Source organism: Xyrauchen texanus, chromosome 23 (genome assembly GCF_025860055.1).
Source record: "Xyrauchen texanus isolate HMW12.3.18 chromosome 23, RBS_HiC_50CHRs, whole genome shotgun sequence".
Lineage (NCBI taxonomy): Eukaryota > Metazoa > Chordata > Actinopteri > Cypriniformes > Catostomidae > Xyrauchen > Xyrauchen texanus.
Window position 1 is genome coordinate 39,495,227 of NC_068298.1, and position 144,179 is coordinate 39,639,405.

The 144,179-nt window shown below is 39.1% G+C and overlaps 6 protein-coding genes across 9 annotated transcripts; 3 read left to right on the forward strand and 3 right to left on the reverse strand.

Moving 5' to 3' along the window:
- The first annotated feature begins 3,138 nt into the window (after positions 1–3,138).
- guf1 (GTP binding elongation factor GUF1) lies at positions 3,139–19,255 on the forward strand. The gene is made up of 17 exons (XM_052089061.1): positions 3,139–3,521; positions 3,725–3,836; positions 7,767–7,915; positions 8,033–8,113; positions 8,434–8,511; positions 9,323–9,406; positions 9,512–9,576; positions 12,313–12,516; positions 13,705–13,844; positions 14,068–14,191; positions 14,295–14,427; positions 14,605–14,748; positions 17,432–17,565; positions 17,667–17,768; positions 17,992–18,111; positions 18,190–18,226; positions 18,330–19,255. The coding sequence occupies exons 1-17, from the start codon at positions 3,318–3,320 to the stop codon at positions 18,456–18,458; spliced, it is 2,040 nt and encodes a 679-aa protein (XP_051945021.1). The 5' UTR covers positions 3,139–3,317; the 3' UTR covers positions 18,459–19,255.
- Positions 19,256–25,014: 5,759 nt separating this feature from the next.
- On the reverse strand, positions 25,015–36,260 carry gnpda2 (glucosamine-6-phosphate deaminase 2). The gene is made up of 7 exons (XM_052088892.1): positions 36,134–36,260; positions 35,669–35,833; positions 35,245–35,346; positions 32,905–33,087; positions 32,240–32,424; positions 29,723–29,897; positions 25,015–26,437 (listed from the first exon to the last, which is right to left on the reverse strand). Exons 2-7 carry the CDS (start codon positions 35,790–35,792, stop codon positions 26,373–26,375), a joined length of 834 nt encoding a protein of 277 aa, XP_051944852.1. The 5' UTR covers positions 35,793–35,833; positions 36,134–36,260; the 3' UTR covers positions 25,015–26,372.
- Positions 36,261–37,770: 1,510 nt separating this feature from the next.
- Positions 37,771–96,167, forward strand: frmpd1b (FERM and PDZ domain containing 1b). Of its 3 annotated transcripts, XM_052089330.1 has the most exons (18): positions 37,771–38,097; positions 39,708–39,784; positions 52,752–52,893; positions 67,715–67,822; positions 68,847–69,007; positions 74,672–74,774; positions 78,400–78,445; positions 78,587–78,691; positions 80,514–80,609; positions 80,734–80,859; positions 82,571–82,690; positions 82,777–82,913; positions 83,007–83,133; positions 87,015–87,107; positions 87,700–87,882; positions 88,680–88,824; positions 89,362–90,375; positions 90,872–96,167. In XM_052089330.1, the coding sequence occupies exons 4-18, from the start codon at positions 67,719–67,721 to the stop codon at positions 93,325–93,327; spliced, it is 5,016 nt and encodes a 1,671-aa protein (XP_051945290.1). In that variant the 5' UTR covers positions 37,771–38,097; positions 39,708–39,784; positions 52,752–52,893; positions 67,715–67,718; the 3' UTR covers positions 93,328–96,167. The 3 variants fall into 3 exon arrangements, with proteins under 3 accessions (XP_051945290.1, XP_051945289.1, XP_051945288.1); XM_052089329.1 differs by lacking the exons at positions 39,708–39,784; positions 67,715–67,822; XM_052089328.1 differs by lacking the exons at positions 39,708–39,784; positions 67,715–67,822 and having other exon boundaries at positions 52,755–52,893.
- A 6,059-nt stretch (positions 96,168–102,226) lies between these two features.
- slc25a51b (solute carrier family 25 member 51b) lies at positions 102,227–106,814 on the reverse strand. 2 transcript variants are annotated; one of them, XM_052089019.1, is made up of 2 exons: positions 106,524–106,666; positions 102,227–104,142 (listed from the first exon to the last, which is right to left on the reverse strand). In XM_052089019.1, exon 2 carries the CDS (start codon positions 104,077–104,079, stop codon positions 103,132–103,134), a length of 948 nt encoding a protein of 315 aa, XP_051944979.1. In that variant the 5' UTR covers positions 104,080–104,142; positions 106,524–106,666; the 3' UTR covers positions 102,227–103,131. The 2 variants fall into 2 exon arrangements, with proteins under 2 accessions (XP_051944979.1, XP_051944978.1); XM_052089018.1 differs by lacking the exon at positions 106,524–106,666 and adding an exon at positions 106,728–106,814 and having other exon boundaries at positions 102,228–104,142.
- Positions 106,815–109,661: 2,847 nt separating this feature from the next.
- On the forward strand, positions 109,662–121,249 carry cenpu (centromere protein U). Its single transcript, XM_052089194.1, has 12 exons — positions 109,662–109,810; positions 113,540–113,642; positions 115,298–115,547; positions 115,655–115,748; positions 115,944–116,048; positions 116,311–116,419; positions 116,939–117,035; positions 117,452–117,530; positions 117,636–117,683; positions 117,764–117,825; positions 119,316–119,472; positions 119,713–121,249. The coding sequence occupies exons 1-12, from the start codon at positions 109,763–109,765 to the stop codon at positions 119,830–119,832; spliced, it is 1,272 nt and encodes a 423-aa protein (XP_051945154.1). The 5' UTR covers positions 109,662–109,762; the 3' UTR covers positions 119,833–121,249.
- Positions 121,250–127,692: 6,443 nt separating this feature from the next.
- On the reverse strand, positions 127,693–134,613 carry dhrs13l1 (dehydrogenase/reductase (SDR family) member 13 like 1). Its single transcript, XM_052154966.1, has 5 exons — positions 134,362–134,613; positions 132,712–132,830; positions 131,639–131,762; positions 130,619–130,945; positions 127,693–129,768 (listed from the first exon to the last, which is right to left on the reverse strand). Exons 1-5 carry the CDS (start codon positions 134,483–134,485, stop codon positions 129,506–129,508), a joined length of 957 nt encoding a protein of 318 aa, XP_052010926.1. The 5' UTR covers positions 134,486–134,613; the 3' UTR covers positions 127,693–129,505.
- Between the last annotated feature and the right edge of the window lie 9,566 nt (positions 134,614–144,179).

Here is a 144,179-nt window from a genome sequence, read left to right on the forward strand (position 1 = left end):
TTAACTCCTTACGTAGGAGTTTTTAGTAATTACTAAAACTCTCTAACATGGATTAGAAACTGTTCAAGGAACAAAATAAAATGTATGTAACCAAAAAGGAGAATAAAACCAACTTCGCCTGGCTAAGTTGTACTATTTCAAATGATAAACCTTTTAAGCCCTGCTTTTGACAATTAGCCTTAATATCAATTTGCTTTGATTTACAACCACAATTTATTTTTAAATTGGGGACGTTATGTAAAATGCAAATTAAAAATCATTAAGGAGCATGACAGGCATAAAAGATCTGGAGGATAGGCTATCAAACAGAGACACACAACGTTCTCTAGTAAATTCTAATGATGTTCTGTTACTTCACTTAAAAGAATACTAACATATGTAGAGATCTAGACCTGGTTTACTGCTGCTTAACACATGATTTTTTTTCATAGACAAGATATCTTACCAGCTTGGGTGGAACATCTGCCAAAGACATTGTCCACAGGATTATGAGAGAAATAATGACCAATGAGTTGGCCAACAATTTTAATTGGCAAGGGAGAGGACAGAAGAGCCCATTTTCTACACTTTTGCTAGCAAAAGTTGTCATAGGTGATATGTTTTAAAAAACATTCAAAACTAAGACATAACTTTGAAATAGCAAAAGAGAAATCAACCACTTACAGTTTCACATAACGTGTCATTGAATGAAATACAATGCAAGTCAATGAAAGAATGCCAATTACTCCACTAATCATACAGAACTCTACAAAATAACCCTCAGATATGATCTTTCTGCTTACCCTTTCTCTGTTTAATTTTCTTTAATTTCATGCTGACAGATGCAGACAAAAAACAAGGAGCAAAAGTGGTGGAAGCCGAGGAAAAAATAAAAACCTGGCTGAAGTATAGTGGAGACCGAAATGGAGGAAGAAAAAAAAGAGCAACAGAAAAAGGTACACAAGGCCTTTTTAAGGCTGATCCAATATGTTATTAATTATTATATATATTAATATATAAGTTTTAAGTAATTTACATTTTGATAATTACTATATTTTTCTTTAACACAGAAAAGCAGATGCCTCCCCCTCAAGCAGATTCCAGCAGCTGTGAAAGTGAATGTAAGTGTCTTCCAATGATTGTTTTTTCTTCCTCTGTCTAACCCCACCACTAAACAGAGGTGTATTTCATCTTTACTAGGCGTACACTAGATGTATAATAAATTTGCTACCCCAACATGATGATAATCTCTTGCTGGCGGGAAATAAATACTACAAAAGTGGTGGCGGCTCAGTGGTTGAGGCTCAGGGTTATTGACCAGAAGGTTGGGGTTCAAGCCCCAGCACCACCAAGATGCCACTGTTGGGCCCTTGAGCAAGGCACTTAACTCCAGGTTGCTCCGGGGGGATTGTCCCTGTAATAAGTGCACTGTAAGTCGCTTTGGATAAAAGCGTCTGCCAAATGCATAAATGTAAATGTAAATGTACTTTTCCCCCTTAAAACTATACACTCAACTACTAACACCATATTCTTTCAGTTACACAGTATTTAGCTTAGGTCTCAAACTGAAAAAAAACAACATACACTAAATCATTGTAAATTAATGGTTAAAATCATAATGCACCAGAAAAGAAAATTATGGTATTTTAATGGGCATTTTTGTGGTAAGTACTTGTAGAAATTACAGCAAAGTCTAAGAGTCAAATGTGTAATTTTCAACATTTGATATGTTGACTATGTCCTTTTCGCAAATGATCACATTCTGTTTTTCTGTTTGCTGTTTTTATATTTTGCACAACACCCCAACTTTTTTTCTGTTTTGGGTTGTGTAATTAAAATAGAACGACACATCTTAAATGTTCTAAAAAGTTGTTTGTATGTTTGTTGTTTTTTTACAGGAGAATATGCTGCTGCTACTTCTCCTCCGCTCCGTCTTCATCATCAGAGCCACTCAGTGGGTTTTTTTTGGCCTTCTTCTGCATTTTCTTTGCTGCCTTTTTTGTCACTTTTTGGTTCCTTGTTGATTTCTTTGGCTTTATGTTTTACTTTTCTTTGCATTTTTATATTTTTTTTTAACAACAGCACCACAACACGTTGTTAATTGCATTAAATTGCAATAAGTTAATTTTGTTTTCAATAAAAAGGGTCATTTTTATAACCAATTCAGTTTGTCTGTTGTGCCATCTCTTAATGCAATTCAACAATGAATAGGCCATTTCACAATCTTAAAATTTGAGTGTAAGGTAGGTAAACCTATTTATTTATAAGTTTGCGAAGGTCTGCTGACTGTCCAATGACATGGTTCGCCCAATGTTGTTTTAGTGTTTTTTAGGTTGGCAGAAGGTCTGCTGGCCGTCCAATGACATGGTTGGCCCAACGTTGGCCCAACGGACAAAATTACGTTGGGCCAACATCAGCACCCAACGTTGGCCCAACACAACAACAGACGTTGTGCCAACATTGGGCCAACGTCTGTTTGCTACCTGGGTAGTTAAGCGAGTTGAGATGACAAATGCACTTGTTGCTTCAACTTGCATGAGCACAAGTTGATCAAATCACACATTTATATGTAAAGTTCAATGGACAATTTAGTTGTGTCAGCTCAAAAAAGCATCTTGATACAACTAGATGTAAAAAAATGAAGAAAGAAAAATCAAATAGACTTCTTTTACCATTTTGGCATCAGGCAATTGCTGAATCTAGGCTGGCCAAGGAAACAAAACCAAAAAACACCAAACCTTGTAGGCTACACATTAAAAAAATACAAAAAAATTATTCATAGATGAGGTCAGAGGATGACATTTCGGTTTATCATCTGTGAGAACTATACATATAAAATGTTAATTTATTAAGTTTATGAACACAGTTTTTTTTTTTTTAAAACATTAGTAATGTTTATTAAGAAGAGTAAAAGTGAAAAATTATTTGAGAGAAAACACCCACATACGAGCTATCCTATAATAGACAAATAACAAATTACATTGCATAATATTAAAATTAGAATATATTTTAAGTAAGATTTCAAGGTGTACTTCTTCTACTACGTGCTTTTTTTTTTTGTAATTAACATGATTTTAACGTATTCCAAAAGCCTGCTCTATTAACAACAGTACCCACAACCCCAAGCGTGACGCCTGATGATGACGTTTCACTAGACATGGCAGCCCACTGTGGCTGTCACACTGGAGTACACAATGCTGCTACACCGTTAGAAATGTGCTTTTAAATTAGTCTTATGATCGTACGGTCTTTTTCGATGGGAAAATATACTCAGCATGCAATCAAAAGTTATACAATTGATTGTTTTTGCGGAATAACATGTAAGTAAACTGCTAGAGATGATGATGCATTTGTCTCTATGTAGAAGTAAAGGGCTCTTCCTGCCCTTTATCAAACACTGTCCTGATATGAAAGTATTCCGCATTAAACGGAGATCAGAGGGAATCGTGAGCACCTGCACTGTGATCAGACACAGGTGGATGAAAAGGGCCTGTTTAAGCGTCAGTCCTGTCAGAGAGTTCAGCTCAAATGCAACTGAGAAGGTAACAAACAAACAAACAAACAAAGATGTGATTTTACTGTGCGTGTGACTAATGGAATGTGTTGGTTTGAATTGTTGGGTCGTGCTCTCAATAGACAGGCTATAAATGAAATCATGTGTATTTTTACTACTATATCTAAACAAGGAGGTGGGGTGGACTGGTTGAGGTTGTTCTATATCTTTAACTTCTTTAATATTTTTTAGGAGAGTATGGACATGTCAAAGTTTCCAGTGGAAAGAATTCGGAACTTCAGCATTATTGCTCATATCGATCACGGCAAGAGCACTTTAGCAGACAGACTGCTGGAGATCACAGGTGAGAAAACTGCCATTTCTGTTGACGCTGATGTCATTTCCTATGAATTAAATGAGCCTGGATGATCTGAAGGCAGCCTGTAGCTTCCTTGTTAGCATGCCCGCTTTCCATGCCGGAGACCCGGTTTGAAACCTGGGTCTCCAGTGGTGCGGTGACCCGGATGGTGCCATTTGGGGGGGGTGTTACCTCACTCCCCTATCCTCAAGAGGTGCACTTTCTTTCTTCTGCAGAACATAAATGAAGATTTTTAGGAGAATATTTAAGCTCTGTTGTCAGTACAATGCAAGTGAATGAACAATGCACTACAACTATGAAATATCACACGAGTAATCATGATTAAATATTTTAACACTGACAACACAATATTTTATTAATGGATGATTGTTTTTTCAGATAAAAAAATGTATTGGTTGATTCTCAAACACAATACAGAATAAAGCAAAATATACATGCACAGAGTCAACCATTATCGCCCTGTAGCCCCCATTAATTCCCTGTCCCCCTCCCAGTCCCCAAATCCACCCCAACCCCCAACAAACATTCCCATGGTCCAAGCCTGAGTATACACATATAAACACCTTGCCTTCCTACCAAAACAAAATGAACTACTTTAAAAATATTACAATCGCATCAACTCTGACAGCCTGGTGGAAAGTAAACAGAATTAATAAATCACCACTAACTCCATGTAGATACACCCCAATCTGGCACGATCCTGATTTTCAACTATTCAATATTCCTGTCCACTTCCCATCATGGCAGCACAAAGGAATCACTCACCTCCATCATTTATTCCAAAACAACCAATTCATATCATTTAACACACTAGTCCAGAAATACAGTCTAGGAAGAGGACAGTTTCTCCAGTATTAACAAATAATATTTAATGATAAATAAATCAAAGATTAATATAACCAATAACCCAACACACTTCTCAGTTAATGGAAGAAATAATGAAAATCACTCATTTCAAAAAATGTATCTCCAAACTCTGTAAACTAATATCACATACTGATGTAACTATAACTCTAACAATAATCAATTGGGGAAATGATTTAGCGCTCTCCTCCAACCCCGAACTCTTTCTCTATGACTAACAATACAAATTTACAACTCATACAATACAAGATTATTCATAGGACCCACATCACCCAAAAAAGAAAGTTTAAAATGGGTTTAAGCGACACAGACACCTGCTCACAATGCACTTTGTGTAGCACTGATGATTACTTACATGCCACATGGACTTGTCAACCAGTTTATTCCTATTGGATAGCAGTGACTGATAAACTTTCCACTATTATGGGCTGTAGAATCCCTCCATCACCATCACTCTGTTTACTCGGTAACACCATAGAAGTCGATAATCTTCCAACCAAATATAAAAACCCATTCCTCATCTCTAACTATTGCCAAGAAAATAATTCTGTTGAACTGGAAATCAAAAAAATCTATACATGTCAATCATTGGATCAATCTTCTTACAGAATACATCACATTAGAAAAAATTACATTCACCCACAAGAAGAATATACTTACATGCTTAAGCTCTGTTTCAGCACTTTTAATACTCTTTTCCAATTCCATGAATTCCTGTTCTTTGATCTTTTTAATGAATGAGGCATATTGTATGATCCACCCCCTAAGGAACTGCCTTAAGAACCACCTATGCCATGCCCACAAAGGACCAATTGGCTTCTACATAAACATTGACTTCTGACATTAACAGTTGTTGAAATGCTGAATCCTTTTGAAGGGATGCATTTAACAAAACTATAATGACTCTTTCTAAATGTTCTTTTATCTGTTTGAGACAGTTAAATTGTAAATGCTTACTAATCAATGAGATGACTCCCCTGCTCTTTCTCGAACCAGCATTACAAACACATCTCCATCCCATGCACTGCCAAGTTTCTCTTCCTGCGAAGAAAGGTGTTGAAGGAACATTATATCATATTTATTTACGCTTAAGAAAAGATAAACCTTCTTTTTATATTGTGCCCCACGCTCACGAGATTTTTCACAACACTATTGTTACCAGATTGCTAAAGTCTTTTTTTTCATGTAAACCGTGCCATTAAATTGCACAAATGTATTCAATAAAATAGGCCCCAGTAAATAATAACATCGAACCCACATAATGAACAAACAAACTCAACACTATGTCAATAAAGGGAGAAATAGAGAGAGAAAAAATAGTGAAAGTCAGTGGACAGCCAACAGAATGACAAACCCTCTCAGACTGCATCAGGAAAATGTACGATGTGTAGATCATATTATTGATGAAGTGCAGGCAAGGTTACCCACTAACATCATTGATTTAATGAAAGTTATAGCTTGTTTTGGGAAAGTAAAAGTCATGCATCCATCCTTGGCATCAATTCTCAGCTTAGCAATGTGAAGCTGACCTTCTGTTCATGCAGAAATTTCTTATACTCTTTGAATCTATCCCGCTTCGCTTGCACAGCTTTGACAAAGTCCTTAAAAACCATAATGTTGGAGTCCTCCCAGCACAACTTTGTTCCTCGCCGTTCTCTATTTGCTGATCGCAAGAATCTTGCCGGGATGGATCGGGGTCTGTCACCTGTTTTGGGTAACTGACCGAGAGCCCTGTCTCGAGCTGGCGGCCCGCTGTGTCAAACAAATTCAGAATAAGCCCATCCAAAAATGTAACCATATTTTGACCTTCCCTCTGGGATTCCAACGAAATGAACATTATTACGTCTGCTCTGATTTTCCTTATCTATTTGTTCCCCTTACCTGGTCCATATCAGCCTTGGTGGCAGGCGGTTAGCCTGTAGCTCTTTCCCAGCCGACTCCAGAAACTCGACTCCATTTTCAACATCGTAATCTTGTAATCTGGGTGGAAAGTTTCACTTCCGTAGATGTGGTCACTCGACGTATTTCTGCGAGGTCCTGTATGTTGTTCAAGATTTCCGTTAGTGCCGCATAAATGTTCGCAATATCTCGACCTGTGTCATGAGGCTCGCTGTCATTATCAACTGGACCTCTGCCATATTGGTCCCGTGAGGCATCAGACACATGTGAACATAAGTGCTTTTTAATGTCCTCACAGGCCAACGATTTCAAATGTGTCTACATCCTACACTCCCAGCACAGTTTAACAATTGTCCACACTGTTCATTTTTGTTTAAAAACACATTGCTTTGGGGGTCTGGGTAGCTCAGCGAGTATTGACGCAGACTATCACCCCTGGAGTTTATGAGTTTGAATCCAGGGCATGCTGAGTTAATCCAGCTAGGTCTCCTAAGCAACCAAATTGGCCCGGTTGCAAGGGTGGGTAGTGTCACATGGGGTAACCTCCTTGTGGTTGCCATAATTTGGTTCTCGCACTTGGTGGGGCGCGTGGTGAGTTGTGCGTGGATGCCGCGTTGGATGGTGTAAAGCCTCCACACACACTATATCTCCGCGGTAACGTGCTCAGCAAGCCACGTGATAAGATGCGCATTGACAGGCTCAGGTGCTGAGTCAACTAAGATTCGTCCTCCACCACCTGGAGTCACTCCGCCACCACAAGGACTTTGAGCGCATTGGGAATTGGACATTCCAAATTGGGGAGAAGAAACTAAACAAAAATGTACACTGGGATGTTATTTTCCTTCACCGCAATTGAACACTTTAGAAAACGCTCTCCATAAATGCATACTTTGGAAAACGACAACATTAGGAAACTTAAATAGGGTTTTTCAACATCAAGATTTTGTATGTATTTTAGGTGCTGTTTCATTTTAAATGTCCTTGTGGTGTGACAAATACATTTTATGAAGTTAGAATTGACCATATAGCCTCTCAGATAATATTATCATATAAACGGCATGAACAATTTACAAAATGCTCTTTGAAATGATTTTTGATTGCATGTCACAATGCAGGACATTTCAGCTTCCCATGTGTTTATTTGTTGTGCAGGTGCCATTGTGAAGTCAGTGAATAACAAGCAGGTGTTGGATAAACTGCAGGTGGAGAGAGAGAGAGGAATCACTGTGAAAGCACAGACTGCCTCGCTCTTCTATCAGTATGAGGGCCAGACGTACCTGCTCAATCTCATCGACACACCGGTCAGTACAATGAGTTAAACATCCTGAGAGACAACTGAACTCAGAGGAATTAATCAGATCTATTGTTTTCACAGATGTGTCATTACGAATGACATAATTCAAATATTTTATTTTTAGGGTCACGTTGACTTCAGCTATGAGGTATCCCGGTCCATTTCTGCTTGCCAAGGAGTTCTGCTGATTGTCGATGCAAATCAGGTGAAACACTTTTTCTTTTTTTTAAAAGATTGGCAAAAGATTAGACTGACCGTTGTACTTTGACAAAGCCTCTAGTAAAGGTTGTTCACTCTTCAGTATTTGAATTTCTGCACATTAATAGACATAATCCATTACCTACTGTAAAATATACTGCCAATATTGAAAACTACAGTTTTTCTTCAATTACTTTTTAAACTGACCTTATTATATTATATATATATATATATATATATATATATATATATATATATATATATATATATATATATTATTTGATTTTGCTGTTTTTTTGTTTGTTTTTGTATTTCTCTATTTTAAAGGGGATTCAAGCGCAAACAGTCGCCAATTTCTATCTGGCATTTGAGGCTCAACTAAAGATCATCCCTGTTATAAACAAGGTAGAAAATTTATAATCTTTCCTCTAAACTCTAAAATGTAGGTGGCACTCAAACGCATCTCAGCCCTCACAGATATTCAGTCTTATTTTCAGTCTAATTTTCAGTTTATGCACCACCCACATTGTTTTATCGAATATCTCGGCCTCTGAGTGGACTAGAAGCTCAATCTAGATGTCATTATAAAGCTGAGATCCTCCCCTTTGCGATATATAACACTTTATCATCAATAGTTGATGACATATTTTTCTGATGATTTGTTTAGCATGCTATTCTGCTGGACTGTATATTTTGTTCTGGACATCTAAGATATAATATTACACACAGTTGTACACAGACAAGTACAAATGGCACATTTTGTAGAAAACTGCCTAAGGTAGGTTCACTTACAGGACAGGTGGTCAAAGCTCCACAGAATGCAGGAACCTTGAGAACTGATTTTTAAAGTTTCCACTACTTTTAATTTGACACAGCGTCCTAAAAATGCACCATTTATGACGCTGGTACATCTGGACTCAGTTTGTCTTGGTTGTTGTCAGATTGGATGTTTCAAGCTTCTTGGAGAATTCTCCGCAGTTCTTCTGTCTATTTAGGGTGTCTCAATTTATTTTAAAATGTTACTATATTGGAATGAATAGTATTAATAATGTATTATGGTATTAAGAATATTATATCAGTGATGTCAGAAGTGTTATCATGTCCTTTTGGTGTTCTGTATTTCACATTGACTTAAATTGAAGCTGCACCCATACACCATCAAACCCTATTTTTCTACCCTTTGGCATTTTACTGTGGGATCTTTTTTTATTGGTAGATTGATTTGAAAAATGCTGACCCAGAGAGAGTGGAGAAACAGATTGAAAAAGTCTTCGATATCCCAAAGGAGGAGTGTATCAGGGTGAGATCTGTTAGAAGATTCGGATTATCATGTTTTTAATATATTTTGAATCAGCTCATGATAACTCTATTCATCTTTTGATATTGTGGTGATCATTCTTTGTAGATCTCTGCAAAACTGGGCACTAATGTGGAGCAAGTTCTGCAGGAGGTGGTGAAACGGATCCCACAGTGAGTGTTTCACATTTCATCACAAGAGCGCACTCTTCACACAGTATTCAAGAGCAGCACATCCATTTCATTGGACTAGCTTTGCATTGCTAACATCATCAGATAAAAGAACCTCACCGACACCCAAACCCCAGATTACATGATTGCGAGCAGGTAGTAAACAAAAGAGTTTTAAAAATGTAGAGAATATTTCAAATCTGTTGTGTGATGTGAAAAAGAACAGGTTTCGTGACATTCTAGCGAGTGCTTGAGGTTATCAGACCAATAACAGAGTCAGTTACAGATGATGTATTTTTGTGAATCCTATTTCACCCTAAAATAAAAAGAGAACTCCGAAATTATATTTAGCATGAAGAAAATGAAGCTTATTTAGTACACAATTTTAAGCCTATTTTGTATGAATAATTTTACCATTGTTACATTATTTTCATGAAAATGTACTGTAATGTTCAAATCATTGTATTACATAAGTTTTTTATTATAGTTGAGTAAAATGACTGTATCACGGTAAAGATATCTAATGAGAATCACAATTGAAGCTTATTTTGCACATATTTTGAAGCCTTTTTTGTATTAAGAACTTTTACGTTGTGACCTTTTTTTATATAAAATGTTATCACTTTTCCCCCTATATTTCTTGATTTTTGTAATGCTAAAAAGTATTTTAATACATTTATACAGTTTTTTAAACCATTGTATTACAGTAGTGTTTTTTTATTTTTTATTTTGCTACAGTTTAATTATTGTATTATGATTAAAGATAATCTAATGAGAATCACAACTGAAGTTTATTTTGTACGTATTTTTAATTTTTTTAATTACTTTAATAATTACATTTCAAATTATTGTGATGCAAAAAAGGCTTCTTTAATCTATTTAAACTATTAAAAAAGGATTAATTAAACTATTAAATTAGACTTATTTAGACTTTTTGAATGATCAATTATGTAATAGTTTTGAACAGAGTCAACTATAGCGTAGCATTTAATCAAGTGTTTAATACATTTGTTGTACTTTATACTGATTTCTTTAAATCATTGTATTACAGAATTCATTTTTTATTAAACTACAGTAAAATAACTATTACAATAAACATAATCTAATGAGAATCGCAACTGAAACTTATTTTGTTGCTTATTTTGTATTAAGAACTTTTACATTGTGATGAAAATGAATCACGTTTTCTCCAAAATTTCAAATTACTGTAATGCGAAAAAAGGATTCTTTAAACTTTTAAATTATGCTGTAAGACTATTTAAATGGTCAAATATTGAAATAGTATTTAGTGGTAAATGGTATTTCAAAAAATCATTGAATAAAAATGAGAATCTCGACTGATAATAATCAATATAAAATAAAATGTTCAGATGTATTACAGTAATACTTATTTGAAGATTTTTTTTTTTTTTACACTTGTCATGAGAAAAAGGGCACAGTTTTGTATATGATTTGATTTTGAGTGAAATATGACATGCATATGTTTTCATTAGATTCAACTATTAGCAGTGTAAAGTTATAACACAGACTAGAGGCGGCGAGAGCGTCAGAATTCGCTCTGGCTGTCCTGCCAACAACGCTATTGCAGATTCGTGGAAGCTCTGACATATCTGAAATAGGCGGCAACATTCGTTCAGAATGTTTGTTTTTGTGAACTATATTTAAAGGGGCCACAAAACATCTAGACATGTCAACCGGTATCTTTTTGATGACAAATCACAAGTAGCGTAGATCCTCATGAACTCTTTTAATATATTATTATATAATTTTATATAAACCATAATATCCACTTCATCAACTCACCTGGCACACCAACAATTTCAGACACCTTTGTCCACGCATATTTTTTTTAATTTAAATCCCTGTAAGCAAACAGGGACAGATCGTATATTACGGGAAAACCCGCCACGGCAATAATCAGTTTCTCCTCCATTTTGTATTCAGAACTAATGTTTGGTGGGAACCAAAGTTTACACTGTTGTTCTCTAGACTTCGCTAGAGCGGAGCACTTCTATATTCCAATATGTTGCCGCCGAATCGCGTCACAGCTCGTTATCATAATGTTGCCCGCACTTGAACTATCCTCTGACGCTCACAACGCCCAAGACTTGCTGCGCCGCTTCTCGCCGGCGAGAGACGCTGGCTGACATAGAAAATGAATGACTTCCGGTCGATTTGACGCTCTCGACGCCTCTGGTCTGCACGCACGGTTAGCTGCAAAACTGCATGGATTGTCTTTTAAGTTATATATTTAGCTGTATATATTTTACTGTATTTATGAAAGTTACTATGAACCAGTTTGCTTAAATTTCCTGAATATTTAGAGTTGAACTAAGACATGCTACAGCATTGTTAAAATGATTTCTCTGTTCATATATTCACATTTGTACTTATTTCATCCGAGTGTTTGGGAAGTTCTTGTGATGAGGACAGAAAAGAAGTCAATCAGGAAGTTTCAATGATTTCAGTAAATCGTATGTCATCTGTGTTTTCAAAGTGCTTTATAAAAACTAAATACTAGCTCGGCTACATTCCCGTCACAGGCTCTCATATTCTCTACTTAATATGTTTTAGAAGTAGGTTACATTGTTGACATTACACATGTGGGACATAATTGCTCTCAACTAACAGCTGGATCATTCTTTATGCATCAAATCCACCTAGAAAATATGAATCTGAAATTGTGGAATTCTCATACATTGCTTTGATGACATGAAATTGTTTTCCTGTGTGATTCAGTCCAGTGGCGCGAGTGGCCGATCCGTTTAAGGCTCTGGTCTTTGACTCTACCTTCGACCATTATAGAGGAGTGGTGGCCAATATCGCTCTATTTGGTGGACGTGTGTCCAGAGGAGACAAGATCGTCTCCACCCACCTGGGAAAGATGTATGAGGTCAACGAGCTGGGCATTCTGAGACCAGATGAACACCCAACAGAGACGCTGTGAGAACACACTCATCTACACTGACTTTGTAAAGAAATCAAACCCTTTTTTATTAAGGTACCTCCTAAGGAAACTGGTTTCAAACAGACTTCCAAAGCAATCAAATTCATGAAGTAACAAAGTCTTTCTAGCATGCCAGTCCACCGTCGGCCATCTTTGGAACATTTACATTTATGTATTTGGCAGATGCTTTTATCCAAAGCGACTTACAATGCACTTATTACAGGGACAATCCCCCCCGGAGCAACCTGGAGTAGGGCCTTGCTCAAGGGCCCAACAGTGGCATCTTGGTGGTGCTGGGGCTTGAACCCCTGACCTTCTGGTCAGTAACCCTGAGCCTCAACCACTGAGCCACCACTGCCCCTACAGTGCAGTGGTGGCTATTTTCTGGAGGCTATTTTGAGTCATGACAGTGCAGCTCCTATCTACTTATTATAAATAAATAAAAGTACTTTCTTTTATCACTGTTCTTCATATTCCTCTCATATTATTGCCCCCTTACGATACTGTAAATCACTTTTCCTGTATTCCTCATTTGTATGTTGCTTTGAATTAAAAAAAATATTTAACACTCTGTTAACTTAATAAATGTAAATAGAAACTCCATGACAGCTGTACATTCATAAATAACATCTGCTGGAAAATGTTGGCAAACGAAGCAAATCACTGATTCATTTATAATTTAATATTTAAACCATTCTTACTGATCCTAAGACTATCTCAGTTCATTCTCGCAACTTTGACAAAACCATAACTAACAAATATAGAACTTTTTTAGAGAATTTGCAACAGAAAACGTAATCTTCAAATTTTTGAGGCATTAAAACACATACTGTAAATGATATGTCATCCTAAACACCACTAGTATTTTCACTAGTGGCCTCAGACCTTAAAAAGCAGGCCTTAATAGATAATCAAGCCAATATCTCATGTCTACAGTGATTATTTCTCGATAGAATTAAAATTACAAGTTAAAAAAAGTGAATAAAATGCACTAAATTCATTAAAATAAAAGGTCTTCTTTCAACCGCTCCATCAAAAGACATTTGTATTCTTTCCACAACCCTCGCTGAACCGCAGTAAGGTCTAGATGCCTCCTACCTCTGTATACTGCCTAAATACACTTTTAGATGCAGCCCCTGTCAGCTGCACTCACTTCAACTTTGACCTTGTACATTTGCCCTCAGCTATGCCGGACAGGTGGGTTATGTGGTCGCTGGGATGAAGGAGGTGAAGGAGGCACAGATTGGAGACACTCTTTACCTCCACAAACAGCCTGTGGAGGCGTTGCCAGGGTTTAAACCGGCTAAAGCCATGGTCTTCGCAGGTATGTGTGCCAAACACTTCTGCTAAGTAAGGGATAGTGTACAGTCAGCTGGTAATTTTTGCTAAATCAACCCTAATAGGGTGATTTTGGAAAAGCGCTTCTCTGTTATGTGTGCAGTATTCGTCAGACGGTTAGTGAATAATGTGTGGTCATGCCATGTGAGTTTGAGACTATGCAGAATGGTTACCGTTAAGTAGAGATGACTTTTTTTTTACTTTTCCAGGCATGTATCCTATGGACCAATCAGAATACACAGCCCTGCGCAGCGCTGTGGAGAAACTAGTGCTGAACGACTCCAGTGTGACGGTACAGAGGGACAGCAGCCTGGCTCTGGGAGCTGGATGGAGGTACATACACACGCAGTGTTTCGGTGTTCATTGCTCAGTCAAGCAGGTACCATTTTACTTTTCAATATTTAAAGCAGTGTTTGTCTCTCTTTCTGTCACTAAGGCTGGGGTTTCTAGGTTTGCTGCATATGGAGGTGTTTAACCAGCGGTTAGAGCAGGAGTACAATGCGTCTGTTATCGTAACCGCTCCGACTGTGCCATACAAGGCTGTGCTGGCATCTGCTAAACTCATAAAGGTGAGACTCAACAACTTGCTTCAATATCATCTTTAACCATCACTCAAAATTGACATGATTATAAGATGAAGCTGAATGTTTTGTTGTTATCAATAAGTTCTCAAAGACTCAAAGCCGAATGTTCAGTGTTCAGGACAAATAGCGCAGTTGCATATAATAATGAACAGTGTTGTGTAGGAGCACGGTGAGGAGGTGATCACCATCATCAACCCTGCGCAGTTCCCAGATAGATCACAGGTGCTGGAGTATCTGGAACCCATGGTGATTGGAACAATCATCGCTCCACATGACTTCATTGGGAAGATCATGAGCCTTTGTCAGGTGAGATCAAAGTTGACAGTTAATGTTAACCAATCACCTAATAGTTTGAGGTTGCTTGAAATTTATCTTCAACCTCCATGTCCCAGTCACTATTTTGGTTTCCAGCTGGTAGGGGTTCAGGTGAATATGAATGGGACAATTTTTTTCATGCTCTCCACAATCCACCACAAACTGACATCGAGGTCTGGCTCCATTCTTGTATGCAAAGCCCACTTTCCACAATTCCAACAATTACCAGTGGATGACTTATTGAATATCCCGTTTCACTCGGAAATACGTCACGTTATGGAAGCAAAAGGTGTTTCAAATACTCTTTCATGTTGACTTTCAAGACATCAACTATCAAGTGGCTTAAGTTTGAGCTTTTCATAATATTCAGAGCTTCTGTCGTGTTACTAGTTAGGTAGAGATTGTCAAGACAAACTTTAATGTTGGCTTGACAAAGCATTGTCTGAAAGTTTAAACTTCGAAAGCTTGAAGTTCGAAGGTTACAGACCCTAGGCAAGTTTATTTATATAGCACATTTCATACACAATGGTAATTCAAAGTGCTTTACATAGAAGAGATTAAAATAAGAATAAAAAAATAAGAATAATTGAAACAGTTTAGAATAAAATAAAATCCAGTACAAACAGTCGGACACACAGTGGCACAGTGCACAGTTCAGTAAATGCACAGCTAAACAGATGTGTTTTGAGTCTGGATTTGAATGTGACTACTGTAGGAGCACATCTGATCTCTTCTGGAAGCTGGTTCCAGCTGCGGCTGGCATAAAAGCTAAAAGCAGACTCTCCTTGCTTAGAGTGAACCCTTGGTATTTCTAGCTGATGTGATCCTAATGATCTGAGCGATCTGTTGGGTTTATATTCAGTGAGCATATCTGCAATATATTGAGGTCCTAGCCCATTGAGTGATTTATATACCAGTAATAATACTTTAAAATCAATCCTAAATGTAACTGGGAGCCAGTGTAAAGACCTGAGGACTGGTGTGATATTTTCATATTTTCTGGTTCTGCTCAGAATCCTGGCAGCAGCGTTCTGTATGAGCTGCAACTGTCTTATGGTCTTTTTGGGAAGGCCAGTGAGGAGTCCATTACAATAATCCACCCTGCTGGTGATGAACGCATGCACAAGTTTCTCTAGGTCTTGAGTGGAAACAAAGCATCTAATTCTTGCAGTATTTTTCAGATGATAGTTTGCTGATTTAGTTATTGCTTTGACATGACTACTGAAACTAAGGTCTGACTCTAGAGACACACCAAGATTCCTGACTTGATTTTTAGTTGTTTGACCCCTAGCGTCAAGGTATGCATTCACCTTGAGAACTTCATCTTTGTTTCCAAACGCAATGACTTCAGTTTTGTCTTTGTTTAACTGAAGAAAGTTTTGGCACATCCAACTGTTTACTTCATCAATGCATTGGCACAGGGAGTCAATGGGGCTGTAATCGTTAGGTGATAGGGCTAAGTAGATCTGTGTGTTATCTGCATAGCTGTGGTAAGCAATTTGGTTCTTTTTCATTATTTGGCTCATTGGGAGCATATACAGGTTGAACAGGAGTGGCGCAAGAATTGAGCCTTGAGGGCTCATGTCATTGATGTCCACTCAGACTTATGGTCTCCTATACTCACATAATAACCTCTCCCTTCTAAGTATGACCTGAACCAAGTCTAGTTAGAGAGACGGATAGAAAGATAGATGGGTGGATGCATAGATGATGGATGGATGGATGGATGAAATTTGGTGAATGGATGGACAGTTGGTTGATGGATGGATGGATGGATAGAGGATGGATGGATTATGGATGGGTGGATGCATTGATGGATGGATGGTTGCATTGATGGACAGATGGATGGATGATAGACGACAGATGATTGGATGGATCGAGAATGGATGTGTAGATGGATGGATGGATAAATTGGGTGAATGGATGATTGATGGATGGACGGACTGAGGGATGGACGATGGATTAGTGGATGGATGGATGATGATGGATAGATGATGGATGGATGGATAGATCATGGGTAGATGGATGGATGATGGATGGTGGATTAGTGGATGGATGGAAAAGAGGTGAATGGATTGATGGATGATGCATGGATGGATGGATGGATGGATGGATGGACGGACGGACGGACGGACAGACAGACTGATGGATTAGTGGATGGATTGATAGAAGGATGATGAATAGATAGATGATGGAAGATGAATGTATGATGCATTGATGGACAGATGATGGGTGGATGCATAGATGATGATGATGATGGATGTATGGATGATGGGTGGATGCTTAGATGACATATGTATGTATGGATGGATGTTTAGATGGAAGGATAGATCATCGATCAGTTGGTTGGTCGGTAGGTAGCTGGTCAGTTGGTTGGATTTTGGAAAAACCCAAAACCAAGTCTGTAGAATAACAGTATGCTGGCTTTGTCAAGCCAACATTATTTCAAACTTGAAAAAGATGTTCCCGGTTTTAACTATTTATTTACTTGTAATTATGGTAATTCGCACATGATAACACACCATGAACCCTGGGTTGCTCCAGAGGGACTGTCCCTATCTATTAATCTGAAGAACAAGGTCAAAATACTAAATATCATCTCAATGTTTTGCAGTCTCTGCCTATTTTGAGCCTTGGGTTATGACCCATAATGCAATTCTTTGCTCTTTTGAAGAGCCGCAGAGCCATTCAGAAGAACATGTTGTACATCGATGATAATCGAGTGATGATGAAATACGTCTTTCCTCTAAACGAGATTGTGGTGGACTTTTACGACCAGCTAAAATCCATGTCATCAGGATACGCCAGGTAATCTTGATATGACAAAATTAACCTCCATTAATATTATGTTCCAGTATCTCTATGTAAGTCAGATGATTATAGTCATGGTAGTCATTTTTAATTTTTAGTTTTGATTACGAGGACGCTGGTTATGAGGCAGCTGAGCTCATACGAATCGACTTCCTGCTCAATGGACGACCCGTAGAGGAACTTGCCACTATCGTTCACAAGTAAGCCTGACAGAACAAACTTGATAAAACACAATTTATCAAATCATGATCTAATTATGGATTTTCTTTTATTTTCAAAGTTAGGTTACAGGTGCAAAAAATGTAATTAAATACCAAGAACTACATTTTTACTGGATAGTGTTTAACTCAACATCAGCTCCTATTTGGCTGAATATTTTCTTGAATGTAGTGACACAACCTCTGAGTTGTCCATGTCGTTTAGAGAGAGAGCGTACAGTGTGGGCAAATCCATATGTGAGAGACTGAAGGATTCCATCCCGAGACAGATGTTTGAGATCGCTGTGCAGGCCGCCATCGGAAGCAAAGTCATCGCTAGAGAAACGTGAGTGTGAACTGATTGAATTTCTCTGTTACAAAGGAAACTACTCATCTTAATGCTCTTCGATAAACTTTCTTTTAGGATCAAAGCATACCGAAAGAATGTTCTGGCAAAATGTGTGAGTATCTTTCCATGTTCTGAAGAGTTTTTGGACATTGTTGAATGACATTTTTGAAGTTTTATTTGTTGGCTTTTTATTGATTGGCTGCTGTCCTCCCTAGTATGGTGGCGACATTACAAGAAAAATGAAACTATTGAAGAAGCAGGCAGAAGGAAAGAAGAAAATGCGGCGCATTGGAAACATTGACATCCCGAAAGACACCTTCATGAATGTACTTAAACGGAAGTAGTTTCCTCTGGAACTTCACCATAAAAATCATACAAATCTAGGGTTTCTTTAGGGTGATTTGTAAATATGAGATTGGAAGTGTATGGTGATTGATTTAGATATGTTATTAAAGATGATGGAACTGAGTGATATTATTCTGGGTACTTAAAGCAGGTTGGATTAATTAGTCTTCATTATGCTGAAACGATTCTGCAGTTCTCCCAGGAGCAGAGTCAGACTGCTTGCTAAGTGTTTTCATTGGAAACATTCATTCTGAGTGGACGCAGAAGTATTTGGCTGCACTGTTTTCCTTTGAAGACATTTGTTATTCCACTTTCAGGTAGTCAGAGGGTGAGTTATAGTGGTTGTGAATATCAGGTTCGATAAAGGTTGAGTTTGCTGAAGGATTTCTAAATGTCTGAGCTTTTGAAACTGAGCAGAAATCACACTTTGGCTTGTCTGCTGAGTCTCGTGCAACTTGTCGCAACGTGTCACATTTCAACCCCCTAAAAAAATATTTTCATGACAATTAAGCATTGTCGTAAAATATGAAGAAATACAATCTTTGTTTTAAGTTGGGTTTATAAATAAATAAATAAAAAAACGTATGTATAGATTTGTTTAAATAATGAATTTAAAAATGTCAAGTGGTGAAACCATGAAGTGAAAGTTATTTTAAAATATTTATTAAAAAGTTGACTTAAGTAAATACAAAAATGCACGTGAGTGAACAATATTTAATTTAGGAACACCTGTAATCTACATATTCATGTGATTATCTAATCGGCCAGTCATGTGGCAGCTGTGCAATAAAACCATGCAAATATGGGTCATGAGCTTGTTAATGTTCACATTAATCATCAGAATATGGAAATATGGCATGATTGTTGGTGCCAGATGGGCTGGTTTTAGTATTTTGTAACTGCTGATCTCCTGGGATTAGGCATGTGACGGTATCAAATTTCCATGGCACGATAATTGGTGAAGCTTTTATCACAATATATGGTATTATCATGGTATTGAATTACATTACAAAACAGGTTGAAAGATAAACTTTATTGTTGTTCTCTTAATAACAAATGTTATTACTTTAAACAGATAACTAAGAACTTTGAAAAAGAAAAAACCTAAATGTTAAAAAAAAACTACCATCACCACCATAGATACATAGCCAAATATAACATTTAAGTGCATTCCAATCGACCATTTGGTTCCTCAGAAGTGGACTTCACGTGGTATTGAGCCATCATAAGGGAACATTCATGTTCAGTTGGAAGGGCACTTCAAATGATGTAAGGAATAAGTGTACATTGATCACTTCACAGGAAGCGGAGACCACATCCGGCCCCGAGAGGAGGGAGGGGGGGCTTATAAGTGGAATATAACACACAGTCTTACCCGGTCGGAGCAGAAGCATGTTGTGCGGAGGGGCACTGGGGTAGGTCCTACCCAAGGAGGGGAGGAGTTACTACAAATACGGTGACCAAGGACAGAGGGCCCTCTGCCCAAGGAAGACGCGGTTTACCAGCGGGGAAACCATTTTGTGGAATATACATCACACAGGGTTACCTAAGGAGACAACCAGCGCATGTGGAGCACTTAACACAGTATGGGGGCCTAAGTGACACACGTACTGGGGTGGCGGCAGTGAACCTCTCTGAAGACTCGTCGGTCGCTGGGCTAAGGAGGAAGAACGTCCAGGGTTCCACACTTTTTTGCGAATGCAACTGGGCGCCTTGCGCTTTGTACAAGGGGTACACCCGGCCAGCTGACCCAAACTTACCTGTTTGTGTCACCTGATAACACACGAGACGAACTGGAAGGATCTGCTCCTTGTCCTCCCTGACATTGCACAACTTCTGTGCAAGTAGGCTCACTGGGGGAAAACGCGCTCTTGCGTAGCCCCAGGGACCAGCTGTGCGCCAGGGCATCTGTGCCATCTGCGCGTCCGCTGTGCTGTTGAGGTGGCCTGGGATGTGAGTGGCTCGCAGAAACTTGAGCCGTGGCTGACTCCAGAGCTTGTGACATTTGACAAGTGTTGTTCATCTGGACCAACAAATGCTTGGCCTGGATAAACAGCAATAGCCTCCTCGGGGCAAGTAGTACTGCCGACAACTCGAGGCAGTTGATGTGCCAACGCAGTCGTGGGCTGGTGCAAGGGCCTGCGACTGCGTGCCCATTGCACACGGTGCCTTAGCCACACTGGGAGTCATCTGTCATAACCACGACATGCCTGGAGACCTGGCCTAGGGGAACTCCTGACCGTAGGGACGCTAGGTCTGGCCAGGGGCTGAACAGACGGCAACGAGCCTGCGTTCCGTGGCACCAGGTTCATCTCTCGACTCGGGTCTGAGGCCAGTGCTGAGGTGGTCTCATATGCATCAACTCGAGTGGCGTAACCGTTGCTGAGGATGCCATATGCCCCAGGAGCCTCTGAAAGGGTTTCAGTGGGACCGTTGCACTCTGCGTATGCAGACAGTTCAGCACTGGCTGCACGCTCGTTGGTGAGATGCACTGTCATTGAGACCAAGTCTAACTCCATACTGAGAAAGAGATGCTCTAAACTGGGAAGAGCTTGCTCTTTTCCCAGTTGACCGGAAGCCCCAGCCAGCTGAGGTGCCTGAGCACCGGGTCCCTGTGTGCACACAACGTGTCCCGCAAGTGAGCTAGAAGTAGCCAGTCATCGAGATAGTTGAAAATGCGGACGCCCACTTCCTTTAACGTGGCAAGGGCTCCCTCTGTGACATTTGTGAAGGCGCGAGGTGACAGGGACAGACCAAGGGGAAGGACTTTGTACTGGTATGGAAGTACGCATCCTACCGCCGCGAACCAACCTTGATGCCGGAATGTGGTCCGAAATGGTGCAAGTCCCAAATCAGGCAGTGATGCAGCTGCTTAGGATGCTCTAAATTGTCCCTCTATAGAATGTAGTGAGGATGGGGGGTGGGAGATGTGCTTTTCTCAGCCTTCGAAGAAAGTGTAGACGCTGCTGGGCTTTCTTGGTAATAGAGCTGGTGTTGAGGGACCAGGTGAGGTTCTCCGCTAGCTGAACACCAAGGAATTTGGTGCGCTTGACGATCTCCACAGAGGAGCAGACGATGTTCAGCGGAGTGTGTTCACTATGTGCTCTCCTGAAGTCAACAACCATCTCTTTTGTTTTGTCCACATTCAGAGACAGGTTGTTAGCTCTACACCAGTCCGTTAGCTGCTGCTCCTCCTCTCTGTATGCTGACTCATCGTTCTTGCTGATGAGACCTACCACGGTCGTGTCATCGGCAAACTTGACGATGTGGTTCGAGCTGTGCATTGCTGCACAGTCGTGAGTCAGCAGAGTGAACAGCAATGGACTAAGCACACAGCCCTGGGGGGCCCCAGTGCTCAGTGTGGTGGTGGTGGAGATGCTGTGCCTGATCCGGACTGACTGATGTCTCCCAGTAAGGAAGTCCAGGATCCAGTTGCAGAGGGAGGTGTCCAGGCCCAGCAGGATCAGATTTCCAATCAGATGCTGAGGAATGATTGTGTTGAATGCTGAGCTGAAGTCTACAAACAGCATTCAAATGTATGAGTCCATTTATCTAGGTGGGTGAGGGTCAGATGGAGGGTGTTGGCAATGTTGAACAGTTGTGACGATACGCAAACTGCAGTGGGTCTAGTGAGGGGGGCAGCTGGGTCTTAATGTGCCTCATGACGAGCCTCTCAAAGCACTTCATGATGATGGGTGTGAGTGCGACGGGATGGTAGTCATTGAGGCAGGACACTGAAGACTTCTTTGGCATGGGGATGATGGTGGTGGCCTTGAAGCACGTTGGAACGACGGCGCTGCTCAGAGAGATGTTGAAGATGTCGGTAAGAACATCTGCCAGCTGGTCTGCACATCCTCTAAGCACTCTGCCAGGAATGTTGTCCAGCAGCCTTCCGTGGGTTGACTCTACGTAGAGTTTTTCTCACATCGGCTGTGGTAAGACAGAGCACCTGGTCGTTGGGAGGAGGGGTGGTCTTCCTCGCCACCACGTCATTCTGCACCTCAAACCGAGTGTAGAAGACGTTCAGCACATCTAGAAGGGAGGCATCTTTGTCACAGGCAACCGATGTTGTCCTGTAGTTGGTGATGGCCTGGATGCCCTGCCACATGCGCCGCGTGTCGCCGCTGTCCTGGAAGTGACTATGGATTATCTGTGCGTGTGCACGCTTTGCCTCTCTGATGTCACGGGACAGTTGGGCACTCGATGTTCTTAGGGCTGCCTTGTCACCTACTCTGAAGGCGGAGTCTCGGGTCCTCAGCAGCACATGCACTTCTGCAGTCATCCACGGCTTCTGGATGGAATATGTGGTTATGGTCTTGGAGAAATTGACATCATCAATGCACTTGCTGATGTAGCTGATCACTGATGCTGTGTATTCTTCCAAGTTGGTAGAGTCACCATATGTTGCAGCCTCCCTGAACATGTGCCAGTCAGTACACTCAAAACAGTCCTGAAGAGCAGAGATGGCTCCTGCTGGCCAGGTTTTCACCTGCTTCTGAAGCGGTTTTGTGCGCCTGATGAGCAACCTGTATGCTGGAATTAGCATAACAGAGATGTGATCGGAGTAGTCCAGGTGGGGGCGGGGCTCCGCCCGGTACGCGCTTGGGATGTTTGTGTAAACAAGATCAAGCGTATTCGCCCCTCTCATTGCAAAGTCCACATACTGATGGAATTTAGGGAGCACTGTCTTGAGATTCGCATGGTTGAAATCTCCGGCGACAATAAACAGTCCGTCAGGGTAAGCGTTCTGCAGTTCACAGAGCGCTTCCTTAACATTAGCGCTGGGGGGAATGTAAACTCCGGTTATTATGACAGTGGTGAATTCCCATGGTAAATAAAAAGGTCTGCATCTAACAGTCACAAGCTCCAACAGCGAAGAGCAGTAGCTAGAGAATAGCACAGAGTTCTTGCACCATTCCGTGTTGATGTAAACACACAAGCCACTGCACATTGCTGCATTTCTGTCGGCACAAAACAAGGCGAGCCCATCTAGCTGAATGGCGGCGTCCGGAACTCTGTCGCTGAGCCACGTCTCCGTGAAAACAAAGACGCAGCAGTCTCTAATCTCACACTGCGTAGTCTGCTGGAGTCAGATGTAGTCCAGTTTATTGTCCATGGAGCAAACATTTGAGAGCAGGATAGACAGGATAGCCGGCCAGCTAGGGTTTGTTTTTAGCCTAGCATGGACCCCGACCTCTTGCCACGCTTCCTCTTCCTCACACACAGCTTACGACGTCCTCTCCCCTGGCCATCGCCATCAGACGATGCTAAGGACTGGAGGCTTGGTCTCCGCAGCAGAGTTTGCATAGCTTCTCCTGCAGCTCATCATGCAGCTTGGTTGTTGCATGAATCTTATATTTTAGTAGTGTCTGGTGATGGTAAACACGAACACCGGTTGCTCCGATGTCCGTGTGCCGTAAAAGTCGGGCTAACTAACAAAAATAGCACCATTTTGGATCCGGAGCGGCCGCTGCGTGCTACCGCACCACCATCTTGGATCAATAATTTAACAGAATTTAACCACGCCGCCATCTTGGTGACAATCGTTTAACAGAATGATTGTCACGCAAATGAGTGAACATGTTGGTGTTCCCGTGTTTCTCTGCCGCATGTTTTACACAAAGGGAAATCATCACACTCTCTGGATTTTTATGGAACCCAAAATACTTCCTCACTTCTGACTTAACCCTATTAAAATGTGAATAAAGGGTCGGCAGCATTTCTCCTGCAGCCATGCTACTACAGTATAAGTTTACGCTGGTTTGTTTACATCAGAGTGCACATGTGTCATTTGTGCTGCAGTTTTGTAAATCTCAATTTGATGATGGAATAAAAACTATGGTGTGATCAGAAAAATAAAATAAAAATTTGATTAAAATTATCCAATTTGTTTAACTGGATTCTATAATTATTGACGGTATTTTGAAGAGCCCATGATAGCAATGTGCATGTTAATTACATTTACATGTATGCATTTGGCAGACGTTTTTATCCAAAGCGACTTACAGTGCACTTATTACAGGGACAATCCCCCCGGAGCAACCTGAATTAAGTGTCTTGCTCAAGGACAAAATGGTGGTGGCTGTGGGGATCGAACCAGCGACCTTCTGATTACCAGTTATGTGCTTTAGTCCACTACACCACCACCACTCCATGTTACCATGATATACAGTATTACCGAATACCGTCACATGCCTACCTGGGATTTTCACGTACGATAGTCACTAGAGTATAAAGAGAATGGTGCTAAAAACAAAAAACATCCAGTGAGCGGCGGTTCTGCGGACGGAAATGCCTTGTTGATGAGAGAGGTCAACGGAGAATGGCCAGACTGCTTCATCCAGATTCATTAGCGTACATTTTGGAGGGAAATATGTTTGTCATGAAAATCATGTCACAATGCCAAAAATATTAATGGTACAAGAAATGCTTTAAAAAAAAAAAAGTCTCTTGATTTTATTATGAAATGTGTTCGATTCAGTCAGTGCGTTTATAGTACACTCAAGTAAATACTCAAACCACAATGTGAAATTGTTTTATTTATTGTCATGTTTTTTCTGTACTTCCTAAAAAAAAAAAAGACAGATGATTCGGCTTTTGGAGTACAAATCTTTTAACAGTCAGGTCACAAAGTTTAAGAGTTTTATGAAAATACACATAAAATGTGTAACAACTATCTAACCATGGACATTCAGTACAGTAAAAAATACTGAATCAGTACAGCACAAATCTGTTGTTTATGTTTAGAAATTAAACAGCCTGTATGATAAAGAGTATCCAGCATGTGTACTGCACCGTGTACATCTTATAAACATTCACACACTTCTCTTCTCAACTGTTAGTAGAGCACACAAGGGCCTTTTAAACATGTTGAATTAAATGTAAAGCTTGTTGATCATTAGCTTATAAAACTAATCCACCCATCTATTTTCCTGCATTTTGAAAACAAGTATTTAAAGGGCCAGGTCTTAAATTTGAACATTGTACACAGTTTAAATGCTTTAAAAACCTGTTTTTGTGAAAACTTCAATGTTAGAACTGAAGTACAGGACAGTCATTTATCCAATTTAATGGCCGTGGACATACAATGAAAACAGATATCACGTTTAATCAATTAACTCGTTTAATAGAAACAACACAAAAGAGGGAATATTCAACAGAAATAAACATTCTACTGCATAAATATCAAGGCCAAAATCCACTGTAAACATAGACAAACCACACAAGTAACAGGTTTTTCCTTTTTTAAGCCATATTGTAGTGAGATACAAAATGGTCAGTTATAAAAATGGATCTCAGCATCATCCATCAAAATGTTTAAGAGTGTTAACAACGCATAAACACAATATATTCCCAATGAAGTCTTCCAAGAAGTCACCTTGGAGTAAAATTCCACATTTAAATCAAGTAGCGTGCTTATAAAATGAACTAATGACCATCATTTGAAACAATGTTTGACTTGAAATGACTTGAGTAATGTTTCCTGGTTAAACTAGAATTCAGAATCAAAAGGAAAGGATTTTTACAGATGATCTTTTTGATTAGTCATGGAGTGAAATAGTGCTATCTAAATGGGAAAACAGAATTGAGAATTTTTGTTTAAATTTGGCCTAATCCAAAAACCATTTAGCATTTTCTTGCTAATACTGGCTTTATAGTACTTTCAAATACAGTACAAAGACAAGTATGCATTTCTTTCAAATGGAGTGCATGAATTTGGCACCTTGGAACATTTCAATCATGAATAAAGCAGATATTGGTGGTTTTATACATGTGCAACAACTACACAGATCCAGTTATGCTGGCGTAGACCTAAATAACCATCAAAACCATTGTGGTCCCCGAGGCCAGTTTCCACTGATTCAAACAGATGCACATTTCTGACATTTCTTTTGAATTTCTGAGTACCGTGTTTAGTCCATGTAGTCCTTCATGCTGAGCGTCGGCTCAACCAGCTGATTGTGGACATGCATCAGGCCTGCAGGACAAAAGATCCGTCAGTATGTTTAGGAAATCCATCCCAGCCATGAAAAGGCAAATATATTAAACCCCCAGGAAAGTCTAAAGCCCTTAAGACCTGACATATCCCGTTTCTGAGAAAAGCACTTGTGAAAGACATTCCAGACAGGTTTAATGCAGATGTTGAAACTGTTTTAGACTGATATTGACCGTTGAGACCAAAATAAGATCAGTGAAGAACAACAACAGATGAAAAGTAAACAGCTCTTCTATTGGTTTTGCTCAGAGAGAAAACAACAGCTACAATATATACACTATGTACACTCACTATCATCAGTTTTACTCAATCCTCCCATGTTCATATTACAGGAAAATTCATGTAACCAAGGGAATTTAAATTGACCGAATTGATTCAACAAAACAATTGTCTTGTTACTAAATCCATGTGCGTTGAGTATTTCTAGTTCCCAACATGCTTTACATGGGAGTAAATGTTTAAATTGAGTGGTTTTTTTTATGTGTCTTTGTGCAAGATAAATATAAAGGGGAAGAGTTGTTGATGTTTTTCTGTTATTTTGTAGTTTTGGGGGTTACCATCATGGTAAAGTGTAGGTTGAGCCTAGATTGAGGACCAATACATTTAGAGTATTCTACATACTGCTTTATCCAATGAGCATTTGATGTGCTAACCATAAAATACTGACTAAGTTGCACTAATGATAGGGAGTCAGATTCTTTTTCATGAACCAGTTCTTTCGAATGGTTCATTTCAATGAACCGGTTAAAAAAACTATTCAACAGTTAATTTATGTCGTCGTGTAATGACGTCACTGTACATAATACTAATACACCGGCATCAAAGAATACATGCTCAAATACATTAAATAACATCATATGTAAGCGCATATTGGTGATTATTAAATTTAATTATGTAATAATAATAAGGGTGTTTATTGTCATCAGTGTTTCATTCAGTGATCTTACAACACATCCTACATTAAAGTTTTGCACCTAAATCACACAACACTGACACCGATATATACAAACGCGGATATTCTACACATGTCTAAAGCATATAAAGAGATTAAACTAGTCTTAATCAAATCACCCTTTTTTACAGAAACCATGATCCAGCTCAGATATAATCTGCATGCACAGTACTCAATAGTACATTTTGTTTACATTTCTCAAATAAAACTTTCATCACCTCATTCAAGACATTGGTTCACTCATATTAAGATTCAACTTTATTGTCATTGTGCAGAGTACAGAGCCAATGAAATGTTGTTTTCGCATATCCCAACTAAGCTGGGGTCAGAGTGCAGGGTCAGCCATGAAACAGCGCCCCTGGAGCAGATAGGGTGAAGGGCCTTGCTCAAGGGCCCAACAGTGGTATCTTGGCGGTACTGGGGCTTGAACCCCCGACCTTTCGGTCAGTAACTCAGAGCCTTAACCACTGAGCCACCACTCTCCCTCATCAGCTCTCACTGATCAGCAGTTCTCAGTACTAAGTCTGAAAGAGGCGATTCTCAGTTCAGTGTACTGGTGACCCACGAACTGCTGTGATCGACTCGATGTACCGTTGACTCGAGAGCTGCTGTCCCTGGATCAGTGTACATGTGATTTGAGAGCTGCTGTCCCGTGATCAGTGTAATGCTGACTCTAGAACTGCTGCAAACGACTCAATGTACTGTTCACTTAAGAGCTGCTGTCCCGCGATCAGTGTACTGTTGACTCGAGAGCTGCTGTCCCGCGATCAGTGTACTGTTGACTCGAGAGCTACTGTCCCATGATCAGTGTACTGTTGACTCGAGAGCTACTGTCCCATGATCAGTGTACTGTTGACTCGAGAGCTACTGTCCCATGATCAGTGTACGGTTGACTCGAGAGCTGCTGTACAGTGTTCAGTGTACCGTTGACTTGAGAAAAGCTGCGAGTGACTCAATGTACTGTTGACTTGAGAGCTGCTGTCCCAGGATCAGTGTACGTTTGACTCGAGAACTGCTGCGAGCGACTCAATGTACTGTTGACTCGAGAAATCTTGTGACCGGATCATCATTGTATGTTGATAAAACGTTAATACAATGAAGTCATAAAAATATTTCCAGTATGTTTTGTTATACTTTCGCCTTTTCAGAAAAATACACCAGAAACATACATTTTGCCCCTTAATCACACGCATGTTCAATGTCAGCAGTTCATCGGTTCGCAGTATCTTGAATCTCTGAAAGAAGCAATTACTGTACTGTACACTCGAGAACTACTGCGACCGGAGCATTCAGGCTGATTTGTGAGCTAGTTTAAGCGGTTCATTGCAAAAAAGAGTAAGGAAAAGCAGATATCACTAGTTCTAGGATCATATTACTTCAGGTTATCGGCTCATTTCGAGTCAGAATGTCATGCATATCCGACAGACAAGTTAAGATAGAGTAACTTGTGGATCAGTGTTGATTCGAGTCGCAAACTGTTTCAAACGATTCAGTCCAATTTGGTGAACCGGTTCAACTCGTTCACTAAAAAGAACCAGTTCAAAAGAACGATTCTTTCCTGAACTGGACATCACCAATTCCTCCCTGCCCAGTAGGGGGTGATATGCACCAATAATGTGAATCGTCAAAAACAGGAGGAGAAAGTGAAAGGAAAAAGGACTTAAATAATGATCTGTTTCTCACTCACACCTATCATATCACTTCAGAAGACATGGATTTAAATACAGAGTTGTCTGGAGTACTTTTATGTTGCCCTTATGTGGGTTTTGGCACCCATTCACTTGCATTTTATGGACCTACAGAGCCGAAATATTCTTCTAAAAATCTTTGTTTTTGTTCAACGAAAGAACTAAAGTCATACACATCTGGGATGGCATAAGGGTGAGTAAATGATGAGAGAATTTTCATTTTTGGAAGAACTAACCCTTTAAGAAATTAGTATTGACATTACAACCATGAGCTCCTTTACATATGACCAACCACGTTTTACACTTATACAATATACAGCGCAACAGTCTGATTCGGGAAAGGTCCCATTTATATTCTCCACAGGCAAATTGATTTTAAATGCAAACTTATAAACCTTATATATTTTTAAAATTAAAACCGAATCTGGATGAACTTATCTTCCTTATTTGCCTTCCAACTCAATTATATTATTGAATTTTCAAATGATGGTAAATAAGTAACTACGAAGTAAATTAGTCTGGTATGTCTTTGCTTTTCTAGCAATTTCTATTCACAGAAAAAAAACTTTCCATGTAGATTCTCTCTATGTGCACGACATGTCAAAGATCTGTCCCTCAGGTACGTACCTTTAAAATACTTGACCGTTTTGACTCTGAGCTCCAGCGTCGCATCTTCATCACAAATGAAAATGGTTCGTGAATGCTGCTGGAAAGCAGATACTGTCCACATGTGGTTCACGCCCTCCTCGATGGCTTTATACAGAGCAAACGCCTTATGAGCGCCCGTGATCAGAATCATAACCTAGAAATGAAGAAAACTGCTTTCAATTTTGTCTTAACTGAATCATGTTCAGGATTGTGGCACTCACTGCTGTTTTGGAGTTTATTTAATCTTAAGACTTTAAGAAGCAGTCAAACTGTAAGCAGTCATTAAGTCAAATTGCTGTCTAATATTCATTAAGCCTAATATTTTTTATTTTTGTTGTTGTAGCTGTCCCAGAAATGACTGACATGCATTACATCATAATGACGAAGATCAGGTGATGTCTGGCATCCAAGCTCAACAAAATCATGTGATACAAATGACATTTTTCCCAATATACTGTCTGTAGAAGTATTCAGGTATGTTAATGAACCTGTTTGTATGTCCTCATGGAGACAAAGAGGCATTCAGTTCAGTGCTGGTTAAAGCAGATTAGAACAAAAGGAAGTTTGTTACTAAATAAACCATAACTATATTTATTTTTTGTAGAATACAAAATGCTCCAAACAAAAGCTTGTCTGGCTGGGACAAAAAGAAAATAGGAAGACACTGATATCACAAAGGGCACTATAGAAACTTAAGTGCAGGACAAACGACTGCTCAAGTCCATCTTCCTGTGACAATTACAACCACAGACTGTTTACCATGTGAAGAATGGCTTCTCTAGTTGCTTTCAGTGCGAAGGAATATATTTGGGGGTTGAAAAGTCAGATTTTTGACTGGTCTGGTCTAGGGTTGCTCTTAGCTACGGTTCGATACCAGCCCTGGAACCTCAGTATCGATACTAACTCGATACATATGATTTTATATATATATATATATTGGTAAAAAGAAAAAAGGATGCACAACAGAGTTTTACAGTATTAATGAAAACATTAAAACAATATGATTACCTGAGGCAAAAGGCTGCCATTGCTGAATCACAACATGCTGATATTCAGTACACTTACTTATGAGATATTGATTACAGAAAGCAATACTAATAATATAACTATTTAATATTATATTATTGTTACTATGAGTATTACTGCTTCTAATTTGAATAATACACTTTCATACAGTAGTAATATTATTCTGTCGTAATGTCTTGCATTTCATGCAATCAGATGAATAGAGCGCTCTTGTCAGCGGGACTTTTATTTTGAAAGGTCTCTGAAGTTCTTCCTTTATGTGAGGGGTTTGTTCGTTGTGTCAAGTTTCCCAGCAACTTGCGAACAGAAATCTCCGAGAAAGTGTTCACAGGCAGCCGCATCTTATACTGTGGCGCGCAGCGCATGTGACTGTATATTATTTCATTAAATGACATCCTGTTTAAATCACACTTATATAGAGGCTTTTTAAAATTATTATTTTCAAATTATCTTTGATTTCATCTCAAAACTCACATTGCATTACATTTAGCTAATGGCAGCCTAATTTAATATGGTACCAAAATTATGATATCGTACAGTTTTATTTTTTTGGTATCGCAATATTTCGTTAGTACCGGTACACCGCGCAACACTTGTCTGGTCCACCATTGCATCTTATTCTGGCCAAAAACCACACACTTAGGAACAGATTCTCTGACTGATATGTCAAACAAACTAACACTGTTTGGTTTTTTTTTACATGCCGTTTAGGTGTAAATCTGATGCAGATGTCACTACATTATTAATGGATGCAAAAAAAAAAAGTAATTAATTTTAAATTACAGGGCAGCAGTCTCTACGGACAGTTCTTGAGTCAACACTGGAGAAATTGTAGAAACTGTACATTGTAGATTCAAAAAGAACTGGCACGTAGGAGTTATTTGTTCGGGAATTGGACTGCACTGTTCCAGCTGTAGATTCAAAAGAACCGACTCGTATGAGTCACTTGTTAGGGAATTGGGCTGAAGTGGTCGTGCTGCATGTTTCAAAATATACATCAAAAGAAAGGACTCATAAGAGTCATTTGTTCAGGAATTAGACCACACTGGTTGAGCTATAGATCTAAAAAGAACCAACTCGTATAAGTAAATTGTTCGGGAATCAGACTGCATTGGTCGAAATGTAGATTTAAAACAACTGGCTCATATGAGTCATTTGTTCCAGAATCAGACAACACTGGTAGCACTGTAGATTCAAAACAACTGAAACACATAAGATTTGTTTGGAAATCAGACCACAATGGTCGAACTGTATATTGAGAAGACCAGATTTATTAGTAATTTGTTCAGGAATCGGACTACACTGCTCAAGCTGTGGATTCAAAAGGACTGACTCATATGAGTAATTTGTTTGGGAATCTCTCTGCACTGGTCGTCCTACATATTTTGTTCATGACAGCTTTCAAAGTATCAATCCCTTTAAAACATGTTTTTTTGTTTTGTTTCCCAGCCAACAGAAGTCTTTATTTACCTCTCTTGCATCCATCACTGTTCCCACGCCAACCGTTAGAGTCATGGTGGGCACTTTTGAAAGGTCATTCCCAAAGAAACGGGCATTGGCCACAATGGTGTCTTTGGCCAGGGTCTTCACTCTGGTTCTAGACACGAGGCTAGAGCCCGGCTCATTAAAAGCGATGTGTCCATCTGGACCAATGCCTGAATACACAAAATAGAGGAGAGAAAGGATAATGAGAGAAAAATAAATGAGGTCTGAAACACAAGTGGGGTCTTTAAATATATATCCTGTATATGTGTGTGTATATATATATATATATAATATAGATAGAGGTTTTTATTATCTCACAAAGAATGTACTGACAACAGGTACATTTTCAGAATACAACAATGACAACTGTGCAACATATTTGGACTAGATGAAATGAAACAGATCAAATCTATAGTTGCTAAAGCTTCAAACAGATCTTCGAGTTTGTTATCACCATAGCAGCAATGATTCTCTGTTATTGACAAAAGGTGTTTATTATTGCAGTAAAACTCCTAACAGTTGCAGCAGCTAAACTGTTTATAGGGACAGTTTTGTGAGCACAGATCAAGTCATTCATTACATTCACGTTACTGGTGTCTTTATTAATCTGTGTCTCAAACCAAAGTATTGGTATGATTTATTGAACGCACCTCCGACAAACAGCTCAATCCCTCCAGCCGCAGTGATCTTCTGCTCAAAGGCATTACACTCGGCTTGCAGGTCGCTGGCATTGCCGTCCAGTATGTGTGTATTCTGAGGTTCAATGTCAATGTGTTTGAAGAAGTTGTTCCACATATAGGAGTGATAGCTCTCTGGGTGATCTCTGGGCAGACCTAAACACACAGAGATCCATAAACCTTTGAAAGAATGAAAACTATACAAAAAGTGTTCTAAGCCATGAACCAAACCAACCAGCTCTGATGTGAATCACAACATTTCAAACTTTGATTTGAAGCAAAAAAGTGTTTACAAATCAGACAAAATACAAAAGTACAAGACTGTTTACTTAACGTTTTTGTAAGGTAATGAACTATAAATCGCATGAAGCATTGCGAATGATGTGCTGTAATTGAATTAAAAACGACACAAAAATATAAAACTAGCGATTTAAATTTGTCGCATTTAAGCATTGTTTAAGTTTAGTGCAAAATATTCAGATTTTTGAAAATATTCCAGTAGTTTGAGAGTGTTGAGTGACTCGATTGCATCATTCACAGTGTATCATGGGTGTGGGTGGTCACTGCAGAGATCTTTTGGTTGACTTTGTTGGCCGCAATTCTCTGATTGGTGGATCTCTCTTTAGGATCATGGGTAGTGTAGTTCTTCACCAGAATTTCGGCTTTTAAACACAATTTTTAAACAATTAAGTTAATATAACGCAGACTGATGGCTTCAACAGAAGCATATACCATCAATTAACAACCTCGAAGCTCACGGTAGGTCTTATCATTAAAATGGTTTTGCCCATTGGAAAAAAATGTATGTCATTTTTACATTCAGGAACCAGACTGCACTGCTCTATTGAATCTACAGCAAACTCTTTTGAATCATATGACACTTTGTACCGAGCTAATAAAATGTAATCGGCTTGTTCTATTTTGTGAGTCAAAAACGTACTGAACCGCAAGTCATTTAGTTCATCTTGTATGACTTTAAATGAAATCCAATAAGAATTTGTTCCTCAAAAATATTAAATGTCACTAATAGAACTAAAAATCAAATCAAAATCACGATATGACTTAGTGAGATTATCGAACCTCTATGGGCAGCAACTGAAAGTACACGAGAGGTGAATGAGCTGAATGTGTTATACAGTATTTACAGCGCTCTAAATTCACTAACCGCACCTTTGCATAGGTCCCGATATGCTTGACCGCTAAAAGTTACTATCCAAATCTAAAGTAACCCCATAACATCAGGCTTTTGTGAACAGAAGAGTAGATGAGAGCATTTCTCTGCATTAAAAGGCCATTTTCAACTCTACTACAAAAAGAAACGTTGTGTTCCGCCAAAATAAAGGTTTAAAGTGATAGTTCACCCAAAAATGAAAATTCTCTTATCATTTACTCACCCTCATGTCATCACAGATGTGTATGACTTTCCTTCTTCAGCAGAACACAAATGAAGATTTTTAGAAGAATATTTCAGCTCTGTAGATCCATATAATGCAAGTGAATGGGTGCCACATTTTTGAAGCTCCAAAAAGCACATAAAGGCATCATAAAAGTAATCCACACGACGTGAATTAATTAATGTCTTCTGAAGTGAAACACTAGGTGTAAGAAATAGACCAATTTTTTTTTTTTTTTTTACTAAAAATTCACAAGGGTCAAATGCTGTCTCTCGTTTGATGCAAATATGTTGGCAAGCTTACGCGCTTACATCACACAAGAGGCAGTTTGAACTCCACCCATGTCCCCAAAAAGTTTTAAATATTGATTTATTCCTTAAAAAAACTTCAGAAGACATTATTTAATCCACTGGAGTCGTATGGATTATTTTTATGATGGCTATATGTGCTTTTTGGCACTTCAAAAATTTGGCACCCATTCACTTGCATTTATTGGACCTAGAGAGTGGAGACATTCTTGTTCTGCAGAAGAGAGTCATACACATCTGGGATGGCTTGAGGGTGAGTAAATGGTAAATTTTGGGTGAACTATTCCTTTAACCATATCACTTAGCTATGCTGCATGCAGACTAAGAAAATATTACATATGGTACTGTTTTATGATGATAATAATAGCTGTTGTTGTTAATATTATACAAAAATATATTTCCATAATTTCCTAACTTACTATTGGGTTCCAAAAGATAATGATGATCAGCTAGAGGAAGCAGAGGGCAAAAGACCAGCACGTAAACACTCTGTAACACTGTCTAATGCATTGATCCATACTGTTCTGCAGTGTTTTGAGAGAGTTTGTAGAGAGATTCTGCACACTCAGCAGCACTCCACATGAGCAGCGATCTGTGCTGTTAACACTCACCCACATACTCATCCATGTTAAAGGTCTTCACATATTTGAAGGACAGGTCACCGCTCTTGTGATACTCGATCAGCTTCTTGTAGCAGCCGAGGGGTGTGCTGCCTGCAATCAATGAGATTGTACTTCAAAATCTTTCTAGTGAACATTCTGGAATCTTTTACTCACCCTCATATCGTTCCAAAGAGGACACAAGCACTGTACTTTAAAAGTAAATAGTTGCACCATAGGCACCATGATTTGATTTGAAAGCTGCATAATGTTTTGCATGAATGACTTGATTTGAGAGAGAATTTGACTTAAATTTCAGTCTTATTCCATAAGCCTGTCCTCTGTAAACCCTAATGTTGGCTAATGTATACTGTAGGACCAATCTGTTAGTGTAAGGAAAAATTGTACCCTTATTTTTACAACTTTGCAAGTTTACCTGTTGGAAGTCCTACAGTGAAGTACCGGTCAGCACTGGGCTTGAACTGGATGATCCGGTTGCGGATGTACTTGGCTGCCCACTCGCTGGCCAGATCATAGTCATCCAGAATCACAAGTCTCATGACTGCTCACAAACAGCAGGTCAGTGACACCCTCAAGGAGTCTAAATATAAAGACACAGATCAATAATTTATTGACCACCACTGACCAATCCACATGATCAAGCAAAGCCCTGTGCTACAAACAGCTAATGAGAAACAACACAACCAAGATGCACATTAGCTTTAAGAAATGTGTTCAAATAACATGCAAAATATATGATCACTACTGTATCTCACCATATCGTTGCACTTGTCTGATTTATTACTTTTGAACTTGGCTGTAGTTATCTATGCTTTTATAGTCGAATAAGGATTGTGGATATATAATTATAATATAATAAACGATTAAATCATTTACTTACAGTTATATGAAGCGCAGGATCTCGGGAACCTCCGGGTGAATGGACAAGGTTTTCTTTGAAAACACCGATCATGTGACCAAGTTCCGATCATGTGCGCTGATGTCACACTTCCGGGTTGGAACGGCGGACTATATATGGGGGCCGACAAGGCTCAAACTTCTGAATTATGAAATGAGCAAGGTGCATTTAAAAAGAACGTTATGTAGGATGTCATTTTTTTTTTTTTTTTTTACAACAGTCTTAATAGCGTTTTCACATAGAAATAATCTATATATCAACAAACAAATAAACAATTAGCATTAAAACAAAATTAAACTGTACAATAAAACAATAGCAGAAAACGAATTTAATTATGCAATGCAGTGACTATCAAATTATTTTATAAAATCTGGAGGAGACGATTAAAGAACATGAACGACAGTCTATTATATCGTTGTTACAAAACGTGGAAAAGAGGAGAGGAAGGAAAAAAGGAAGATTAAACTCTGCAATCCATTGTACTCAATTTTCTCTCTAGTCGTTTAATTTCCTACTATTTCACCATGACTGACCTTTCAGGAGGACCCTCAGGGGGGCAGACGGATGAGAGAGAGAGAGAGAGAGAGAGAGAGAGAGAGAGAGCGAAGGATGGAGGGATGACAGCGTTAAGAATTCAGATTCATTTTTTTGCGAATCGGTTCGTTCGGACAGATCTCTTCACACGTACAGACATACAGATTGAGTTTGGTGGATATAGTATAGAATCCGAAATTGTGGTCTCATGTTACAGTTTTTGGAAGAAAAAAAAAGTACCCTATGTTCAATAACAATGTTATCAACATAACCAAACATTTACTTAACTAAAAAGACGATTTATGTGAACACAGCATGTGGCTGATTCTTCAATTTGTTTGAGTCATCCCGCATACTGTGTTCACATAAATCATCATTTTATGTAGTTTAGTAAATGTTTGGTTACAATTAAGGAGTTAGAATTTATGATTCTAACTCCTTAGACAGATTGTGCTGAGTTTGGTGGATAACGCTTGAAAGTTTATCTAGCAACCACCTTCTAGCAACTGCCTAGCAACCCATGTACACGTGTACAACCTACTAGCAACAATGTACACTACCTAGATAGACTTAAGGCCAAAAGTATACTTTGGTTGTCCGCTTTGCTGATTGCTCAGTGCACAGTATGTGTGATGAAAATTTCGTCATCTGCGCAGACCGTCACGTGCACATCCCAGTGCATGTGCCTGCAGTTGACTGTAATAGTTGTAATAGTTGACTGCTGAGATTAACCAATTAGTATCAGCTGGCCATGTGATTTTAAAATGGCAGCCCCCATGAGGGCACCCCAGCCCCATGTAGATTAAATCAACTTTACACATCTCATGTGAGTGCTCATGATTTCATACATATGTTTCAAAATTATAATAAATTTATTTAGGAGTAAAACTGTTTTAATGAGTAAAAAATTACTGAGTGCACCTATACGTTTTTGGTTGAAAACGCATTGTATGTTTACACACCATCACTGGAACAGCGTTTTCCTCCATCGAAAATGCTTTCCATTGCCTTATTACAAATATTTCTTTAAACTGCCAAGTGTTCAAATTAAAAGCATTCGAAGTTTGTCATATTCCTCCTAACAGCGAGTGATTTGCAAACACTTTGCGAATCGGCTCATCTGAATTATTCCAAAGAACCGCTTCAAAAGAACGATCCGTTCGCGAATCGGACATCATTAAAGGGAGGGGTGGAGCGACCGAGGAGCGACTGCTGGCTGGCACTGTACACTGATTAAGCGCTTGTACTGAGAGCTGGTCCTTATCCTGACAGCATCCAGCCAGACACGCACATCCGACATCACCCCGCATCTATCCATCCATATCGTCGAAATCAACCGGATCCACCAGCGTGTTTTATCCCGTGCCAGCTCGCTGTCAGTGGACCGCACCGGTGTCCTTTCGAACCACGAGGTGGGTGCAGCCGACTGTCACCGTTGTTCTTCTGCATGTTTAATGGACGCGTGAGTGGCAATAAGGAGCCGATTCACATCTTGTCTGAGAATCAATTTGTTATTTTTAAGGGTTTGATTTTTAGACGCATTTGTAGTACGCGACTCATTCATCCCGCGCGTCTCTGCTGTCAAGAGAGAGAGAGAGAGAGAGAGAGAGAGAGGAGAGAGAGAGAGAGAGAGAGAGAGAGAGAGAGATATTCAAATCGGATTAAGATTAAACTGGGGAAACCAACAAAAGACTGAGCATTTTTGTCTTTGTTTACAATCCAAAGAAACATGACTTGCTCTGTTTGAAGTCATCTGACACATATGGACACATATGGCCATTTATTATATATATATATATATATATATATATATATATATATATATATATATATATATATATATATATATATATATATATTATATATTTGCTTTTAAGTCCGATTGTCACAACTCTCTGATCATGAATGGTTTTGAGACTGCGGATGGTTATGTGTACGGAATGTGTTTTAGTGATGTCCGATTCGCAAACGAATTCAGTTCCTTTAAATGAATTGATCGAAAGGAATCGTGAATCTCCTGAATTATGTGTTAGTCGTGCGTGATAATTAGCTGAGTTGTGGCGACTTTAAATTAAAATGAAAAGTTGATAAAGACACAAAGGTCATATTTGTTTGTTATGTTGTATTATAGGCGTATTTCCTTGTTTGTTTGGGATATTTTATGTTAAAAATGTTGGTAAAACGTGAGAAGCCTAAATAAAGCGCGTTGTCAACATTTGTTGGCAACAACCAGACGCGAGTTTGAACAAACAGGGCGTTATTTATAGAAAAAAAGTACAAGCAGACACTTAAAAACAGTATTTACGGCATTTTTTTAAACTTAGCATTTATTTGTTTTTAAATGATTCATTGAAATGAACTGTGCAAAGGAACCGACTCGCTACAACGAGTCGCCACACTACAGCGCTGTGTTTACTATTGTTCAGTGCGCGCTGGTGATTTGGACACGCGCTCACACGCACTCGGGCTTTTGTTTTGTGTTTGGGCTATATATGGCTCAGACTGCACATATGTGGTGGAAATGAACGAAAGATTGACTGTGAAGTTGTAAATCTCGCAGACCATGTGATAATATCGTACAAGAGTGGTCGAGCTGGGGCCAATTGGGAACACTGCTGTGCTTTTCAATGAGTGAGGTGTGGCATATACACACACACACACACACACACAAACAGAGAGAGTGTGTGTGTGTATGTGTGTGTTTGGATCCTTGAGCACAGCTTGTACACTGAACTGGATTAGATTTATTTTTAGCTTTATTTGAGATGTTTACACAAGAACTTGATTGCAGTTATGTGCACATACACACAAATGCCAGAAAGACAGATGATCTCAACATGTCAGAAAGCATGAAGCATCAGCAAAAATATATGAAATGTAATAATGTAACAATCATTTTGATAATATAAAGTGAGAATCAGATGAAATAGTACATAAAATTTGATTGAAGCAGGAATGTTGCTATTTTTAATGTCTCAAGCATCAGTGTGCAGTAGATGTGTGTGTATGTGTGTGTTCTCAGCTTGTGATGACTCAGTAGTGAATGGAGAGCATGTGATGTATTTCCAGCTTGCTGCACTCACACATCAGGAAATACAGGTAACAGCTCTAACCTAAATTCACTTTTACCTTAATGACACACACATACAAACATGCAGGCATTTTCTACCCACAATTAACCTCTGTCATGACCTCTTCTGCCGTCTACTTAATCAGATCATTAGTCACTAAATTAACCACTTAGCTTGATTGAATGGATAATCTGAATCACTCTTTGAGGTGACGTACATCATTTTTCCAACCTTTATGTGCTAAATATTCGGAAAGGTGTAAACACTGTGAGACTGTGGTGCTTTCAAAACATTTCTCTGTTTGTTTGAGCATCCTGGCCAGCCAACACAGCAACATTCAGTATGTTTTACCTCACTTTAAAAGTCAAGCCCCGGTCACAACGTGGGTGACATTGTCGTTTACTGTTGCCAGACTTTGCGATCTGTGTCGCTGGTGGGCTCTTCTACCGCTGTCACCGCTCTATCGTTATTGGTGGACTGCACAGCTGATTACTGATGATACTGCAGATAAAACTAGGATATCATTCTAATTCTGCTGCGTTATTGCATCTTATCATTAAACAAGATGAACGTTCAATCAATAATATGAATCAAACTCACTCAGAATGCCAACACGTTTTTTCCACGCATCATTTTATTAGCCCATATCCATGTATGTGATTACAGACAAATGATATATAACAGTGAAATCGCTCAAATAAATTTTTACTTCTCTGTCTTGCCTGCAAGTCAACTCTAGCATGACATTCACTGCCTGGAGACGGATGACCTAAGCCCCTCTGTCTTCACTCTCATCAGTTGTCACTCACGAATGTCACTCATCATCTGCATAATGTTTCCATTTTCTTAACTTGTCTTATTGCTCCCAATGGAGATCATGGTTGGCAACGGTCGCAACAGCTCATGTCGCCGAAAATCACTGCACTCTCATTGAAAATTAATCGGATCGTGTCGCTTTGTCACGCAATGTTGCTACCGGTGTGAACGAGACATCAGGCTGAGTCCACATTAATCGCAACACTCTCCATTTTTTGTATTTATTTTTATTATTATTATTATTATTATTATTATTTTTTTTTCCCCTTTTCTCCCCAATTGGGCTTTCCAAATTCCCAATGCGCTCTAAAACTGCGTACACACTGCCAGCGACATCGCGCCCGACAGCAACTCCATCAAATTCATTTTCAATGAGAGCACAGCGACTTCCGGCGACACGAGCTGTCGCGACTGTTGGCGACTAGATGTGGGCGTGTCCAGCGACGCGACAAAGTTGAGACAAGTTCAACTTTATTCAAATGAAGAGCGACTAACGGAAGCGACAGCCAATAGGAGAGAACACGGGAGAGCTCACGTGATCCGTCTCTCTCTCAGCTCCTGCAGTAACGGAAAGATGGATGAAAGGCTAGCAATTTTCCAGTGCTCTATGATATGGATATGGTATATCCAGCCGCAGCTCTTGCACCAGCCGGTGGTACTCGCCGTGCTGACTCTGAGATTTAATGGTTTTGTGGACCCAGACAGACCGGCGTTTGCGTTTTCGCCGCAGATAAACAGCCGCTATGGCAAAGAGCACGCCTTGTTTCTCATTCATCTTTGATATAAAGCACTTTATGTACTGATTCCATTTCTATTTAGTCTTTTCCCTCCAAAATGTTTGCTATTAGCGCCAAGAAAAGTGATTTTCTGTCAAGAGCAATGGAATGACATCAGTGAATGTCATTAATAAACGTTACTAGGCAACCAGTAGTGGGAACGCCCACTAGCGACTTCACCGCCAGCCACTGGCGACCTGCAGCGACAAAGTCGCTGGCAGTGTGTACGCAGCTTAAGTCCTTATTGTGGTGTAGTGACTCGCCTCAATCCGGGTGGTAGAGGACGAATCTCAGTTGACACTGCATTCGAGACGTCAATCCATGCATCTTATCATGTGGCTTATTGAGCGCATTACTGCGGAGACCTAGTGCATGTGGAGACTTCAAGCTATTCTCCATGGCATCCATGCACAACTCACCATTCGCCCCACCGAGAACCACATTATAGCGACCACAAGGAGGTTTACCCAACGTGATTTTACCCACCATAGCAACCGGGCCAATTGGTTGCTTAAGAAGCCTGACTGGAGTCACTCGGCACGCCCTGGATTCAAACTTGTGACTCCAGGTGTGATAGTCAGCGTCTTTACTCACTGAGCTACCCAGACCTCCCCATTTCAAAAAGTTGTTCGTCCACACTGAAATGTATGAAAGTGCTTTACTGTCCCTTTACTGAGCATGCAAAAAATGTGTTCCATGTACGGTCTGAAACAAAATTGTCCTCTTGTTCCACCATCGGACAACTTCCTACCGCCTGTGAGAGCGATGTTAAAGATAAATGTTACTTTGTCCAACCTTCAAAGTAAATAGCAGCAACAACACCGCTACAGTGAGGGCCGTTATATTTATTTGAATCACATGACAACAAATACGTCATCATTTTTCAATAGTTGTGTTCAGGTGCATTCGACGACATCTTGATTTACTGATCGGTGAGATTTGCTGGTTGCAGTCAGGGGAGGAGTTGAAAAGAGAGCCATTGTGTGCTGAACCTACATTACATTAGTCACTGCAGATTGCGCAATGTTTGTTGTCTTTATCGCAGAGTAAGTGGAATTCAGATAGACAGATACTTGAATTAGACATAAAATAACCAGCAACATTATTCATTTGAAAAAGTTATGAGCTGCTTAATGCAGTGTCTGCTGTGTGTACATGAAGAAAGTCAAATGAAAGCCTGTATTATTTAAATTCCAATAAAGGAGTCAGTATTTTATTATAATTTTGAATGCTTTTTTATTAATAAACATTGTATGACTGTGACAATCGCAATATAACATGATATAAACATGATGTGCTGTTTTAAAAACACTGAGTTGTAAGAGTTGTCGCTGAATTGGAGGTGTTAGAAGAAACATCATGGTAATGGTATACTAATATGCTACTCTTATTTCTGCCATAGAAGCACTAAGAGTAGTATGTGAAGAATGCAACTGCAAACGCAGCCCTTGAAACATGTAACCGTTGTCACTTTGTGAGTCTGGCCAATCGTGAATGAGGTGTGTCTTCATCAGAGGTTGTGCTGCCAGACAGCTGCTATCAAATCGCTCTCGCCTTACTTTGATAGCATATGTCAAATTCCCCTCATCTGATTACAACCTCATTTTGCTCTGTTTTGGTGCCCCCCGCTGGATATTTAACTTTAAAACTGCTGCCAAATGTGTAACGAAGCTTGTAATTTGTACATGCATCACGGGAGATTTATGTTAGAGGTCTGCGCAGGACTGTTTTTTCCATCCGGCTTTTCCATCTAATTTATATTCATAGTTAAATATTGAAAGTTTGGGACAAGGCTCAAACTGGCAAATCTGTACATAAAGGTATTTTAAAAGGAGCTAAAATAAATGATGAAGGCCCGGTTCAAAGTTTTCAGCTCTGTTTTAATGTGACCTTCGTATAACAAACAGATAAATAAATCAAAGTTTAATCTGTTTGTTTTAATAAAGATCAACCCCTGGCCTAGGGCCTGGGTTGCTCAGTGAGTAAAGATGCTGACTACCACACCTGGAGGTGCAAGTTTGAATCCAGGGCATGCTGAGTGACTCCAGCCAGGTCTCCTAAGCAACCAGATTGGCCCGGTTGCTAGTGTGGGTAAAGTCACATGAAGTAACCTCCTCGTGGTCGCTATAATGTGGATCTTGCTCTCAGTGGGGCACGTGGTGAGTTGTGTGTGGATGCTGTGGTGGATGGCGTGAAGCCTCCACATGTGCTAGGTCTCCGCGGTAAAGTGCTGAACAAGCCACTTGATCACATGCGCAGGTTGACGGTCTCCGACGCGGAATCAACTGAGATTCATCCTCCGCCAACCGGATTGAGGCGAGTCACTACGCCACCATGAGGACTTAGAGCGCATTGGGAATTGTGCATTCCAAATTGGGGAGAAAAAGGAAAAACAAAAACAAATCAACCCCTGGCCAATGTTGAAGAAACACCCAGGGATGGCCTCAAAGCAAAAAGACATATTTTCATTTCACAGGGTTTTAAAATAATCAGGGATTTCTGTCCACTTGTCATATCCCAAGACACTGACCATCCCAGTATGTCCAGATGTGAGTCATAATTAAGAGCAAATACAGAGTATTAATCTCCAAATAGTGGCTAGATTTAACAGCATGCTGAGAACTGAAAGTCCTCAGTTGTGGTCGCCGATGGAATTGAATTGAGAGGTTGCACAAAAGGTTCTTTCTTTTATTATGCTAATGGACGGCTTTGACATGCGGAACGGAGCAGAGAAGGGCGATTTAATTAGTGCTAAAGAGGAAACGTGAAATCATTTTCAACATGCACAATAAACTGCTCGCTGGCACAGACTAAACAAAGGAAACTGCATTATACTGGGGATAAACCATTTATTTGCCTGTTAGTTAATGGGTGTATAGGTTGAAACAAATCTGACCTAGTTACACTGAAGCTGTGAACCTCAGCGTGTCTCTGCCTGGTGCTTTTGTGAGTACCCAAGTGATGTAAACGTCATACTGAGCCACGTTTCAAGAACATATGCCACATGTTATTGCCCATTTCCAGAATTTGGTGGTCTACCAGAAAAGGCCAATAGATGTGCATTTGTGCACATTTACTCGCAACGTAAAATGTAAGAAATCTCAGTGGAATCTCTCAGATTCAGTGTGTTTAGACCTGGAGGGCTTACGGGTAATCGGTTCTTGTCTTGGTTTTTTACAACTGCTCATGAACAATAACCACCATTATAAAGAGTCAAGTATTGTATCAATATTTCCTTTTAATAGGCTCTCTTTGGCCAGGCTTACTTGGAAATAAGCTAAATAAGATAAAATATGTAAATAGAAATTAAATCATAATGAAACTTTATCTGAATAACTGTCCCCCATTTTTACTGTATTACAGGAAAAAAAAATGCTTGCATAACGGTCATGACAACAAATCTTAATGGCCCAAAAATAGGCTTAATTATTTCTGTACGACTCCTGCACTGCACTGCAAGGGTTTCCAGCTCCCAAATCAAATACACAAGCTGGACTGGCGTAGTTGCCATAAGATCATGATTTAAGAGTGAATAACAACCTTAATTTTAGTCTGTTCTTCACATGGCTGGACATTGATACAGATTTGATCTAAACCATACAAAATCATAAATCATGAGAACCTGCAATTGTTTCCGGATCCTTTCCTACTCTATCTAACCCATTAAAATGACTGTTGGTGGTGTAATTGTAATTTTACAGATATATTTATTCAGATTAAAAAGCAGTTTTGAATTGAAGTAAGCCAGTGAATTTAGATGTACACATAAAGGAGATTCTGCACATACACAACATGTTACAGTAAATGTCCATTTGTGAACTGCAGTCCTCTTCTGCTGACTGCTGCAAGAACAGTTTAATAAGAAGTGTAAATGTCACAGCCGCAAGCAAACATCCATTTCTCTCCCAGTCAGATCAATGAGGAGACAAACCCTCCGATTCACCAACACAGATCACTATTGATACCTGAAGACTGTTGTGTCTGAGCCAATGAACACTCAGATACTGATACGATTGCCACACCAGCAATTCCCCACAAGTTCACTTTCTAAGTGCACAGAGATGCTGTTTTTGGGTGCGGGGCTGAAAATGGTAGTTTTAAAGAGGTAGTTAAGCCAAAAATGACAATTCTGTCATTATTTACTCACCCTCATGTTGTTCCAAACCTGTATGATTGACTTTCTTCAGTGGAACACAAAAAGAAAATGAAAGAGAGAATACAAGGTTGAGTAAACAATGATAGAATTTTTGTTTTTAGCTGAACTACCCCTTTAAGCTCTCAGATAAGCGGAAATAATTGCAAAGTATTTTTGGAAATCCAGGCTGATGATGTAACTCTTGTGACGCAGGTCTGACTTGAGCTCGGCCTGTTTATTTGCTCATCGACTGCTTGTTGATGACTTTGTTGCTAAATAGGAGCTCTGCTGTATTGCGGCTCGGCTCTGCACCACTCAGCTCTTTCTCACAGTTATTCTCTTATTTTTCACACCTTTCACGACCATTTCCCTTCTTTATATATCATTCTCTTTGCCATCTGACCTGCATTCATATCTCCTCTACAACAAGCCTGTTTTTCAGTCTCACTTTTCTGCATGCATTTTTAATGTTTAACAGACTATCTACAATAATAAAATTGTATTGCTCAGAGGTTGCTCTTAGGATATGTGATGAGATCTCACTTACAGTCACCCAAAACTTGCTTGGAGGCTTTTGAACACTTAATTAGCTTTATATAACAATATTTAAAACCAAGCTTTTCTCTGAACTAACTTCACTTTTTAAAGCAATTTAAGGTGATTTTAGTGGATATTTGAAGTCGGTTCCCTTCAAGTAACCACAGATGTAGTTCAGCACATCAACTATAAACATGTCCCACTAACGCTTGACATCCAGAAAGTGTCCAAATATTGTTTTGCCTTCAATATATTGTTTTTAGGGCTGCACAATTATGACAAAAAAAAATAAATAAAACAGAATTGCTGATTAATTCTCTTGATATTGTAATTTCGATTGAATTTTGATTGATAAAGTGTCATTAAATTACATTATTACTTTCACATTGGCCCTCTAGCAACACAGAAACAATTTTTATAATTCGTTTTTCAACTTGTGAATATATTTGACTCAAAGTGAGCAACAGACATGTCTGTGATTAGTTTATTCCCTGGAGAAAAAAAAAATAGTAAATAAGACATTTTGAAACATCAAGAATCAATAAAATAAGTTTTGTTACACTGTAAAAAAAAAAATCTGTTTTTTTAACAAAAAAATAAATAAATGTAAACAACTTTACAGAACAACCTCTACATTTTATAGTTTAAAACTGTTGTAATGTACATGACCATGATGCCATTGTTAAAACATAAGTCTGTTTAATTTACATGATGGCACGAAGTTCACCAAAAGTGTCTCTTCCATGGGCAATGACCAATAAACCTGTAGACATTCAACCACTAAACACCATCAGGAGTAACACGTGTGAAATTAAAATAATACAATAAACATGTAGAGACAGCGCTCAGTGTCTCTCACACAAACACTAAACACCATCAGAGTAACACGTGTGAAATTAAAATAATACTATAAACATGTAGAGACAGCGCTCAGTGTCTCTCACACAAACGCTAAACACCATCAGAGTAACACGTGTGAAATTAAAATAATACAATAAACATGTAGAGACAGCGCTCACACAAACACTAAACACCATCAGAGTAACACGTGTGAAATTAAAATAATACAATAAACATGTAGAGACAGCGCTCATTGTCTCTCACACAAACGCTAAACACCATCAGAGTAACACGTGTGAAATTAAAATAATACAATAAACCAGTGACGTGCGGTGATGTCTTAAAGAGGCTAGGCACTGAGTTATGAAAGCCAGATTACCTGATTGTTTAATATAATAATAATAATACGTAATAACAGTGAACGTTAAGCACAAGCGCAGCATATCAGCACATGTACAAATCAGGATGTATATAGTGTGTACTCTCTCTCTCTCTCTCACACACACACACACACACACACACACACACACACACACACACACACACACACACACACACACACACACTCGTAAACAGTGAACGTTACGCACAAGCGCGGCATATCAAGAAATGTACAAATCAGGATGTATATCGTGTATTCTCTCTCTCTCACACACACACACAAACACACACACTCGTAAACAGTGAACGTTACGCACAAGCGCGGCATATCAAGAAATGTACAAATCAGGATGTATATCGTGTATTCTCTCTCTCTCTCACACACACACACACACACACACACACACACACACACACACTCGTAAACAGTGAACGTTACGCACAAGCGCGGCATATCAAGAAATGTACAAATCAGGATGTATATCGTGTATTCTCTCTCTCTCTCTCTCTCTCTCTCTCTCTCTCTCTCACGCACACACACACACACACACACACAAGCGCACAGCCACATAGCCAATCTTTTCTTACATACCAATCAGTTTGAAATGATCGGATACTTTTTGGGCCCTTTTGCTGTACTAGTCCATCTAAGGCTGGCGTAGACCTCCCTCTTGCAATTAACTCCTATTTGGAATTAAAATCGAGCTTGGAAAAATTTCTTAATTCCGTGATTACGGCTGGTGCTGTCATTTTGAATTTTGCGGGGATTAGGCATGGCTACGCTAGCTGTGGTGTAATGACGTTAGCTACACAAATGTCCAGGAATATCTCGATTTTAATTGGTCCATGTCTGATACGTAACGGAGATGATTACGGGCATAACATATTTACGTCAAAAGGCACAGCAGATTTGTGCTTTTCGCCGTACATGTTAAAGAATACAGGATCGAAGTGCGCATGCGCAACATGGGTTTTCCGCTTTTCGTCTGCAATGAATGGACCGTAAAAGCACTGCTTATTCTACCATTTGTTTTTAGTTGATTATGCGTAACTGCTACATTTGTCATCATAATGACTAAACAATTGGAATAACACACATATTGCATATATAAATCACAAGAATAAAAAGTAAAAATATAAATACAAGTTTATTATTTAATAAACATTTTATTTTTGAATTTTGGCAGGGTAGGCAGTGCCTAGTTTGCCTACCCAGACCGCACGTCAGTGCAATAAACATTAACTAAACTACATTAAATATAAAACAGAACACCCCAATGCATATAACTGATATTAAAAATATGAAGAAACATAATTATTCCCATAAAATATAAAGAAGTGAACTGGGTCACGCAGGGAATTGTGGGAAAGCCCGATTATTGTTTTCTACTGTAATCTTAACAATAATTTACTCTTGTTTAAAATAATTTACATTTTTACTATTAATTATACAGGAAAATCATACCTTTTACATCTAAAAAAGTTTACTGTCTTTTAAAATATATTACAGTTATATTTTACAGTTAATACTCGTTAATCAATATACTTTTTCTTTACTGTTAAAATTACAGAATGTTTTTATAGTGTTTTTTTAAATTATAAAACAATTAGGGCTGCACATTTAATCAAGATAAATAAATAAATGTGTTTTTAGCTTAAATAATTTTTAATTATTACTAAATTATTTTGAATAATGACTCAACGTATAAACGAGCGCTTGTTTCCTCAGTCATGCGTTCTGCATCTGAGACGACCTCTGTAACATATCAAGTATTTTATTAATTAATTAATGAATTTGACGATTTCTGACACTACACTGCAAGTGCTTTACAAAGGAACAGGGACTCTTCTCAACCACAACCTAAAATATAATCGATTATTAATTTTCAGAATCAATGTGTCGAATGTTCATCATCACTTGGATGCATTTTTATTGCAACAATATTATTAAGCATTAAATAAAATAGACAAATTTCATTTGGAAATGCAAGCTGATGTTTTGGGTGGCCTTTGCATGCCCGTGGCTACACCACTGTCCTCCAGTGAGCTGTTAACTGCTGCAACCGGATCATTGAGTCAGTTAGTATGTTTACATGTGCAGTTAAAATCAGTCTTTATCTTGTTTGTTCTTGGGATAAACCGGTGTATTGGCTGCTGATATTTATTAGCCAGTTATTTACCAAATATCAGTTCTAAGCATTAAGATGCAATATGAAAGGCCCATGGTTTATTTATAAATATATGTAATACAATTTGTAAAAAAAATCTACAATATGTAGAAGGGTTGGCTCTCATAAAAAAAGGTAATATTTCATTTTTATTCTTTCTCATTGTCATGTTGATGTGGAAAATCTGCCGTAAATGGACACGATCATTGTAAAAGCAGTACTTACCTTTAGGCGACATGATTAGGGAAACCATTCAAAACCGTTTGAATCCAGAAGACTTTGACTTCTGAGACATCGGTACAGTATAATACTGCATGATTGATTGAATTAAAATTGAAATGGCAATATGGCGATGCATGATTATTAAACCTTAAAAGGCTGAGATTCTGCATTCAGCGCTTCAGACAGTGCTGTGCGAGCAAGCGGAGCCCTCTAGTGGTCTTGCCGACATTATCCATTTTACCTTTCTTCAAAATACAGTCTACATTCTACGCTTCAGTCAGAGTTGTGTGAGCAGCTATAATATATTATACTTATGTATTATTTTAAAAAGACTTTAGGAGAGCCGTGGCAGATATCTAGATATTCAGTGAATAAGGACTGTAATTTTGGTGTGTTGTTTGCATTTTGTCATGGCTTCAATAGATTTGGAATATAACAATGACAGAACATTCATATTTTGGGTAAACTATCCCTATACCTACAATACTGTATATAATATCTTTTTAATAAAAGAGATTTTGTTTTAAAAAATGTTTACATATTTTTAATAATAAAAAATAAAAGCGAGACTGATTAAGCAAAAGATGTTTGCAGTGTAACACAGGGAGGCAGGACCTGTTCAGGGGCATGTGAAAAATGGAGGCGAACCCCTGGAGAGAAGTCCTGCACGGGACAGTTGGAAATGAAGCCACAGTCCAGACCTAGAGATATACAGTTTGTTTGCTAACATCATAAGGCCTACAGATCGCTCAAGAAAGACAGCCGGACAAAAGTGATGCACACACAGAGAGACAGAGCCTGAGGAGCGAGCAGCTTTCATGACCGTTCAAGCATGACTGCAGCAACCGCATGATTTAATGTGCACTGGAGTGAAAGTCACGAGCTAAATGCTCTGAAATGTTAATAAAGCGTGCTCGATGAACAAGCATTGTGCAGGACTGTGCTGAAAATAGATGAAGAGGGAAATGCAGATTTATTTGCTTATTCAGATGGAGGACAGGTGTGCAGTTATGCAGAAAGGCAAAAATAAAGTCAAATTCTGTCAGAAATAAAGACATCATTTTAGACTATATAGGAGCTTATGAGGGCTGGGCATATTTCCATCAAGATGTATCAATATCATGAAATTTTTCATGCTTTGACTGTCAAATGTATATCAAAGTTTGTCTAATGTTTTTCTAGCAAGTCAGTCCACTGACAGCCATATTTGGAACGTTCACAGGAAGCTGTTTCCAGTCATGCCAGTGCAGCATCTATCTATTTGAATCGGGAACACCGAAATTTCAATAATGGTTGGTCGAGATTAAAATCAAAGAACGTATTTCAAATCACCAATAAAATTTTATAATATTGGAGTCATAAATTTTGTGCTATTACCTCACATTTCCATAAAACGTGCAATTTCCCCATCTTGTATAGGTTATGCGCATGCGTGTTAGCTAGTTGATTGAGAGGTGATGTCTGTATCTAAAAGGTGATTGGCTCGTTTACCTTTCTACATCTGTTGACTGTTGGGCGCTAGTGCTTTTTGGTTGGGTGAACCAATTTCTCCCATTCATTTAAATAGAAGTGACCCATCTCTGCTAAATAGTCTCTGTTACAGTATATATCATGAATGTATTTGCTGTGAAATGTCCATCAGTTTTGTAAAGTAGATTAGAAATGTGTCAAGCAAGAAAATGCAAACAAAATTCGATGATTTTTTTTTTGCTAATGTGGCAGGGCGGAGGGCGGGGCCAGGTTGTGATTATACACACCCGGTCCCTTATCAGGCTAATTAAGCCTCCGAGAGCGATATAGGCCGATGGCAGATGGTGGTGCGACGAGAGAGAGATAGCTTACAGACATGTCCGTCATGTGTGTGTGTTTGTCTTTTGGTTTAAGTTATTCATTAAAAATATTATTTGTATCGTCAAGCCGGTTCTCGCCTCCTCCTTCCCATTGAACTCCCTTTACATTGGTGCAGAAACCCGGGTTTGGAGGAGAGCGCCACTATGGAGTCTTCACCGCTGGCCGAAGTAATCAACGCCCTCACCAACATCCAGCAAACACAACACCATGCCCTCTTGGAGGTTCGCCGGGAGCAAGAACAACGCTTCCAAGCCTTGCTCCAGGCACAAGCCGGAGCCTGATTGCCAGGGAGGGGGCTGGTGCTGCGCCCTCCTCGGAGCCCGTCCCACCGCCGGCCTTCGAGAAAACGGCGGAGGTATGGAGGTGGCCTCCCAATCAGTGGGCGGCCCGCCTATTGCCCCTGCTTTCTGGGGAGGCACAGCTGGCGGCACAACATCTTCCCGCCGCCAGCCTCCTGGACTATAGCAATCTGAGGAAAGCCATCCAGCAACGGGTCGGTCGGACCCCGGAGCAAAGTCGGCAGCTATTCCGCTCATTGAGCTTCGGGAAGGACGGCCGCCCATTCGCGTTTGTGCAACAGCTCCGTGACGCCTGCCAGAAATGGCTGTTGGTGGGGGGAACCCATGACTTAGTTGACGTGGTCGACATGGTGGTACTGGAGCAGTTCGTCTCCCAACTTCCCCAAGGCATGTCGGAGTGGGTCCAGTGCCACCGCCCGGCGTCGTTGGATGGAGCCGTCCAGCTGGCAGAGGACTACATGGCGGCGTTCCCAGGAGGCAGCGTGGCAGTATCTTCTCTCTCTCTCTCTCTCTCCACCCCCTCTGCCATCGGCCTTTATCCCTCTCAGAGGCTTAATTAGCCCGATAAGGGACCGGGTGTGTATAATCACGACCCGGCCCCACCCTCCGCCCTGCCACAGCTACATTAATATTTGAATACTTTAAATATTCAAATGTTATTTATAAATTGTATTTATATATGTGTATATCAACATCAAACGTCATTGAGTCCAAGTTTTCAATCGATATAATAAAACGGTCAGATTGAGCTCATATCATAGTCGCAAGACAAGAAAGGAAACTTAATGGTCTAATTAAAAGCACATTCAAATCATAGTGATATTCGCAGTTTCTTCATTTTTTATTGCAAGTTAACTGCAACCATATTTGTGTGTTTTTGTGGAATGTACATTTTGTAATGCAAAAAGGTGCAATATAGTCATTTTCTACATATTATAGACTCCAATTATAATTAAGATTTCATCTTCAGCAGATCAGTTCTCATTGGTCCTGATGGTTGTGAGGGCCCACCTTCACCACCTCTCAACCAATCCGCACAAGCGAGATGTGACATCCAATCACACGCAGCGATTTCTGCATTCTGGAGCTTTTAGGACACAAGCCACACACAGGTAAGTGACACACCCAGCAACAAGCTGCTCAGGTGATAAAATTATAGTGAATACAGAAGTGACATTAAACAAACCACAGAGAGCATTTGAATTGCAAACCTCCAAACCTTTATTTTTCTGAAGATCTGCTTTCATTCCCTAAGGGATTTTGGCTGCTGTGTCTTTGATTCTGAATTTGAAAGACTGAAAATGCTGTACCTGTAAGATGCTCCCCAGCATTGCATTTGAGAAGAGGTAGTTAGTGTTAAAGGGTTAGTTCAGCCCAAAATAAAAATTATCTTATCATTTACTTACCCTCTTGTTGTTCCAAACGCCATATGACCTTCTTCATTCGGTGGAACACAAAAGTACAGTAAATGTTTTGAGCAATGTTGATGCTGCCAAAACATTTGTACAAGATTGTGAAACCGTAAGATACCGTACAACTTGGCAAGTACGAATAGGTAAGACCTTTTTATTCCCATAGAGACAAATCAATCAACAAACTTCAAATCGAATATATGAAACCATCTGCCTAATGTTGTGTAGGTCCCCCTCGTGCCACCAAAACAGCCCCAACACGCATCTCAGAATAGCATTCAGAGATGTTGTTCTTTTCAACACAATTGGACAGACTGGTTATCTGAGTTACCATAGACATTGTCAGTTTGAACCAGTCTGGCCATTCTCTGTTGACCCTTTCATAAACAAGATGTTTCTGTCCAGAGAACTGCAGCTAACTAGATGTTTTTTGTTTTTGGCACCATTCAGAGTAAATTCTAGAGATTGTCCTGTGTGAGAAAATTCCAGGAGATTAGCAGTTACAGGAATACTCAAACCAGCCCGTCTGGCACCAACAATTATGCCACGGTCCAAATCACTGAGATCACATTTTTCCCCATTCTGATGGTCGATGTGAACATTAACTGAAGCTCCTGACCAGTATCTGCATGATTTTATGTACAGCACTGCTGCCACACAATTGGCTGATTAGATAATCATATGGATGATAGTTGGTGCCAGACGGGCTGTTCTGTAGCCTTGTTGTCATTCCTGTCAAAAATCAAAGATGGTGCTGCTGTGAAAAAGGTATGGGACGGACCTTGAAAGTCAGACAACATGAGGGTAAGTAACTTAGCTATTCCTTTAGTTGTTGTGGAGTCGACGTACATTTAGGTCAGCTTCAGAGTGCAGTGGGTCAACATCACATTGCATGACTTTTCATGGCCAGTGCAGTCAATGTGATGCACTCAAGCAAGACTAATAAATCCTCATGCAGAGTGGCCTTGAACAGATTAACATCTAGAGTCACAACTGTATAAGGGAGACTTTCAGAAGTGTCTCGCAAACGTTTCACCCAGTGACCAAGCTCAAGGGAAGCCTACACTTATATTAATGCTACCTACATTGAATTTAGAACTTGATTTAGAGATGTATAAACAAGACATCAAGCAGTCTTACATAGCAGCATGCATGGTGCTTATTATAGGATTCTGCTTTTGTGCTAGAACTTTTCTGCTGCTCAAGGCAGTGGGGGTTGGGTCAGACAGGGAAGGAGGAGGGTGTAGAGTTACTGTAGGCAGCATCAATATATGGTTTGGGGTGGCACACAGCAGAGAGCAGGTTTCCGGTGTGGTTCCAAATGATCTGGACCAGACGGTCATATACAGGGCTGGTGATCATACAGCTGGATGCTTCAAAATTGTGAAAATCACTTAAAGTTAAGAGCCTTGATTATGGAATAACATTAGGATACTTTTTATAGTGAGTGTTATAAAGTGGTATACTTTGAGTGACAGCACTAATTTGAACCAGTTAGTGGGCCATCTTCTAAAGCTACAATATAGAGTGCTAACACCAGGATTAAAGGAATATTCTGAGTTTAAATACTTAAGCTTTATCGACCAATATAATCAGCGAAAATCACAATGTTGCGGAATTTTCCAGTACCCTGACTCCGTATTGAAAGCCCTTTTAACATTTAATCATGTATATACAGTATATACATCTAGAATTCAGTGTTCACTAGTTAAAATGCTAATTCTTGACATCAGCAATGGAATTACTACTAGTGAAAATGCTATTTGTTAATATCAGTAACTAGAGTTGCACTAGTCAGGATTTTGTGAGACTGTTGTGGGTGGATCTCAGACCCTCTTGGGGGATCCAGGGGCATGCTCCCTTGTAAGAATTTAATTTTTTACATTTTAAAGTTAAATGCATCAATCTGGTGCACTTTGAGAGTAAAATTAAGAAGCTAGATATATGAAGATCTTTGCAAACAATTTTGCTCTAGTAGTAATTTAATCTTAAACACATTAGTTGTATAGGTATGAATGATGATGACACGGCAAAAAGTCACACCCACAAAGCATGGTAAAAGAGAGAGTTTAACTGCCCCTTTCTCTGCTGTCAAAATCACCTGCTGTCCCTCCCTCATGGGAGGCTGTCTCCCCTTTTGCCCCTCTCTGAATGTCTCTCCCTCTATGAGAGTCTGCTGAGGCTGTCTCTTCTGCTACAAAGAAAACAAGCAACGTTAAAATTCCACTGTTACTCCAGTTTATCTCCTGACAAAAGCCTATGAGTAATCTGTTTGGCTATTGACTTGCCATCTAACTATGCTAGCTATCCTAGCTAGCTACCTCTGTAGCCGTTTCTTCCTCATCTGATGGTGGATTTCGACCTCTCTTCTTGAAATATTGAAAAATGCTCAAGATCTGAAAATCAAGGGTACAAACATTAAGCTTAAAATAGTAGCGTTACTTCAACTTGATTCATTAACATTACAAATAGCCTAACGTTACATGATGTGCCAACTTGTTCCTCGGGTTACATTGTCAGAGCCGCTAGAAATAACGTTAACGTTAGATAATTAGCTAACATTTGCTAGCTAGATCTAGCTAGATAACCCTTACTTACGTTATACATTGTTTTTCACAAGCGGCCAGTCGACATAAGCGAGGAGACTGACAGCTAACGTTGCAGCTAATGTTAGAATTACCATACGTTACCGTTACCTAACTTAGATAACGTTAGATTAATGTTAATTATCAATGATAACTTCTTCAGTAATGTTATATGTTTGCTGTCGTACATTGCAGGGCTTGACATTAAGTATTGTCATGTGCTTGTCCTCCGGTCATTCACTTGTCAGAGTAAAAAAGTTACTTGTCCGGAGAGGACAAAACACATTTAAGTTACATGCTCAAGTAACAAAGTTTCTGTTGTATGTTTCCTAAAATTACGACGATGCCCAACTTAATAGTGTACCTATGCAATCAACTCAACTCTTTGCAACAGAAATGTAAACTGCACTGGGTAGGGAGGAGGCTATTGTCATATGGTAATTATTTGATGTTACATATAGTAGTCAAATAAAGGAAAGACTCCATCGCCATCATTTACAGCAGGGATGCTCATTCATTTTCATCCTGTTATTGCAGCAACATCATCCTTGTACAATAAAGGCTATACATTAACACAGTACAAAAATGTCAGCAGAGAAATTTGACGATTCTCAATACCAGATTCAAAACCACAACAAATAATAACACTAACTAATATGTTAATTATGGAAGAATGATTTCAAGTCCTTAATTATTTGTAATATTTTTTATATATAATTGTATAAGCTTAGCGAGTATTGACGCTGACTACCACTCCTGGAGTCGTAAGTTTAAATCCAGGGCGTGCTGAGTGACTCCAGCCAGGTCTCCTAAGCAACCAAATTGGCCCGGTAGCTTGGGAGGGAAGAGTAACATGGGGTAACCTCTTCGTGGTCACTATAATTTGGGTCTCGGTGGAGCACGTGGTGAGTTGTGCGTGGATGCTATGGGAAATAGCATGAAGCCTCCGCACGCACTATGTCTCCACTCTCAACAAGTCACATGAATAGATGACATCTCAGACACGGAGGCAACTGAGATTCTTCCTCCACCACCTGGATTGAGGCGAGTCACTACGCCAACATGAGGACTTAGAGCACATTGGGAATTGGGCATTCCAAATTGGGGAGAAAAGTTCAATTCAGACCTGTTCAAATCGCAATTACAGATATCTATATTTTATTTCTTATTAGTAAAAAAATTCCAAACACACAGATCAAGCTTTCCAAAAATTCCAAACACACAGATCAGGCTTCTAGTAAAAATGTGCTATAGCAATAACTCTATTGTTACCAGTTCAAATGTCCACTAGTAAAAATGCTTTTTTTTTTTATTTGTCATTTGGTTTTTGCTATAGTAGTAACAATTTTTTAAGGAATATTCCAGGTTCAGTACAAGTTAAAGGAATAGTTCTCCCAAAAATTACCCTGATGCATCCCTTGTACTTGCAAGATTTGTATGAGATTTGCAGTCGCTCTTCTAATGAATTTCCCTCTCGCTCTGCCCCCACCCCCCATCCTGTGCATGCGCAAGAGCTGTTGCTGAAGAGCAGGGCTGTGTACAAATACTACCCACCCACAGAACGGACAGCTAGCAGACTGTGAGGAGAAATTTGCCATTAAGACAACCTAGCAAACTACTTCTTTTTAAAAATATATTGTTTTGCATATACATTAGTGATGCATATGTGTTAGTTGAGCGTGAAGTCTGCATAAGTTATTATTAGCTGAACATGAGTTTGACAGAACGATTGCAATAAGGCAATATCAGTGGCGAGTGAGTGTCGGAGAAAGACAGGATTTGGCAGAAATACAGAAATCTCTAACAGCAGTGCTGAGTGATCATGGAGGGGAACAGCTGATTGTAAATCACAGCGGCTTTACTTTAGTGTATCGCGGTAAACTGATGACTGTAGTATCATTACAGCAGAGCTGAGCGTAAAGTGAATGAAATACTGATGCTGAATACTCTGGACTTATCAGCATAAAGTCTGGTCCACATTGCAGCTTATTCTAGCCAAGAATAAGCCCACTTTGACAGGAAGAGACCTCCTAACCAACAGGAATATCGAATAGTGACCAATCACAGTTTGCTTGTTTGTGTGACCTTTAGGGATGGGTAAATCTGAAATCAGACATAACTCTCAACAAACCTACCTCTTGCAATATGACAGCATTAGAAAGCAATACAGAATGTGTAAGACACAGGATTGAGCTGTGCTATACTGCCTGTAGATGCGAGTGGCGATGAGCCTCACAGAAGAGGCAGCAATGCAGGTGGAAAGAGAAGAGAAGAGAAGAGAACAGTGCAGTTGTGGACTGTCACCACCAACTTCTTATTGACTCCACAAGGGCAGCGGCTCTCACCTGAGTCAGCACACACACACACAGGTGCACAGAATCAAAGTTCAGCATGCAGTGTGACATACAATTGTCCAACACAGATAAAAGTTATGCTTCTAAAAGCATACTTCCGTACTACTAGTATTATTATTTGTGCAGTATATAGTATGTATACTGGCTGTGCGAAGTATGCACATTTTCTGTATTCATGAAATCATTTATTATGTTTGGCAAAATTAGTAATATATAGATATACTGGATCCAACGATGCAATTCCATGTTGACCTTCCATTATCAGTGTCATGAATGAAATGGAAGTAAAACCAGCCTTTTTTTAATCACCTTTATGACTCCTTATTTTGATCTGACTGCTAAGATGATATTTCATACTACTGATTGAAAAGGTACTTTTGCATAATGCAGTGGTTCTCTTTTTTATCATCATTTGAACCAATATAATAATTTGCACCCCAACCCATATTTTAGGGTTCCCAGACATCCTGGAAAACCTGGAAAAATGCACTGCAATTATGGAAAATGTATGGAAAAGTCATGGAAAATGTGAAAAATACCTACAGTAAATGTTCTGGAAAATATTTACATTCAGTATAACTGTTTGACTGTGTTGCTGACAAAGTTTTTGTTCCATGTACAAAAACATTGTACCGATAGGAGTCAAATACACAAAATTGAACAAATCCCTGTCAGATGCTTTCTCTGCCCATCTGCTGTCATTTCTGCATTTTGTGTTAACCACAAAAACAGATGGTAGAATCACAGATTTTTTTTGTTTCGAATTCACATCCTGAGTTGGATCATAGTCAGCTTATCCCACAGTTAGCACATGTAGTATGTGGAAATCACAGACGGAATCACGAAACCTAGACATAAAAATGGCATTAGCTATAAAACACAGAATGGCATGAAATATGCCATATTTGTCCAATTGTGATAATTAAATTGCAAGAGTCTGTGATTTAACTGAATACATATGTAATCTGTAAGTGATGCACGCTTCAAAATGAGTGTGTGATGCACTCATACACTGAAAACACCTCATCATGATCATCATGCGCATTCCTGTGAGTGTGAGATGACAAAGAGAAGAGCAATAAGAAGTGTGCTGCACATACAGACTATGTATTTATTTAATTCAATCCCAGCTTTTGGGGAATTAGTAATTACACAGGGCCATGTTGCTTATCTGGAGTTGAGGTACTACTGCCAAAAACACACAGAAATGCCAAAATAGAAGCTTGATACAAATGGATGCATGTGTTTTTGCATAAATATTACACTGGTCTAGCATATAAAATGTCCTGGAAATGTCCTGGAAAATTGTGCCTTTTAAAGAGTGATGAATCCTGAACGTCTGATTGGGGAAAAATATACAATTGTGGCCAAAAATATTGGCACCTTTTGTAAATATGAGCAAAGAAGGTTGTAAAAAATGTGTCTTCATTTTTTACCTTTTGATCTTTCATTCAAAATATTCACAAAAATCTAACCTTTAATTGAAGTCAACTAATTGAAGGGGGGGGGGTCTCATAATTAAATAAATATTTAAATCCAAAACACATTTGCCACAATTATTGGCACCCCTAGAATTACTCTTATGAGTTAAATACATCTGAAGTATATTCTCATTCATATTTAAAAAAATTTTATACACCTGGGTGACCAGCAACATGAAATTGTTCAGCCATGACTTCCTGTTTCACAGGGGTATAAATATGAGGTAACACTCAAGCCAAATTCCTTTAGTCATCTATCTCAATGTTTAAGACCAAAGAATAAAGTTCTGATGTGCAGCAAAATGTTGTTTAGCATCACAAAATTGGAAGTGGCTATAAGAAAATATCTAAAGCATTGAAAATATCAATTTCCATCATCGGGGCAATAATTAACAAGTTCCAATCAACTGGAGATGTTAAGAATTGGCCTGGAAATGGATGTGTGCTTATAATGTCTCCTTGCACAGTGATGAGGATGGTTCAAGTACCCAAAAATTCTTCAAGGATCACAGCTGGAGAATTGCAGGGATCAGTTTGGTCTTGGGGTCAGAAAGTCTCCAAAACTACAATCAGACATCACCTACATCACCACAAGTTGTTTGAGACGGTTTCAAGAAAAATGCCTCTGCTCTCATCCAACAACAAACTCAAGTGTCTTCAGTTTGCCAGACATTACTGGAACTTCAAATGGGACCAGGTTCTATGGTCAGATGTACAAAAATAGAGCTTTTTGGCAGTAAATGCCAGACGTTGGTTTGGCGCACACAGAGAGGTAGCCATATGGAAAAGTACCTCATGCCCACAGTTAAATATGGTGGTGGATCTTTAATGTTGTGGGGCTTTTTTATGCCAGAGGTCCTGGACATCTTGTTCGGATACATGGCATCATGGACTCTATCAAATACTAACTGATAAAAAATCAAAACCTGATTGCCTCTGCCAGAAAGCTTAAAATGATCTAAAACACACATAAAAATCAACACAAAAATTGTTCACTGACCACAAAATCAAAGTTCTGTCATGGCCATCCCAGTTCCCTGACCTGAACCCCATAGAAAACCTGTGGGGTGAACTGAAGAGAAGAGTCCATCAACATGGTCCTCTGAATTAGAAGGATCTGATTTATCTCATCATAAATTAACTTAATGCACTGAAAGCCAGATGTTCTTTACCAAAATATAAAATGACACAGGCAGGAAAGTATGGGCACTGACAGAAGACGTTTATTTGCTGGTAGAGAATATAATGTGCATGGTAGGTAACTGTTAGATGTCTCGTATTCGGAATGACACAAGAAATGCTTTTAGACACACAGACACGTGCTTGAAGAAATACACTCTATTATATTTTTTAAGAACAGATGACAGAAAAGCCGTCTATGTGCATGTCGACACACTGTTTGTTCAGAGGCGTGCAGTCTTGTGGAACACACGTATGTAAAGGGTTCTCACTCTTTCTTTGTTTCAGTCTTCTGAATTTTTTTTGCAAGAATATTATCATCTTTAAGAAGGCTGTAAATGACATCAGACATCTCAGTTCAGGAGGTGCTTTGAGTTCAGTTCACTTTATTTCCACAGAGCAGTTTATTGTGACCGCAACTCTGCAGTCTATATACATCTGTGATTAAAACATATAATAATACAAAAGCACATTCGCCTCGAACCATGATTTATATTTCAGAGATTATTATCATCATTATAATTATTATGTTTACATTTAGAATGCACGGATGAAGTAGGTTCATTGCTAAAGAGATGTTGCCCTTCACATCTGTTGTAAAGCAAAGGGATTTCTTTTTTCAGTTTCATTAGAATTTTAGTTAAAATAAATAGAAAATACAGTTCAAAGTTTGAAATCAAGCTACCTTGCGTTATTGTGTAGGCCATTGCTTAACGGAAATTACACCATAGTAGCACTTTGCGTCCAACCAGCGGTAATGCGGTAATGTTAGTTGGTTTGAGCGTGAACACCACACCAGTGGGTATATTATGAAATGGGGGCAAGTCTAATAGCTGCAAGCAGCAATTAGGGGCCAAGCACCTAAATGGCACAATAATAAGCACAACGCATAGCATAGTTATGATGTATTCCATCAATCCAACACTACTCACAAGACACCCCTATCAGTGTACCACATTTCACCATTTTCCTATGTACAGTTCATAGGGCTGTCATGATAAGAAAAGCTACAAAACCAGTGGGGCCTACACCTCTTTAGGGCTTATCCCCTAATCACCAAAAAACATCAATATCACTCACACACCATATCGCAACTCCTCTGAAGCTATATGATAGTGCTACGTGAAGAGCAGACTGAAATTGTGAGATTGTCACAATCCAGCATGCACGCGCAAACTTCTTTTGTTTACGTAATCACAGAGCAGAAAGTGCAACTGACATCACATAAAGAGAAAATGCGCACAAACTTCATTGGTTCTGGCGTGTACTGTCACTGCAGAAAATGTGAATGAGTGAAATTGAAAGTCTGGCAAAATTTATTCTATTTCACTTTTTATTTTCTAAAAACAGTCATCAGTAAACAATATGTTCTTCATTGTGCACTATAAGTAGTTAGCTTATATTCCATTCTGAACAGAGATAAACAAAACCCTGCCGATTCTCACTCCACAGTCACTCTCATTCATCCAATTAACATTTGCTGTCTAGTTTGAAATATCAGTCTTGTTTTAAAATATCACATATGAAATATGTTTAAAAATACACACACACACACCTCTTACTGCTAGTAATGAGTGTGATGGAGTGCTGGCAGCTGACAGTCTCAGATCTGTAGATCCGGATCAGTCCGGTGACAAAGTGACACCCTTACTATGTGGGTGTACTAATCCCCTAATACCCCTCTCTCTCTCTCTCTCGCACGCGCGTTGATTACACAGTGGATTAATCAAGTTTGTTACAGTCGCCGTGAATGTAGCTGCACTTAAGAATTCTTGGAGGTCAAGAGGTCATTGCAAGTTGGGTTTACACTTGTATTCTGTTTCTTTTGAGCCTAGTGCACACTACATGATAGAAGCTTGTTGGCAGGGAGAAGAATGAACTTGTAGCTGAAGATATTCCACCTGTGTGTGGCCTCGGTGACATCAGCGGAAAAGAGAAGTTGTTTCAGAGGTGGAGGAAGTTTTACATTTCCTTTCGACTATTGAATCGTGCACCTGACCAGAGGGTACAGTTTTGATTTCATGTTGCCACTGTAATAAAATAAGAATAAAAAAATCAGGCAGCTTCAGAGCTGACGTCACTCTAAACGAAACCTTTTATACAGATCAAAAATGCTGATTTATGGTCATTGATCTATAACAGAGCAAACATAAAACAGGTTTGATCTGTGCTGCTGTCGAAGATTAGAATGGAGTCTTTCTTTCCATGCTTGAGCAGTTTTCAAGTAGGTCCTCCTTTCTACTCTGTATCTCTCTGTCTTTTGTTATTTCTTACATAAAGGCTAGCAACTTTATGCCGGTGGTTCTAAACCATGAGGCCTTCCCCCACAAGAGCCCTCAGCAAACTTAAGGGACTTAAAATAAGTTATGAAAAGTACAACATTTATTTGTGTGGCAATGCTCATAATGCCAAAAAGGATCCATGTTTTGCTTTGTTTTTGATGACAGCAAAATATTTCATTCTAAGATGAATTCATTAATTAAACTCTGTGTGTTCTTGCACGATGTTGAAGAACTCAAATTGCTCCAGGTAACAGTGGATACAGTAAATGTAAAGTCAAACACAAATACATGCATTGCTTCTTTTTACATGACGTCATGACTGTCAAGTTGGAAGCTTTCATAGAATTCAGAGTTAAAACTTGTAATTACAGTTTCAACAAAGACCTGGACGTTTTTTACAGTAATTTTTACAGTTTTTACAGTAATTTTCCGGGATCAATACCAGTTCAGCTCAATCGATCGACAGCATTTGTGGCATAATGTTGATTACCACAAACATTCATTTCGACTCGTTCCTCCATTTCTTTAAAAAAAGAAGAAATGGAGGTTACAGCGAGGCACTTACAATGGAAGTGAATGGGGCCAATTTTTGGAGGGTTTGAATTCAGGAATGTGACGCTTATAATTTTATAAACACACTTGCTTTAACTCTTCTGTTAAAACGTGTGTATTATTTAAGCTGTAAAGTTGTATAAATTGTAATTTGTACAGTAATTTTAGGGTTTTAGGCTTTATTGAGATTACATCGTCATGGCAACTAAATAGTAAAATTGGCTATAACTTTACACAGAAAAGGTTTGTAAGTGATTTCATCACATTAAAATCATGTTAACATGCACATTGTTTATGTCTTGTGGCGATACTTTTGAAACAGTGAGTATTTTAACATTCAAAAATTGGCCCCCATTAACTTCCATTGTAAGTGTCTTAATGTAACTCACTGTAACTCAGAGGGACGAGTCTAAAGAAATGTTTGTGGTAATCAACATTATGCCACAAATGCTTTCAGTTGAGCTTAATTTATATTGAACCCAGAATATTCCTTTAATTATGGTAATTTTGACATGACATGAATGCACAATTATCCCTCCTTTTGTCTTAAAGGAATTGTTCACCCAAAAATGTCCAACATTTACTTACCCTCATGTCATCTCATATGTGTATGACTTTCATCTACTGAACACAAATGAAGATTTTTAGTAGGTTATTTCAGCTCTGTACAGTAGGTCCATTTGCAAGTGAATGGTGACCAGACTGGATGGAGTCCAAAAATCACATAAAGGCAGCATAAAAGTAATCCAAACATCTCTGCTGGTTAAATCAATGTCTTCAGAAGAGTGAGAAACAGATCGATATTTAAGTCCTTTTTTTAAACAGCCCCCTAAGCGCTCTTCTTTCCCACTGGAGTCTTATGGATGATTTTTATGTTGCCTTTATGTGCTTTATGTGAGTTCTGATCACTATTTACTTGTGGCACTTTTCCACTGCACGTTACGGCTCGACTCGCTTTATGTTTCCAACCTTGCATTTCCATTGCAGTTTAGTGCCTCCTCAACGTGGGTGGGATTATAGTCTGATCGTCATAGTTGTGCCGCCTCTACTGCCGTGACATCATCTTAAACACAACACAAACTGACCAAAACAATAACACGACCGCTAGCTGTTAGCTACTAGCTCATTGTGCTGAATAAAGCAGTTGTTGCATGGTGATTTTACACAAGTGTAACAGTTAAATTGGCCTGGTTGTTTCAGTAGCTGGTCAACTAAATAAAGTGAAGCTTTCAAGCAGAATATAGAGTTAACGTAACCAAATGTACCATCCTCCATCGTGGAACAACGCCAGTCCAGAGCACTCTCCCTCCCATTGGTCACTGGTTTAGATAACGTCCATTTGGTCGAAGCACTTCCACTTTTCCTTGATGGTTCTGGTAGTCACTTTAAAAAGAAATTTGTTGGTAAGTCTGGTGGTAGCCGTGTGTGGCCAACAGCTGATACACTTCCTGAGAGACTTTTTCGTTTCGCACATCAATAACGAGAGGAACGTCTGCACCTCGTTTATTGACCACGGCATGGTTTTGCACACAGCCATTTCTTTTTTCACAATTTGAAAGTCACGTGAACAAATGATACTGTTATCGCTGTTGCTAACTTTAAAACTAGCGGGTTGATGTTGCGTGTCAGAAATCCAGTGACGCTGGTAGTGAAGATTCTCCCTGACCAATCAGTGATCTGCAGGGTTTTCACATCACATTTAGTATCGGCTCGGCTCACTTGGAACCTCGATCGAGGTGGTACTAAAAAAGTATCAAGTATCAGGTACTATCCACAGTGGAAAACCCCAATTGCATTGTATGGGCATACAGAGTTGAGATATTCTTCTAAAAATCTTCATTTGTGTTAAAATAAATAAAGTCATACACATCTGGGATGAATGAGGGGGAGTAAACGATGAGAGAATTTTCAGTTTTGGGTGAACTATCCCTTTAACATACTATATTGCTAGCATTATCATACATAATATTTTCGCATATTGACTACACCTCAACACCACAATAAAAGAAAATCAGGGTCTAGACTGGATCTGTACACAAGCAGTGACTCACAGAGCAAAGGTGAATGGCCATGTGACCCTCTCCCTGCTAATCAGTGCACTATCATGGAGATTATTCTGATGTAACACGAGGAATTCAACTGGCCGTATTGATCAGTCATTCATAATGTGTCCCTAAACACACACACACACACATATGAGTGTGGTTTAGAGCAGTCGTGGTTTGAGAGAGGGTGGTGTTAGAGCTCCCGTGCATTCGACTGCAGAGTATGCATGTATGTTTGTACCAGCAAACGTTTAGAGAAGCGACACAAGGCATTAAGGTAAATAGATATTTATATTTATTAATTTAGAATAAAAATTAATTGATTCAAAGCTTGAGCCCCTCTGTTATGGACAGCATGTCAAATCTGTTTACCTTAATGCGCTCCAGGACATTATAAACCAAGACACGATATGAACTTGTGAAATAAGTATGATAGTAAACATGAAACAGGATTCACAGCTCATTTTTACCTCTGTGATTTGATGTATTTTTGATTATAAAATGGATAGTTCTGACCCTAGATTCTGATTGGTCAATCATACAGCGATCCAGCCATGCTAAAATCCACAATATGCTAATCGATATGCTGCAAAAACCCTGTACACTCCTGTGTATATGACAGTGCAGCACCAATAGAGAACAAGTTCTATTACTGTCTATAAGTGTGTTTATATGCACAATTCTGCTTAAGAATCCGATAGCTTGTACTGTCATGTAAACGCCTTTAACGGATTTACTTTATGATGTCATAAATGGATTAAGTAAAAAACGATCGACTCGTGATTTTTTTTGCATTGCTAGTAAACACCTTTACCAACATTCACACTCCATTCACTCTCATTCACACGCATCTGAACGCGGGAGATAAGAAACGCAAGCTCATGCAAAGACATTTTGTGTAGTTTCGCTGTTGACAAGTGACCTGGGAATCCGCATGACGTGAAGACATTCGACGAATAGAAGATTGAAACGTCACACGCTGAGCTCTTGGCTCAATTGAAGGCTGATTTATACTTCTGTATCGAACCCATGACGTAGGATCTGCGTAGTGGCCAACGCGTTGGCTTGCATTTAAGGCCGAATCATACTTCACGCGAGTACTTAAACGCAACCGCTTGGTCAGCGCATGACCAACTCGTGATGTTGCACACTTGCATTGCTCTGGTGGTTACAAACCTCAGACCACAAGGGGGCAATATATTGTTTTTAGGCGTGACCACGAAACAGAATGTGGCAGATGAGTCGATGGTGGAGTGGATAGAGTTCCGCCATGACAGTTGTTGATTGAAGGAAGAAAATCCACCCTATTCCCCTAGAGGCAATGCTGAGAATGCAGCGCATACTTACGATGGGTTAAAAATTGAGTACAACACAACGACGTGTGAAATGGAGCTTGCGTAGCATGGTGCGCCTGCGTAATCAAGTAATCAAGTAATAAAGTAATCAAGTAATGCGTAGAGTATGTTTGGGCCTTTATAGTCAAATTATCGTGCCGATCATAAAGTCCATGAGTGGAATACTAAACATATTATTTCACTGACGTATCAAATTAATATCAAGTAATGGCTTGGAGAAAAAAGCTTTTAGAGTTTATAAGCTGTAAACAGATACTGTATCTTTTGTTGTGTTTCGCTTGTAACTTCATGAAACACAAACAGAATAATAAAAAAAGCAGCAGATGCTTCTGATTGAGACGGATTCTTTAACGGTCATGGGTTCAAATACAATGTGATATGATGCACATATATTAAAATAATCTTGGATAAAATGTGATGCTATCTCAGACGTCCGTGAAATCATCCTGGAAGTCAGTCTCTGATAGCAAACGCACACAGAAATCAAGCAACGGACATGTCTGTTATTGGTTGAAGGTCCAATGTCCTCAATTCAATTTATGTGACTAATTGTACAGGCCTTGTAAAAAGGGTCAATTTTGATTTCATGCTGACTTTAAATGTAGTGTTTTACTTTTTGATAAGAGACACATTTCATACTCATTCACTGTTAACTTGTGACTTCTCTCTCTGTATCTCTCGCTCTCAGTTAGATGGAGGAGAGAGAGCGGAGCAGGAGTCGATCTCCGCGGAGGGTGGGTCGGGTGGAGCAGGTGGTGGGGAAATGGCTGCGCCGTTCCCGGGACTCGCTCAGCAGGTAGAGCATATCAAACACACACACACAATACACGAGGAGTCCAAGGAGAGAGCAGGTAGAGGTCCTTCCCTCTGGTTTTATGGTTCTCATACACCGTATCACATGATTGTGCATTGGCCTTCATTTCTTAATGGACCCTGCTATAAATTTCAGCTTTGTGAAGCTCATGACATTCAGTTGTTGTTGAGGCTATGTACAGTATTATACTCATCCTGCACGTTTGTGCTACAGAGATCAATGAAGCCTCAAATCATGCAGTTTGATGCAGTGTGCTGCTTCCTTTTCTTACCATTTTCATGTGGCAGACAATAAAACTGGCAAAACATCCTGATAGACTTATACCGAAGGAGGGACCTGAGCCATATGTAGAGACTTTGGGGTGGGGAGTTTTTGACTTGTATCCTTATACATTCACATTTGGCTGGTAAATACTTTTATTTGATTATTTTCCCACTGAAACACACAATGTGCTGAAATGATTCCTTCATCAGAACTGGGATTGGAGCTTTTCTCTTTTTAATTTCATGAGGTTTGCAGTTCATTTTTCTTTTAACCGCTGTTACAAACATAGTCATTTCCTGCCATGTACCCACACACTCATCAAGACAATTATCGTTGCCTGGATTTTTATGAGTACGCTGGTATACAGTGACATAATTTACTGAGGTTTATAATGTTTTTCTTTTGAAGGAAAGTCTCTGTAGATATTTATGCTCTAGTAATTCATCAAGGTTATGAATAAAATTCACGCTCTATTGAATATTTGCACATTAACATGTATTTATTTATTTATTTATTACATATAATCATATAAAAAAATGAACAAAATGATAACTGGATGCCACTCCCATCACAATTCATGTGACACATGATACAAGTCATGATACTACTGTTGAAATGCTTGTTCACTTCATTCTGCAAACTGTTTCACATACCATTTAAAAATAATTGCAATATGCAATTCTTTTGTGTTTTTGTCTCTGAAATCTTTATGTCTTATCTTCGCTGTCTCTTTCTCTGGTAGAGAGCGTATCCTGGGGGGCAGGAGGGCACGCTCGAGAGAGGCGGGACAGCAGAACTTCCCTGTGAAGGTGACAGTGGAAGTGATCAGAGATGATGTACTGGACTCCCATGGTTTTACTCTCTCTGCACAGCACCCCCTGCTGGTCAGGGATGTCACTCCAGGTACATACACTCTTCACGTGGAGTTTGGCTTACAGGACTCACTTGGGCAATGAATTGCTCACCTGTTTTCAAAGTAACACAGATCAGGATCGAAGTGTGGCACGTTTGGGTGCCTCGTGTGAGACTCTGTGCACACAGGAAAGACAAATCTCAAATGAGATCTCTTGATTAAGTCAGTTGTTGCTGCTAGACTGCAATTAGTTTAAATGAAGAGCAATTGGAGACTTCTGCTTCTCAACATTGTCACGAAATATGCTCTGATTTGCTAAGACTCCAAAATCTCCAATCAAAAAGTCAGAGATTTCAATATGAACTCAAACATTTGTTATGACATTTTTCCAAGTCTTTTCAGGCCATTTCATGGGGTCTTTAAAGGAAATATAACAGATCACCATCATATCTACTCAGCTTTAAAAATAGAATGAAAAATGTCTTTTGTGTGTCTGTGTGAGTGTCTCTGGAAGTCTCTGTAAATGTCCCACCTCTGCTGCCATAGTTTGAATTAACCCCTGTTCTGCTGCTGTGACAGATATATTGTGAAACTGTGATATAGGACTTGACATGTGTGTGTGTAATGTGGCCACCTGCTTCTCTTTCATTTATTTATTTATTTAATTATGATGCAGGTGTGCGATCTCTTTCAATCTCCCTCTTACACACAAACACACACTGACAAGAACTGATTACATTTATTCTCGATTTGTACTGACAGAAAATCACACACACACACACACACACACACACACACACACACACACACACACACACACACTAATAAGCTTTAAACCAGCAATGTTCAATAGCACTGTTCCTAAACCTAGTGAGCTGCCTAGACCGTATTTTAAGGCATCTTATGCTCACTTCTGACATAAAAGCCATTCCAAAAGGTAGGCAACATAATTACGCTGCCTTCTAAGCTAATTTTTGCCAAAATGTACTGCAGCGCCGCAGGTATCCTTTGCATTGCGACAAGCTCAGTGAAACCATATTGACCATGAGTAAACTTTTATTCAATAGAGCTGTTCAGCAGCGATGTCGATTTATAGGAGAACTCAGAAAGCTAATTAGCAAGGGGTTCCCTCAGGAATTTCCCGTGTATTTTTTAGAATAGAGATTTTCAAATTACAAGTAAAAGAAGGTAATGTGATTAAAATTAGTTGAAGAGACTTTCATGTTTTGTTCTAGAACATAAATTACACACCGTCATAACTCAATTGTGGATTTTGAAGCTGTTGTGTCTTTTAAAAATGTATGTTGCTAACCCGTCGCTAAATAAGAACTACAACAGTCGTCCATTTCATAAAGCTCATATAGGTCACAGGCTGATGGTAGTTGTAGTCCTTAATTAGCATTGTGACAACAACATGCATATTTTTTTTAAACACAGTAGCTTCAAAATGTATATTTGAGGTATGACATTGTAATTTATCTTCTACAACAAAATGTGAAATTTTCTTCAAGTCATTTTAACCACAGACGTTGTTTTACTCATAAATCTAAAAACATATAGGAAATTCTCAAAGAAACCCATGATTTGAAAATGCTAATTGTCTTCCAGGTTTTTGGACTACATCCTGAACAGCTCTATATCTAATATCCTAATATCTATACCTCTATATCTAATTACAAATTGAATATATTACCGTATATACTTAGTGTATTATTTATTTATTTTACACTCATTATGCTACAATCATGTCTTGTTATAATAAGCTTAATGACAAGACAACAACTCATAATTATTTACTTTTTATGGCAATATTCAATGACAAATCAATTCATGTACGGCTTTGTTGTTAATATCAGCAAAATACTTAATCTCTACATAAATATATTATATTCTCTTGTAACGTTATGAAGAATAAAATGACATATCAAACAGAGTTTCCAACTTGTACATACAAGAGTATCTATTGTAAATCGTAATTACAGTCATTCCTATATAAAAACAAATCACAATGTTAGCTTAGCAACACGCTAACGTCAAACTCTGTAGAGGTACAAATCCCCAAAAAAAATTCCACAGGGAAAAATCATCATTTGAAATGTTGTGATTCACGTCGGAGCTGGTTGGTTTGGTTCTTTTTTGAATGATTTAATGAAATCCCTATGGAAAACATTTATGGGAAAATCAAGACAGCTAAAAAAGTGTGCGGGCACTGTTGCACTAATAGAGTTCGGATCAGTTGAGTCTCTTGTGAGCTTTGCATGAAGAGCGGAGTTTGTGCCTACGTAGAGTGTTCCAAATCGGTCACTTATGAGGATCAACTAGGATGTTGTCTTAGAAGGCAGCTGCCTATGTAGCACACTAGGTTTTGAAAGAGAGCTAATGTGTACAGCTAGTGTTGTCACAGAAACTCTCTCTCTCTCTCTCTCTCTCTCTCTCTCGCTTCTGTGCTGACTTCTCTCTTTTTGCAGCAGAAACAGGTGTTAAAAGCCCAGAGGGAGAAAGAACCTTACAGCTCTACAGCCCATAATTATGAGAGAGAGAGAGAGAGAGAGAGAGAGAGAGAGAGAGACTGTTGGCAGTTTGTTCTGGCAGGGCAGAGATTCAACAGGGACTGAGGGGATGTTATCAGGCCAGAAGGGCAGATTGTTTGTGTGTGTTTGTGTGTGTGTGTACTGGCTTGAGGACAAATAAGTGTAAATGGCAGAACTGAGAAATGAAGAGACTAACAGACTTACAGTCACACACTCCCATCAACAGAAACATCAGACGTGACATGAATAATTAATTAACAGGCCAAACACTTTCACTGTTACACTGTTATACACTGCGTGCACAATTATTAGGCAAGTGAGTATTCTGATCTGATCATTATTTCCATGCATATTTTCCAACTGCAAACCATATAAACATGAATGCTTATTGGATTCAGTCATTTTCAGATGTTTTTTGTGTAATGAGGGAGGGTGTGGCGAAAGTGACTAACACCTTATATCAAGGTGTGTGTAATTATTAGGTTGCTTCATTACCTCAGGTAAAGTGGGCCAAAAAAGAGATTTAACTGACACTGGCAAAAATGTTAAAATGCCTTTCAGACAGATGCAACACTCTTGAAATAGCTAAACTATTGAGGCGTGACCACCGGACAATCAAACGTTTTGTTGCGAATAGTCAATTGGGGCGCAAAAAACGCATGGAGAAGAAAAGGCGCAAATTAATTGCAAAAGACTTGAGAAGAATAAAGTGGAGCTACCAGGAACACATTATCCTCCAGTGCCACCATATTCCTGAACTGCAACCTACTTGGAGTGTCCAGCTGTACAAGGAGCCAAGTGCTCAGAGACATGACCAAAGTCAAGAAGGCTGAAACACGACCACCACTGAATAAGATTCACAAGTTGAAGCATCAAGTTTGGGCAAAGAAATACTGAAGATGGATTTTCAAATGTTTTATGGACAGATGAAATGAGAGTGACTCTTGATGGAAAGTACTTTCTTCAAGCAGTGGTACAGGAAGAAGTCCTCAACATTCAAGAAGGCCATGATCTTTATGTAGGATAATGCTCCATCACATGCATCCAAGTACTCCACTGCTTGGCTAGCCAGCAAGGGCCTCAAAGATGCACAAAGAATGACTCCCCCTTCCTCACCTGAATTAAATCCTATTGAGAACTTGTGGGCCCTTCTCAAATGTGAGATTTACAGTGAGGGAAGACAATACACCTCTTTAAACAGCAATTGGGAGGCTGTGGTAGCTGCTTCAGCAAAAGTTGAACATGAACAGATCAAGAAACTGACAGACTGAATGGATGGAAGGGTCATGGCAGTTATTGAAAAGAAGGGTGGCTATATTGGTCACTGAATATTTTTGAAAGGCCAAAATTTGTGTTTAATTGTCATTTTGTGTTACTTATTTGTTGCACTTACTAAAGTGAGAATAAACAACTTGTTGGGATAAATCTTTTTGTAATTTAGTTGCCTAATAATTGTGCACACTTATATATTCCCCTGAGAAAGACAAAACTCACTTTTCCTTTGTTCAACATTCACGTTTGAGGTTCAATAACATTTTGAATTGACTGAGATCATTGCGTTTGTTCATTATTACTATTGTCCATATTTAGGATTTGAACAAACCCCTAACACTACATATTAAACTGTGGTGCAACTCATCCCACAATGTTGTGCTACGGACATGAATGATTCCTCAAATTATACAGTATAATATAATATACAGTGCATCTGAAAAGTATTCACAGCGCTTCACTTTTTTCACATTTGTTTATGTTACAGCCTTATTCCAAAATGTATTATTTTCCTCAAAATTCTACAAACAATACCCCATAATGACAACGTGAAAGAAGTTTTCTTGAAATCCTTGCAAATTTATTACAAATAAAAAAACGAAGAAAAAAAAATAAATCACATGTGCATAAGTATTCACAGCCTTTGTCATGACACTCAAAATTGAGCTCAGGTGCATCCTGTTTCCACTGATCATCCTTGAGGTGTTTCTACAACTTCATTGGAGTCCACCTGTGGTAAATTCAGTTGATTGGACATGATTTGGAAAGGCACACACCTGTCTATATAAGGTCCCACAGTTAACAGTGCATGTCAGAGCACAAACCAAGCCATGAAGTCCAAAGAATTGTCTGTAGACCTCCGAGACAAAATTTCTGCAGCATTGAAGGTCCCAATGAGCACAGTGGCCTCCATCCGTAAATAGAAGAAGTTTGGAACCACCAGGACTCTTCCTAGAGCTGGCCGCCCGGCTAAATTTGAGCGATTGGGGAGAAGGGCCTTAGTCAGGGAGGTGACCAAGAACCCGTTGGTCACTCTGACAGAGCTCCAGCATTTCTTTATGGAGAGAGGAGAAACTTCCAGAAGAACAACCATCTCTGCAGCACTCCACCAATCAGGCCTGTATGGTAGAGTGGCCAGACGGAAGCAACTCCTCAGTAAAAGGCACATGACAGCCCACCTGGAGTTTGCCAAAAGGCACCTGAAGGACTCTCAGACTATGAGAAACAAAATTCTCTGGTCAGATGAAACAAAAGATTGAACTCTTTGGCCTGAATGGCAAGCGTCATGTCTGGAGGAAACCAGGCACCGCTTATCACCTGGCCAATACCATCCCTACAGTGAATGACCTTAAGCACACCCAAGATAACAAAGGAGTGGCTACGGGACAACTCTGTGACTGACCTTGTGTGGCCCAGCCAGAGCCCAGACTTGAACCCAATTGAACATCTCTGGAGAGATCTGAAAATGGCTGTGCACCGACGCTCCCCATCCACCCTGATGGAGCTGGAGAGGTCCTGCAAAGAAGAATGGGAGAAACTGCCCAAAAATAGGTGTGCCAAGCTTGAAGCATCATACACAAAAAGACTTGAGGCTGTAATTGGTGCCAAAGGTGCTTCAACAAATTATTGAGCAAAGGCTGTGAATACTTATGTACAAGTGTTTTTTATTTTTTATAAATTTGCAAAGATTTCAAAAAACTTCTTTCACATTGTCATTATGGGGTATTGTTTGTAGAATTTTGAGGAAAATAATAAATGTAATCAATTTTGGAATAAGGCAATTTTGGAAAAAGTGAAGCGCTGTGAACACTTTCCGGATGCACTGTACGTTCAGTATTTACAAAACTAGAGAATCAATGGAAACAGTTGTGATTGTAACAGATGTGTATCTTTACACCTGTGTATGTGTAGGAGGTCCAGCAGATGGTCAGCTCTTACCTGGAGATCAGATCCTGAAAGTGAACAATAAAGCCATGGAGGATCTTTCCCCAGAAAATGCAGAACAAATGATTAGGTACCTCTCTCTCTTCCTCTTCCTTTCTTTAATTCGATGATCTAGAAGACTTAAATAACCTGATTCTTGTGCTTTACTGGGTAGATGAGAATTTGTCTTACACATATTGGGGAAATCAAATGGCCATTTATTTGTATTTGCACCAGTAACAGAGAAAGCAAATACATAGTACATCAGTCTACTCTGGAGAATATGAAAAAATAGAAAGACATTTAAAAAAAAAAAAAAAAAAAACGAATAATAAAAATATAGTAAAACATTTAAATAAATAAATAAAGGGTGATTACATGTATTAGAAAAGATTTTGCGTTTTCAGTCTAGGATTCTGTGATCATTTTAAGATTTATATTTTCAAAGAAGAAAACAATCAAACGTCAATCAGTATTACAAAATATAATACGCAGAGGCTTTTTCTGATTCTTTTTGAAAACAATTTAACTGGAAAATGCACATAGGACGATGATAAATTCATAACATCTAGACTGGATAATTGTTATAGAGGGATGTGATAATTGCAACATTGTAATACATGGAAAAAAGCTCAATAATGTTTATATGCATTATATATTTAATGTGTATTTACTTATGTCAGTCAATGAACAACACATCATAAGATTATGGAGCAGTAGCTAAAGGAGGACCCAAGAGCAGAGGTGAGAGATGACAATTGGTTTTATTTCTGTTGGTGAGGAGGGTAGGGAACCGAACTGGAACAATGGCAGGCCTAAGCCTGGGGAAAGCAAACTCAGACGACCAACAGAAGGGGGTCTTGGTGGAGGTGAGGCTAGTCACCAAGGATGCCCCCACAAAATAGGGGCACATGGAGAACTGATCAAGGAAAACACAATCTCCTCCCCATGATTCCCAGAACAAATAAGACTTACCGGACCAGTGGTAGCGGTAACCTCCTTCAGAGGTTTCTCACAGAGGGTGCTGGTGGCTTTGGGTACTCCCAAATTTATGGCCGAGGCAGTGTCCAAAAAGTTGCCTTCAACCGTGGAATCCAGGAAAGCAAAACATTGACGAGAGGTGTTGCACCACTGCAGTGAAACTGGAAGGAGGAGACCGCAAGAGGAGGCTCCTGTTAGCAGAGAGGCAGGTAGGCTTTCATTTACTGGTGAGTGCCGGCTTTTAATGGGCAGATGTTGGAATGGTGCCCTGGTTTGACGCAGCACAGACACAGGTTATTGGTGAGGTGACATAATTTCTCCTCCTCCGACATCTTGGTCTGACCCACCTGCATGGGCTCTGATTCGGCAGTACAATCCGAGGTGAAGGAATGGTGGTTGGAGGAGCCTGACTCCCCTAGAGCGAGGGGCTCTGAGATGTCGCAGTACTAGGCGATCGTTGAACCGGATGGAGAAATAAACAATGTTGTCCAACTTGGACGGAAGGTCCAAGGCAACGATCTCATCCACTACCTAATCAGAGGGCCCATGCAAGAACCTGTCCTGCAGAGTGCCCTCGTTCCAGTCGGCGAAGCGGTGAGAGTCCTGATCTCGATAGCATAATCTGAAACAGACCTTTTCCACTGCTGAACCATGGAAAGCAGACGAGTGGCTTCTCTGCCTCGAGAAGTGTGATCGAAGACCTTGCTCATCTCCGTCAAGAAACTCTCAAGAGGCACAGCAAGGCAGTTTGTTGTCCCATCCGGTGGTTCCACCCATGGGCCTGACCAGTCAGGAGAATAATAACATAAGCTACTTTGAAATTCCTGTGGAGAAAGTGGAGTTGAAGACCAAAAATAAGCAATACTTGAGAGGAAATGCTTATAGGTCTTGTGATTCTTAGCGTAGGTAGCGGGAGGATTTAGATTAGGTTCAATACGTGGCTGCGCAGGCTGGTCGACAGGAGTAGCGGCTGTGGGAGCAGGACTAGGGATAGAACCCCGTAGCTGCTGGAGTTGGGATATGAGCTCAGCGAGATGAGCGGCCATGGATTCCAGCATGTGGTTAGAAGTGGAAAGTTGCTCTTCATGACGCTTCAGAATGGCATCCTGGCGAGAGAGAACGGCAGCCAGGCGGGATTCCTCAGCTAGCTCCATGCTGGCCAGTTCATACTGTTAGGTTATCTGGAAGGAAGAACTAAGAGCAGAGGTGAGAATAGACAATTTGTTTTATTTCTGTTGGTGAGGAGGGTAGGGAACCGAACTGGAACAATGGCTTGCTTAGGCCTGGGGAAAGCAAACTCGGAGAACTGAGCAGGGGGCTGGAAGGATATGGACCCGATTAGCAGATGGAACCTGGTGAATATACCAAACCAGGATGATGGCTGGACCAGACTTGGATGGAGAGCTGATCAGGAGAGCACCCATGCTGGAACCAGACAGGAAGACAAACCAGTGACCAACCATAGGAGAACCGACAGACATGAGAGAGCCACATGGAAGCCCAGGTAAAACTGGAGGGCTGGCTGCTGTCAATCCAGGACCAGAGAACAGGGGTGAGCACTTAATCCGGAGTCCGTCTGAGAAACACTGAGGAGAAATTGACGGGGATCGGTGAAGAAAACACTGAACACAGACACGAGCAGAGCACTACAGATTTAACCAACAGAGACCAAGTTACTAGCTAAGAGAACAAAAACAAACTAGCACAAGACAACAAACACAGTGAGTTAAAGTAGAAAGAGAGAAGTGATTAACAGAATGGAAACCAGCTGCTGTAAATCACTGATAACGAGTGCCACAATCTGAGGAAGGTAATTAACACAATGGCAGACACGTGAGGGAGAGGGAAGCATGACACACACACACACACACACACACACAGACAGAGTGGACTTACCAGCTGATCAGCCCAAAACCCCAACAAATACATGTACTTCATAAAGACAGGATCATCACAGACGTTTTGTAATATTGTGACCATATCAGACCAGAAAATAACACAAAAACATTTGTAACATTTGAATGAAAGATGTTCAAAATAGAGGTCGATGACCGTAGTGGGCCACTATGTTTGATTGCTCATATCTTAAAAAGTCATAAAGGCCTTTGCACAATTTTTGCCGCACTTCTATAAAAGCAAGTCTATACAAATGAGTATTTAAACTAGACTTAAAAACAGACACAGATTCAGCAGATCTAATATCTCAGTGTAGGCTGTTCCATAATCATGGGGCCTTCACTACACTGCTTTGTTCTTTGCATGCCCTTGCTTTAATTTTGAGTACTTCATTATCTAATCAAATGCATATAAGTGAGGATACAAATGAGGATGAATGTTGTCAATGATGACAGATTTAGATATAGTAAATCCCTACAAGGTGTCTGTAATTGTTTTTGTTTCACCTCTAGAGGCTGCTGTTATACTGTAGAGTCATTCTAACTGTAGAATCATCCAGCGCTGGCCACAGAGGAATAATAATATATTAAAATATATATATATATTGGCATATATATTTGCAGATAACCAATAGTTCCAAAAAACATCTATCCGAAGAATTAAACTGTCTCTTTTTTTTTATTTTTTACCTAAAACAAGTATGAGTAGCATGGTAGTATGCTATTCTGAACATAGCCCTGTCCATTTGTCTTTAGCTCTACTGCCGGACAAAGGTCAGAGGTCACTGAGAAATATGGTGGTTTCTGTGCTCATGTTTTTTTACTTTGATCCACCCTCAGGGAGTGCCAGGACTCTGTAACCATGACAATCCTCAGAAACATGTTGGTACGTACTGAACACTGTTCCCATTAGTACTTCCTGTTATTGAGTCAGTTAATTGGTCTTTGGATTAAATCTTGTATCTTTAAAGTACTGTAGTTCTTGAATAAAGTTATCAGAATCAGGAAAATGTCATTTTGCTTTCAGAATCCTAAGTCTTCATTCATCACAGCAGAGAAGAGAGCTCGCCTAAGAAGAAACCCCATTAAAGTGCGCTTCGCAGAAGAGGTGGTTGTCAATGGACACACTCAGGTGAGGACAAAATACACACACTTAACTCTCAAGCATGCCCTGGTCAGGCTTACACCGTGTCTTAAAAATTTTAAGGCCTATTCAGGAGCAAATATTCACTGTGATCAACAAATCTGAATTTAATTGAAACAATGCATTGCTATGGATCTATTCACACTGAAGAAAATGTGTTTTTATGACAGAACAAGGCTAGTTTTTATCCCATAGGCTAGATAAATTAGTTTTTCTTCTAATAAGATAGAAGTTTTTTTTGGTCATGTGTCTAGAACTGTTAAAGCCTAGTGTACGACTCAAGTTTGTCTCCTTTGATGTTTTGTGTCTGCAACTGTTTGGCAACGAGAAGTCTTAGATCTCACAACGAATGGTCGTGTATTGTGCACACTTCTGCGACATGCTGAGACTAGTCACAGACACAACGACAGTTTTCAAACCAGCTAGATATCTAGACGTCTTGTCATCAGGTGTGTGCACTGTCCCGACGAGCAAGAGACCGACAATGAGCAACAGCCAATGAAATAGATAGAGAGAGCATGAGAGGAGAGCAAGGTATTGGGAATCAGGAGACTGGGAATAAATGGGGCCTGGGTAGCTCGGCGAGTAAAGACACTGACTACCACCCCTGGAGTCTGCCTGGGTTTGCTGAGTGACTCCAGCCAGGTCCACTAAGCCAGTGGTTCTCAACTGGTTTTGCTTCGGGACCCAGATTTTGCATAGGAAACAATTGGTGACCCACCAAAGTAAAAACTTAACCTGTATTTTATGTATCCTGAGTCGCATATCCTTTATCTTGCGTAGTACTTTTTCATGGTTTTCAAATATAAGAGCATGCATCTAGTGACATTATTTTTGCCATTGATGTCAACAACTACAGGAAGTTTTCTGTCCCCCCTTAAAAATTTGAAGAGCATATTTATTTATATGCTATGAGCCCTTTATTATCCCATTTATTTCCTAATTTCAAACATCATTCAAACAGAATTACACAGGAGGAAATGCATTACCATGGTTAGGTCAAAGTAGCTAGTCTTAAATTATAGTAGGCTAAAAATAAAAATTAAAGCTGGTAGGCCTACCTTTACACTCGCGTGAATGCTTTAATCGCTCCACGAAAATATCGCAGTGGAGCTGAGAAGCCTATAGCTGAATGCTGTATTATTATTAAGTAATCTCTCCATTAAATATTATATTATCTTGAAATAATCTCTATCACTTGGGCGGCTGCTGAAAAATCTTTAATAGGAGAACCATGGCATTGTTCTTTTCCTGCTGTCCGCTACCCAGTCAGAATGGAACTGCAAACCACTTTTGGGTCATAACCCACCAGTTGTTAAACATTGTTCTAAGCAACCAAATTGGCTGGGTTGCTAGGGTGGGTAGAGTCACATGGGGTAACCTCCTTGTCGCTATAATGTGGTTCTCGCTCTCGGTGTGGCACGTGATGAGTTGTGCGTGGATACCATATGAATACAAGTGGTCAAACGAGACGACCAGGTGTAACAGTGATGTGTCTCGCTTGTACACTTGATCAGATCACCCAAAATGCATCTTAATACCAGGTGTACACAGGGCCTCAGTTGGGGTCAAATGGTTATGTAGTTGATAGACACGGTCTGCGATCAGTAGTGTAGTGTGCACACCAGCACGATGGAAAACAAGACTGTGAGTCAACCAGCTCCAAGTTGAATCACACAAGACTGTATAAGTGAGGGAATGAAGCATAATCCCATGAAGGGATAGGGGATATATATATATGTAGACACACTTGTGAGTTATGATTGAGAATAAGGATTCGTCTAAGCAATGTTTCTTTCACTGTTTCCAGGGAAACTCTCTTCTTTTCCTGCCCAACGTTCTGAAGGTTTACTTGGAGAACGGCCAGACCAAAGCCTTCAAATTTCACAAGACCACTACTGTCAAGGTCTCACACGGTTTATTTTACTGACCCCAAAATCCAATATAACATCATGCGGAAGTTATCTATAACCACCGTACACTGAGGTAAAGTTGTGTGGATGTTGTATTAATTTCATCTCTATGTCCAGGATATAGTGATGACTATGAAAGAGAAGCTGTCCATTTGCTCAATTGAGCATTTCTCACTGGTGCTGGAACAGCAATATAACAACACCAAACTACTGTTACTGCACGAGGAGGAGCTCATACAGAAGGTAAAACACACTGTATTGCACATGAGTGAGCAATAATCCAACACATGTATCTCCCTCTCAACTAGCATTGCAAAGTCTGACTCATTTTAGTGAATAAGTTCATTTGGACAATTCATGATTCAATGAACTAGTCCCAGGAAAACGATTCACCAGTTCTTTTCACTAAACATTTTCAAAACAGAAGACAGACCAGCACACATGGACTTCCAAGGATGGACTCCATCATTACATGAACCGTCCAAACAAGCCAATTCACTAAAGTGAATCAGACCAACACTGTATAGTACGAGAGAGAGTAGAGTTTAGAAATGTACATTTGATTATTATATCAGTTTGCTTGGCTGTAAAGATGTATGCGCAGTAGAAAGTGACAAAACAGCAAAGTAGCTTTTGTTACTTTTAGTTTTGTTACTGCTGCATGTTGGGGGAAAACAATTGTTGGAAAAGTGACACTATTTCGAAGTCAGCTGAACTACTGTCACGATATTGGAAAATGCCATTAAAGGTGCACTTTTTAATGATGCTCTGACCAATATGGCAGTCATCTTGGACTTATAGAATACTGACACCTAGTGGTGTGGATGCAGCATCTAGTTTTCATTTATTGATGCCATTGCAGACATGCACTATTGGCAGTCAGCCATGATTAATTTATTCTGTGAGTGAAAGTTTCCAATAATATGGGGGTTACAGAGCTAAAATGAATAGTATTCTGCTGGTCATGTGATCTCAACATGGCGGCTCCCATGAGGCAGCTCCATGTATTCTGGTTCTTTTATTATTAGTGCTTGTCCATAAGCATTCAGGCTATTTTGATATCCCACATACCTACCCCAATGTTTTGTCAAATATCCCGGCCTCTTTGTGGACTAAAAGCTTAGAATCTATATAGTGAGACTTTGCTATGATATATAATATTTCATCATTGATGGTCAAGAACATATTTTGCTTAATGATTTGTTTATCATGCTTTTTCTGCTGGACTGCATGTTTTGTTCTGGACATCTGAGAACAAAACATTGGATTATTTGCCCAAGCAAAAGACAAATAGAACAAGACTCATTTTAAAGAAAACAGCCTATGGTAAGAGTTGATATAGAGTCTGTGGCTACTTGGGGATTACAGAAGCAGTGATCAGAGCAGGCATGAGATGTTTGTTGTCATTCAGAACTCATATTTCACTTTTGGATTCTTTTGGAAATCATTGAAACACTGGTGTCAAGGCAACAAAATAAATATCATTTCTGAGAACGAGAGCTTAATTCATTATTAATTTAAAACACGACTTGTCTATTTTAGTACCATTTGAAAAACATTTATAGTCATATACATTTTTCTACATCATTACCACAAGGTGGCACTCATTTTTGATGCTGAGGATTTCAGGTCTTATGTTATGTAACATAAATGCAAAAGTGATGAAGTCATGTGAAAAGTTCAGCTTCTAAGCTCATATGACTATTTATGTATCATGGGACTTTTACATTTTAGGCATTACCTCTTACACGCTACTGGCCACGTCCACTGGAACCGCAGAATTTAAGGGGTTCATCTCATTTGATTTTATACACATTTTTCAAAAGTTCTATTCATTTATTTAAGGGTAAAAGTGCATCTTTAAGTTATAGTAACATCACAACTTTAAAGTTTGTTATTCCCCAACACAGACGACTTCTTAACATCTATACAACTTTTATACCTGCTGTTCCAGGTGGTGCAGAAGAAGGATTCCCACGACTACAGGTGTCTGTTTAGAGTCTGTTTCATTCCCAGAGACCCAGTGGACCTCATGCAGGACGATCCAGCGGCCTTTGAGTACCTCTTCCAACAGGTAATATACACTTACCTCAATAGAAATAAAGCAGTGCTTAACTATTCCTTAAAGATCACTGTATATAGTTGTGTGTGTGTTTGTAGAGTGTGGGAGATGTGTTACAGGAACGTTACGCCGTTGAGATGAAATGCAACACAGCGCTGAGACTAGCCGCTCTGCACATGCACGAGAAACTGGCGAGCTGCGGACAGACCACAAGAGCATCCTTGAAGGCCGTTGTGTAAGAGCACACACATACACATGAGAGCAGTTCTAGTGTGTCCTGAAATAATATCCACAGTGTAATGTGTTTGTGTGTGTGTGTGTGTGTCAGTAAAGAGTTTGGTTTAGAGAGTTTCATCTCTCCCACACTACTGAGGAACATGAGAGAGAAAGACCTGCGCAAAGCTCTGAACCACCACATGAAGAAGATCCAGTCACTGCTGGAACCACGACAGAAGGTGTGTGTGTAAGAGTCATATTTGTTATTTATCCATCATGCAGTTTACTCACTTTCCTTAAAATCGTGCCATAGCATACTGTCAAAAAGCCAAAACCACAGTCAAAAGAGCTGATTTTACATCTGACAAACTGATTGATATATATCATAATGAAATCAGAGACAGTCCCCTCTAAATTCAAACAGAAATGGGCACAAGAGAATCATTTAATCGATCAGGTGTAAGCAGCGATGTGTCTCGCTTGACTACAGGGGATCTGTTCACCCAAGATGCATCTTTATACCAGGTGCAAACAAGGTCTCTTTTACAGGTGAAACTCGAAAAATTAGAATATCGTGCAAAAGTTCATTAATTTCAGTAATTCAACTTAAAAGGTGAAACTAATATATTATATAGACTCATTACAAGCAAAGTAAGATATTTCAAGCCTTTATTTGATATAATTTTGATGATTATGGCTTACAGCTTATGAAAACCCCAAATTAAGAATCTCAGAAAATTAGAATATTACATGAAATCAATAAAAAAAAAGGATTTTAAATACAGAAATGTCGGCCCTCTGAAAAGTATAATCATGCATATGTACTCAGTACTTGGTTTGGGCCCCTTTTGCATTAATTACTGCCTCAATGCGGCGTGGCATGGATGCTATCAGCCTGTGGCACTGCTGAGGTGTTATGGAAGACCAAGATGCTTCAATAGCGGCCTTCAGCTCTTCTGCATTGTTTGGTCTCATGTCTCTCATCTTTCTCTTGGCAATGCCCCATAGATTCTCCATGGGGTTCAGGTCAGGCGAGTTTGCTGGCCAATCAAGCACAGTAATACCATGGTCATTGAACCAGGTTTTGGTACTTTTGGCAGTGTGGGCAGGTGCCAAGTCCTGCTGGAAAATGAAGTCAGCATCTCCATAAAGCTTGTCTGCTGAAGGAAGCATGAAGTGCTCTAAAATGTCCCGGTAGATGGCTGCGTTGACTCTGGACTTAATAAAGCACAGTGGACCAACACCAGCCGATGACATGGCTCCCCAAACCAACACAGACTGTGGAAACTTCCCACTGGACTTCAAGCATCTTGGATTGTGTGCCTCTCCGTTCTTCCTCCAGACTCTGGGACCTTGGTTTCCAAATGAGATGCCAAATTTGCTCTCATCAGAAAAGAGGACTTTGGACCACTGAGCAACAGACCAGTTCTTTTTTTCTTTAGCCCAGGTAAGACGTTTGACATTTGAAGCCCATGTCCAGGACCCGTCTGTGTGTGGTGGCTCTTGATGCAGTAACTCCAGCCTCAGTCCACTCCTTGTGAAGCTCCCCCACACATTTGAATGGCCTTTTCCTGACAATCCTCTCCAGGCTACGGTCATCCCTGCTGCTTGTGCACCTTTTTCTTCCACACTTTTCCCTTCCACTTAACTTTCTATTAATGTGCTTTGATACAGCACTTTGAGAACATCCAACTTCTTTTGCAATTACCTTTTGAGGCTTTCCCTCCTTGTGGAGGGTGTCAATGATGGTTTTCTGCACAACTGTCAGGTCAGCAGTCTTCCCCATGATTGTGAATTCAACTGAACCAGACTGAGAGACCATTTAAAGGCTCAGGAACCCTTTGCAGGTGTTTAGCTGATTAGAGTGTGACACTTTGAGCCTACAATACTGAACCTTTTCACAATATTGTAATTTTCTGAGATTCTGAATTTGGGGTTTTCATAAGCTGTAAGCCATAATCATCAAAATTTTATCAAATAAAGGCTTGAAATATCTTACTTTGCTTGTAATGAGTCTATATAATATATTAGTTTCACCTTTTAAGTTGAATTACTGAAATTAATGAACTTTTGCCTGATATTCTAATTTTTCGAGTTTCACCTGTATATTTTTACATTTAAATTGCTCAATTTTGCAGAAAGCCGGTTTGACTGTAGTGTGCTGCGTGAGTTATTTCCCTGAAAATGTTATTTGCTCAGGTGGTTTGCTGGGGCTTTTCTTCTATTTACTTGCATGGTAAGGTCTGCTTTTGGCCATGACACATAGAAGCACGTCTTTAGAAAGGTAAGCCTTAGCAAAATCTGTCTGACACACATCGCTATCTTAGATCATTAGATTATATAAATCCACACATAACTAGTCTAAGTCATTAGTTAAATGGGCTCTGGACTCTCCTGGTTCAGGTATACATTATGAGTTAGGTCACCAGCCATTTAATCCTATTGGTCAAGCTAGCACAATCATTCATATACATTTCATTTATTAGCATTACACAAATTGGCCAGTGACCATAGGCACACCTAGCTAGCATACACTCATTGCACATGGCTCTTCAGAGCAGCAGCAGTACACAAGACTTGGTGATAGATCTGCTTGGATGAGGGGGTTGTGTTTTGAATTTTGTGCAGCTTCCATTCTTTTTTGGGGGATTTTTTTTTATGTCTATTTGTGCGGCAGCATGTTCATACAAGCTTGTTTGTCTATATGTGCAACAGCAGCAGCATGTCCTTATGCATAACTCGTTATGTCTTTGTATGTTCTGGCAATAGCAAGTCTTCGTACTTGCTCTGCAGCAACAGCAAAAGCATTAGCAGATCAAGTCCGACAAGACCAATATCCTCTTAATATCTTATACCTACATTAACATGCTAAGAGTTGTCATGACTGAACTTGCTTTTTAACACAGTCATTGTATTTATCCATTAAAACAAAAAGTTTGATTTTAAGGAATGGCAAATATAAGTACATTTTCATACATTTTTACAGTGATGACATATCGGGAAAAGCAGGGATTATGAGTGGCACAGGTGCACAGCTGTGTGCCAATTATTTTGTTCAACACGAGGGAAGGAACAAACCATTTTTAAAGTGTGAAGGGGAGAATTTGTTGAAAGATTAAAATTACTTGAATTACATTATTATCATTGTGCCAAAATACATTAAAATAATTGCACTTTTATATTATCAATCCTACTGTAATTGTAATTGTTGGCCCCTCAGGAACTGTGGGCCCCTAGAATCATTGTCATATTTCAAACTACTAGCGATGGCCCTGGCATTCATATTATCAATTTGTTTTCAGGGTACAATAAGAAATGGTGCAAATTTAGCCATATAAAGTCAAATGAGAGTAGTGCAAAAATAAAATGAAATGATAAAATTATACAAAAGTATAATACAAAAGAAACAATCAACTAATTGAAAAGTAATTCATTTTATTTTATCAATGCTTAAAAGGCCCCATTCACTTCCATTGTAAGTGTTTCACTGTAACCCAGATTTTTGCATTTTTTTTTTAAAGAAAAGGAGGAACGGGTTGAAATACATTCTGTGGTAATCAACATTATGCCACAAATGCTGTCGATTGAGCTCAACTTATATTGAATCTGGAATATTCCTTTATATACTTCTTCCTATCCCAACTTCATGGCTATAATTAAGACTTTTGTAGATTGATTCCTTTGAAAAGTGTAAAAACTGACTCTGAGGCACTTTCAAAATATTGCTGTTTGTTTGAGCTTTCATTGGCAACATTGGCTCTGCCAATTGCAAGTGTTTGTGGTGGAAATAGTTTGGGGGAGTGTATTTGAAAATTGGGTTTGGTGACAGTAGTGCCACAGAAATTACAACCATCACTGGTTCTGTTTGTTTAGCCATTCTTAAAGGAATAGTTCACCAAAAAATGATAAATCTGTCATTCCAAACCTGGACTATTTTTATTATACTTTAATGGTGATTTGCCATTTTGTTTAGGCTTGTCATCTCCAGTCACCATTCTTTGCCATTGCATGAAAAAAAAAAAAAAAAAAACAGGTTTGGAATGACATGGTATTGAGTAAATTGTGATGAGTTTAGGAAAGCTAAGAGATTTGTCAACACCTCTCTCTCTCTCTCTCTCAGGTGATCTCAGTGTCTCAGGCCCGGTTGGCTTATCTGGCCCAGATGGCAGAGCTGATGTCATACAGTGGGAGGAGCTACAATGCCACCATGCTGGTGAGAGAGTTCTATCCATCTGCCACTTTCAGCTCAAATAACAAACTCAATCTGCACAGCACAGATATGTTCCCACACTGTCGTTAATAGTAAAAATTGTTGTTTTGGATAAAATCAAGTCAGGCATCCCCCCATTTTTAGGGGGATTTAAAAGTACTTTATATAAGCAGGTTGTTCTAGGTAGCAAGAGATTTTGATAAAATTGCAACATCTCTTGAAATAACATAAAAAAAATAGACATGTATTGTTTGGTAAAATGGACGGCAATTGTAAGAAATGTAATGATTTTCTTGATGATTTTATTCTGGTTACAATTTTGATTCCAATTGACAACTCCATTTAAAAAAAACAAAATAACATATTGTAATTATATACTCAAAAGAATTAAACAAAACGTCTAGTATTTTAGAATAAATATTTAAATAAAGGACCATTTCTTTTAATAAAATTATAATAAATATACTATAGCCATGGTATTATTATTTTTATTATTATTTTAAATGTACAACACAGTGCAAGATATTTGATTGACTGAAATAATGATTGAGGACCATTTTTATTGCGCTCCGTCATGGAAATGTGTGTGTTACAGCTGCAGGACAGAGAGTCGTTGGTGAGTTTGCTGGTGGGAGCAAGATACGGGATCAGCCAGATCATAAACCACCAGCTCAACATGATTTCCACCATCATAGACTTCCACTACATCACCAGAATAGAGGTGCTGGCAGAGTCCGAAAGAGTCAGTATGGCCAAGATTTACCTACAAGACATCCAGGTGTGTACAGTACACGTTAACTGACAGATTCAGATAACTCTACCAGTGAGACGCAAGGGTGTAGTAAAATACCCGACCATATAACATTTTTCAACACTAGCATATTTAGGATTAGAGATCAACCTATGTTGGGGTTTTTTTCTGCGGCATTTTTAGTAAATTTGCAAAGATTTCAAACAAACTTCTTTAACGTTGTCATTATGGGGTATTGTTTGTAGAATTTTGAGGAAAATAATGAATTTAATCCATTTTGGAATAATGCTGTAACAACACAATTTTGAAAAAGTGAAGCGCTGTGAATACTTTCCAGATGCACTGTATAGTTAGTTTTTGTAGTAAAAATATATACAATTTTGTGGTTTCTATGGTTTTACTACAAATACCATAGTTGATCTATAGTTACAGTGGTACCATCATGGTAATTTTTTGTTACTTTGATTTGACTACAAATACCATATTTAAACTATAGTAACTGTAGTTAAACCATGGTAAATTTTGTGATTACTAGTGTTCCAAAAACAATAGAGAGGGAAAGCAAAACGTATTACAAGGGAATGCAAAACATTTTGTAAGACTATGCAAAACTATTGTGAGGAAATGTAATACAATTAAAAATAAATATATTTCCTCCCTGTCCTCTGAGGGGCTCCATCAAAACCCAAAACCAAAAAGTTGAACAGTACGAATACCTGTGAAAATATGGGAAAGATCTGTTTAGGATACAAACATAAAGGATCAAACTAATTCAGACCATATCTTTTCTCTCTCTCTCTCTCTCTCTCTCTCATAATGTCTAGCCGATGGCTTTATTAATGGAATCCGTAGCAGCTAAAGATTTGGCCTGTCTGCTGGCTGGATACTGCAAACTGCTGGTGGATCCCAACGTCAACGTGTTCCGCTGGAGACCGAGACCTAAAATGCGACGGATTCTGGTGGAGGAAGGTACGCCTGTTCTCTTAACCCCATCCATATTACAAACGATTGATGTTGTATCAGGTTCTATTAAGGTGAGAAACTGCGCAGAACGGAAAAAAGACGAACTAACCGTCAAATGAAGATGTGTGGCATTGAGTTACCGCATCGCTCGCTTGTTGTTTTGACAGCTTCGTTCATTATACTATGTTCAGGGGTGCAAATACCCATTTAAAGGGGGTTATGCAATATCTACATTGGTGCCCACCTTTGTATCACACACCTATATGTTGCATACATGGCATATATTGTAGTTGTGCCATAGGAAAATGGATGAATGGACAGATGTTATGTTGTATCACTTGCTTACATGGTGTCCTAACCAGGTGCGCTGCATTAGGTTGTCTGTTCACACTGAAAGCGAAAGTGCGACACAATTGCACAAGAGCATATTTGATGTTTGATATACAGTTATGTGGGTCAACGATTGTGGACCAATGAGATTTCACCGTGGCTGACCAGCATGATGCCATGTTTATGTTTAATGTGTTTGTTTGTTATTCCCAGGGTATATTTCTCGATGTGGCAGCGATTCAGAAGACAGTTCAGAAGATGACTACGCCATGGAGGGTCTGCTGGATACTCAGCTGTCAGAGGACACTATGTCTAATCTAACCAACGATGGCACAGAAGGAGGAGAGGAAGCAGAGGGGAAAACTGAAGCCAAGGCTGAGAGTGTGCGAGTGATTGTAACGCATCCCCTTTTAGAGGATGAAGGAAGCGAGGCAGGCAAGAGTGAGTCTGTCAGGGATGAGGATTTCACAGCAACAATGGATGCGCTTTTGGAAACCGGCTGGTACACCGATCCTAGAGTCAACAGCAGTTTCTCTAGCTTGTCTAGTAACTCCTTGAATGCGCTGGAGGAGAGTATCAAAGCGGCCATTGGTGATCTTGGCCAAATGGATGACCCTCAGGAAGGTAAGCCCAGTTCTGGGACCTCAAGTCTGGATGTCCATCACCCATACCTGCTGGAGTTGCCTGAGCTTTTAGATCAAAAAGGCAGTTTAAACAAATCTGTGCGAATTTCTGACCTATCCTATGATTATCACTCAGGTCTACGGTATACTGACCTCTCCCAAATGTCTGATAGCTTGCCAAGTCTGCCTGCGGCCAGTGATGATGCATTGAGTGACGAGGAAGAGGACAAAAAAGGAGAGAGTGGGAAAGATAGTCGAAATTCCAGCCTGTCCGCAGAATTTGAGGCTGCGTTAGCCTCTTGTAGTGCCAACAGCATAAATGCTAAACTAGCCGGTGTGAATTTTCAGGCACTCTTCGCCAGGATTCACAACCATCCAGCATGTCGTCAAGAGGGAAACTCCATTCTACATAATCAGGCAAATGATGTGAAACAACAGGGACCATCTTCAAAGATTAGAGCACAGGCTGGGCTGAGGAAAACAGTGCCCTCAAATGTCCTTGAAAAAGCTAAAGACACTGGAGATAGTGGTTCAGAATCTGAAGAGGAATTTTTTGATGCTCAAGATCGATTTACCCCTCCTGCCACAGAGCATCGCCCCACAGGTCAGTGAACATTCTATTAATAGCACTACATATTTGTACATTCCTATAAGGGAAATTCCGGGTTTTATACTAGTTGCTCTATCAACATAATTTGTGGCATAATCATCATACAGAAAATCCTTTACAGTCGTTCCTCAGTTTTCTAAAAAAGTACAAATAATTCTTAAAGTTATTCAGGTACAATGGAAACAAACATTGCCATATGCTTCGAGGGTTTAAAAGCAACAACTTAAAGCTTGTATTTTTGTTAAAGCACTTGCCAAAGCACTTAAGAAGTATATTTTTTAAATCTTATGACTATACTTTCGAAACATATACTTCCCTGTTTACATCTATTCCAAGTACCTTACTGTAACCACTATATATTTTATTTTTTTAAACCGGAACCACAAATGTTATGGATAACGCTGAACATTCCTTTGTTAATACAATATGTATTAAAGGTGTTATTGTTGTCCTGATCTGTCACACACAACTCTTTATCATACTCTTTCAGAGAATGGTTCCGATTTGAAGAACATCCAAACACCTCTTAGTGATATTGAGGTTAATGTGGAGGATCATACAAAGGATTATGAATCTAAAGACAGCAGGAAAAAGGAAAAGAGTTTGGAGAGCACCTCACTTGTTAAAGAGAACCCCAGTGAGAAACCTTCCCTTGCTAACCATATCACTCATAGTGGGTCTAAAAACACTGAATTGGAGGTTCATCAGCCTTCACTTATTTTGCCTTCCACACCTACACCTGGGGAGCCTAAGATTTTCTCTGCTAACCTGACCTCGGTTCAGAAACCCCAGCACTGCAATGGGGACATCCCTGGCCGAAAATCTCATCTTTCATCGCAGCTTCTGGAGATGGAGCCAGACACTATGGAGTTTAAACCAGTCACTGGGCCTGGACCATCACTCTCTTTGTCACTAATAACAGCAGTACGCCAAGCAACACTTTCACAGACCTTAGTAGACCTAGAGACTCAAAATGGACCCAGACCACAAAATGGAATATCTGACCATGCCCCAGTCTGTGTGGAAAAAAAGACTCATCCAAATCATGTGCATCCAGAAGGACTTGATACTCAAAACATTAAGCCAACTCAGAAAGAGCCAACAAATTCCAAAGGAAAGACTGAACCTAAGAAAATAAAAGCAGACAGCAATGGTTCTCTACAGTCTCTTGAAAGTAGAAAACCAGAAAATAAACCACCTCAGCTACAAACAAAGCCCCCAATACCCCCCAAGCCTGCATCCATTATTTTTCAGCCATCCTCAATTACAGTTGATGCCCTGGTACAAAAACCTGAGGCCAAGAAAAATGTTCCCCCCAATGGACTTTCCCTACATCCCTGGTCTCAGAGAAATGGTACAACCCCACCCACTACACTAAGTAAGGGTGTCTCTCTTAGTCATGAAAACCTAAGGACCGAACAGAAGTTTGAAAGCTCTACAGTCAAAGTATCGAGTGCATCAAACACGCCTACCCCTTCGCCCTTACCTTCTCCATCTGTTCAATCCATAAGCACTCTTTCTGAAGATCTAGCTCAAACTGGGACAAGTTTCATCAACAGAAAAGGCTCGTCTGGACGTCTGTCTGCCACAGCCTTGCGTGGTAAAATTCAGGATATGCCATGGTACCTCACCCGTTCCCAAGAGATCTTGGGGACAGTAGCACTCAGCAACACGATGTCATCAACAGGCAACAAAGAAACCAATGAAACAGATGGAAATCATGAATCCAAGAAAGTATCCCCCAAGGCCACTTCAGTGCCATCTTTGATTGACTTGAAAGAAAAATATGCTGACGTTGTCATTGTGAAGCTCAAAGATGGACCAGAAGAAGCGACTCAAATTCCTGTGAAAGACACCAATGGGAAACCACCAGCATCATCAAGCCATCCTGACTTGAGGCAAAAATTGTCTACAGAAGCCACTGAAGCCACCGATTTGCACAGGCATTTTGGAACCTGCAATTCTGAACAGCCTCAGTCACAGAAAGGTAACCTAACAGAGATTAGACTTGAGAATACATCCTCTCTATCCTCTACAAGTCCTTCTCATCGTGATGCATGCGGTTGCCATACAGTCTATGCCACCTGTTTCAGTGCTGATACAGAGGATAATTGTGGCTTTGATGATAATCTCACCGTGTATGAGTTCTCCCGTCGAAACCAGATCAGTAAACCACCACAACCCACCCTGGTTCCCTCCCATACTACCTTATCTGCTCCATCATCAAATGTCCTATCCCTACTTAGAGATTCACCTCGTCCCCTGTCAACGTCCTCAGAGCTCAGTCCACTCCTGATCCCACCCAGGCCTCTCGAATCTCTGCCTCTGGACTATGGCCCCATAGATAATCCTCTCCGCACCCTGCAGGGCCGCCGTTATGTTACCGGTCAAAAAGGTGCTGGGCTCAAAGACGGCTATGCCTCTTTGCAACAAGACATTGATGAACTTCTTTTGTTGTTGAAGAAAGGCCCCTCCAATATATACACTTCATGTCACAAGGGGCAGTGTGAAAATGGCAATGGCTTGAATGGGCACTCACTTTCAGAGACTGAACGATGCCTGGTTCAAGCCGAGGCACGGAGGTTGGCATCGGGATGCCAGAGGGCTACACGGGTAGGCTGGGCGCCTGATGATGCTCTTCTGTCGCTCGGTAACAGCTTTGGAGCACTGGTGCAGCTGGCCTCCACTTGCATGCGAGTTCCCTGTTCGAACTGTGGAGGTTGTCATGGTGATATTGATGCAGATGAGGCCCTGGGGAAGCTTGAAGAGATTGTGGACCTGTATAAGGAGTTTGTGGCCGCTGTAGAAACGGCGAGAGAGGGTGAGGGTGTCAGGCTGTTGGCCAAGCAGTGCACGGTTCTTATTTCTACAGTCTTCTCACTCACTCAGCTATTTAGGACACGCACACCAGACATAGACAATGGAAATGTACCTCTGAACTTTTAAACTTTACCTTCCAGCTCTAAAATTGAAACTGGACCATATAGTGAGAGCATTGAATTGTACTTCAAAAGTAGCAATGCTTTTCGGGCATCTAAAAACTGATTGTGTGCTGGCACACAAGAAAAATAGCAAGTGCCATGAGCATACACAACATTAACAAACAAATTGTTACACATTAATCTGTTTGTCTTGCCAAGTCTCCCTATAAACGTACTTGAATTATGCATTCAAACGTAGCTATTTTTTAACTGTTCTTTAATTCCCGATGTATGTACAGTCTGTAGTAAGTATGTATTTATTTTTTAAATACAGTATATGTGCACCGTGGTTTCTAACCTACTATACCTGCATTTTGTTTTATGTTTTTATTTTGTCTATGTGAATCCCTACCTCTTGCTCTAATAACCATGGAAACCAGAGATAAACAGTGTTGATAAACAGTGTTATGTACCTTCAATCATTTAGTTGCTCTTTAAAGATTGAATGGACAAATCTTACAGACTTTTCTAAGGGCGCTTATACACAAGTGGAATGCATAAGATTAATTTGAAAAGTTTAAAAGACTTGGGTCAATTTTACATCAGGTGTGACTAAAGTAAATTTAATTTCCAAAAGCACAACTAGACCCACCTCTCTGAAATTCTCATTGATCAATGGATGCCAATATCGGCAAAAGGTAGAACTTTTGGTTGCATGACTAAATGTCACTGTCGTAAAGCTTCGCTTTTTTCCATTATGTATTGCGACGCCCCATCCCCACTGAAATCAATAGATTAGCAGCATTCTCTATGGTGCTGCGTTAATTCTAGTGTGTAGGCGCCCTAACACATAACAATTTGTACAACCAAACAGATGTTGGGAATGACTTGGAGAACACTATATAACCCATGTACTTATGCAGTAACTTTTCACCAGACTTTACAAAGGACTTTCATTTTGTCTGTGATATATATCTGTAGAATGAGAGATGGCGGCAATAGAAGAGTGGACATTTGGAATTTTTTGTACCTGTGCGTCGCTGTGTCGAGTTTGGCAGTTGATGTAATTTTTTATATTGGCTGACTGTTAACCACAGAGATCGGTGTGGTCCAAAGACGTAATAGCACAATTGTGGGCGTTTACACAACAAAATTGTCACGATGTAACTGTAGCACCCTGTAACTGACCCCAATGATAGCCAAACCACACAATTTTTCACGTCCTTCATTTTTGACTATGCAAGTGTCACAATTTGTATTGGAAATTTTCCACATATGTTTCTTATATTTTATACATATGATCACTTTTTTTTTTGTGGATCACTTATAATAGAGGACTTCCCTGACAAGCTTAGGCCTTATCATTTATCTTGGACATTCATGAAAGTTTGTTAAATTGCACCATAATACAAATGCAGCATATTGTTTAGCATAATTTGCCTAATGTTTATTTTAGGAAAAAACGAATTGGGTTGAAAAGGTTTTTCCTTTCACTTCTGTAAACGGTGTATAGCACCAATATTCTAATACTCCAAGTGCTCTATTCATTATTGTAAATCGTATTTGAATAGGGCACTAAATATACTCTACATGAGTACTTGAATAGAAGTGCTTCATTTGAATTCTGAAACATGTCAACACGATGCTAACGCAAAGCAAGTGCTTATTGCATTCTTAGTGCTGCCACAAGGGGCACTGTAGAGAGCATTATTATAACTGTCTTCTACTAACGGTTTTCTCTATCAGGTCAACTACTGTCACAGTAGATAAACAGTTTGAAGCAAATCTTGCTGAGCAAGTTAAACTGTCAACACGTTTATTTTTGTAACCTGAATTTGAAGGTAACTCTATCGCCCCCTTGAGTACAAAGGTTTGTTACCATCAGACCAAAGCAAGAATGCACGTTGAGTATATATAGTACAACAGAACTGCATGCTTGCAATGCATTGGTCAAGCATTCGTGGCATACTTGCATTGGGCATGTTTTCTGGCCTTTGATTGCTATTTTAGGATTTGGCTATCATGCAAAAAAATATATATTTTTACGGATTGGGGGAGATAATCAAACATCTGTACACGCAGTTTGGAACACTTGGGTTCTGGTGTTTGAGACAAGTGTTTTGAATTTTCAGCGATTCTCTGAAAAGTCTTACTCCTAGATCAGGTTTCAAATGGCAGACTCCGCTCGGAGCATATCATTTATTAAATCGCCCAGATCAGCTGATCAACTTCAGGTCAATAGATAGATGATAACATTATCCTGTTTGGTTCTAACAGAGTTATTTGAAATTAGAGAAGTGCTTCCATATGGCAGTAATATCACCCATATAAGACACTTCCCCCACCAACACACACATACTGCCAGATTGTGGTTATCTAGTCAGTCAGATGGCTAGTTTGACTCAAGAGAAAATAAATAAAGATACATTTACATACAAACACAACCTGGTAATTTGTTTATGTAATCTGTTATTATTCATTTATTTAGTAGCACACCAGAAATTCTTACAACAGACTCTTTGCAGGAGTGATTTTCATATGAAACTACCAGAGAACAAACATATGTCTATATATAAAACTTCCTGTAAAATGAAGGTTCTAAGAATGAGATCAAATGAACTGCCATGTCAACTGTAGCAATTACGAAGCAAAAAAAAAAAAAAAACTGCTTGAATGGATTATATGTATTGAGGCATAATGGATGCAGACATTTGCAATTTAAGTTGCACACAATAAAAGCTTACTTGTTGCTGTATGTGAATAGGAAGGCAAACAACTCTGATTAAATGAGAAGGGACAGTGGAGAATATTTTGCATTCACACAACTGTGTTCATGAAAATAAAAGTTTGATTTTGAATGACAAATACTATGGAACTGATGCATTTTATAGCCTTTGTCTGCATTCAAATGCTTTGAAGGATGAATGCCATAAATACATGTACATTTTAGCATTTTCTAACAGACTGATTTCCTGTTAAACGGCACCTACTAAACACTGAGTCATCATTGGTCAGCATTTGCCTTTGAATTTGCAGGAGATTACAGATAAAGCCCTGGGTTAAACTCTTTTAGTCTTTCAGATTTCAAGCAGAGGGAATGATGGGATTGTGGTGGAGTTGTTTACTGGCACACATACTCGCTCTAAACAGCGGCTTTTTAACAGAGGGAGTGAGAAAGTTTGAATCTGTAGAAAGGCGAAATATTCTTTTATATCTGCTAATTTATTGATTTAACACCCAGTAATTTAGGACACACAGAGAATACTCAAGAACTGAACTGTTATTTCAACTACAAGTTTGAATTGGTTCATTATTATTTTTGTTGAAAGATGTTATATTTTTGACCAAAAGAAAAGCAATGCTTTTATTGTTACAAAAAGTTTAGATGTAAACTAGTTTGTTAGTGTCTTTTTTAGTGTCTAGAGCTATCCTGAATTAGCCGGGACGTCCCGTATTATGGCCAAAATGAACATATATTGTACCATATTTTAGCAACAAAATTCAAAATATGTATTGGTTTTACAATGAAATCATTCTCTTTAAAATGTATTTTTAATTCAAATAAAAGGAGGCGTTTGATTTCAAATGTCCCATATAGTGCCTCTTCCAAACATTAATCTTTTAAAGACAACTCTACTGGTCTCATAAAATGTACGTGAACATTACAACATTTTTGCAATTCAAAATGTATGTGCCGTCTAACACGTTTGGCTGCAGGTTTCCTAGTGAAATGTCCAGCAGGGGGCACCAAAAGCAAGTAAAATGGTGTATTCAAAAGTGGGTTTAAAGTGAATTTACATTTACGCATTTGGCAGACGCTTTTATCCAAAGCGACTCACAGTGCAATTATTACAGGGACAATCCCCCAGAGCAACCTGGAGTTAAGTGCCTTGCTCAAGGACACAATGGTGGTGGGTGTGGGGTTTGAACCAGTGACCTTGCTGATTAACCTAGCTGATTAACAGACCAGTGCTTTAGCCACTACGCCACCACCACTCCAAATAATTTTATGCATTTGGCAGACGCTTTTATCCAAAGCGACTTACAGAGCCATTATTACAGGGACAATCCCCCTGGAGCAACCTGGAGTTAAGTGCCTTGCTCAAGGAGACAATGGTGGTGGGTGTGGGGATCAAACCAGCATCCTTCTGATTAACAGATAGCAGATTACCAGTTATGTGCTTAGACCACTACACCACCACCACTACATATTCAAAAAAAGAAAAGAATTTCTTTTTTTTTTTTTTTAAAACATACCTCTCTAACCTAAAACTTTGTCCAAATCTAACCAATAGTATTTTAAAATATAAACGATACAAAATAATTAATAAAAAGGACAATGCCTAAACCTAATCATTAGTGTTTTAAAATGCAGGAGCGAAATGAAATAGTACATTTTCTGAAGCAACAACCTCATTTCGTGTCGCTTGAATGACTCTGTAATGTCATGTGTCGGCTTGAGTTCATGGATGGACTTGAAACGCAGTCCTCCGACACGGAGTCCAACACCATATCAGGTGAGTTACCGCGCTAGATATTCATAATGGAATAAGTGTATATATGTAGGTGGGTCTGTAATACAAGCATTTAAATGTATTGTTTTTCAAAAGATGCATTTGAGTGTGTTGATTTCATAAAATAACAGTGAGTAATAGAGAAAATTAAGTATTTGTAAAGTTATATTCAGCCATTAAAGTCATGATTTAAGTGAAATGGAAAAAAAACAAAGTTGTTGTAGCACATCTACTGTTCATTTCACCAGGAAACTACAAGGAATTGTACCTGGAGAGACATATTACAAGTTTTGCCATAATTTATATAGAGTCACGTTTTCACTACTAGGCCAGGTTGCAAAAAACAAACCCTGCGATTTACTTGCTGTGTGCAGCCCACAGAAGGACTATCCAACTCAATGCCCCAAAACTGTAATAGCACACTGCACTGAACTTTACTGTTTAAAACTAGCTGTTCCTATGACGTTTGGCCCTGTGTGATATTGCCATACTCCATCAGCATCTGTCGCTCTGTGTCTCTTCCCGTGTCCCCTGGAGGTTAAAACTGTTGGAGCAAAACTGTGGGAAGCACACAACTTCCACTCAAGCTCAATAATTGAGCCCATTATGTCAACAGTGGTTACGGAAAGGGTTTTGAAAGTGTGGTCAAAAGTTTAGAGGAAGACACGGAGAAATTGATACACACATATGTATTCTATTTTTACCAAAGTAATTGTGTCTCATTTGTGCCTATTCAGAGATGCTGTTTTTTGTTTGACAGGAAATTTCAGGCTTCTGTAACTTTCGTAAAGCTGTCAACATGGCTGAGAAACTATATCATACATTTTCACTTAAATATTAAAAAACTTTTTTCTCTATTCAAAAGACATTATCTTAATTGGGGAACAAATGCTACATGACATCAGCGATCTCCACATATTTTACATCAACCTTGTCTCTGAAGTCCACAAGAAGGCGCAACGAATATAAAATAATTCAGTCATTTTTTTTGTCATTCAAAAAGATTTGAAACGCACGTTTAAAATTGTATTCACATGAGATTTAGACTCCAATCATATCGGGCATTGGGTAGCTCAGCGATTAATGACGCTGACTATCACCCCTGGAGTCGCATGTTCGAATACAAGGTGTGCCAAGTGACTCAAGCCAGGTCTCCTAAGCAACCAAATTGGCCCAGTTGCTAATGTAGCAAAGACGCCAGGGAAGAAGTGTTAAGATCCATATGCAACTTTATTAACTGTAAAAACAGTAAAAGAAAAGACAGGCAAGAGTTTGGTACACAAGGAGACAGTCCAGAAAGGTAAACAAAGTTAATCCGATAGGCTGAGTGGTACTCCGTAAAACTGGCAATAGTTCCAAATACTCACAAGCAGGCTGGGAAATCCAAATAAACAGGCAGGAGTCAAAACACAATAGAGAGGAGGAATATGGGAAATGTAGTTTGTGAGGAGTTAGTATTCAGGAGATGGCGACCTCTGGCGGCATTCAGGTGAGATCGCAAGTGCTGCATGTGTAACACAGCAACCTCTGGGAGTGGGCTGATTAGAGAAGTTGTTATGGAACTTAGTGATAAGTGCAGAGTCCAGAATGTCCTCAGAGTTAGTCCAGGAACATTCCTCAGCCTTCCCAGTCCACCAAGCATTGAAACATCCGACCCCGGCGTCGAGAGTCCAGGAGCTTGTGTACCTGAAAGGCCTGTTTTCCGTCAATGAGGAATGGAAGAGGTCTCTGGGGTTCTTGAGAACCTTCCTCTCTCGGAGTTGCCATAGGTTTGAGTAGGGAGACATGAAAGGTGGGGGAAATATGGTAATTAGCAGGGAGCTGAAGTTTAAATGACACAGGGTTGATTTGTCAAAGAATTTTCCTACGAAGAAGAAAGCCGCTGAGGCTGGAGAAGTGGAAGTTTGAATGAAACCCTTTTCCAGAGATTCCGCAATGTACTCCTCCATAGTTTTAGTTTCAGGCTCAGATAAGGGGTATATTCGTCCATGTGGTGGAGATGAACCAGGCAAAAGGTCAATGGCACAGTCACAGGAATGATGAGGAGGAAGTTGGGTAGCCTTAGATTTGCTACTGGAGTAGCCTACTGGAGATCCAAATAACACTGTGGTAGTGTGGACATCATCTTGTCAGAGAGGATGGTAGTGGCGCATAACGGAGGGAGAGAGACGGGTTCAGGGAGGTTGAGGTAAGACTGGAAACAGGAAGTACTCCAACGAGAGATCTGTCCATCTCTCCAGGAGAGCTCAGGGTTGTGAAGTCTCAGCCATGGCAGGCCAAGAACAATCGGGTTCTTAGGAGAGTGAGTGACTAGGAACTGAATCTCTTCATGATAAAAGAGTCCAACTTGGAAATGAAAAGTTTGAGTGATCTGCTGAATTTTGCGAGAGCCCATGGGTTGTTGGTCTAGTGCAATGTAATGTAATAGTACATGTAATGGAGGGACACAAGGGACAAAAGACAATTTAAGATTTGTGGCGAGGGTCAGGTCAATTAAGTTACCAGCAGCCCCAGAATCTAAAATGGCTGACATCTGCGGTTCACTATTCAGAACATGCAAAGTTATAGACAGTTCAAACTGATCAATATGAATTAAGTTTGACAATTCAACACTCACCACCACGTCACCCTTCCTAGGGGGACAAGTAGGGCAGGCAACCAGTAAATGTCCTGACTGTCTACCATAGATGCAGTCTCTTTCTGAGACGGTGTTGTCGGTCTTCAGTGGCTAGCGAAGCACTTGCATGGGCTTGTGATGACTGGTTGCAGGGATGTCAGAAGGAAGTGAATGTAGATAGCTGACGGGACAACAGGCTTTGATCAGGTTATCCAGGCAAATGGCATGTTTGATGAATTCATCCAGAGGTCTCCCTTCTTCACGGTATGCTAGTTCCATTTGAAAATCAGCATTTAACCCCTGACGGAACAACAGCTTTAAAGTATCCTAAACCCACACAGTTTGTGCTGAGGTGTAAACCATAAAACAGGTAAAAGTTCCAAATACTCACAAGCAGGCTGGGAAATCCAAATAAACAGGCAGGAGTCAAAACACAGGGTAAACAGGTAATGGGAATAAATGCTCAGAAATGTTGACAGGCAAACAAGACTTTGTATTGAATGCAAGAGAACCGTGAACTTAAAAATACAGAGTTAATATGGAGCAAGTGGGAGAGTAATCAAATAGAGGAGGATTATGGGAAATGTAGTTTGTGAGGAGTTAGTTCTCAGGAGATGGCGACCTCTGGCGGTGTTCAGGAGAGATCGCAGGTGCTGCTGGTGTAAACAGCTAGGGAGGGTAGTCACATGGGGTAACCTCCTCATGGTCATGATTAGGGGTTCGCGCTCTCAATGGGGTGTGTAGTAAGTTGTGTGTGGATCAATAAGAACAGCATAATCCTCCACATGCTGCGAGTCTCCGTGGTGTCATGCACAGTGAGACAAGAGATAAGATGCACAAATTGATTATCTCAGAAGCGGAGGCAACTGAGACTTGTCCTTCTACTGGACCCGGATAGAGATGAGTAACCGCGCCACCACGAGGACCTAATAAAGTAGTGGGAATTGGGCATGCCAATTTCGGAGAAAAGGGATATATAGAGAAAATATAATATAATATATATATATATATATATATATATATATATATTAAAGCTGTTGAACCTACATGGAGCTGGTCTCCTCATGGGAGCTGCCATGCTATGATCACATGACTGGCTGAATACTACTTGGTATTGCAGTAACTGCCCTTTTATTGGACACTTTCACTCATGAATTAAATTATAAAAAGCTTACTGTGAAAAGTGAATTTCTACAGTGGCATTTGTACCTGAAATATATTATGAATGAATAATGCTACATCCAGTCCACTAGGTGTCAGTGTAAGTCCAAGAGGACATAAACAAAAAAAATTGCATCCTATAACCACTGGTTCCACAGTATGTCACAGCTGTATTGTCAATAATGTTTTAAAGTCTTCATTGTGCAATTTGATTTAAAAAAAAAAAAAACGTGATAAAAGTTTATGCCTTAAAAATACGATTTGTCTTAGACCCCCAGGGAGCAAGCCAAGCTTCAAAATACCAGCAATCCCACGATGTTTATTTATTAATTACAGATGCATGTATGGTAGTCATATTTCCAGATAGAAGTGGTATTCAGCTGCATTCGCTTAAGTGGAATTTGGCTCAGATTCTGCCAAAACGCAGAAATGTTGGCCGGGGGCCGTTAAAAACAGTGTGCTAGACGAAGCGCAACAGAATAGAAGTGAATAAGGGGATCTCCAGAAATTGAACCCCTTTCAACATGACACATTTTAAAAAGCAGAGAAACGCGGTTCTTCTTTAGCCAAAATTAAGCCATCACTCAGTAGGGGCTAATAATGAGCATTTGATTGTAAAACTTGCTGTTATTTATTCTTTGTTAATTTTATGTTAATGCTTTGTCATCTCACATATGCAATAATTCCAACTTCAAACAACATAGGTATATGCATTTATTGCTTTTGAAAAGCAAACCCAAATTAGCACACCAAATTTGTAACCTTATCATGGAATGTACCATAACACACCAATACATTTTTAAGCATTATAAACTGTTTAATAATGAGACCAAGTATGCCAGTAGAGGAATTACTTGTTTACTTTTCACTCACAAAGATGTGAAATTGTCACTCTGCACAAGACACATTTTACATAAAAAATATAATTTCATGAAAATGTTCACACATCTGGATATTTTTGATTGGCAAAAAATGGATATTAACAACATCATGGGATTGTAAAGAATACTCTCTCTTCGTGTGGTCCACAAATGCCATCATTACATTCAGTTATGCCTGCTTATTAAACTGCACTTAACACTTTAGAAATGCAGATGCATGGCTTTTTCAAGTCCAAAGTTTGTGCATCTCATTGTTTAACAATGGACATCACAACAAGGACTGAAACTCTTTACACTTAGCCAATAAAGTACAAACTTTTAAATTTTTCTAGTAGTGCAACACTGTGCTTTTTCCATCCGTGTACCACAGACTCCCAAACTCCCCCTAGAAAGTGAATACAAATTAATCCTAGTGCCACTAGAGTTGGCGTTACATTTCACAACACTTATAGTGGCCAAGAAATGTGGATGGACTTTATATTTAGGCATCGCTGCATGAATGGGTTCAATCCACGATTTATACAAATCATTACTCTGAAGTGCACTAGGGGAAATGGCAGTGTCTCTTTTAAAGAGTGCTGAATAGTCCAAAATGAACACTTGGTTTGGAAATTCTACTCCAGGTCACCTTTAGCCACTATTGTCCCTCCTCTCCTTCAGAAAACTGTCAGAAAGAGCTCATAAGTTGCATTGATGATGCCCCATGACAGCAAAGATCGATGGTAGTTGAGCGTAGCTCCACGGAACAACAGCACAATGCTGCCCCCTCTTTCCCGCCACACGGTCATTAGCACCTGACCGCAGGGCACGAACTCACCCCCTACCTGGGCCTGGGCTCGAGATTTGACCACATTAAGTGGGTAGAACATGATGCCCAGTGCTGCCCCAAGTAGCCCGCCACAAACAAAGTCATTGGCCATGTGACCCATCCGGGTTCGAGCCTCTGGCAGTCGTTGCTTGATTGGCCCACGAAGCCCAAAAAACAGAGCATTACTGGGCCCGTTACGCAACAAAATCGGGATCAGCCCACGGTAGCACTCCTTCACGCCATAGTCTCGCAGAAGGGTCCGGAAGGTGTGTACGGTGTTGTTGAAACGGCCATTATGGCGGTGGTCTTGAAGCAGTGTTTGCACACGTTCAAATGGTGTGAGGGCGGCCTCTGCCATACCAGCTAGTGCAGCCGCGACACTTCGTGTGACAAGCTCGGGCGAGCCGCTACTGTGAGCATGTCGCAATAGCAACCGGGAAAAATCCTCGTAAAGGCCAAACATGATGGCCACAGTGGTGGTTTTCTGCAGTAGGGGAGGCAGAAGCCCTCGGTAAAGGTTTCGTAACCCTTCCCTTTGGAGCTGACGCACGGCTTCGGTCACACGAACTCCGTGCAGCTGCTGGCGAAAGAGAACTTTCTGAATGGGGAAAGTCACAATGATGTTGGTGAAAGCAGCGAATGAGCCGCACACATAGTGCTTTCCTCGAGGCCCAGTCCCCATCACCAGACCGGCCTCCACTTGGGCATGCCCACTTTTGCTCAACTTGCCCTGCTGTAGGGATGGGGCCTGCTGTTGCCGGGCAGAATCTGGGTCCATGGTAGTAACCACCCCCATAAGAAACTAAGCATCGGTCTGGTCAGCAGAAGTGCAAATTATATCCACCAAAAGCATTTCAGCCTGTAAGAAAGAGAATACGGTTGTCAATAAACCAGAGTTGTTTTCATACACTAAAACTTGGACGATTACTATTAATTGAAATCATTTTTGTAAACTAAAACAAAGTAAACAAAAAAACTAAAAATCAATGGTTGCAAATCTGAAAGAAATAAAATCAGCAAATATAAGAAACCGTTTTCATGGTTGACTGATTCTCAGGAAACCTGTCTAAAAAACAATTAAATAAAAAAAAGGATTTTACTACAAGTAATAATAATAAATAAAAGTAAAAAAAAAAAAAAAATATATATATATTAGTTGTTGCATGAAGAAAATTAAGCTAAAATGGAAATACCATATGTCCATATTAAGGTAAGAATCTGTGACTAACATAAATTAAATGTAAAATTGAAAATGATTTAAAAAAAATAAAAATAAACAATTTGAGAATGCAAAACCATAATAATCTTGTAACAAACATACGGATCTTAATTAGAAGTGTTTGAAGATCTTGCAGTATCCTATAAGGAGACCATCCAAGCATTTTATTTCGGGTTTCGGGTAAGAGTCTAATCTTTCCAAACCATTTTGAGCCACTAAACTGCTGAGATAAGTGAGTTACCTAACCAAAGATCAAGCGTCCCAGACAGAACAAGGGCATGAGGCCATTTTTCTAAATAAACATTTCAGGCTGAACCAGATTAGCCTATTGTTACCTTTACATAGTTCCATATATGGACGTTTTAAATGGGTACATTTAGAGCTACAGCAGCTATCAAGATTGTCATTAAATAAATTCAATTACTGTCTGTTCTTCACAGAAGGTATATGGACTACTCTTTGGATGCCTTTTCAGTTCTTTTTAGAGCTTGACAGCCACCGGACACTGCATGTTTTCATTGCATGGAAAAGTGATGAATTAACATCCCGCTAAACTTCTGTTTTTGTTTTCCACAGAAGAATGAATGTTATGAGGAGGAGTATGTTGAATTTACATTAATGGGCTAACTCAAGTTTTCCAATTAAAGACACCATTCTATATACGGGTCAAAGATGTGGCACTCTTTTTTGGGCCAGATTTATTAAATTAAAAAACAAATTACAATAAATGCAATTCACACAAAACAATGACTTGAATACACCTCTTCTATTTTGAACATATTTTTAAATATTGGCTTAAAGTAAAAAAAAAAAAAATTTTAAAATGTGGTTTTAACTTGACCGGAGAGAAGAAAAAACAAATTCCTCATTCAAAGCTGAAATTCTTCAAGAAATAAATTACAGCGCGAGTAGTGCAGAATAAGATTTTACTATAATTTATATTTTGTAATATGATTAATATTCGGAAATTGTCCACCAAATGGTGTAACCAACAAGCAATTTTGTTGAAGTGTGACAAAAAAAAAAAACCAGAGAGGACCCCTTTTCACCCTCAAGACTGTGTAGTAAAAAACTTTCAAATAAAGTAACGGAATAGCATTCGCTTAACTATTTTCATTTATTTTCTCTAGATGAAAATGTAAGAAATATTTTTCATACATGTGTGTAGACACAAAGATTGCATTTCTTAAAGTAAATTTCACTTTTTTTTTTCACCTTGGACAACCTTATTAGTCAATGACCCACCAAATACAGATCTAGTGGAAGTGTAAACTACAACCCATGCGCAAGACTTCTCCAAAAATAAAACAGCACATGTGGTGTTCAGGAAACACACTATTGTGACTTCTAAAGGTCATAGAGAGGACTGGATAACAAGTGTGTCATAAAATAATCGGCTGCCATGTTAACAAAATGCATAAAATCACAATAAAACTCTGACGATCAGTTTTGAATGAACATGTGCATAATTTTGGCCTTACATTGTGAGTGTAACCCAGCTAAACACCCTGTTCCAAGTCCACAGCTCATGAAACACGTTTTACTATTAAGAATGGCACAGCACTTATCAATAACTCTAATCATAAATGTTACATATGAACACATGTGATCTGACTACATGAAACATTTTACTCCAAAGTTAACAGCAGATCCTCTGAGATCATACGACAAAGGACATCTATATGTGTACTACACGCATACTGTTCACAATCTGGTGTCATTTGAAGATGACAGTCTGATTTGCATTGCATAATATACTTTATTACATGTGCTGCACAAGCTTCTGCTAACACTTTAGTGTCAAAAACAGCGCTTAGACAAACACACACATCAAATCCACCAATGAGCGAGTTTAAAAACTCCATTACAACCAGAGGCAAGAGTATATCCAACATTATTAATTTGATCTCTAAATAAACTACATTAGATTATGTGGCTAGAGCATGTTCCCACAACCCGTATTTCATCTGACCACACAGTTTATACATTACTTAAATACCCATATAGTAACTGTAAATTACCTGTTGTGCTTTAAAAGCTTAAATTGGTTTTCATGTCACTTATTTCAGATCCCAGAACACACACCTCGAGCTAATGCTAATGCTACTCCTGTGACAGCTGAAGTTCACATGTTTACCCACGAAATAACTCCACTAAAACGCTTTAAATTGTTAAGTGTTTTAGTTCACACAGTCAGTATCGATGAGTTTATATGATTTGTTTACCTTCTGGTAGTTCGGAGAGAATAACAGCACAGATAATTTAGTACAAACGGGCCACTTCTATTAAAATGATGGGAGAAATTAGAACGCCCAACGGATGTAGATCAGAAGTCCCGCCCTATATATTAATGAACCAATCACCTTTTAGAAGCAGACATCGCCTGTCAATCAACTCGAGAACGCGCATGCGTAATAGCTGGACAAACCATGAAAACTGCGTTTTCTGGCGTAATCTGAGGTGAAGAAGCACCAATTATGATACCAGTGTTGCCAAACTTTACTGCTGATTTGAAATATGTTCTTTGATCGTAGCAACCGCACTTGGGTGCCACCTGTTTACCTAGAAAAACAGCTGCCCGAGAGCGTTCCAAAGATGGCCACCGAGTGGACTGACTTTCTAAAGAGACTTTGGTGACGGTCTGTCGGGTGATATGGGTCAGAGGCGGTACCGGTCTGTCGCTACACTGAGACTGCAGAAAAATGAAGACACAGTAAATTGACACTGGAGGGCGACAGAGAGTGTCGATAGTCTTGGCTCTAACGTAATAAAATTGATCTCGAAATATGGAGGATATATATATTTTAGACAAGTACTACATTCACAAAATGGGAAAATGTCTATAATATGGCTTATATGGAGACAATACTGTATGCTGCCACATATTTTTGCAAACAAAAAAAGGACAACGCTTTATTTGATAATAAAAAATATGTATGTTAACGAAACCTAAGAATTTAGATTCTTTTTTTTCTGAAACTGACTTTGGGCATCAATTATTTTACAAAATGTATCTTTCTTTGAGTTTTACTTTGTAGAAACAATTTTGTTTATTTGTGATGCTCCTTTTCATATTTTTTTGTGATATCACGTGTGATCTAGAGGTTACATTTATATAACTTTATACCGTGCGTGCCATTGAAGTGTTATAGCGCTCTGTTTTAAGAGCAGTAGCGCTAAGTGCAGAGCTATGCTTTAAGTCATAAGTGCAAAGTCAGTGGGAAAGGCCAGGAAGTTCTGATATTTCTGTGCAAGCATGCACAAAGTCTACAGGTGCAAGCGGGTTTGGGGAAATGTAATTCTGAGCTTCAGGTTCTTCTCCGGTTATTGCACAATCTGTTTCTTATTATATTGTCCATACCCTGTCAAGAACCATTGATATATACAACAACAGTACATTCATACGCAGTTGTTAGTGTATTGTGTACAGTGTTATAAATCATTATCATCTACTGACACACAAATCATAGCTAGTATTAACAGTGATCGTATCAGCATGCATTTCACTTCTACCGGTCTATTTTGATTTTGAAAATTGAAATGTATGTATTGAAACACAAAAAAAATAAAACTAAAATATTTCTAGATTCAAATTATTCTTCAAACGTAAAGAAAATATAATCAAAATAACAAAATGGTCAATAAAATCATACCAAATCCAAACATTTTATCCTCTTCCTCTTCTCCGTTTCTCGTAAAATGGATTAAATGCTCTAAACTTCAACACTATAAACAGTTTTAAAAGTAATTGGATCAAACACCGTTTCGGTGGAAATAATTCTGTATCGTTATTTTTATCCACAATTTAATTTTTTATTGATTCTCAAGTTTTTGCTCTCATGTGACTTCAAATGCAGTAAACCTCCTATAAAAATATCAGACTTTCATAAAATAAATATATATTTTTTAAAAATGTAGAGGAGAATAGTCTACAAGCAGACTGGCATTGATATTATGGATAGAAAATGTATTTATTCAAAAGTTTTGAGGTTTTTCACAGAATTATTCATATAAATGATAGCATGGTCTTGTTTTTACAGTATGATACGGGCTCACTGGCAGTTGACAACAAAATGAAAATCCTGGCTTTGTTTGGGAAATGTCATATACTTAAAGCAAAATGTGTCAATTATAGGTATACCAAACATAACATACACTATTCTGCATTGATTTGAAACTTTTCTCCAAAGAAAAATAGTAAACTGGCAAGACACCGCTTCTTTTGTAAAAAAAATAAAATAACATTTTTTAAATACTTTGTATTGAAGAATGGTGATGTTTATATGTCTGAAGATGAAGTCTTGTCAAATCTGTGGTATAAACACTGATCTATATAAGACTGTTTGTGTGTAGATGCATTTGGATGATTCCCCTGTCATTTTTTTTTTTAATGACATAATAATACAAAATAAATTTAATGAAGAAAAGAAAACTTTGATATCTGTGAATGGGAGACCACAGCTCTATGTTTTATATATATATATATAATACATTTTTATTTTAGATACTGAAAAGGTAGCTGTGTTCTTGTGCATGAAAACAAATCTGAATGAACTGAATGAAGTTCCCTCTTTTGTCAGTTTACAAACCCTTTCCAGTTTCGATTACACTTTAAACAGACCTGGTCTTAACAGCAAACAGCTGTGTTTTTATAACCACAGTTGTGCCATATCATGCACAAATGGAAAAAACACACATATATGCACTTAAAATAATAAATAATAATAATTAATAATAATAAAAAATAATATTTTTTTTTTTGTAAAGAAATGCAAGCAATACATCAATTTCAATGCACAAACAAGTAATGAGCACAGATCCACGGAGTTCTGAAATACCGGCACAGACAAACGCCGAAACAGCAGAGGGCAGTGATGAACAGGAAATGACCGCTTGTTTTTTTACCGGCACATCCAACGAAACAGAGAAGGAATCTTCCATTTGTGATTGGGGAATGATTACAAAACTAATATTGAAGTTTATATTCTTAAGTCTATAAAAGTTAATAATGTAATTTTTATGTAAATATGTTTTATAATTTTTCACATTCACGTACTCCTTGAAATTTCCTTTCTGTGTGTGTATAAGGAAATTGTCAGCAGCCAAGTTTCTTAATCTCCCCCGTTTCTGAGATGGTACAGAACATTCAAACATTCGCGGTAAAAGATTTCTTGACGCGCAATTTTAATACAATCCGATTAATTTTCTTTATGCAGAGAAACTCGTTCTCATGTTCATAAGCCATTAAATTAACGCAAAGATGAGTCGAATGAGAAAAACGTTGAAAGCTGTTCAGAAAGAGCTGAAGGTGAGTGCGTTTTGTTTCTATTAGCTGTAGTTACATGCTTTCAAATCTGCATGTTGCCTTTTCTATTTAGCCTGTCAGAAAAATAGAACCCAGATTACATTATATTTTTGATATGTGTTTCCTGACAAATATAATATGTATGTAATCACGTATGCAATATGTGATAGATTATGTTATATTGCTCTTCAAATTATGTTACAAGTGTAATAACATCATATGCCATTTGTAGCATTTAATAATATCACATAGTGTGTAATGTTATACATGTAATGCATAATCTCATTTGTAATTTTTAACGCACAATATAATTTGTAATATTACGCATGAAACAGTTTTAGTTTAAAAAAAAAAACAACAACTTTATTTTGTCATAATTATATATGAAATGGATCGTATGGTGTAACCATGAGTAAACTTCTTGATATTCTTAAATCAAAAATTGTGTACACTCTAGTTCATTCAAGGTGCAAGGAAAGTATTTTAATACAATTTACTTTATTGTATTGCCATAATGTCTGACATTTAAAGTCATTATTATAATTGTTATCATTGTTTGTGTGTGTGTGTGTGTGTGTGTGTGTGTGTGGAAAATGCTATATATATATATATATATATATATATATATATATATATATATATACATACACTCACCTAAAGGATTATTAGGAACACCATACTAATACTGTGTTTGACCCCCTTTCTCCTTCAGAACTGCCTTAATTCTACGTGGCATTGATTCAACAAGGTGCTGAAAGCATTCTTTAGAAATGTTGGCCCATATTGATAGGATAGCATCTTGCAGTTGATGGAGATTTGTGGGATGCACATCCAGGGCATGAAGCTCCCGTTCCACCACATCCCAAAGATGCTCTATTGGGTTGAGATCTGGTGACTGTGGAGGCCATTTTAGTACAGTGAACTCATTGTCATGTTCAAGAAACCAATTTGAAATGATTCAAGCTTTGTGACATGGTGCATTATCCTGCTGGAAGTAGCCATCAGAGGATAGGTACATGGTGGCCATAAAGGGATGGACATGGTCAGAAACAGTGGTGGTGGTGTAGTGGGCTAAAGCACATAACTGTTAATCAGAGGGTCGCTGGTTCGATCCCCACAGTCACCACCATTGTGTCCTTGAGCAAGGCACTTAACTCCAGGTTGCTCCGGGGGGATTGTCATTGTAATAAGTGCACTGTAAGTCGCTTTGGATAAAAGCGTCTGCCAAATGCATAAATGCAAAATGCAAATGCAAACAATGCTCAGGTAGGCCGTGGCATTTAAACGATGCCCAATTGGCACTAAGGGGCCTAAAGTGTGCCAAGAAAACATCCCCCACACCATTACACCACCACCACCAGCCTGCACAGTGGTAACAAGGCATGATGGATCCATGTTCTCATTCTGTTTACGCCAAATTCTGACTCTACCATCTGAATGTCTCAACAGAAATCGAGACTCATCAGACCAGGCAACAAAAAGGCATTTTCGCCCACAGGACTGCCACATACTGGATGTTTTTCCCTTTTCACACCATTCTTTGTAAAACCTAGAAATGGTTGTGCGTGAAAATCCCAGTAACTGAGCAGATTGTGAAATACTCAGACCGGCCCGTCTGGCACCAACAACCATGCCACGCTCAAAATTGCTTAAATCACCTTTCTTTCCCATTCTGACATTCAGTTTGGAGTTCAGGAGATTGTCTTGACCAGGACCACACCCCTAAATGCATTGAAGCAACTGCCATGTGATTGGTTGATTAGATAATTGCATTAATGAGAAATTGAACAGGTGTTCCTAATAATCCTTTAGGTGAGTGTATAATGTCAATATTTGAATTCCCTATCATGGACACAAAGATTACATTTCTATAAACTTGACACTTTTGTTTTAAACTAGTGTTTTTGAAAGATTTATCATGTGTATTGTCTCGAACAATCTTATTTGTCAATCACCTGTTAAGCTTGCAATTATTATTACCAGAATTCTTGCAATAACATCTGATATGTAATATTGGACATACTAATATTTTAAATAATTTGTATTTATATATGTAATCACTGATAATAATGCACATGTAGTAGTATTTGATATAATACCGTTGAAGTCAGGAGTTCACTTAGGTTCACTCAGATACACTTAGGTTGAAGTCATTAAAAATAAATTTTTAAACACTTCACAGATTTTAAGCAAACTATAGTTTTGGCAAGTCTATTAGCATCTAATTGTTTACAGGCAGATTGTTTCACTTTTAATTGACTATATCACAATTCCAGTGGGTCAGAATTTACATACACAAAGTTAACGGTGCCTTTAAGTTTCTTGGAAAATTCCAGAAAATGATGTCAAGCCTTTTACAATTATCCAGTTAGCTTCTGATAGGAGATACACTGAATTGGAGGTTTACCTGTGGATGTATTTCACCTCTTTGCTTGACATCATGAGAACATCAAAAGAAGTCAGCCAAGACCTCCACAAGTCTGGTTCATCCTTGGGAGCAATTTCTAAACACCTGAATGTACCACATTCATCTGTACAAACAAAAGTACACAAGTATAAACACCATGTGACCACTCGGCCATCATACCGCTCAGGAAGGAGATGCATTCTGTCTCCTAGAGATGATTGTAGCTTGGTGCAAAAAGTGCAACTCAATCCCAGAACAACAGCAAAGGACCTTGTGAAGATGCTGAAGGAAACCGGTAGACCAGTATCTATATCCACAGTAAAACAAGTCCTATATCGACATAACCTGAAAGGCTGCTCAGCAAGGAAGAAGCCACTGCTCCAAAAACGCCATAAAAAGCCAGACTACAGTTTACAAGTGCACATAGAGACAAAGATCTTACTTTCTGGAGAAATGTCCTCTGGCCTGGTGAAAAAACAAATTGCACTTTTTGGCCATAATGACCATCGTTATGTTTGGAGGAAAAAGTGTGAAGCTTGCAAGCTGAAGAACACAATCCCAACCGTGAAGCATGGGGGTGGCAGCTTCATGTTGTGGGAGAGCTTTTCTGCAGATGGGACTGGTGCACTTCACCAAATAGATGGCATCATGAGGAAGGAAAATTATGTGGATATATTGAAGCAACATCTCAAGACATCAGCCAGGAAGTTAAAGCTCAGCCGCAAATGGGTTAAGCACAACAAAGTCAAGGTTTTGGAGTGGCCATCACAAAGTCCTGACCTCAATCTGAATATTTGTGGGCAGAACTGAAAAGCATGTGTGAGCAAGGAGGCCTACAAATCTGACTCAGTTACACCAGTTCTGTCTGGAGGAATGGGACAAAATTCCAGCAACTCATTGTGAGAAGCTTGTGGAAGGCTACCCAAAATTTTTGACCCAAGTTAAACAATTTAAAGGCAATGCTGCCAAATACTAACAAAGTGTATGTAAACTTCTGACCCACTGGGAATGTGATGAAAGAAATGAAAGCTGAAAGAAATCATTCTCTATACTATTATTCTGACATTTATCATTCTTAAAATAAAATATTGATGCTAATTTACCTAAGACAGGGAATGTTTTCTATAATTAAATGTCAGGAATTGTGGAAAAACAGAAGTTTACATACACTTTAACCAAATACATTTGAACTCAGAGTTCATGTATGTAAGATTATACTTACAAAAATATGACTCATTTGCATCTAGAGGTTTTGTTGATATCTGACATTCAGAGTGCAGTTTCATCTCTGAGGTTTGTCTTTTTTTTTGTCTTTTTTTTTTTAGAGTGCAAAAGAGACCAATGGTGTTGTGGAGTCTCCGCAGGCCCTGGACATCTCATCCATAGAGAAAGCTAGTTTCTTTCAGGGAGATCAGTATTCTGATTACGGTATGATGACAAACTCAGGAGAGGTGTGGCATAATGGTTAAAGAATCTGGGCTGGTAACTGAACGTTTTTATCACCGTTGTGTCCTTAATCAAGACACTCCTAGGTATTCAGCAGGACTGAACCTGTAATAAGTTTAAGACAGACGTTTACATGTTTTTCTTATGCAACAGACCCAAATATGATAATTCCACTTCAAGTGACCCTCTTAACTTTTTAAACTGCCTTTTTAACATGTAAATGGCAGCTTATTTCCATGTATTAACACCCAATGTGTGACAAAATTAAAGGGGTTATGAAATGTGTTTTTTATTGTATTATCTTCACTGATAATGGCAGTAAAGTTTTTTTGCACAAAAACTATCATAGTCTAGTAATAACCCTGTTACCAGCCCTCTGTCTGAAACGCTCTGTTTTGGCCACAGCATTTCCTTAAAACATCAATGTAAACACCCAATGTTCTGATTAGCTAACATTGTGCAGCCTTCAAATTTAGCCAAATTTGAAACTTAATCAGAAGCGAATAAACAAGCTCTCAAAAACATTATAAAACTTAATTTCAGGGTTTACACATTACGCACATCCAACACATTGCATCCGACTATATTAAACTGTTTACTCAAGCACATCAGCACCATAACTATGTCATGGCATTTGAAATATTCATGAATGAAATGGTTCACTCACAGTTTTGTTGTCAAGCCCGAATGTTTTTAACTGCCCAATTCTTCAATAACAGTTCCTTTGCAACACTTGAATTGTATTATGACTGGTTCACATGCTGTGCATGATGATATTAGCTGCACAAACCCAGTCCATAGCCCGATGATTAAGACGCACACACATTGGTGCACTGAGTCGCAGATTGTCAGAAACACATCCAAGCGGTCAAAGACGTCCAGCTAGTGCTTGTTTACTCTCACCAACAATTACAAATGGCACAGATGGGCACAAGCAGAGCAGCTGAATGAAGCTGAACGGAGTCTCCATTACTGAGTTGAATTTGACACAACGTCTTTTAAAAGTGCCGCAATAAACATGACATGGGTCAAATACAGAAGCAAGGAAATATAATGACAAAAGAGGTGTGGTATGTTGGATAAATATAAATGGACTAAATTGTGTATTGCACATAATTATTGCTCTATGGGGCAGTTTTAACTGTTCATAAGGTGAATGGCATGAGGGAAAAAACGGTTCCTGTGCCTGATGGTTCTGGTACTCCATGATCTTTAGCATCTACCAGAAGGCAACAGTTCAAAAAGGTAGTGAGCAGGGAGAGTGGGATCCAGAGTGACTTTTCAGCCTATTTCCTCAATCTGGAAGTGTACAGTTCTTGAAGGAAGGGCAGTGGGCAACCAATAATCCTCTCTGCAGTCCGAACTGTCCTTTGTAGTCTTCGCATGTCCGATTTCATAGCTGAACCAAACAGACAAGTGCAGAGGACCGACTCAATGACTGCTGAGTAGAACTGTGTCAGTAGTGCCTGTGGCAGGCTTTTTTTTTTTTTTGCCTTTTAAAGGCAACATGTAGTTTGCCAAAATAATGTTAATGATATGACATCACTTTTTCAACGTTGGAAGGAAAGAGTTAATGAAATAGTGTTTAAAATCCCGTAAAGAATGAGTTGATGTGTGTTCTCTATGGTCTTTTGCAGGCAACCCTCTGCACAGCACGGCATTGGAGGAAGATCTCAGTCCTGGAGCAGAACAGAGGCAGAAGTCCGTCCCAGCAAAGACTGCCCGACAGCATGTAGTGGAGACTCAGAAGACAGTAGGTCATTCTGGAGTTACACACAATAAGGAAAAAGCCAGAAACATTCCTAAAGCTTTGAAAAAAACTGATGCATTAAAGGAGAACCACAAGCCATCTCAGCCGACAAATCAAGGAGCAAAATCCACGGAAAGGTGAAGTGTGTTCTTTTGACATTACAATGAGTTTGAATTGTTTTGCTAGCACAAGTTTGTCTTTATGAATCACTTTAATTACACACAAATTTTCCCTGTAACTACAGAAATGTTAAAGGCAGGCCTCTACCAACCATATCAGAAGACAGAGAGGATGCAAACAAGAAAAAAACGGCAGTCTCTGCGACAGTCGTGTCCAAGGTGAGGATCTCATTTGAATTCTCCTGTATATTTGATGATGGGTCTGGGTCTTCATTTGAATCATCCCGGTAGTGATTCCCAAAATCCAAGATCGAGATGTCTAGCTGTTGTTGTTGTTGTTGGTGGTTATGGCAGCAATGTAAAGTCATTTGCTTGTATGCAGAAAGCATTTTTTTTTTTTTTTTTTCATGGCAGAAAGCAGGTAAAGGGCAGAGGTCAGCAGAAGACACCCCAGAAGAGACCCACAGACAGCAGAGGTCATCATCCTCAGAGGAGCTGACAGATGAGGATGAGAGCTTTGTAAGTCTTACAATCCATTTATAGGTAGCTACAACTCTTCTTCTACTGGACGGCTGCACTGGCACACAGGACAGGCCAAAAGCAGCACATGTGAACGGCTTGTGCTGTCTCATGTAGCCAGACATCTGAGTCTTATCATTAAAGTCAGCTTTCAGCTTATTCTGGCCTAGAACTGCCTATTTAGACATGTTTCACTGACATTTAAAGCCATTTTGCATGTGTGTTAGTATTTATCTTGTAAATTCAGTACATTCTTTTTCAGCATCCAAGCAAGGAGAAATCTAAAAGTGTGAAGGGGAAACTGCAGTCAACATCCAGTCAACAGCATAGCGGACACAAACAGAAAAGGAAATCTTCATCTGAATCATCAGGTATAAGACAGGTGTAGAATTTACTTGTTATTAATAGATCTTTTTAATCATAATTAAAGGCAACTTTGCATGCATTAAAATGGATCCTATGTACTTTCTTACTAGATGTTCCTGGTCTGATTAAGAACGATCCATCACAAAATTCCAAAGGAAAACTAGTTTAATTATTCATCAAAATGTAGTAACTTACTCCACCTCTGAAACAACTTTTTTTTTTTTTTTTTTTTCAGCTGACATCACTATTATTTCATGTTTAATGTTGTTCAGTCACTTTCAGGTCTGGCTACATTCTGTTATTCAATGCCCACTTTTCATTATCCAACCAATTCTCGATGTATATCAAGTCCTTTTGCTTTCTTGAATATCCTCAAAAGTCATTTTGAAGTGTCACATTATGGAAATAAAATGGACTGAAAATGTTGTTTCATGTTGACTTTAAGTGGATCAATAAGTAATCTGGTGTGGCTGTTACATGTTGAATGTGTCAAACACAAGTGAATTGGTTTTTTTTTTCTGTAGAGAGAGCTGGACCCTCTAAAAAGCCCAGAGATTTGAGAAATCCAATTGATCTTGATGTGGTGCTTGATGCATTCCAAGACTTTGTTACCCAGTACAAGTACGTTTTTGACATTATTTCAACAGATCAACAGTGTTTTCATGATGTCTGGTGCATTACGAAGGTAAAGTGTACAATTTCTGTGCCGCTAGCATCACCAAACAGAATTGCAAAAAACGCAACTTTTTTTTTTTTAAACTCTTATCTGTCATTGGTTGAACAAGCAGATAGTCCTGCATACACATACCATTGCTTAAGCCAATAGCCACGCAGACAAACAGTGCAATGTATAGAGAGAGCCACAGTGTTTACACTTTTTGAAGAATCAACCTATGAATGGCCTACTTATAGTTGTTTCTGTACAATAAACCGGGACAAGAGGCATTTTTACATTACTTTCTCTTTAAATGTTGTGCACTTGTATAATTGGAGTGTAATGCTGAAATATCATATCGTTTGATGTCATTTTTCTGCAGGCAGTCTGTAAACTCTGACGCAGTCAAACATGCCATCGATGCTTTCAGTCGCTCATTTGAGGAGCAGCTCTCAGAGATGGTTAGATTTATTTTTGCATCTTCATTGAAAAGGAATAGAAACAATGTTCATGATGGCATAATCATGTATTCAAATAATTTATAGAAATGTATTATTTATTCACAGATCACTTCAACAAAGGAACTCAAGAATCTGAAAAGAGAGAATGCCAAGGTAAGTGTCCCTTAAATGACTGCTTTATTTTGAATAGCACTAATATTTTTAATGGCATTGAAAGTGTTGTTCTCTCTCAGCTCAACAGTGCTATTAACCGGAAGAGGACCAGACTTGTGGAAGCCAATAATGAAGTTATTAAGTAAGAACTGACAATGTCAACATGGTTTATGCTGTTATGGTTAGGGTCTGTCATGCTCAGTGTTGGGAAAGTTATTAAAAAAGTAATTCACTATAAATATTATTTCACATCAATCTACACTCCATACCCCATAATGACAAAGCAAAAACCATTAATGCAAAATATTGCAAATTTATTTAAAATGTCAATGTGATATTTCAGTTTTTTATAAGTATTCAGACCCTTTGCTATGCCACTTGAAATGTAGCTCAGGTGCATCACAAGGGCCTTGGTAAGAGAAGTGACCAAGAACCTGATGGTCACTCTGATTGTGCGATGGGAGAAACTCGCAGAAGGACAACCATCACTGCAACACTCCACCAATCTGGGCTTTATGGCAGATTGGCCTGACAGAAGCATCTTCTCTGTGTAAGACACTTGAAAGCCTGGTTGGAATTTGCAATAAAGCATACTGCGAGAAACAAGATTCTCTGGTCTGATGAAACTAAAATTGAACTGTTTGGCCTCAATTCTAAGTGTCGTGTCTGGAGGAAACCAGGCACCGCTCATCACCTGCACAATACCATTCCAACAGTGACACATGATGGTGGTAGCATCATGCTGTGGTGGTATTTTTTTAGTGGCGGGGACTGGTCAGGGTTGATGGAAAGCTGAATGCAACAAAATCAGAGATATCCTTCATGAAAACCTGGTCCAGAGTGCTCAGGACCTCAGACAGGGCCAATGGTTCATCTTCTAACAGGACAGTGACCCTAATCACGCAGCCAATACAACACAAGAGTTGCTCAGGTACAACCCTGTGAATGTCCTTGAGTGGCATATGCAAAGCCTGACTTTAAACCCAATCGAACATCTCTGGAGAGACCTGAAAATGGCTGTCTACTGACTGTCCCCATCTAACCTGACAGAGCTTGAGAGGATCTGCAGAGAATGGCAAAGCTTGAGAGGATCTCCAGGTGTGCAAAGCTTGTTCCATTATACCCAAAAAGACTTGAGGCTGTAATCGCTGCCAAAGGTGCTTCAACTAAGTACTGAGTTAAGGGTCTGAATACTTATGTCAATGTGGAGTGGTGGTGGCGTAGTGGGCTAAAGCACATAATTGGTAATCAGAAAGTCGCTAGTTCGATCCCCACTGCCACCACCATTGTGTCCTTGAGCAAGGCACTTAACTCCAGGTTGCTCCTGGGGGATTGTCCCTGAAATAAGTGCACTGTAAGTCACTTTGGATAAAAGTGTCTGCCAAATGCATAAATGTAAAAAATGTAAATGATATTTCAGTTTTTCCTTTTTAATAAAATTGAAACTTTGCAAAAAAACAGTTTTTTGCTTGGACAATATTGGGTATGGAGTGTAGATTGATGTGAAAAAGCATTTTAGAATAAGGCTGTAACAAAATGTGGGGGAAAAAAAAATGAAGGGGTCTGAATGCACTCTACTGTATGTATACTCGCTTTTTTATGAGCCTTCTTATTTTCTGTCTTATCTCTCAGGGGAAAGATGCAGCTGAGGACTCTTCAGAAGGATCATGATGAGCTGGAACAGAGACTCAAAGCTTTCAGAGAAGGGACCTCCTTCCTCACCAACCTGCAGGAACTCAACAGGAAGTACCTGAAGCACCGCACGGCTTATCCAGATGAGGTGGAAACGGTGAGGAAATCTCATTCTGAAGGGATTAAGACAGATTACAGGTCTGATTCAAGGGAGTGGTGGGCTAGAAAAGCTGTTTCTCAATTTTCTTTTATTTTTGTGTTCCTGTGAGTTTTGTGAAATTTTTTACAAGCAAGCCAACCTGTCATTTTGTAGGTTTAGGAGAATTGGGGATTTTTCCTGTATTTTCTTATTTATTTATTTTTTCTTATTTCATGTCTTTTCTCTTTTGTCTGACAGTATGGCCCATCCTGCATGGCTGCCATGTTGCTGGAATCCAGGTGCATCATGGGAACAGAGCACCAGCTAAAGACTATCAATGACCAACTACAGCAGGTCTTAGATGAAGCACAAAATTAATAATCATCAACACACGTTCAGCTCATCAAGAAGATTTAATTGAATGTTACAGCTTGTCATACTGTAACAGGTGGATTTATTCTATATTAAATATTGTACATTTAAAAATCTTTACTACTGTGGGGATGTTTTGAAGAGTTCTTATTATCATGGCTTGTTTAAATGTGAAAATGTATTTGAACTGTCATGTCAACATGATCACACTGGAAGTCGGTATGTTGTTTCCGACACTTCAATACCCTAGGATTGGCCACATTATGCTGACTCGCCTCCTCTCAGACATGTTTGCATCGGCTCCAGTACATATAACTTCCCCTGTGGTGTGACCAGAAGCACGTTATGTCAGCAGCATGGGAGTCCTGGGCTCAGATCCTGCTCTGAAACCAGGAAGTAAACGTGTTTGCATTATCAGAGATGAGCATGATTTTTGATGTTGCGTTTTCCCTTCTAACATTACATTTTTCCTCCACTGAGGGTTAGGTTTGGGTTTGGGTTTGGGTTGGGGGATTCACTTTATAAAATATGCATTCCTCTTCACTGTATTACTGCCTGTACAGCTTTGCACACATTGCAGAACAATGAACGATGAACAAAACAAAATGAGGTTCATTTCAGAAACAATAGCGAAACATTTAACATACAGTATATCCAAGCAGACATGACTCAAAGCGAATGTCTGCATGGCAGTAAATTGCAACCATTCCATCAGAAAATAACACATAATAAATATAATTTCACAAGCATGTATGACATGAGTGGATACATTGATGATACCATGATGTTTTCAGATACCTGATTCTAATTGGCTGAAACGTGTGCGTTAAAACCATTTAATGCATAAGTATTTCCAGTCAGTTTTAATCACTGATCTATGTTAATGCACCTACTCTGCAAGAGTTTTATGCCTCTTACCTCTGGACATGAATATACAGTAGTGTAGCAAGACTGAGGAGTCAGAGGTTAACTGTCACATCACACAACACTAAGTCATGCAATCATATCTTTAATCAACTGAAATGCTACTGGAAAAAACAAACAAGAGAATTAGGAATGCACCTTCACTTTCCTCTTACACACCCATAAGGCTTGTAAGAAATGTATGGCTTGACATTCAACTATGTCTTGCAATGAGGGATAGAGAAGGGAAAAAATGACCTATCAAATACATCTTTCGCTGCCCAGCAAGACGATTTGAATTGAAATATGGCAAACAACATCTAATATTGGTGCGCTTTTCAGCACCAGGCCTGCCCAAAAGGGAGGCATTGCACGTGACTAATACCGGCGCTCCAACATATGCCTCATGTCCATTTTACCAATTATTTGTACATCTTTTTTTTTTTTATTTAAGTAAATGTAATATCATCACACTGCTCTGTGTCTGATTTAGAATGGGCAGAACTCTTGATCTAACAACCTGTAGATAAAGTTATCCGTTATTGTTATTCCAATAAAGATCTGCACTAAAAATCAAAGACGTCTGCAACTAATCAATGTTGGCAAATGAAGTGACCATTGTATAATTGGGATAATCCACAGCTAGGTGTACTAAACGGTTTTGAATGCTTCGTGTTGGGTGGTTCTTCCTCTCCACATCATGTTATAAAAAGTTTTAACTTACACATAGCTGTGAATTATCCCCTACATGTGTAGAATATGATAAATGCCTTATTGTAACATTACACCTAATTAATATTCATAAGCCAAGCAGATAAGATTTATAACGTCGCCCCCACACACACACACTTTTCAGATTAGTTTTTAAAATTAATTAAAATCATTTTTAATATATTGTTTTTAGAATAATAAAGTGAAACAAGATAAGCACGACTGCTGTGTGCATTTTTCATTTCCTTTTTAGTTCAAACTACTAACCCTAATAAACAAGCCTTGTTTATTAGGGTTAGTAGTTTGAACTAAAAAATTAATTTTAATTTTTTAGCAAATAGTTTTCCTAAAAATGTACAGAATGTACTCATGGGGACAGCATCATCCAATCACTTTCAACCATGTTAAAATAAAATTATACATAAATTCTGGATCTACCTCATTGTCCCTTGATGTGTTGAGTGATCTAAACATCATCTGCAGCCTGAAACTGAATTTTTGGCTGGATGCTAAGAGTGAATGCACTTAGCTGCATAGGGAGCAGAAAGTGAATGACTTAACCTCCAGTGTGCTGTGTGTCTGCACTGGTCTTAGAACAGTTTGAAATGTACCTTATTTTCATCCTAACTCTATAAAGCCTCTGAAAGCAGCTTTTGGATGAACCCATTAATTCTCAGTGTGAAAATGCACAGTGAACAGGATTTCTAGGAGGAAAATAGCTGTTTAGTCCATGTCAGTAGTCTTTGTGGTTAACAGCTAATTGTTTTGTGATAAATCGCTCATATGTTATATCGGATGAAACTAGAGACTCTAGTCTTTTGACTCAAACAGGTTTCCATGTTGCCCAATGACAAACTCCACTGTGTACGGCGGCATATTGTTTTGTCACATGACCATCTGTCAGAAGTGTTACCTTTACTGACAGCCCAGAGAGATTTGAACTGATATCAGCTGGTTTAGATTAAATGTGTTTAGCGAAGCACAAAACACAATGTCTGCGCAGGAGGACGCGGGGTCCCAAGAGGTTAAACCAGATTTGTGTAATTTCAACTCCACTTATGCCTCCAACTGCAGTTGCAAAAATAAACATTGTTTTCAAACAGCTTTTCCCCTTCATATAGTCCCAGAGCAAACTCACGCTATTGATTGTTGGGTCAGGTTGGCTGGGACGCTCAAACATACAGCAGTTTTAACAGATCCTCCGAGACAATGTTTCAGTATTAGTGGAAATCAGCCCACAAATGGTTCACTTGTCATTCACAGAATGCCCCGCCTGAGCCTGATTAGACAACATCATATAGATGTTGCACATTAAGTAGAACGGACATGCTGAAGTTCTGGGACACTGTTAGAAAATTCAAATGAGTTGAAAGTTCATTTAGAGAGAAAGGGTTGAACTTTGTGCTCATATTTCTCAAATAGTTCCTCTTCCAACTTATACAGTTAATAAGTATTGTTTGTGCAGTAGGTTATCCCATCTGTGATTTTTAATTTTTATTGTAAATTATTCGGTGACCATGAATTTATTACGGTTTTGAAAGCACTTGAGTCTTTAGCTGGTCATGAACATATTATATGTCATTGTAAAGCCGTTCAATGGAAAGGAGGAGGCGAGAACCGACCTGGCAATATAAACAATATTTTAATGAATAACTTAAACAAAAGACAAACACACACACACATGACGGACATGTCCGTAAACAATCTCTCTCTCGTCACCCCATCGTGCGCAATCGGCCTTTATCCCTCTCGGAGGCTTGATTAGCCTGATAAGGGACCGGGTGTGTATAATCACGACCCGGCCTGCCCTCCTCCCTGTCACATTCCTCCCTCGTTCTCTCAGGCAGGGGAGCCCCCGGCTTGACGTACACCCCCCTTTCCCTGGGGGATTGCGTGCCCTAAGCCCCGTCTGCTGGCAGGTCATCCCAGTCTACCTGGATGAGGGAGGGGACATGGGGAGGGAAACAGAAATATAAAAAATGGGGGGTACTTCCTGTAACAGTGTAGAACCCCCAAAAAAACACTAAAATTTAAACGAGAGGGAAAAGGCCAACGCGGATCGGTAGTGAGAGAGAGATAAAAAAAAATAAAAAAACACTTACTCGCCAGTTCTCCAATACGCTGTAGCTTGTTCCTCGGCCATTCCTCCACCCTTTAACGGACGACAACTGCACCTCTCCGGGCAGATCGGAGGCAGTCCTCCAGCCGCTGGTGGACGGAATGCCTCGGGGAACAGAAGGGGTCTCCCCCGCACCTAGCAGCGGTTCTCCCGCTCCAGGCGGTCGGCAGCGAGCCCCTCCTCACTCGCGGTCGGCGGTCTCAGACCCCGCCACGTTTCAGCAGCTGGTAGGGGACTCCTTCGCCCCTGGCAGCGGCCCTGACCGCTCCAGGCGGTCGGTTAGGAGCCCCTTCTCCCCTCGCGGTCGGCGGCCGTTCCTCTGCTTCCAGATGGCCTCATCCCCTGGCAGATGGCCGCGGCTACTCCGCTGGGGTGGACGGTAGTGGCGAGAACTGTACTACGTCGTATCCTCCTCCTTCCCGGGATTTCGGCACCAGTGTAAAGGAGTTCAATGGAAAGGAGGAGGAGAGAACCGGCATGGCGATATAAACAATATTTTAATGATTAACTTAAACAAAAGACACACACACACACACACACACACACACACACACATGACGGACATGTCCGTAAACAATCTCTCTCTCGTCACACCACCGTCCGCAATTGGCCTTTATCCCTCTCTGAGGCTTAATTAGCCTGATAAGGGACCGGGTGTGTATAATCAGGACCCGGCCCCACCCTGTCACAGTCATTTTGTAGTTTTGGCTAAAGAAAATTGATAGGTATGCAGTGGGTTTCTATCCTGTATGTTTTCATTTTTATATTTACCTGCCACTGTAATCTTATTATAGATCACAAATACTAAAATAAATAAATTTCTATTCAAAACTTTCAACACAGGCCGATGAAGCTGTCTGTAGGTTTTGCAGATAAATCACTGTTTTGCCGATAAATAGGCACGATAGCTGTATTAGGAACTATTGGTTATCTGCAAAAATCAGTCCCCCCATGGATCATTTTCCCCCCCATGGAATGACAAGATTAGAGACTCCGGTGTATTTTGTGTTTGTTTATAGTTAAAAGCCCTGTGTTATGCACCAAATCCTCATTTTTCTCTGGTAATTATTGGGACTTTGGTTTCACAATAAACTGCATGTGGGATTTTATTCCTTTTGGATTCTTGTAGCTAGCTTTTATGTCTTTACACTTCACAGTAAGGAAACACTATGAAAATTCAACATTCAATAAATCTAATTTAAAATCTATTGACTGTTATCCTATAGGCAAAATCAATATTGGTTGACTACTGATGTACCTTACGATCAAAACGTCTCTATAGCTCAAGACCCAAAACTTAGATTAATCTGTTCATTAGTCTTCTTTTTAATGATTTGCCATCCAGTCTAAGTTTTTAACCCTGTTGCTCATTGCCCAGTTTGCTTTCTACAGTTAAGACAGTATTGCACACGCATGCATTGAATGGCTTTATCTTAAAAGAACAAATTCTGATGCATTCGTAGAGAAAAACATTTGTTTGAAAGCAAAATACGCTTTAATTCATCAATTAAAAAATAGAAATTGGAGTGTAATCATTGCATTTTCACACTTAATTAAGTACCATTTTAAAATGTGCTATGTCCACATCTTTTTTCCATTAGTACCAAAGTATTTACAAAATAGTGCAAAATTATGTGACAGTGTTTTCTTAATAGACTGGTTTAAATTAGTCTTTGCCTTCACAGTTAAAGGCTGTAATATACAGTGCTGTGAAAATTTATTTGCTCCCTGCTTTAGTTCAACCATGAACATGACGCATGAACTGCCTGTTTAAGGTCCTGGGACATCATCTCTATCTGGTTTAAGTCAGGCCTTTGACTAGGCCACTCCAAAAAAATAAATAATATTTTGCCTCTTTTGAGCCATTCAGAGATTTTCTGGTGGAGAGCGGAATTCATGTCACCCTGAAGCAGCAAAACATCCCCACACCACATCATCACACTACCACCACCATGTTTGACCGTATGTATGATGTTCTTTTTGGGGAGTTCTGTGTTTGATTTACGCCATATGTAACGGGACCCATGTCTACCAAACATTTCCACTTTCCACTCATCAGTCCATTATTCTCCCAAAAGTTTTGAGGATCATCAAGGTGTGTTTTGGCAAAATTGAGACAAGCCTTAATGTTCTCCTGTGTTAGCAGTGGTTTACGCCTCGCCACCCTTCCATGGATGGTATTTTTGCCAGTGTTTTTCTGATAGTGGACTCATGAACCTTTATTGATGTGAGAGAGGCCTGCAGTTCCTTGGATGTTGTCCTTGGCTTTTTTATGACTTCCTGGATGAGTCATCACTTTGCTCTTCAGCCACTTCTGGGCAGGTTCACTACTGTGCTAAATGTTCTCCATTTGGAGAAAATTGTGTCCCAGAGCCTTTGCCAGGCTCTTTGCCTTTTCCCAGACTGATATACAGTACTGTGCAAAATGTTAAGGCACTTGTGGAAAAACTTTCAAAGTGAGGATTTCTTAAAACAAATAATTACATAAATAATTTTCATTAATTAACATCATACAAAGTCCAGTAAAAAGAGCTAAATCAATATTTGGTGTGAGCACCTTTGTCTTTAAAACAGCCCCAATTCTCCTAAGCACACCTGGACACAGTTTTTCTTGGTTGTTGGCAGATTGGATGTTTCAAGCTTCTTGGAGAATTCTCCACAGTTCTTCTGTCTATTTAATCTGTCTCAATTACTTCTGTCTCTTTATATAATCTCAGTGGGGGACTGTGTGCGGGTCTGTTACACATCTGTTGCAGGTCTTCCTGTTGTTCTATTCTAATAATTTCTATTTGCAAAAGGAATGTTTGGGAGTCTAACATTTATATTTCCTATTGACACACTAAAGCTGAAGATAGAAATAACCATCTTAAGACAAATGCTTTTGTGAAACATCTTATGTGCCTAAACCTTTGGCACAGTACTATATTTCAATCACCTTTTTTCTCATCATTTCTAGAATTTATTTTGACCTTGGCATAGTGTGCTACTGGGTGAGACCTGTTAGCCAAATTCATACAGCTGAAAAAGTTTTTTTAGGTGTTGTTTGATTGAACAGGGCTGGCAGTAATCAGGTCTGGGTGTGTCTAGCTGAACCCCATAATGAATGCAGTTTCATAGATTTGGGGATTTAGTAACTAAGGGGCAAATACTTTTTCCATACAGGTCCAGTTGGTATTGGATAATTTTTTTTTTTCTTTAATAAAAAACATTAGTGTATGAGATATACACTAAAACCAAAGAAATCAGGATGGGGCAAATACATTTTCACAGCACTGTAAAATCAGTATATCAAACTACAAATAATTTGCTATTTTAGTAGCTTTTAACTGTATTTTTTAATCAATTAACTGTGACCTGGGTGAACAGAATCAATCACTTTCAGAAAACATGTACTGTGTCGACTGAAAGAACAAAAAAAAAATCACAGTCATGGTGAACCAGCCAAATGAATATGACTCACTCCAATAAGAAACATTGAATTATGTAGGCCTACAGTAGTGAGGTGGAGGAGCAAAACCACCTGTGAAATTAACCTATGTCCTTATGCACAGCTTGCACAATACTTTATAACTGGCACCTTCACTCATAAATAATGTAATCAGTATATCTAATACACATAATAAATAGTCAACAACAGTTTAAGAGTTGATCTTTTAAGAAAGAAATGTCACGTGATTGATAAACTATATGCTATTTTAGTGTCGATGACAATAGATGTTTTCATGACCAGAGAGCAGAATTGTTAAAACATGAGAGAGGGTTGTGCCACATCAAAGAGGAAACATTGTATGTCCTTTCAAACCATTTACTTCCAACCCAGGAAATAAGTCTAAATGCTTATAAAAAATAGCTACACATTTTCGCCTTGGTTGAAATAGATACTGTATATGCGTTATAGTAACATATTGTCACTTCGTGCGACCCCGATTCAGAATTTATGAAGCTAAATTTTATTTTAACATGGTTGGCAGTGAATGGATGACGATGACCGTTACTTTGAATTTGAATTAATTATGCAAATTTCTTATTGGTAAAATGGAAAAAATGGAACATTGAGATTTTGTTGCCAAAGTAGAAAAAAAATAAACATTTGTAACAAAAAAGTCAAATAATTTTTATTTGTACTTTTCCCAATACACATTGTTATTACATCAGCTGTAATTTATTTTTATTTTTTAATACAAGTTACAAATCAAAGAAGGAAATGGAAAATGTGCACAACAGTCGGGCTCAGGAGGTTAAAGTAATATTGAGCTCAGTCAGCATTCGTGTCATAATGTTGTTTACCACAAAAAAATATTTGGACTCGTCCCTCTTTTAAAATATATAAATAAACATAAATAAATAAAAGAATCTGTATACCAATGTGGAGCGAGGGGGGCGGGGCCGGGCTGGAATGTCGCACGCCCGGTCCCCAATCGCCCTGATGGGGTGCGCGAGGGATAAAGGCAGCCGGTTGGGGACCGGGCGTGCAACATTCCAGCCCAGCCACGCCCCCCTCCGCTCCACAACCGGTGATGCACTTACATACAATGGAAGTGGATGAGGGCCAATCTGTAAACATTACATTTCTCACTGTTTCAAAAGTATAGCTGCAAGACGTACCCTGGAATAAATAGAAAGCAGCTCTATTAAATATACTAAAACAGCACACTTAAAATCAACCTAATACATTTATGTTTGAGATGAGAACAATTATATTGTGTAAAGTCCAAGTAAAATTCAACACAGTCACAAAAGTGTGATATGATTACATTGATATAAAATGATCAAATTCATTCTGACTTCTAACAGATAGTGTTTAATCGATTTTTCTTTTTCTAATTTTAACTGCTTTCTCAGTTGTTTATATGACATTCTTTCGTATTTTCTCTCAACTTAATTTCATTGTGTACAATCCAACTATGTTCACTTGATCCAGTTGTGTTGGGACTATGTGAAAAAGATTTGTTATATAAGATTATCCAAGCCACCCAAGAGGCGTGATTTGTTATAGGTTAGGAATGCTGCTGTGGCAGTTTTGGAAAGGAAAAGAACTGTTAATGTAACAAGGACTCTATAGTCAGAGGTACTTCAGGTCTTCAGTTCCTAAAATGTGAAGTTTATAGCAGTTGCTTAAATGTTATGTGGCCAAAAGTTTATATAGTATTTTGTTCTTATTTAGTTCTTATTTGTAAAGGGGGATGTTATGGAATGTAATGGATCATGCTATCGGCAGTCGACTGCTTTGGCCGTTCATTGGTCCTGTCTGCTCTGTTTATTTGAATACAGTTGCTGAGCTTTATGTTATGCTATACTGCTATATAAACCCTTAAATATCCTTCAAACCAATGATTTAAACAATTTAACAGCTCAAATATCATAAGTTTTAAGTTTTTTTTATATATAAAAATATAGTCTATAATTTAAATATATTTCTGCTTTTGGTCCCATTCACTGGCATTGTAATAAATTGCCCACTGTAACCTTTATTTTTGCTTTTTTTTAAAGAAAAGGAGCAACAAGTCCAAATATTGTTTTGTGGTGGTCAACTTTATGGCACAAATATTTATTTTTAATAAACTAAGTAAATTGCAGTTTTCACTAAACAGTGGTTGGAGCGACATGGCTGGTATGACAGACATTTCGATTAATTGAAGACTCGATTGAACTGCCCAAATTCACATATGTGAATGCAATATTTAATATCTTTTTACCTTCAATATTTATGCAACTTAATATAAAAAATTACATTTTTTTGAAGTTGCTTTAAAATTGATTCTCAAAAATCGGACTCAAAAATAAGAATGTGCATGACACTTCAGCCTTGACAAATAGCAAGTTTATACATTTACAAATGAATGTATTTTTCATCACACAGTGTAAAGAATATTCAGTTTAGGTACCATTATAAAAAAAATAGGTTTGCAAACTACAGTATATTTTTACAGCATAGTGTGTATGTATTCAAGCCATGCCACATAATTTCTCGCTAACGTCCCACAGTTTTTTGGCGATTCCATCATCTCTAGCCTCGGGTTTGACTTGCACCAGTTGACAGTCTGAAAAGTATCGTCCGCTCAGGTGTTCAATGCCTTCCTGCAGGGCGCAGTACAGCGTCGTCTGAGCTCCGGACACTGGATCTGTCGCCCAGAACTTACTAACAAAAGCCTTGATAATACGTGTGTGCCATTCATTGATGTCACGAGCGAGTTCTGACCTTACAGACCCTGAAACACATCAGGCACAAAAAACAACTGATTAGAGGGTGGAAAATGGGTGCGAGATTTTCATAAACTATTCCAGCCTTTTTCCGAAATGCTTCTGTTTTTGTTTGTTTGTGGCAACATAACAGCACAATAGCAGAATCCTAGCAACAGCAAACCTCTTAAAACAATTGATCTATTTTAGATCCAGAGACTTTAAAAGAAGAATGGTGCTGTAAGTTATACAAAATACACAAAAAACAAGAATATATGTGGCAAATAAAACTAAAGATCTACTATCAGACATGCATTAGGTGTCTTAACTGCTTTAATTATTGCTCCATTAACAGTAAATAATAATATTTTACTTATTCAGTGATTAAGTTACTTTCTGCATTCAAAATAAATGCAAATGCTAATCATAATTTAAATTTCTTTATTCACATATCCATTCACAAACAGCCAGTATTCACTGCAGTGGTGAAGATATGGTCCCATTAGATACATTTAAATGAACATAGTGGTCATGTTCATTACACCAAGTACGCTTTTAAAATGTGATTCCTTCATGAAAAGCTCAAATTTACCAACAGCAGCTATGGGACAATTGGGTCTTATTAGAGCAAATCAAGATGGAAATTTAATAAGCCAAAATATGCAATAAACTTTTGGAAACTGGGTTTTTCAACCCCACAAACAGCACTTTTGGGCCATTGAACGCAGTACTTTTCTGGGATGCCAAAAGAACCGAAAGTGCTTCAGCAAAGAAAGTTTATTTTTCAGAATGTACTGATCTGTTTAACATTATAAGATGTTTGTTAATGGCTTATGAAGGAAAGTTATTAGAAATTGCAAATTCACATTGCCCACTGACCTGGATGGAGACTGTAGCATGTCACGTTGGTTCCTTCAAGTCTCTTGGCCAGTTCATGATTAAAGAGCACATTACAGAGTTTGCTGTGGGTGTAGGCCCTGAATAAATCCCCATCAGAGGAGCCCAGCGCGAGCCTTTTGTGTGAGTTGATGCAGTCGAAATCAATAGTGCCCAGATCATGGCCGCAAGACGACACATTGACCACACGGCTCGGCGCACACTTCTTGAGGCGATCCAACAGAAGATTGGTCAACAGGAATGGACCGATATGATTGACAGCAAGAATCATCCCAATTCCATCTTCAGTGCGTCCTGGAGTAGCCAATGCTGAACAAGGCGTAAGAACACAATCAAGCTTAATTACAGCATCATTTAAACAGAGAAAAGAAAAGAACTAGGGTTGATGGGATGTTCTTGGTTAGTGGTAAAACTTGTGGGTTTTGACCAGAAAATGGCCTGGATGTCGGTTCTGATAAGGGCAAGGACAGCTGGGAAAAAACAATGCTAAATGCCAATAATAAAATGCAACTACGGGGCTCAATAATAAGAATGGCCCACAGGCCCGGTATCAGCATAATGTCTCCCACCATCTGTTTTCCTGACAGTCATGCATATATATATATATATATATATATATATATATATATATATATATATATATATATATATATATATAGTTCAAATAATTCAAAGGCATTACATTGTTAACTGCACAGCTGGAGCTGTGCTGACTGCCCCATGCTGACTAAAACTTGCAAAAACATCCGAAAATTCCTTAGATGGTGTTAAAATGACAACCTTACTAAACACTCTCAATACTTTACTTCTGGGGCAGAATGTGCCAGCTGAGCAACTACTAAAGGCAAATAATTTATTACGGTGTCATCTACAATCATGTTATTCAATTATACCACAGAGAGGACTTTAAAGCATTACTACTTGACAGCTTAATTTTCTGTTACAGCATGATTTTCAGTAAAGCTTTGTTGGTCTAGAAAGGTTTTGGGCAGACGATTTTACCTGCATTATTAATGAGTAGGTCCAATCTGGGCTCTGTTTTCAGGAAGATTTCGGCAAAAGAGCGGATCGATTTCTGGCTTGCAAGATCCAGTTGCATGAAGATCACTCCCTCATTCCCAGTTTCCTATGAGAAAATGTTGCAGTGTTCTACCAGTTACAATGTTTGTTCAATGGATAGAAAGCAATCCAGGTAATTGTAGTTTATTGGTTAATGAACTGGGCTGATAACCCAAAGGTTACAGGTTCAATCTGATGTGGGTTTTATCCAAAAATTAAAGACTACTGAGTTCACAATTCTGGTTTGCCTCTTGTGCACTTAATCAAAACACTTTACCCAGGTGGGGAAGTTTAACCCTTAACTGCATCTATAGTGACCCAGACCTAATTCCAATTTTCCTCATCCATTTTATGCCCCCACCTCTTATTACCTGTTAGTATTTCTTAACCTTTCTCTTATGACTAGTGTAAAAAAAATCTAATTGCTTAATAACCAAAACTGTATAGGCCGTTAGAGACCAGAGATATGTAAAAGTGTCACAATGTACATTTGTGCTTCCATAAATCATATTTATGCTTACTAAGCTTACTTTTATAGGATATCTATTATTTCTTTATTTCAAGACAAATACTACTACTATAGTACTATACTTATACTGATGACTACTATATCATGTCACTTTTCTGTGTAACAATAGTGAATTATCAATCTCACATATGCGTGTTCACATGCATATTATACATGCTATTTGTTACTCAAGGTGGAGCTGATGTTTCATTGATTGATTTGATTTACATTTGACATTGCTATTTGAAGAAGCAACATGGAAGTAAACTATACCAAGTACAACACATGAACAGTATTCTATGATATTTCCATTTATAATACTATATTCTGTATAAGAAGTGTGCTTGAGTGTAGTTTTTATTAATACATTTCATTCTTTTCAGTACGAATTACCCATAAACCTGTTATATTTATGTATATAATCATGTCGATTATTTTAATAATCCATATTTGAAATAACACCATGCATATACTACTGATTCAGAGTGAACCGACAGCTTTCACTCACCATCTTGATTTCCTGTGCTGCTTCCTCTCCTCTCTGTTTGCTTCGGCAGGCCAGAATCACTCGAGCTCCTCTCATGGCCATAGCGGCGGCCGTCGCCTTCCCAATGCCAGTGTTGCCACCTGCCAGAAAAAACAATTAGTGTATTTAAACTAAACTAATAGTGATATTATAATTACATCATGTAATGTCATGCAATGCCATGCATGAAGCATACAGGCAGTTTTTCCTAATCACGTTTATTTAAAGGAATATTCTGGTTTCAATACAAGTTAAGCTCAATAATAAGTTTAATAATACATTTTATTTATATAGCGCCTTTCCACGAGGTCAAGGGCACTTTAGACTCCATATACATTTAACAGGACAAAGTACATTAATATACATTTCAACAGATGTTACAATCTCAATCAACAGCTATCAACAGCATAATGTTGATTACCATAAAAAAAGTATTTAGACTCAACCTCATTTATTATAAAAAAAAATGGTTACAGTGAGGCCCTTTTAATGGAAGGGAATGGGGCCAGTCCATAAACGCTAAAATATACACAGTATCAAAAGTATAGCTACAAGATGTAAACATTATACAAGTTAACGTGATTTTAGTGCGATACAGTCGCTTACTAACCGTATTTGTGCAAAGCTATATCCAATACTGGAATCACAGGGTTTCGTTGTCATGGCAACAAAGTTGCAATATTCGATTTAATTTTACACAGATAAGATTAGTTTGCAATTTTATCACATTAACACATATAATGTTTACGTCTTGTGGCTATACTTTTGATACTGTGTGTATATAGCATTTATGGTCTGGTGGTCTGTGATGGACTAGCCACCTGTCCAGGACTGGCCCAATACACTTCCATTGCAATTGGCACTGTGGGGGTCTGGGTAGCTCAGCGAGTATTGACACAGACTATCACCTCTGGAGTCGCGAGTTTGAATCCAGGGTGTGCTGAGTGACTCCAGCCAGGTCTCCCAAGGAACCAAATTGGCCCGGTTGCTAGGGAGGGTAAAGTCACATGGGGTAACCATAATTATGGTCGCCATAATTTGTTTCTCGCTCTCGGAGGGGCGCGTGGTGAGTTGTGTGTGGAGGCCGCGTGGAATAGCATGAAGCCTCCACACGCGTTATGTCTCCGCAGTAACGCGCTCAACAAGCCACGTGATAATATGCATGGACTGACTGTCTCAGGTGCTACTAGAATAACTCTGTTATAATCAATTCATATTCCCATAGGAAAGAAAGATCATAAATTAGATCTCTTCAATATTGCAAATGTTTCACCTAGACAGCAATGCGATGCAATTGTGAGCAAACAAACACTTAAAGTATAACTTAAAACTGCTTTAAGTCTCCAAAGACATGAACGAACAAACACTGAGCAAGACATGTTCCACTGTGATGATTTTAAGAATTTACAAGATTTGCAAATTAACATTTTTCATAAATGCCTTAATGCCATACACATAACTCTATTACCTTTATACTCTGTCCATTTTAGAGCAAACATTTGAGACCACTTTAAGGGAATCAAAGCTTAGTTTAATTGAGCATTACATCTCCTGAGCTATGAAAAAGCAACCTCTGAGCTATATATAACTATTTTCAAAGCTTGCACAGTATAAATGCACAGTACAAACTACCTGTTACAATGACTGTTTTCCCATAGAGTTTGGCTGTGCCGGTGAAGGTCTTCCTCTGAACAAAAATCCTATGACAAATATAATACGCTACCAATAATGCCACAATAAATATCAAGAAAATCATGTTTGCGGTCCGGAGCTCAGCAATCAAAAGTGCTCTGCCCTTTTCTGAAAGCAAACTTCAGTTTCAGGCATTTATATCCAAGCAAAGAGGCTGAACAAACAGTGAAGTTCAAGACACACCTGTGTGCAGTAACGCAACTTGGCAGTCTGGAATGTGTGTGTTATGTAATGACCCTTCCTCCAGATGATTAACTACATTTACTCATGTCTTTTACAACACAGTACTTTGGTGAAGTTAAAGAAGTAGTGCACTGATGGATTGATAAAGTTGTGCCTATGCCTCAGTACACAGTGAAGTTCCTGAACTTTCCTCCAGTCCGTAGCTCTCACGCTTACAATGCATTTTAATGCAAGAACATTTGTGACTGACTACTGTGAACGATTTTAGTTGTTTATATGTTGTAATAGTAATGCATCTAGGCAAGCTATATTAACTGTCACAACTACAATTGCTCATACTCATTTGCAGTGTTGGGTAAGGTACTCCGAAAAGCAATCCACTACAGATTACTTATTACTTCTCTATAATTGTAATATTGTAACTTTACTTTTGAGTTATTATCTAAAACCTTTCCCTCAAAAGTTGTTGATTTTCCACAAAAAATTCCAAATAATCTATTTTTCCTCCTTGTTCATTGCCACACACCCTTCAGCAGAAACGCAACCAGATGTGCATACCGTATGCACATTTTAAATCAGATTTTCAATTTATTGTACATAAATAATATCATTTTAGAAATATGTATAACCCAAGTAACGTACTTAATAGTATTTATCTTAATCGAAAGTTAGTAACTAATCTGATTACAATAATTAAAAATGTAATGTGTTACACTACTTTTTGACAATAAAACTAATTCAAATACATAAACTTTTGTGGCTTATTGAGGCTTATTTTCTAAGTGATCAGACTTCTTTACCAGGGGGATGATAAAACAGGCCAGAAATTCCCATTCACAATGAATTATGAGCCATATATTGGGGGTGGGCCATAAACCCTAAACACCCATAACAGTACCCTTAACCCTAGCAACTACCTTAGCAATGCGGCAGTAAGTTTTGCAAGGGAAAGCACCTTTTCTTCAAGATAAAAGTTGTAGTGATATACATGTATACACAGTAAATAGTCCAAGTCTGGTTTATCTTACCAAAACCTTTTTACTTTAAAATCTGGGTGAATTGAAAAGTGAAAAAATACACTTTTCAAAAAGGCACACAATAAAACTGCTGCATACTTCTTGTGAAAAGGTATTTCGCTTTAGATTCATATCAAATCCTGCAAAGAGTTTAACGTTAAACCTTCACATTTGTAAACTAATTCTAAATTCTAATCGATATTATAGAAAGAACAAGCTTACTTTGTTTTAGGACATTTGGCATGTGAATTCTAGGACATTTTTCTTTCTTATCTTTATATATACAAGTTGAAAGCATATTATGTCATAAATCAAAGCATAAGCAAACAGCATTTTGTTTAGATAAAGTTCTCCTATAGAATTCAGTCTTTTCTTCTTTCTAATAGTGACTTTGCACTTTTATGTGTCAGAGGTTTCAGGCCGAAGATGCCTAGTTGTCACTCAGCAAGCTGTTTATGAAGGAATAACATTACTAATGAACTTAAGAGGGCTTCTGTATTCAACATGCACTTGTATGACATCAATGAAATTTCATCTATTTCAATAGTCTAAAGCAATAGTTCAGGAATATGTGCAAAAAATTTAATCTTGGTACATTTTGGTTATGCTTTGTTGTGCACCATTAACTGTAATCCGTTTTGGATATTTTAATCTTAATGTCTGTGAATGGCTTGTTAGCATTTGCCTGGTAACACATGATAGCATCACACCTCCACCAATGTGCTTGAACTGGTTCCCCATAAATTCTCACCTCATATCAGAGAATAATGTACACATGGACATTATTTCCCTACAAAGGTGCTTTTTTCATCTTCTTCATTAAAATAGGATATGAAACAGTCGTGCCTACTTAGAAATCTGGACCACTTTATTTTTTTTCTTGATAGATACTTTCATCATTTGATGTTTCCTAAAACCACTTAACTATAATTTAGAAAAAAGTTTTCTCATTAAATTACACTATATTTAACTAAATTAAATCAAATCCATTCAAACAAATCCTTTTGTATATACTTACATTTATTTAATCATATCCACTTGTTAAAAATGTTGTCAAAAGTAATCATTCTAATTATGTTGAGGCAAAATAACTTTAAAGTAACCATTTTAGCTATGACTAATCATTTATTATCGTAAGTACACAGAGCTGTGAGCTCATAATCTCACATGTAGGTGACAACATCTTGCACATGAGTTTTGAACCAATGCATCCAGGGTCCTTAACATCCAACCCACAAACCACAATGACCCAGTAACCACGGTGTGTAGACTGTGAGCCAATGAAGATTAAAAATGAGGCTTATAGATTATATATTTAGAGATATAGCTTCCATAATAAAACCTGATACAGAAAAGCTGCAGCCTTGTGAGAGAAAATAGAAAGCCCCTACTCGAGGTATTCGTAACATGTCTGATGATTTTCAGCACAAACGGCAGGAAAAAGTCAAACTGCAAACTGTCAATTAATGCAGGTGGGGCTCACTGACCGGAATTCATTTACATTTGGATTGCAGCCTGCCTTGTTGCTTTTGTACCCTTATGTAATTAACATTAAGCCTTTTTTTCTCTCTTTTTTCCTCACAAAAACACATTCGGGCTATTAACAAAAGATCTGGGGCTTCAGCCCTATCAGCCAGGGTCTAGCTATGCTGGTGAAAATTACCATCCATAATCAAATTAGCAGCAAGTTCACTGAACGGCAAACCAACCAGACTTTATTTAGCATTAGTAGAACAGAATGAAGAATGTATGTCAGTAACAATACCTTCAATACAACAAAACTTTAACAAGAATAAGATTTGTATAAAATTGTTATGCCAGTAGCCAGGAGGCCATGTTATCGAGCTAACAGTTGCTATCTTGTTAAATGGGATGTTAGCTGAACAAATATCTGGATTAATCATTATCCGTTGATAATTACCGGTTACCTTTTTTTACCATTCCTCAAATGCAACTCAGAATATCAGCACAGTGAGCAATGAGCCTAAACAGCACAATACATAGGTCTTAAAATGATAAAATCTCACATTAAAGTCAAACAAAAATTATCCAAAAACTGGATCACATTTCCATGTCATGTGCATGGAGTTACACTACTGCTTTTTATAGCCTCTTTGGAGTGCCTTGATTTTTAAATAGTTTTAACATACTGGTATAAAGGAGCTGGCGTGCATACCGCTCATTCAGATTTTCTCTTCGGAGCAGAGCGGTTGATGTTCACACAGCTGGATTCCCACGGCTTCCATTCCATTTACCTCTGCTGGATCCTTACTGAGCATTACAGCGGATTTCTCCCCTCTCTGCACTGGTGCACTGCAGAGATCATCCCTGGGCGCTTCGGCAGAAACAAGAATATATTCTAAAAGAGTATTTTTTGAAACCTAAAAGAGTATATTCTAAAAGAGCGGCACACAACGGAACATCTTTTTAAAGACGTGTCATTTTAAAGATGCCCTTCCGTTTGTGTGTTATTCCTGGGAGCGGTCGTTATCTCTCACCTTCAGATGGCCACTATCACTGTCTTTCGTGCCTGGGCTCGTCTCAGGGCGAGTTCAACCACTTGTTCGGTGCCCACGAAGGTGATGAGCTTTCGAGCTTAGCATCGGAGAGCGGTCTCGTCCAGTCAGACTCAACTCTCAACTCAACTCAATTTTATTTATAAAGCACTTTCAAAAACCACACTGGGTACCAAATTGCTGTACATGGAGTAATAAAAAATAAATAAGGTGCATGGATAATGCGTGCAGACCACTGCCACCTGGCGTGGGCACCCAAAGCTCCCGTCCAGAGCCTAGGTTCACATCTTCCCTGACGGCCAAGGCCTACGGTGCCGCTGGACAAGCCGCCTCCACCGTGCACGCCATGGCTCTCCTGCAAGTACACCAAGCCAAGGCGCTGAAAGAACTGCACGAGGGTAGTTCTGCCCCGGGAATGATGCAGGAGCTGCGCTCAGTGACCATGCTCTCTGATGCAATGGCAAAATCATCATCCAGCTCGCGGGGTCCAAATGAGTAAACAGACTGGCCGTGAGGCGAGCCGCCCTCACCTCGAGGATTTACCCAGCGAAACCGAACCTGCTGTATGCCCCAAATCGCCTTCATCGGCTGAAGTGGCTTTCTCTCGTGAGGAAAGAAAGCCGTGACCGCAACGTTGCCATGGCTATGTTCTCGCACTGAGAACGTGAACCATTCATAAAACGCTGCCTGAAATGGGCATTCAACAGCTGCTGTGTATTGCTCTTTTGTGAGTGAAAATAAACTCTTTTAGAGAAATAAAACTCTTTTAGGAGGGAGAACACTCTTTTAGACAGAAGTGCTGTCGAAGCGCCCAGGGACGTGGACTGCAAAGTGTGCAGAGAGAGAGAACGCTGCTGGAAATGCGCCGTAGATCCAACAGCTGCGCTCTGCTGACATAGGTGAGTGGAACAGTAGTGAGCCTCAGCTTGCTGATGCACAACCACTCGGCTCCGAAGAAAAAATCTGACTGACAGACACATACCAGCTACCCTTTATACCCGTATGTCCGGGGACAGGACATGTAAATTCTGTCTGCCAATTTCTCATTGGCCTTTTATCAAGTTCAGAGGTACAAGAGGCTCCCAAGGAAGACCCCTTGTGTCACTTAATTTGACACAACGTCGAGTGAGTGACAGAAGGGGAACTGAATTGGTGCAACATGCCTTTGATGTGTGCAGCGGATGATTTGTCATTGTAAATACAGAATACAGTTCTTGAAAATAAGAGATGGGAATAACACCTGTGAAGAAGTCTGGCTTTGAGGGCCCGAATGCTTCGGCAGGAGGGTGAAAAATCTGTGTGAGGGGTGGATGGGGTCATCCACAATGCTGGTTGCTTTGCGGATGCAGCGTTTTGTGTAAATGTCTTTGGTGGAGGGAAGAGAGAACCCGATTATCTTCTCAGCTGTCCTCACTATCCTCAGCAGGGCTTTGCGGTCCGAAACGGTGCAAGTCCCAAACCAGGCAGTGATGCAGCTGCTTAGAATGCTCTCAATAGTCCCTCTATAGAATGTAGTGAGGATGGGGGGTGGGAGATGTGCTTTTCTTAGCCTTCGAAGAAAGTGTAGACGCTGCTGGGCTTTCTTGGTAATGGAGCTGGTGTTGAGGGACCAGGTGAGGTTCTCCGCCAGGTGAACACCAAGTAATTTGGTGCTCTTGACGATCTCCACAGAGGAGCAGTCGATGTTCAGCAGAGAGTGGTCACTCTGTGTTCTCCTAAAGTCAACAACCATCTCTTTTGTTTTGTCCACATTCAAAGAGTCCGTTAGCCGCTGCACCTCCTATCTGTATGCTGACTCAACAGTCTTGCTGATGAGACCCACCACGATCGTGTCATCGGCGAACTTGATGATGTGGTTCGAGCTGTGCATTGCTGCACAGTCGTGAGTCAGCAGAGTGAACAGCAGTGGATCGAAAACACAGCCCTGGGGGGCCCCAGTGCTCGGTGTGGAGTGTCAGGAGTGCCCAAATCATCATTCTGTAGGATTGAACGAATCGTAGTGAAATAGAAATCTCAATATGACCTAGTGTGATTATAAAACCGTGAGTGCTGTGATTTAATTAAATAAATATTTTAAATAAATTAATTCTGGTAGTTTAATGACCTAACAAAAGGACAGATTCAGCTGGCTCGTCTCATCAATTGGGTGCTTTTAATACACAATATTTAGCGTATCCATGCAATATTGTATAATGAAAGTATCAATGATAAGTTGTTGGAGAGACCGCCATACCACGGGTACTGTTGTTGTTCACCAGGATTTCTGCTATTAAACGTGATTTAGGTCTGTCTTTAAAGCTTTATTAGATAATGTTAAAAATAATTTTAAGAAATGTGTCAATGTGTCACGGCTGCAACAATAAGGGAAACTACATGTTGGATATCTTGCTCAAAGTATATTTTATTAAAAAAGAAAAGTAATAACAGAATAACTGCTAACAAAATAGAATAACACAAGTCTGGATTAGGAAGAGGCACTTGAAGACTGGCCGAGAGACGGATCCCTCAGCACAGGTGAATCCTGTGGAACCCTCAGCACAGATGAATCCTGTCAGGACTAATCAATGGGCACATCAACTTCTTAACTCTGCTACTACCAATATGCAAAACAAAATACAAACTCAAAAGAAAAACCAATACAGCCCAAAAGGGACCATAACACCCTCCCCCATCAAAAGAAGGGATCCATAAGAGACCTGCTTAAAAAACAAAAAACTATCACACCTTTGAATAGCCCCAACCTGTACACCATGCCAACTCCAGCCTTCAGCAACTACAGGCCTTGCAGAAGCAAATTAAGATGAAAAGATAAGCAGGGTAGACAGCAGGGTAACCCAACAAGGGTGATTACAAAGACATAGGGCAAGGAGGCTCTGGATAATGTGTCAGCCAACTCGTTATCAGAGCCTTTAATGTGTCTTATGTGCACCACCAGGTAAGGCGTTGATTTGGGCACCACAAAGAATATAAATATGTGAGGGGGTTGTGATCAGTGTACACCACCAATGGAACAAACACTGACTCAACATAGACCTCAAAATGTTGCAGGGCCCAAATCAAAACTAATGCCACCTCCTCAATCACAGAATAGTTTATCTGGTAAGAAGCTAACTTTTTTGAGAAGTAACTCACTGGTCGATCTATATCCTCACCATTCTCCTTAAGTTGCACTGCTTTCTTACCAACTTTGTTGGCATCCACATAGCTTGAAAGGTTCATCAAACTGTGGTGCCACCAACACAGGGGCAGAAGTGAAAAATTATTTAGCTGTCTCAAAAGCTTGCTGACAGGCAGGCGTCCAGTTGAACGCAGCCTTAGCCTTGAGCAAATCAGTAAGAGGGGCCACTACAATGGAAAAGTTCTTATAAAACTATGATAGTAGCCTAACAGTCCTATAAAGTCTTTCTTTGTGGTGACTGAAAAAGGGCTGCGATGCGACACAAGTGCTATTCCTAGGAATCACTAACAATGACAACATCATCCAAATAAACGACGACTCCTTCCAACCCCAAAACAACTCTGTTCATTAATCACTGAGATGTAGTGAGGGCGTTGCGTAAACCAAAACTCATAATGTTATACGAGAATAATCCTGCAGGTGCAATAAAATCAGAAATATATTGAGCACAGTTGTATCTTCATCTCTCCAAAACTGCACAGAACTACCATGTGTTCAAAGTGAGGAGATGCGCTGTTCTTAATAGCCCTTCAGTAGATGAAATGTACTCACAAATTTAGCAGCCCCAACTTGGTCGATGCAATCCTCCATTCAAGGGTGAGGGAGAGGGAGAGGGAAGGAATCAGGTGTAGTCACTTTATTTACCTTCCTATAATCTGTAAAAAAGCGAAACATGCCATCAGATTTACTCACCAAAAAACATGGTGATGCCAAGCTTGAAAACAATGGCTTGTGCAATGGCATAATCAAGCACATACTGAACCTCAGCATTGAGATGCTTACGCTTTTCTGGGGAAATGCGATAGAAACGGTGGCGAATGGGCTCAGCTTTGCCAACATCAAAATCATTTTCCACCCAGTGTGTACAAGATGGAATATCAACAAACAGGGTGGCATATCGTTTAATGAGACAAATAATTTCAGCACATCTAAAGTCAGTCAGATAAGCCGGTAAAACATCAAGATTATTCATACACGTTCTTTAAACTACCCAGCAATATAGCATAATCTGGTGGTGAGACTCCCTTATCCACCTTTTTCCCAAAAGGAGAGTGCGAGGTAGTCTCATCAACTAGAGCAGGTTTATCATTAGTAGCGCCCCCATCCCACAACCCAGAAGAACAGCAATAGTATTTAACAGATTAATATGACTTAATATATATATATATATATATTTTAGCATTACAAAAACTATACCTTATTTGAAAAGTAGAGAGTATAAGTGATTGCATTTTAAAAAAAATTATATGCGTACTTCAATGACCTTTAAATAAGTGCTGACTGAATGTTTGCTCCATTGGCCATCCCGAGTGCCACCCCAAAATCTTCACTATGATTGGACAGCTCCAAAGCCAGAGGTGGACATTCAATTAATTTAATTCATTTTCATTTATGCATTTGGCAGACACTTTTATCCAAAGTGGCTTACAGTGCACTTATTACAGGGACAATCCCCCCGGAGCAACCTGGAGTCAAGTACCTTGCTCAGGACACAATGGTGGTGGCTGTGGGGATCGAACCAGCGACCTTCTGATTACCAGTTATGTGCTTTAGCCCACTACACCACCACCACTTCCAGACAGAACCTAGTTGTTTTAAAATGGATCAGGAACTGAAGCAGTGTTAAGCAACGACAGGTAATTAGGTGGACTCGCGGAACAGTGCGTACAGTCATCCGACATGAAATATGGCTTGAACATGCACTATACGTTGTGAAGCATTTCATATCAACTGAAGCACACCTGTGAAGCGGGTTTGATAAAGTCAGGTGAGGGAGCATTTCAATATAAACAACAGTTCTGTTCACTCCAATTACAGCACAACATTATGACAAGCACTATAAACGAACAGACCAGGCCTCTCAAAAATCCCTTTTCTGCTCTGACAACTAGACAAAAACGGTAATGCAGAACTAATTCTTCATATTTCATCTTCTTATTCTGACTAAAACATGTTTTGGGTTGTGTATAACATCCGTGTGCATCATACTGGAATTCCTTTGTCAAATGTGAGGATATCTCATTTACTTTTGCAACTATCTGCCTAAAAACAGATAGCTGCAAGTTTTTGAATAACCATAAGATACAATGCCATATTTTAGCAGGTTTTTAATCATAATCATATTTAGGCCTCTCAATTTGCAGAAATGTGCTTTGTATCTTTCATAATGTAATGCATTCAGCTTCTATCCATCAAAGTTTTTTTATATCACAACAGGAAAATATATTTAATGTCAAATAAAAGTAGGCTAAATGCATTAACTACTCAAAAACATTTTACAGCATTGTTTAATTCTATAGTCCTATTACATTTTGCAGTCCCAGTCAGGGCTGTTTCTAGGCATAGGCGAACTAGGCGGTCACCTAGGGTGCCACCTGCTGGGAGGGCGCCAAAGAGGAGGCCTTCTTTGTCACAAAACAAAACAACATCCTACTTGATAGTATTAGGTTATGCTGTTGTATCTTCATCTCTCCAAAACTGCACAGAACTGCCATGTGTTCAAAGTGAGGAGATGCGCTGTTCTTAAAGAGACAGTAACAAATTATCTTATTTAGTCATTTAACAGATATTTTATCCAAAGTGACTCACAAATGAGAAGACGTAACATACATAAAAATGATATTGAAATCAATTAAGTATAGGACACTTGATTATTTTAATTTTAGAGTTCTGTGTGTTATGCACTATTATTATTTAATTTTAAAATAATACAGTTTGATATATGCAACATTTAGTTTTGGCCCACTGCCCTCAATCAAGTTTTATTTTTGGCGCTTCATAGGAAAAAGTTTGGGCACCTCTGCATTAGACTGTTCTTCACAGACAGGCTTTACAGAACTAATAGTTTCGGGCACCACGAGCACA

Excerpts from the sequence above, each read along its gene's own strand:
- guf1 (XM_052089061.1), top strand. The coding sequence starts at position 3,318 with ATGATGATGCATTTGTCTCTATGTAGAAGTAAAGGGCTCTTCCTGCCC. Across the intron at positions 9,407-9,511 it reads CAAAGGAGGAGTGTATCAGG|ATCTCTGCAAAACTGGGCAC; the intron begins GTGAGATCTGTT and ends CATTCTTTGTAG. Across the intron at positions 18,227-18,329 it reads AGAATGTTCTGGCAAAATGT|TATGGTGGCGACATTACAAG; the intron begins GTGAGTATCTTT and ends TGTCCTCCCTAG.
- gnpda2 (XM_052088892.1), bottom strand. The coding sequence starts at position 35,792 with ATGAGACTTGTGATTCTGGATGACTATGATCTGGCCAGCGAGTGGGCA. Across the intron at positions 35,347-35,668 it reads CACTGTAGGACTTCCAACAG|GCAGCACACCCCTCGGCTGC; the intron begins GTAAACTTGCAA and ends CATTGATTGCAG. Across the intron at positions 26,438-29,722 it reads AACGGTCAAGTATTTTAAAG|GCCTGATGCATGTCCACAAT; the intron begins GTACGTACCTGA and ends TTTGTCCTGCAG.
- frmpd1b (XM_052089329.1), top strand. The coding sequence starts at position 52,775 with ATGGTTGTGAGGGCCCACCTTCACCACCTCTCAACCAATCCGCACAAG. Across the intron at positions 78,446-78,586 it reads CAATCCTCAGAAACATGTTG|AATCCTAAGTCTTCATTCAT; the intron begins GTACGTACTGAA and ends TTTTGCTTTCAG. Across the intron at positions 90,376-90,871 it reads CACAGAGCATCGCCCCACAG|AGAATGGTTCCGATTTGAAG; the intron begins GTCAGTGAACAT and ends ATACTCTTTCAG.
- slc25a51b (XM_052089019.1), bottom strand. The coding sequence starts at position 104,079 with ATGGGGGTGGTTACTACCATGGACCCAGATTCTGCCCGGCAACAGCAG.
- cenpu (XM_052089194.1), top strand. The coding sequence starts at position 109,763 with ATGAGTCGAATGAGAAAAACGTTGAAAGCTGTTCAGAAAGAGCTGAAG. Across the intron at positions 115,548-115,654 it reads GGAGCAAAATCCACGGAAAG|AAATGTTAAAGGCAGGCCTC; the intron begins GTGAAGTGTGTT and ends CTGTAACTACAG. Across the intron at positions 115,749-115,943 it reads CTGCGACAGTCGTGTCCAAG|AAAGCAGGTAAAGGGCAGAG; the intron begins GTGAGGATCTCA and ends TTTTCATGGCAG.
- dhrs13l1 (XM_052154966.1), bottom strand. The coding sequence starts at position 134,485 with ATGATTTTCTTGATATTTATTGTGGCATTATTGGTAGCGTATTATATT. Across the intron at positions 131,763-132,711 it reads CAGCACAGGAAATCAAGATG|GAAACTGGGAATGAGGGAGT; the intron begins GTGAGTGAAAGC and ends ATTTTCTCATAG. Across the intron at positions 129,769-130,618 it reads ATGCTACAGTCTCCATCCAG|GGTCTGTAAGGTCAGAACTC; the intron begins GTCAGTGGGCAA and ends GATGTGTTTCAG.